The 144,179-nt window shown below is 46.5% G+C and overlaps 4 protein-coding genes, 2 long non-coding RNA genes and 1 other non-coding gene across 13 annotated transcripts; 2 read left to right on the top strand and 5 right to left on the bottom strand.

The window, feature by feature from the left end:
• Nucleotides 1-10,527: 10,527 nt before the first annotated feature.
• Nucleotides 10,528-11,557, bottom strand: LOC103655999 (tubulin beta-1 chain; the record flags this gene model as incomplete). Its single annotated transcript, XM_020552361.1, has 2 exons — nt 11,292-11,557; nt 10,528-10,787 (listed from the first exon to the last, which is right to left on the bottom strand). Coding segments are annotated over exons 1-2 (486 nt in total), but the record flags the coding sequence as incomplete, so codon positions are not given.
• A 1,385-nt stretch (nt 11,558-12,942) lies between these two features.
• Nucleotides 12,943-13,917, bottom strand: LOC109939371 (uncharacterized). Its single transcript, XR_004857981.1, has 4 exons — nt 13,848-13,917; nt 13,648-13,709; nt 13,458-13,557; nt 12,943-13,280 (listed from the first exon to the last, which is right to left on the bottom strand). It is a non-coding gene; the product is annotated as an uncharacterized protein (transcript).
• A 164-nt stretch (nt 13,918-14,081) lies between these two features.
• On the bottom strand, nt 14,082-14,887 carry LOC103654845 (uncharacterized). The gene is made up of 3 exons (XR_002268920.2): nt 14,789-14,887; nt 14,249-14,322; nt 14,082-14,144 (listed from the first exon to the last, which is right to left on the bottom strand). It is a non-coding gene; the product is annotated as an uncharacterized lncRNA (long non-coding RNA).
• Nucleotides 14,888-22,796: 7,909 nt separating this feature from the next.
• LOC109945646 (oligomeric Golgi complex component-related protein) lies at nt 22,797-23,236 on the bottom strand. The gene is made up of 2 exons (XM_020551959.1): nt 23,078-23,236; nt 22,797-22,994 (listed from the first exon to the last, which is right to left on the bottom strand). The coding sequence occupies exons 1-2, from the start codon at nt 23,225-23,227 to the stop codon at nt 22,812-22,814; spliced, it is 333 nt and encodes a 110-aa protein (XP_020407548.1). The 5' UTR covers nt 23,228-23,236; the 3' UTR covers nt 22,797-22,811.
• Nucleotides 23,237-40,051: 16,815 nt separating this feature from the next.
• LOC103654844 (uncharacterized) lies at nt 40,052-42,073 on the top strand. The gene is made up of 2 exons (XR_566381.4): nt 40,052-40,300; nt 41,784-42,073. It is a non-coding gene; the product is annotated as an uncharacterized lncRNA (long non-coding RNA).
• A 22,155-nt stretch (nt 42,074-64,228) lies between these two features.
• Nucleotides 64,229-99,909, top strand: LOC103654843 (protein STRUBBELIG-RECEPTOR FAMILY 8). 7 transcript variants are annotated; one of them, XR_002750448.2, is made up of 18 exons: nt 71,592-71,732; nt 72,222-72,369; nt 72,473-72,544; nt 72,650-72,715; nt 72,802-72,873; nt 72,966-73,037; nt 73,781-73,852; nt 73,944-74,009; nt 74,105-74,170; nt 74,281-74,663; nt 74,933-75,186; nt 77,874-78,145; nt 78,340-78,481; nt 85,828-85,970; nt 86,044-86,200; nt 98,131-98,296; nt 98,386-98,832; nt 99,493-99,909. XR_002750448.2 is itself a non-coding variant. In XM_023302245.2 (17 exons), the coding sequence occupies exons 1-17, from the start codon at nt 64,618-64,620 to the stop codon at nt 98,577-98,579; spliced, it is 2,430 nt and encodes an 809-aa protein (XP_023158013.1). In that variant the 5' UTR covers nt 64,229-64,617; the 3' UTR covers nt 98,580-99,909. The 7 variants fall into 7 exon arrangements, 6 of the variants coding, with proteins under 6 accessions (XP_023158013.1, XP_008679889.1, XP_023158012.1 ...); XM_023302245.2 differs by lacking the exon at nt 71,592-71,732 and adding an exon at nt 64,229-64,702 and having other exon boundaries at nt 98,386-99,909; XM_008681667.4 differs by lacking the exon at nt 71,592-71,732 and adding an exon at nt 64,229-64,702 and having other exon boundaries at nt 98,382-99,909.
• Nucleotides 99,910-104,230: 4,321 nt separating this feature from the next.
• lox10 (linoleate 13S-lipoxygenase10) lies at nt 104,231-107,953 on the bottom strand. Its single transcript, NM_001112510.2, has 4 exons — nt 107,394-107,953; nt 106,650-106,915; nt 106,004-106,568; nt 104,231-105,922 (listed from the first exon to the last, which is right to left on the bottom strand). The coding sequence occupies exons 1-4, from the start codon at nt 107,755-107,757 to the stop codon at nt 104,400-104,402; spliced, it is 2,718 nt and encodes a 905-aa protein (NP_001105980.2). The 5' UTR covers nt 107,758-107,953; the 3' UTR covers nt 104,231-104,399.
• Between the last annotated feature and the right edge of the window lie 36,226 nt (nt 107,954-144,179).

Genomic DNA, 144,179 nt, shown 5'->3' with positions numbered 1-144,179 from the left:
CTTGGGACCCCAAATATGCAGACGATCGACTTGAGGAAGGCGACAACAGCGCTCTAGGTGATGCTGGCCACAGGGGTGGCTTCCGGCCACTTGGTGAACTTGTCAATGGCGACAAAGAGGTACTGGTACCCGCCGACAGCCCTGGGAAACGGTCCCAGGATATCCACCCCCATACGGTGAATGGCCAGGAGGGTGGAATCATTTGCAGAGCCTGAGCCGGTGTGTGTATCTGCTTTGCATGGTACTGGCACGCTTTGCAGGACTTTACTAGCTCGACCGCATCCTGGAGGGCGGTTGGCCAATAAAAACCATGCCGGAAGGCCTTACCGACCAGTGTGCGGGATGAAGAATGGCTTCCACACTCCCCTCCATGGATCTCCGTGAGTAACTCACGACCCTCTTCCTGGGTGACGCACCGCATGAGAATGCCGTTGGTGCCACGACGGTAGAGACCCCTTCTACCATCGTGTATCGTTTAGCCATCCGCACTATGCGCTCAGCGGAGACATGGTCTTCAGGAAGGATATTTTCCTTCAGGTAGTCTCGGATCTCAGAGATCCATGCATCGGGACCGCTCTGAGTTGTCGGCTGTGGCGCTAAGGGGTCAGCGGAATCCCCCAGAGCACACACAACATTTGGTGGGTTCTGGGACGCCACCGGGACCACCGGCTTCGAGGTGCCAGTCTCGCCCCCTTCGCCCAGTTCGGCAGGCTGGGCGGCGGGTCTCATCAGTCCTCTTTAGAAGACGCCCTCGGACACGGGTGCCCGAGTTGACGCCCTCTGTGAGAGGTCATCTGCCGCTGAGTTGTCGGCCCGAGGAACATGTTGCAGTTCCAGGGCCGTGAAGTCCTTCTCCAGCTTCTTCACAGGGAGGAGGTAAGCTACGAGTCTGGGCTCGTTGCAGCTACATTCCCCGTGGACCTGCTTGATGATTAGCTGAGAGTCCCCCTTCACGAGAAGCTGGCGGACCCCCAGGGATAGGGCCGCGGATAGGCCAAAGATCAGCGCCTCATACTCTGCCATGTTGTTGGTGGCCTTGAACTCAAGACGCACCACATACTTCAGCTGGTCTCCGCCTAGGCCAACGAGGACTACTCCCGCGCCTGCACTCTGTTGGCGGGCGGATCCGTCGAAGAAGAGCGTCCTGTGGGGTTCGATGAAGATCAGACCCCTACGCTCCGCAGGTGTGGGGCCCGGAACGAGGTCCAGGCCCCTAGGGACGCACGGGGGTGGAGTCCACTCCATGATGAAGTCGGCCAGGACCTGACTTTTAATGGCGTGGCGGGACTAGAAGTCCAGCTGAAACTCGGCGAGCTCTGCCGCCCACTTGGCGATGTTGCCAGTGTCGTTTGGGTTGTGGAGGATGGCCCTTAACGGAAAGGAGGTCACCACCACAACTTTGTGTGCCTGGAAATAGTGACGCAGTTTCCTGGATGCGACCAACACAGCGTAGAGGAGCTTGTGCGTCTCGAGGTACCTGGTATTTGCTTCATGGAGGACCTCGCTGACGTAGTAGACCGGCTTCTAGACAGTCCGGGTTTCTGTAGCTGGTCCTAAGTTTCCAGGTTTCTGTCCTTCTTGTGTCGCCCTTTCGGCGACTAACACCATGCTTATCGCTTCTGCAGCCGCCGCAATGTACAGGTACAGCGGCTCCCCTGGCTCCGGAGCAACCAGGATCAGCACGGAAGATAGGTGCTGCTTCAATTCTTGGAAGGCTTGTTCCGCCTCTTCGGTCCAGGCAAATGGGCCTGATTTCCGCAGGAGCTTGAAGAAGGGCAGTGTCCTCTCAGCCAACCTCGAAATGAAGCGGCTAAGGGCTGCCAGTGACCCCGTAAGCTTCTAGGTGTCCTTAATACGGGCGGGAGGCCTCATTACCTCAATAGCCTTGATTTTCTCCGGGTTAGCTTCAATGCCCCGTTATGAAACTAGGAACCCCAGCAACTTCCCTGCGGAGACACCGAAGATGCATTTCTCTGGGTTTAGCTTGGTGTGGGTTGCCCGCAGCTTGCCGAAAACTAGGGTCAAGTCTTCCACTATAGTCGACTCCTCCCTAGTCTTGACCACGATGTCATCGACGTAGATCTCCACCTTGTCCCGAATCAGGTCCCCGAAGGTCTTACTTATCGCCCAAACAAATGTTGGCAAGGCGTTTTTAGACCATAGGGCATTACAACATAATAGTATAGCCCATCCACTGTCACAAAAGCGGTATGCCTCCTATCCTCCTTAGACATCCAGATTTGATGGAAACCAGAGTAGGCGTCCAAGAAGGACAAAAGGTCGCACCCCGAGGTAGAGTCCACAATCTGATCTATACGTGGCAGTGGATATGGGTCCTTGGGACATGCCTTATTCAGGCTGGTGTAGTCGATGCACATCCGAAGCTTTCCGTTTGCCTTTGGTACGATGACTGGGTTGGCCAGCCACACGAGGTGATGAACCTCCTCGATGAAGCCGGCACGCAACATCTTCCGAACCTCCTCATGGATGAAGTCCTGTCGCTCCACGGACTGTCTCCGTGGCTTTCTGGCTTACCGGCTTGGCGTCCGGGTAGATCTTTAGATGGTGCTCAATCACCTCCCTGGGGATCCCAGGCATCTGCGACGGCTCCCATGCGAACACGTCAGCATTTGCTTGGAGGAAGGCGACGAGCGCGAGTTCCTATTTTCCCCTAGATTCCCCGTGATGCGGGTGGTCTGGGAGGGGTCTGCGCCGACCTAGATGGTCTTCGCGGGTCCGCCGTCTGCTCCGGACGGCTGTACCTTTGGCGCCTTGGAGGGCACCCTAGCACTAGGGGCCGAGGGGCCTCTCCCTCCATCGTCCGGCCGAGCGATCTCGGCCGCCAGAGTGTGTAGCTTCTCGATGGCTGCTAGTGTGGTAGTGCCGTCGCCCCGCACGGAGAAGATCCCAGCGGGGGACGTCATCTTGAGGACCAAATACCCGTAATGGGCAATGACCATGAATCGGTACAGGGCTGGCCTCCCTATGATGGCGTTAAAAGGGAGATTGACCTCCGCGACGTCGAACTGGACGTTTTCCATGCGAAAGTTTTCCTCCGTCCCAAATGTAACCGGGAGCGTTATGCTCCCAAGGGGATACACGGGCTACGGGCCCACCCCGAATAATGGGCGAGAGGGCCCCAGCCGCAACCCCAGGACCTGCAGCTGTCTGAATGCTACATGGCTGATGACATTGAGGCTGACCCCTCCGTCGATCAACACGTGATGTAGCCGCATGTTGGTGACAACAGGGGCGGTGATGAGCGGCAGTACGCCGGCCCCCGCCATGCTGTCGGGGCAGTCGGATGCCCCGAAGGAGATGGTGGTGCCCCTCCACCATTGGTGTGGAGCAGCTTTGGGGACCCCTAGGACCGCCGAAAGAACCTCTCGTCGCAGGGACTTGACACTCCTGCGCGAGATGAGCTCCCAGCTTTCGCAGTACATTACATACAACTTCTTGCGACGGTCGCCATCATCGCTGGAGTCAGAGTCTCCGGTGAAAACGTCCTTAAGGTCCCCCTCGGGCGACTGATAGCTAAGGTTTCGTCCCTCCACAGCCGCGACCTCTTCATCGACCCCCTTCTGGCCTAGCCGGCGGTGAGGTGGCGAGACGTCCTTGGAGGACTGCTCGCGCCGCTCGCTGACGCGCCTCGCGAGTTTGATAATCTCATGGCAGTCGGCGGCATTGTGGCGACTGTTGGGGTGCACTGGGCATGTGCCACTGCTGCTTCCGTGGGGCCGTGGGCGCTTGTTGCGCTCACCTTGGCCCCGGCTGCGGCAGCAGCGACTGAAGCAGCAAACTGTGGCTTCTCGTGGCCGCGGTTCTTGTTTCTCTTTTTCTTCTTGCCTCCGCCCTGGGTGATGACCTCCTAGCCACCCACCTGGGTAACCCCGGCCTGTGGTGCCGTGTGCCAAGCACGACCCTCGGTGGCTCTGGCGCATTTGTCAGCTAGAGCAAAGAGTGTGGTGACGTTATCCACATCATGTGTGGCCAACTTCTCTAGCATCTTTTCATCACGTATCCCCTGGCGGAAAGCAGTGATGATGGAAGCATCCGATATACGAGGGATTGTCCCATGTACCTTGGTGAAGCGGGAAATGAACACCCGGAGGGTCTCCTCGGGTTCCTGCCTTATTGCATGGAGGTGCGCCTCCACACCATGCCGCTGGCAAGCGCTAGCGAAGTATGCCACAAACCGTGCGCAGAGCTCTTCCCAGGAGTAGATGGACCCTGGGGCTTGGTTCATGAGCCAAGTCCGGGCTGGCCTAGACAAGGCTACATGAAAGTAGGTTGCCATTACGGCGGTGCCTCCACCTGCTGTCGTAATGGTGGTGACATAAACCTGCAGGAATTCTGAGGGGTTAGTCGAACCGTCGTATTTTTCTAGCAGGTGTGGCTGAAACTTGGGTGGCCACGTTGCTGCGCGGAGGTGGTCCGCTAGGGCGACGTAGCCCACTCCAGCCAACGGGATGCTGGTCTCAAATCGAGCATCCCTTGGGGCCCGCGGTGTGACCGCAGCGAAATCTTGCTCGAGGTTGCTACGGCGCTCACGCACCTTCTCTAAAGAGATACAGGCATCTTTGCCCGCATGCCTGCGATTGAGTTCATCCCGCAGGTCTTCTGGTCTCTCTGGAGGAACTTGCGTGTCTTCTACTGCGCGTCTACGGTTGAGCTCCGCTCGCAAATCTTCGGTTGGGGCAGCCCTTACCGAGGGCGAGCGCTCCGAGGCTGATGCCTCGCACTGGCGCCGGGATGATCGAGGTTTGGGCCTGACCGAGCCAGAGTGCGCCATGCTAAGGAGGTGATCCACGTCGTCGTGCCACTGCCTCATAGCCCCTAGCGAGGCCGTGGAGCTTCATGGGTGGCGCAACAACTCCCTGGCCGCAGAGAGTGCTCCGAAGGGGGCAACCCCTGATGGAGTCCGGGACGCCTACGCTGTCGTGTGCTGCCGCGTGGGGCGCACGGCTGCGGCACCAAGCGTCAGGCGGCCAGAGCTTTGTGGCGTAGAAGATGTGGCCTCTTCCTCCATGGGGAACTCTTCAGAAGTCTCGTCACGATGCTCGGCGATATGGACCATAGTGTCGAACAGGAAAACAAGCAAAAACCTAATGCCTATCCCCCTACCTGGCGCGCCAAATGTCGGAGAGGAAATCTCCAGCCGGGTGGCGGAGTGCACCCGCCCTAAATCCTAAGATGAGGAGGGCTTACATATCTTGGGAGGCAAAAACCCCTCCCGATTAACAGTAAAAAGTTTATAAAGGAGGACACTTCCTCCCGAGGCTTCAGTCTTGGTTTTCTTCCTTAGGCACCACCTTGGAACAAAAGCAACAAAAATTTGCTGCTTCCTCACCTACAACAACATGGGTTCGAAAACCCTGAGTACGGAGTGTACTTTTGCAAGTCTTACCCGTCAAAATAAAAAGACTCTCAAGGATATGCTGGCCTTTGGGAATCAAGATATGGCTTATCAATAATCAAAGACTCTGTTTGCATAAATGCTTACTAATAGTGGATCATTAAAAGTCCAGTTTTATTAGCAAGTTAAGTCATTACCTGAGTTCTAGAGTTCTTTCTACCCTAGTTCAAGCACTTGACCTATACTAGCCAATTTCTTATCAACCCTTCTTGTTCACTAGATGGCTACGTGTAAGTCAGTGACCAAGTCTTCATGTCCGAGAAGTAACGGCGATCCGAATCGATTAATACTCAGCTGAGGATCTCCAATCACACGACATATGTAGCACTTAACCCTTGCATATGTCAACTCGCCACCAGGGTTCTTAAGACCAGATCAGGTTCACGCCAACCCAAAGCACAGATACACCACCGTCCAGCCTCTTGCCAAGGAGGGTACACGCTACTCTCGCCATCTCTCCACTCCCATTGTGTGTTATCTTATTCTGGTATTAGTCTGCCCGAGGCAAAGCTTACCCATGATGAGGCATGTGACCAGTTAAAGGGTCCTCGGTCAGCAGGCCTACATCGAGACGGTCCTTAATCGACTCAGACGAAGACACTACACCGAGACTCCCTTCTCGTGCAAGTCAACCATCCAGTCTCAACTTTATTAATTTCAACCCAAAGTTTGGTACCTGGCAGAGGTACATCTTTTCCGATGTTGAACCCATCACGGCCATGATGGATCCACCATAAAGTTTTTTATTTTCGAAAACATCCCCACCCACTGAAGCATCACTTTTGTTTTAAAACAAAACATAATGTTTTGCTAGAGCAAAGCTAAGCATAAGAAAAAACTTTTTGTAAAACAGAGGATCAAGGAAAGGTAATCAAATCCTCAAGGAAGGAAATGCATCAATTTGTTTAGCACGCAACTCCTATCACCTAATGCATCAAGCAAGTGAGAAAGATTTTGAAATAGCAAGGAGGTGGCAAATGCATTGGGGCTTGCCTTGTGTTATAGGTGAGTCAGGCTCTGCTCCACAGATGTCAAAATAAAAGTAGTTCCCGGCCTGAGGTTCTTCAGGTGGTGGTGGTGATGTAGCTCTTACATCGTCAACTTCTATTTCTTCTTCGTTCTCTATATACCACATATATATAATCATGAATGCCCATGTAATGCTTATGAGAATGCAAAGATAATAAAGGTATATTATCTAAGGTCTTGAATACAATTTTCCTTTACGGAACCCCAAGAAACTAGGGTTTTTGGAGTTATTAGTGAAGTTCTTAGGGCAGGCATCACTAGAAGACTAGGGTTTTAGGATTTAGGCATCAAACATGGTCCAAATCAAACCAAACTTTACCCAAGGCTTCTATATAACATTTAAAGCTTATTTAAAAAGTTTGGTGATTTTTGGAATGATTAATTAATTTCTAAAATTCCAGGGGTATGGGTTTTGGCTATTTTAATTACTCCATAATTCCCTATTTGGACTAAAAATCATAAAACTATTTTTTATTAAATACTATAGAAAATTAGAAACCTAGCAAAATTGGTCTTGTATTTTTAGCATTTTTCTACAATTTTCTAGAAATTCTCTAATTCTGGTTGAAAAGAAAAAAGAAAAAGAACTAACAGTACTGGGCCGAAACTGGCCCAAGCCAGCCCAGCCTAGGCAGAACGTGCCCGTGCGCGCGCTCCCATGCAGCGGTTTTGCACCGAAGCCCTCGGCGGTTTGAAAATCTAGTAAAGAACCCCGCGCACTATTTGCTTGGGTCACTGACAAATGCAAATAAGCCATCACACTTCTACTTCTTCACATCCCGCAGTCCTCGACGGCGAACGACGCCAGGCCAAGCTCCGGCGAGCCTGTACTGGCCAGACTAAGCAACAACTAGCTCTCCCCTTTGCTGGACACCGAATTTAACCCTACGCAACTATCCCCCCCCACTTAATTGCTGGATTTGAGCTCTACATCACCCTGTCCATGGTGACAGCGGGCACAATGGACAACATGAAGTGTTCCCGGCGATCTAAGGGGTTCTAGCCAAATTGGTTGGGTCGAGAGGCATTAGGGGCAGGTAGGGGTGTTGAAACAAGAGGGCAGAGAACCTGAACGGACCTAAAGTGCACTTGCCACGGTGAGATCCTTTTTACGGCGGCAGAGAACTGATTTGGGGGAAGTAAGCAATTCGGGACCTCTGGTGAGTAATTGGAGGCACGAGTGGGTGTGTTGGGTGCACAATTACATAGCGGAGCCGAGGGTGCGCTCAATTTATAGCGTGCTTGAGCAGTGGCGTCCAATTTGAAGGGATTGCGCTGGCGACCGGGAAGAAGGGATGAGTCACCAGCGCGGTTTACCGTGGCGCTCACTGGCTGAGGGGCTACGGCGGTCATTGGCGAGCTGTTACGGCTAGTAGCGACGCGGTTAAATGGTCATGGTCATGGCATGATCACGGCGACGACGTTTACCTCGACGATGGCCGGTTAGCCACGTCGCCGGTGCGGTGGATGAGTGGCCGAGCACAACAGTACCCTGAGTCCATCCTAAGCACTAGATCTTTACTCCCCTCCGTTATCCACCTGCGCTGGGCATGAATCACAGCGGCTAGCGTGAATCCGGGCGCACGGCTCACCGGCGGCGAGGTTCTCTGAACCTGACCCTATCCATTCACTGTACCATTGGAAACGTTCAACAAAGCACCTGACAGAGCAACTTGCAACACCTAGATCTTGGATTTTTGTGCCAGAACATGCCAATCCGTCTGCAGCAAACTTGTAGCCCTATGATCCAGCTACAAATCGACTATGGCAACTATCCTTAATCAAGCAATGAATCTAACTCTAAATCGAGCTCTAAGTTCATCCTTCTTCACTGCTAGCGAGGATTCAAACTTAGGGTTGCCTGACAGCCCAACTTTGGATCTAATTATCTCAAAATTTCTCATGACACTAAGGCTTAATCCCTATAGCAAAGTTGTACTCCTACATGAGCTCTACAAGTTTGATATGTTGACCCTAGGCAAACTCTTTGTATTTTTAAAACTACAGAGCTCCAAAGTCAGCCTTGTTCAACTGTTTTTAGACTTAGCCACATAAGAGGAATTGAGTGGCTTTATGCAAATAAGCCCCTTCCACATCTTTTGACTTAGAAATCCTCAAATTTGTGAACCATGTGCTTTAGGGTGCCCTAATACCATTATTTTTGTACTTGGGTCCAAAAGTGTGCAACATTTGCATATAACCCCCTAGGGTTTCTATTTGGGGTTTTCACTGGTCCTTTTTAGGGTTTCTGTCACTTCTAGAGTTTGGATACTATCAAATCCTATTAGAGTTGATATCTTATGACCATTTCTAATAAGTTTTGAGAATTTAACTCATTTGGGATTTATTGACACCCTAAGCTTAGTTTAGGGTTAAGTACCCTACTCTAGGGTTTTACCCATGACCAGTTATATCAATACAACTTGTTTGAAATTTTTGCCTAGTGAATGCATTCTAAGTGTAACAATCACATGATATGCTGATGCTCATGATGTTATGCTCAAGTTTTAGTAACAGTAACACCAGGGGTGTTACATCCTTCCCCCCATAAAAGAATCTCGTCCCGAGATTTAAAAGTTCTAGGGCAAGTAATGGAAAAGGAAACGTGTCATATTTTTATTTCCTTATTTTTTGTACAAGGCAGGGGTGGTATAGGGTTTATTCCTCTATTACAACGAGTGTACATATCTCATAATTTACATGAAGCTAGAAAGCCTGGGAAATTCTTTTCTAAAAAGTCTTGAGTTTCCCAAGTAGCTTCGTCTTCTGTATGTTGGTTCCATTGTATCTTATAAAACTTGAGAGTTCTCCTTCGGATAATCCTGTCCCTTTGATCTAAGACTCGAATAGGATGTTCTGAATATGTCAAGTCTAGTTCTAAGGCAACATCCGTCACTTCAACGGTTCAATTTGGAACCCGAAGACACTTCTTCAATTGGGATACGTGGAACACATTGTGCACTGCAGACAATGTTTCGGGTAATTAGAGTCGGTATGCTACTAGTCCATATCTTTCAAGGATAGGAAAAGGACCAATGTACCGAGGCGCAAGCTTCCCTTTTACCCCAAAACGAGATACACCCTTCATTGGTGAGACTTTTAGGTAGACATAATCTTTAACTTGAAAGTACAGGGGTTGGCGTCGTTTGTCTGCATAACTCTTTTGGCGAGCTTAGGCTTCTTTCAAATTATGCACTATTCGTTGAACCTTCTCTTCTGTTTCTTTTACCATATCAGGCCTGAAAAACCATCTTTCTCCTGGTTTAGACCAGTTTAACGGAGTACGACACCGTCGTCCATACAAAGCTTCAAAGGGTGCCATTTTGATGCTCTCTTGATAGCTATTATTGTATGAGAACTCTGATAATGGTAAGCAGTCATCCCATTTCTGTGGGAATTCCAGAACACATGCTCGCAACATATCTTCAAGTATTTGATTTACTCTCTCAGTCTGCCCACAAGTTTGAGGATGATAGGCCGAACTGTGGAGCAACTTAGTACCCAAGGATTTGTGAAGTTCTTCCCAGAATTTGGATACTGTCGGAGAGGGAATTCTCCGTCCGGGTGGCGGAATGCACCCGCCCTAAATCCTAAGATGAGGAAGGGGCTTAAGTGTTTTGCCTATCTTGCTAAGCGATCGCCGAGCACATGAACACGCGAGGATTTAGAGTGGTTCAGGCCACCGGAGCGTAATACCCTACTAGGAATGTGCCCGTGCGATGCCACGGAACACAAATTACGACCCTCTAATGGACTTAGGGCACTGGCGACGAGCGACGTGAGTACAATAGTGACGGTAAAATCTGTGATTAAACATAGATACAGAACGGTATAAATATGTCTACCCAAATAGATTGAAATAGAATCGCACAAATAATTTCTAAAGAGTAAATATATAATGCTTAATCATAAGCTGGACTTGACGTTGTTGGGGATCCACTCCACAAAGTAGGACGAGTTCTTGTTCTGGACATTAATCATTTGCTCATCAACCTCCTTAGTGCTCATCTTGCCACGGAACATGTCAGAGGCTGTGAGACAGCGACCCACACATCATGGCAGAGGCTGACCCACGGAACATGGCAGAGGCGTGGGTTAGCAACGCACATCATGTTCTTGGCATCCCACATCTGCTGGGTTAGCTCAGAGACGGTGAGCGCACGGTACTGCTGCGAGCCACGCGAGGTGAGTGGCGCAAAGCCGATCATGAAGAAGTAGAGCCGAGGGAACGAGATCAGGTTGACTGCAAGCTTGTGCATGTCATAGTTCAGCTGTCCTAGGAAGCAGAGGCAGCAAGTGACACCGCTCATCGTTGCACTGATCAAGTGGTTCAAGTCTCCAACTGTTCAGAAAAAAACTGTCAAAAGTATTCAAAAATTTCAAAAATACTAAATGACAACATGATTTCTGTAAACACTAAGAAGCAAATTCATTGTTTGAAATCTAGTACAGATCAAATGCCAGCTTGTTTTTTATTTCGACAGCAAGTGACACCGCTCATCGTTGCAGTGATCAAGTGGTTCAAGTCTCCAACTGTTCAGAAACAAACTGTCAGAAGTATTCAAGAATTTCAAAACACTAAATGACAACATGATTTATGTAAACACTAAGAAGCGAAATCATTGATTGAAATCTGGTACAGATCAAATGCCAGCTTGTTTTTTATTTCGGCAGCCATGTATATATAATCTGCTAACAATACAAATAAATAAAAGCTCAATGAAATTATTGAGCAAAAATATATTGTGGCAAAGCCATCATAGGAATATAAATCTTCTGACAATGCATATCGCAAAGAACACATTTTGAAAACAGGAAAATTAAACTTGAGCTTAAATCAACTTACAGCTAGGGGTCGTCAGCTTCAGAGTTCGGAAGCAAATGTCATAAAGTGCTTCGTTGTTAAGAACCATGCATTCATCAGCGTTCTCAACCAGCCGATGGACAGACATGGTTGCATTGTATGGCTCAACAACAGTGTCTGACACCTCGGGCGAGGGAAAGACAGAAAATGTCAGCATCATCCGATCAGGGTACTCCTCTCCGATCTTTGAAATGAGAAGCATGCCCATTCCAGATCCAGTGCCTCCTCCAAGGGAATGACAGACTTGGAAGCCTGATTACAACAAGTTAAGAAAATTAGTGAGACTAAGGACACCTGAATGTTACCATCATAGTAAACCTGTGCACAAACAAAATAGAGACAACCTAAATGTGTTCTCTCACAAAAGAGTAGGGCAATGTGTGGTCCAATATCACATAATAAAATACCTATTGAGGGTGTCAATCACATATCCCTCACGACACTTTTGATGTCTTTCAGATATGAAATCAATCAAACAACATACATGGGTCAGACTATAAACAATATGTGTAGAAAACCTAATCCTTGTCGATGCAGTCCATTTGTCACAAAATATACTTATCACTACTCACTCCACAGGAGTTTCGGCGAACAGCTAGTGTGCGCCCACGCTGCAAAGGCAAATGACCTGATCGTAATCAATCAATCCAGTGCTTTCATCCAATCTGTAAGGCATTGTCTCAAAAAATATTGAAGTTGCAGATATCTTCTTAGTGTCAGTATGCAAACAGTAGGTAGAACTTTTGAGCTATATGAGTATCTAGAGCATCATATCTGAATGTTACTAAGAATTTATGGGAAAATGTCACTCATTTGCAGATAGTACGTATGCATAACATAATCAAGCATGCAGGCAGAACTTAATTTTGCATAGCAGGTGCCAGTGCAATAATGGAACAGCCATAAAGAAATCCAAACAAACCACAGAGACAGAAAGGAAATAAAGGCAACAGAGAAGGAAACATCCATGATTGTGTGCAGCATCAAAATAAAAATAGTTGGAGGTACAAGGAAACTCCAGACCCATGTACCTGGTAACCATGAGAAAGATGTCCACCGTGAGGAAGATCCAAAGCCATGATCCTTTCATGTGGCTTCAAGAGTGCAGTGTATACATGGAAGTTGGCGGGCGAACCGGATAGAGGTTGCACATTATTCGCTGTAGAGGTTGAAAATTGGTCATGAGTTAATAAAATTTTGGTGAAAAGGCAGCTAACATTATGAGAGAAATATGGTCAGAAACAAAAGATAAATATTGAAAAACATATATAATAATGTAGAAGAGTGGACACACATTATATGTAGGTAAGATGGGCAAGTTGTTTAGTCTGTGATGGAGCAATTCCTACATATGCAGAAGTTAATTCTCTCAACTGATCCTATGTAATCTGAACTCCTTGCAAACTTTGTAACATTTCTAAATTGCTACAAACTGTTCTTAATCTCTCATAGGTAAAACAGAGTGTTTTCCATCATTGCCTTCTCTAATTCACATTATCCAAACCAGGAAAGGAGAAAAGTACTACAGCTTTAGTGCAGTAAAAGATTAACTGCAAAGAGATATGTTCACAAAAAAGGAACATACGACATGGCAACATAATAGATATTGCTGCTAGACTACACAAGATTTTACCTCCCCACTTCGTCGGGTCCAAACGGAAAGCCTCCAAAGCACGTTTCTGGCACAAGGATTCTGCCATATCAATAAACCTGCGACCAAGAACACAAAAGCACAAGCCCCTCAAGGGTACAACTCTAGGAGCATCAGAGGACAGATTCAATGTCAACTGGAGCTCATACTTATGGCCAGGAAACTACATCACCTACTCAGTTTCCACAGGATTGTATTCCGCAGGTAACCCACATGACTCAATTCTTCGGTGCACAACTGGCCAAGTGAGCCTTGAAATTCTCCAGCTCTGCAAGAACTTCATCCTCTGGGCGGTAGATCAAATCACTCATGCGCCAAATCTGCGCAGACAAAACAGTAAGAATACAAGACATTTATATAGAAGATTTAGTGACTCTAATTAACTATGAAAATACAGATTGATATTTGTGTTATAAAATCATTTGTTTGCAATATTGCAAGAAAGGACAGTCAAAACAAAAAGACAGTCAAAAAATATTGCAAGAAATAGGTGGTACCTGCAGTGTTCCACCTCCACCAGTGCTCTCGCCATCATCAGAGACACTGACAATTGTCCAAGGATCTGACGAATTTCAGTGGAAGTCTACAATCTTATCCCTGTAAGATGTACAGTATGAATTATGAAATGCATGGTAGACATAGAAGCATGTATGCTAAGGGTTAGTTTTTGCATCTGAGAAAACAAACCTATGACCAGCATGCTGAAAGAAAAGCCCGGCTGGGACATTAGAATTTTTCTTCTTCCCCACCTGCCATTACAAACACTTCTATTAGTCAGGCCAGAGAAATAAATGAGAAATCACAAGCAATTGAACCCAATCACCTTCACCGATGTTGTGCATGGTTCCTTCAGAAAAGACAAGATAGTTCAGTGTATGAGTGGTTACGTTCTCATGATCCCACACGTTTAAGAAACTATCTTCTGCAGAACTTCCAAAAACAGATGCTCTGTCAGGTGACCACTGAAATCCAAAAGAGAGAATTATGGCCAAAAAAAGGTAAAAAAACAGCATAGAAAGCAGCCACATCCACATAAAGAGAAAATAACAGCAAAAATATTATCCTGACATGTCTGAACACAAAGAACAACAGCTTTATGGCCTTCAAATTTGTGAATTGGAGAACCAGCTCCTCCTGAACCCAGATTCCGACGATCCCACATTCGGACAGAGTTATCGGCAGACCTGAAATATCAATTGAAACATTCATTACTTGAACGTATAAGGAACTGGTCGAGATCAAATTTGTTTCAACGATTATGCTGAATTGAGCCTTAATGACATCATACCCAGTTAAGATATAGTTAACATCAAGGGGATTTCAATCAACACAATGAACATCTCCACTATGAGCTTTCTCAACCTGGAAATAAATAATAAATAACTTTTAACATCATAGTCCATACTGCATTTACAAACTCCATATCCTGAAAAAGAAAATTCTAAAGGTACACCACATTAGGATTAGGAAAGAAATATAATGTCACCCTGTTTGGAACAAGTAAAAAACTGAACAAAATACTTTCGACCAATAAATCAGTCAGGATCAATTTCCCAACACATTATATCAGTTAAGTTAATGAAAATGAACAGTCATTCAAGAAATAAAATTAGAAACACAATTATCATGCATCAAGTAAAGTATCTCAGGCCAATTTGACTAACTAAATAGCTCCATGTGATTGCAATGGTCTCATTAAAAACCAACAGCCCATCACCTCTTTGAGTGAAGTTATATTATTACAAAAGAAGCCGCATTGCATTCATGGACTCAATTTTGGCCAAAAACATATTTTATCCAATTATATATAGAACAAGAGAACTATCACCTTAACAGCTGGGGCAGTGCCAGTTCGAGCATCCCACAGAATAAGACAAGCATCATCACCCACACTACAAAACTCCTGCGCACTTCATCCCCAAATAAAAAAACAATATAGGGTATTAATATAAATAAAAATGTGGGACTTCATAACGAGAAGATGGGCTTTAAGAATTCAGAACATTATAGTGTTTGGTGTGAGTTATTGGGGGATGGGGACGCAAAATATTTGGTTCTGACTCGGGCATTTGTGAACTTGTACAGAGGTCCAAAAGCTAATGAGAACTGTGTTTGTCACCATATACAGGATCTTCAGACAATAAAATAACTATGCTTGTTGAATAATAACTATGGTCGTCGAAAATTTAGTGCATATTTGTGAAGATGTGGATACTACAACATCAAAAAAATAAATAATTAAAAGCCACTCTTTATGCAATAGAGTAAGTTTTGTACCAAAGGATAAGTTACGATATCTTCAAAGAGAGGCATTACAACTATTTAAAAGTTGCACATATGCTAGGGATAAAATAAAGTTTGACAATGTGGTGGGTATTCTTTCCCAAGGTATAGAGGAGAAAACAAATCAGACTTCATAACCACTTAACAGGAAACAAAATGGAACACTCCATTCTAGATTACTTGAAATTGCTACAACTCTACTTGACAAACTTTATAATGGAGTATCTAAATAATTAGTTACTGACAATGAAACTGATGAAGAACATAAACAAAAAATGGAACAAATAGATATGCTTACCTGAATAAGGATTATTATCAAAAAGAGAGGACCAGATCAAGATAGTACCTAAACGAGCTTACCTAGTAGAATCCAGTAGTTGAATCCGAAACTCAGGTTGAGAAGGCTAATTGACATGCTATTCAGCAACCCAAAGAGTATCATTGTTTGTCCATCAATCATCTTGGGCTAAAAAATGCAAGCGCTATGTCACATCCCACATGAAGGGTGCAGAAGGCCACCATCAGATGTTAGCTTGTTAATGTTGTAGCTACATAGGTTCATAAACAAGACAAGTCAACATCCTGCTCTGAGCAGCTATACTTGATGCTTTGTTATTCAAGGTGCATTGATGCATGGGAAAAACAAAGTATGTTGTACTAACCAAACGGAAAACCAAGCGTGCAGATGAGAGCTTTGTTGCAGATGACAATAGCAACAAAGAGTGCAAGTGACCTGATCACACCGAGCTGGAAACCAGCTAACATCTTGACCAACTGGTGTTTCTCTGCTTGTCTGTCCGTATCCAAATATGTAAAGAGTATAGTTTTCCATGGTGACCAGAATAATCATGTTGCCACCATGAAGACAAGGATACTTGAACAAGAAAGAACCGTATAATAAGTAGACCTGACCAAGTACCAAATGCTTGAGCGTCGACGAGTAGGCCAAGAAGTCAAACTTGGTGCCCATCAGATTTGCTACAGCTGTAACCAAGTTCAAGCTACTAAAGAAACACCCACTCTAATAAAAACCATCAGATTTGACATTATATTGCATGATCACATCCTTTTCTCTGCCAGTATAAAGCTCCTAGCTTGTATATGTATTTCAGGGTTGTGCTTACAGTTCTTGCCCCCACAAACCAAACCACATCAATTATATATATGCAAGAAAAATTTCTCAAAAAATTGATGGGTACGATGAAGATTAGCTAGCCAAGAAGGCTGGTGCCGACCGCTAATGCTTTCCCGTCTCCATGGCAAGGGAGACCGACCACTAATTTACTTGAGGCGGCTGCGACGCGTCTTCTCCCCTAACTCAGACGAACCATCCTCCTGGCCCGAGTAGAAGGCGTTGGTGGCCCCACCCCCGTGGATGACAAAGTGTCCTAAACAATGGGGTGCTGCTACCAGTGACACAGTTCTCGTTGCACAGGATCTCCCTGCTCAGCACCTGCTCTAGCTCGAACTTGAAATCGTGCAGCAGCACGTCAGTGGGGCCGAGCAGGGTAGAGGTGCTCTAGGCATACTCCAAGGAGGTCAACCGTCATCTCCTCGAGCCCGACAAGATCTGGTCCACCGCTGTGGTGGCGCCCATCAAGGGGAGCGCACAGAAGTCACCCACGGAGGAAGATGCCACTGCGAAGGGAACGGACGAACAACTCCACGTCCTCGTGCGGATGGAGGGGGATTGTGTGGGAGGTCAGCGCGACGACCACAGTGTCGGGTAGAGAAAGGGGAAGGACAGGAGCGGGAGGCGAGATGGAGGGGATTGTTGGGGAGGCGAGCGCGGCTGGCACGGTGTCGAGGAGAGAAAGGTAGCAGGAGGCGAGCGCAGAGGGCACGATGTCGGGGAGAGAAAAATACGGGAGCGAGCGCTTGAGCTGATGGAAGGGGCAGGCGAGGAGGAGGACCACGGTCGGGTTTGCTCGGCGGTGATCACAGGAGAATGGGGCGATGTCGCGGTGAGTGGAGGGGAGGGTTGAGGGGCGCGGTAGTGACGGGAGCGGGGGCATGGCGTACCCGGCTGTGGTCGAGGGGCGCGGTAGTGACGGGAGCGGGGGCAACCACGATCTCCTCGTCCTCCTCCGACATTTTCTCCGGCGCGACGTCCTCCCCAGCAGCGCACACGGGGCCGCCGACGGTTACCGTGACTGGAGGGGGGAGGCGGGGCGGTGGCGGCTCACGCAGGGTGGGGGAAGGGGGAGGCGGGGGGATGAACGTGGGCGTGGGCGGGCGGACGGTGTAGATTTACGGAAGCGAGCGGACGATGCAGATTCACCGAAGGCAGAACCAGGGAGGCAGCCTACCCCTTACAACCTTAATAGTAGTAAAGATTAGTAATTTTATCATTTCAAAATAGTCATGTACTATATGCATGTTGTGGGGTCTTCATAGCTTCATATGGGCTAACAAGCTAACAAAAACACCAACTACTTGGCTAGACACGAAAAGAGATACTGACCTTTAATAGCTTCCTTGGGTGTCTTGAAACCAAAGCCAATGTTCTTTCGGAACCTATTTCTTCCTTTGGTAGGTTTGTTCCTCTTAGTGGCCTTCTTGGAACTCAATTCCAAAACACACATAAGCCTCACATTAAGATAAGAATGAAACAAATGCACGTCAGAAATAAGCGCTGAAATATTACAAGGGAACACTTTAGGTTGCTTCAACAAAGCCTCTTCTGTCACTGGCCGTCAGTAGATACAATGAAAAAAAAGATGCTTAGAAAACTGCGAACCTGGGAATTTCATGATTGAAATTGCATTTTGCTAAAACCATTCATGTCGACATGGACTGGTAGCATAGTAGCGGTGCAAACCTTGCAAAAGTGTTCTTTTGGATAGCAGATTGCAACCTACTTGACTACAACACAGAGTGGCAGTTCCAGAAAGAGTAGCTTCTATCTATCATCATAATACCAAGAGCAACCATTACCTATTAACCTCCATCCTAGCCTTCTTCAGTATAGGGCTCTTGTAGCTGTAATTGGATAGGCTGCTAGGTCTACTTCCTGCAAGAGTATATCCTAACTGAGTGGACTGAAGTTCAGCAGAAGCAGAAGTGGAAACAGGAAATCACCTCCAAAGAAACTTCTCTTGCTACCTGTAGGCACCTTTGTACGAAGAAACTTGACTTTAGGAGCATTTCCCTTATGGTGTTTCTACCCTACCATAATCCATACGAGGAGGACAATGGAGCTCCACTCAATAGAGCTGCTAATGCTTGCACTATAAAAACATAAAACAAAACAAATAACCAGTTACCAAAATTTTTAGTCCAAAAGCAACTACAATAGTTTGCGAGTAAGAAAAAAATTGCATTTGTGCCAAATACATAGAATCATTAAGATCATATGATCTTTTTGTCTCTAACCCTAGTAATATGGTTACTCAAAGTGGACCACACAAGAAAAAAGGTGCCACACAAACAAACAAAAGAAAAAGCTTCATTCGCCCCTAATTCTGATATGGCTATACGCCTGTAAGCTTGAAACATCATCATCATCATACAAGATTAGTGTGTAACTTCTTTTTCTATCTTCATAAGGTCAAATCAATGCATGAGATAAGTGCAAACGCATAAAACACTGCTTACTGATAGGTTGGAACAATATTCAGTAGTCTCAGACGATTATGCATTCTATAGAGAGTTGCCTGCAAGTGTTCTCCATTTCATCATCCTATTCCGCCAAAGGTTGCAATGGAGGGCCCAAAAACCTAGTGACCAACGCTATTGCTTCATTCAATTCCTTGACCAATAACTTGCTGCCAGAATCTTGTTCAATGTTCCACAATTTTGTTTGGCTGCCTAGGGATTCAATACGATTGATATGGAGGTGACCAACTTTAAATCATGAAAGTGAAGGACCATATGTAGGATTACAAGCTAGCTACAGGGGAGGATAGCGATGGTCAGAGTCATAAAAAAGCATTCAATTATTTCAAATTTAGACAATGCCAAATAGATAATGATGTAGATTATCATATAAGAACGCTCTGAGCAGCGCTTGCTTGAGACCCGTAAACCTCATCAAGTTACACATGCTAGTTCTGCCATCAATAGAGATGAAGATTCAATTTAAGGAAACAATTTTAGTTTAATTGTGTGGCATTCGTAGTTATCATGAGCATGGAAAAATAGAGAAATAGCATAAAGCATGGAATAGTATCTAACTGGCATTATCTTGAAAAATAGTAGTATATATATTATACATTAACATGACATTGCACCTCTAAATGTAATGAAATAGTGTTCGTAGGAAATAATAACTTAAAAAGATTTTTACCTCATAAATTTATGCAATGAGATAACTACCAGCTGGGCAGTATAGACCAGATACAAATTACCCATCATCACTCCTGCAAATTTTTCATCCTTTCAATAAAGCAACATTAGTCAGAGCAATAGGTCTGTAGCGGAAACAATAGCGCTTATCATTAGTTAGGCAAGGAGAGATCTGTGAGCTAGTGACCAGCAATGGAACCAACGAGGAACAAAGCAGGAGAGCTTCATACTATTTTCTTAAGAAGGGGATTAGCAATATGCCCCTCTGGATGGCTGCTTCTATTCACAAAGGTGGAGTAGGTGAGAAAGGGTCTGAACCTTCTGTTGATTCCTGGATTACCACTTCGAGTAAGATGTACAAAAAAACTGCTATCATTTCACTTTTCCATAATATTGGTTACTCCTATCCCTAACCTTTGTTGACTTCGAGTTCTCCTAGAACAACTTCAATTAACAGACATTTTACGAATGTTGTTCTTTTTGTTCATGATGGCACAAAGCTCTTCAGCCGTGAACTTCACCATCTTGACTTTTTGTAAAGATCACACTACCAATACCAAGATTTATTCATGTTGTTTAAGGTTCGGGTATTAGTAAGAATCTATAAAAAATATGAGAACATAACTAAACTGTAAACTTTGGCACTGTCATCATTAGCAAAGAAGTAATAACAACTATGGTTGCTAGAAACCAAAGAGATATGGAAATTGTTATCCATTTCAGAAAGTTAATAAAAATTCTTAAAAGTAAATTATTTGTCAGCATACAATATTCCGTTGTTTTTGCCACACTCACTTCACAGAATTGTAAGAACAGAAGCTAAGAGAAAAGTAAACTACAAAACATGTATGATGTATCTTAGTTGAACGCATGATGCAACCTCAAGATCTGCAATCAGGACACCTCGACTTCTCCTTTAAGAAAAAAGATCGTCAAAGTAACAGACACGAAACAATCAATTAATAACAATTCAGGAGGATGAGGAAGTGGAGAATCGATATTTGTTTCCAGAAAACATGGTACAAGCACATAATAGCAAGAATTTAAAAATTGTCCTATATCCTAAAGTTGTTGTAGCGTAGGAGTAACATAAAAATTGCCTTATATTCAGGTGGAAGTGTTGTAGTTGTTGGATCTTGTCCACAATCTTTTAATTGACCAGACAATAAAAGTAAGGAATATTGACATGGCCCCGTCTTACAAGTGATCAGACAGATAATTCAATTAAGGGATATAAGGGACAGTAAGGGCGAGGGGACAGATAAGAAACTTGCTTGTAGTCAATTTACCATGGGTTGCGTGCGTCAGTAGCAACTACTGCCCACCGCGGGAGACAAATAATTCAACTAAGGGATTTTTCTTGATGTTCTTGAATTTCTCTCTCAGCTTTGTTATTTTGGGCATATCTCTATAGGCTTCAAAATGACTGCATAGTTGGTTCAGTGCCTGGAACAGAGTTAGAAATTGGCTAGAAATCATATGCAGAATCATGCAAAATAATCAGTACGAGCACTAAAATATTTCAGACATTGAAATCAATTCTAAAGCTTTTACAGGTGTGTGCAGCTGCTTCTTTATACTGATGTTTTGATGCCATAACCTGAAGTTGCTCAACAACTGAAACTGTACACAAGTTAACACAATCTAGATGTCGTCGATGGTCTTTGCTATTCCACAACACAGAAAGAAAGAGAGGGAGGGAGGGAACTAACCAAGCAAGTAATTGTACCATTAAAGCCAAAGAATTAATACACTTGGGACCCTGCCGCTTATTCATACATGGAATGGTAGTCTAACGACATACAGTTGAGACCCTGCCTCATCAGAATGAACTGTGCATGTGTTTTAAAGACACTTAGGACAGATAAAGTTTATCACAAATTTCATTCTTGCTAGTTGTTGTCAAACTACTATTTACAACAAGAGATCGTATTTGTACTAACCAAATTTCCAGCAAGTCTGGGCAAGGGCAATCTCCGGGTTATTTGTGTGCATGTTCTCACCTACCATAAACAAAAGCACATTTGCTTGATAAATGTTTATTTTCCATTGGCCTTCTACTAATAAGAAAGGTTGCTGAATTCAAATGACTGAATATATTGGAATACATAAACAAAACTTGTTATTTGTTTTTTTATGAACTTCGAAGCCATCAGCTACAACAGTCATCTGTGTGCAAGTATTTTTTAGGTCCAAACTGAACAACCATCTCACAGAGGCAAAAAGTCTAACACTTGTTGTGCATATGTGCTTTGAATAGGTAGATATGGGCAGCACGGAGCGTACTTTGTTGTGTGGCATGTCGTTTCCTACCTGGATGTAGCAAGAAGGTCGTAGCAGCATCTTCGAGGCGAGGGAGTGATCATCGCCAGTTCATTGTGGAGGCAAGGTGAATGAGTTGAGTATTCGTTGCCATCTCCTCCAGTGCCACGGTCGTGGCCGATATCTTCGCGCCGCTCTCCTCTAGTGTTGTGGTTGTGCCCGGCTCCGATGTCGCCACTGGGTGCCGGTTGGCTGCATTCCTGGGTGGTGGTATTGGGTGGGGGTGGCATCCTCCGACGCACGGGTCCGCCTTGACGCCGAGGAGCAAGTGCACGGTGGGGTCCTTCCTGAGGCGCGCGCGACGGCGATGCGGTTGTCGTCGCGGGCGAGCACGTGGTCGAGGCGCGCGTGGGAGCGGAGCCCGTCAATGCCGGACGTGGCTTCTGGATGTGGAGGCTTGCGGGAAGAGTGAGGTGGAGGTTGAGGTGAGGGAGGCCATGGCGGGCGGCGGAGGCAGGCTAGGGTGAGGTGGAGGTTGAGACCCTGCCTCATCAGAATGACCCTGCCTCATCAGAATGAACTAAGGTTACTTCTGTCCTGATACGCATATTTGAAGATGCAGGCACTGTATTTTTTTCACGAAATAATTAGGCTAACTATATGGAAGCTTAGATCCACAAAAAGAGGTTCTATTAGAGTCGTTTTTTTATTACATAGTTACATCTATATGACCGTGATTTCATGGCCAATAGAAATAATTGAAAAAGTCAACTTAAAAATGACCACATTGCTAGCAGAATTGCAGTTCCACTTAAGAGGCAACCACATCTCTGGGGTGCAACAGTAACAAGATCACGTGATCTACTTGCTACCAGCATAAAGCAGCTGAACTCAATCCCTCCACAAGCATTAATCCGATCAGTTGATTGCGCAAGACCTACTAAATGTTACTGAACCATATAGAGGAACAGCTTCTGGCATAAAGGGGGCAGACAATAGAAGCAATGGAGTAAAGATTACTACGAGCAGGGAGGGATCGGCCGCATTACCATGGCCTCGAGGTGGCCATCGAAGTTCTCGAGCTGCGCGCGGACGAAGGAGAGCGCCTCGGAGGCGGCGATGAAGGCGCCGTAGTTCTCCACCGCCACCTCCTGCATCTGCCGCCGCACTCGCTCCGCGTCGACCCTCAGAAGCTCCGGCTCCTACAATCGCTCACCAAACCAACAAACCGGGAATCACTATCGCCGCCAATCAAGGGTCGCGCGGCAAGTGTAGGCGTACGTACCTTGTGGAGGCGCTCGATGGAGAAGGAGAGGAGCTCAGAGACGTAGGGCTGGTAGGCAGCCCCGGCGAGCGGGAGACCCATGTCGGAGGCGGCATGTGGGGAGGAGCTCGAATCCGGCGTGTGGCGGTGCCTCGCGTCGAGGAGGTCCATGGTGAGCGGTGGGAGATCTGGACTTGCCGGGTGGGCGAGCGAGCGCGGCTTGAGCGGGGGCGGGTGAGCCGGTGAGGCGGGGGGTCGGGGCGCACGAACCGACGTGGGATGTTGGCGAATCAGGCGGGGGACGAGGCACACGGACGAACGGTGTAGATTTGATGATATAGATGGACGATGTAGATTTATGGAAGGCAGAACCAGGGGAGGCAGCCTACCCCTTGCAGCCTTAATAGGTAGTATAGATTCCACTATGTGTTGTATTGCTGTGGAAGCTTGAGAGTTGAGAGTCTAAGAAGGCCTTGTGTTGTAATGTTGCATGCCTCTCCTTTTATAGCTAAAGGGGGGCATGCACAAAGGTACTGAGCCCCGACATGTGGGCCCAGGAACATAACAGATGTAGTACTTGGAGCTACTAATGTCCATCGCTCGAGCAATCTTATTGTGCCTGACATCCGAGATCTGCATAGTATCGGCGTGCACGGGAAGCTTCTCATATAAGGGATGATGGACATAGTGCGCCGTGCAGCACGACACACTGTTTGACAGCGGAGTGGACAAGCACACCGTCTGCAGGATGGCCCTGGCGCCGCCTACCTGTGGAGTGGATAGGTCGCATTAAATGCCGAGGGGGCACATCACCTGTCAGCGGGGTGGACAGGTGGCGCGTCCTTTCCGCAATAAATGCAGATACCATGCGTCCTAGAGGCCTTATGTCAGGCTCCGCCCGCTGACTTATGTCACGGGCTACAAGCCACGCGGCAGCAGCGGGTCTCCGCCTGAGCGGGGAGCGCAAGCGCACAGGATAAGGCCTGACACGTGTCAGTACCGGACCCTTGCTTATGCCAGGGTATCCCCTGTCCCGGGACCTCGTTGTGGCCCGGACCTTACCCGGAGGTAGGGATGTAATATGGTTCGGAAAATATCCGTCCGGATCCGGATTCGAAGATGGTGAACACTGGTTCGGATAGAATTTTCGGATATCCGGACTTTTTTCGGATAACGGATACGAATACGGATATTTTGTTCGGATATCGAATTCGAATACAATATGCCTGATATCCGTCGGATATCGAATATCCGGATATTTTCTCGGATAAATCTTCTCGGATATCCGGATATCTTATCCGGATAGCTGTGTGCATTTTTTTATTTTTTGTAGAAATAAATTAATAATACATAAATAGTCTCAGAAATTCATGAAAATTTATGGAGGCATACCATATGTCCACATATAATCCTCCAAAATATTTGGACCATAAAATCTACAATATGATAGTGTTTCTTTCATTTCACTTTCACTTGTTGTGTGAAGTACACGTGAAATCACTCTAAGTATCCAAGTTCACTTTATCATTTTCATGTGGAGACTTCAGGTTATATTTTTATAGAATGTTTATTAGTTTTGGTAACTTATTTGCATTTGATGATTTTATTGAAAATAAATTAATAACACGCATATAGGCTAAAAATTCATGATTTTTTACAAAAAAACATGACATATGTACACATATAATACTAAAAAATGTTTAGACTCAAGGAGTGGATACATGATTAGAACCATATGTGTGGAATGATGTATTACATGATATCCGACAAAAAAACCATTACCGACAATATCCGTGTCCGACTAGTTCCGTATTCGACACACAACTATTCGTATTTGTATCCGAGAATATCTGTATTCGTATTCGTATCCGAAGCTATCCGTTTTCGAATTCGAATCCGAATAAAAATATGAAAACAAATATGATTTCAGTGATATCCGTCTGTATCCAATCCGATTACATCCCTACCCGGAGGGATCTGGACCCCATTCAAGGGACCCGACATGCTTACTTGGGAGTCCCGGACCGTAATCAGGGTCCGGACCTTTCTTGCGGAGGTCCGGTCCAACTGATACATCCTGGGATGTATCATCTTTTCTCACCACGTGGTGCCCCTTGAGCCGTCCACGTGGTGGGGCCGAGTGCTATTCACCGTGCCGCTAGAGAACGCCGTACGGGCACCACATCTCCATACTGTAGTAAGGGGTACCTCTGATTCAGGGTACCAATAGTGGCCCCCGGGCCCGCCTCAGGGGAGGATACGAGCCTGCAGGTGGGGCCAAAGTTTGACTCATTGGCTCGCTGCTTCTGCGCGCCCGTTTGATGCAATTACTGCCGGTCCGCCCTTGGTCATGCTGACTGCCATGCCTGTACCCGCGACTGACTGACTCGTGACCTCCACACTTAATGGCTTTGTTGGGCCATTGAAAGGGAAATGTGCCCTTGGGCCATTTCCAAGTATTTTGGTGATTAAGTGTCCAACACAAGTGCCTAAGTGTTAAATTGTGCCAAGGACTCAAGAAGTGCAAATCAAGTCTAAAGGTATGTTTCTGGACTTGGTACATTGCTTTAAGAACTAATGTATTGTGTCTAAGTGCTGGAAACAGGAAAAATCAAGTTGGAAAAGAGATGGCTTTGCTAAGCCTAAGACAGCTCGGTCTGGGTGCACCGGACTGTCCGGTGCGCCAGGCTGGCTCTGGCGAACTGGCCGCTCTCGGGAAATCATCGGCGGCGTACGACTAAAATTCATCGGACTGTCCGGTGTGCACCGGACTGTCCGGTGAGCCAACAGTCGGCCGGGCCAACGGTCGACCGCGGAATCCGCACGCGACGCGTGGCAGAGCCAACGGTCAGAAGGGTGCACCGGACTGTCCGGTGTGCACCGGACAGTGTCTGGTGCGCCAACGGCTAGGAATCTGCAACGGTCGGCTTCACCAAATAAGGAAAGAGATCCGCACCGGACAGTGTCTGGTGGTGCACCGGACTGTCCGGTGCGCCTGGCGACAGAAGGCAAGAATTGACTTCTTGAAATGCTCTCAACGGCTCCTAGCTGCCTTGGGGCTATAAAAGGGACCCCTAGGCGCATGGAGGAGTACACCAAGCATTCCTTGAGCATTATTGATCACTCACACTTCATTCTTGCGCACTTATTCGACATTCTTAGTGATTTGAGCTCCGTTCTAGTGAGAACCTCGAGATATTGTCTTGAGCTCAAGTTTTGATCTTGTGTGTGCGTATTTGCTGTGGATTTGAGTGTGTTGCTTCCCTCCCTTACTCTTGAGCTTCATATTGATTCTTATTGTAAGGGCGAGAGACTCCAAGTTGTGGAGATTCCTCGCAAACGGGAAAAGAGCAAAGTAAAGAAGAACACCGTGGTATTCAAGTTGATCATTGGATCACTTGAGAGGAGTTGAGTGCAACTCTCGTCCATTGGGACGCCACAACGTGGAGTAGGCAAGTTTTTGTACTTGACCGAACCACGGGATAAATCCTCGTGTCTCTTGTGCTTGTCCTTATTGTGTCTATTGTGCTTCACAAGAGTTCTCCTCTCTACTCACTTGATTTCATTATTCTAACTCTTAATCAAGTTTGTGGTGTTAAGTTTTAAGTTTTACAGGATAACCTATTCACCCCCCTCTAGGTGCTCTCAGCCATGCGCGGGGTGCCTCGAGTCGCTGCATTGGTTTTGAAGATTTAACTTCTCCGCCTTCTGCGGCGGCCCTGAGGAGGCGTGGTACTGGCACGAGTGGCGGTGCGACTTCTCTATATCCAGAAACCGGCGCGTCAGGTGTATGACATGTGGGCCTGGGCCCCCATGCCAGAGGTTGGACCGCTGGTTGCAGCGAAGACGAGGGGCGCACTACCTCGGGGCGGTAGCATGCTCCTTGTGCGGCGGTTCGCCTTCTTGACCGTTGGTCGTAGCGAAGATGAAGGAGGCGTACTACCGTAGGGCGATAGCACGTTTCCTATGTGGTGGTTCGCCTTCTTCGCACTCGAAGGCTAGCGCGCCAGCTGTATGACCTGTGGGGCTGGGCCCCCTTGTCATGGGATGGATACCCCGGTGTGCATCGGGGGAGGCTTCTCGCGACACTTCGAGGTGGGAGCAGGGGAGTCTGCCTTTAAAGAGGGGTTCATCCCTCGAGTAGTAGCCATGTCTTGCTTCTCTCCCACTCGTGGTGCCCTTTCGCCTTCGAGCTCGCCGTGTCCCTTTGCCTTCAAGGTCTCTGCTTCGTGTTGCCATGGCCTTGTGACTTCATCCCGAGCGCGCCCAGACTAAGTGAGTGCTCGAAATGGTATACCGCCTGCTTGGATGGAATGCGTCGGCACTCGGCGGAAGGATTTGCACCGGCATCATCCACCCCGATGAGCTTGCCGCTAGAGAGTTTGTGCCTTTTGTCCTCCCTAGCGGGCCGGTGCTACCGGTCTTGTTTTTCCTCTGCTGGAGGTGCGCGGCCATGTGGGAGCGGCGCTCTTCCACCGGTGCTCCTAGCTCCATGGCTTGGATGGTCTTGTCCTCACCCCCGTAGGGGAACGGAGGCGAGGACCTCTTCGCCATGGCGCGCATGCTGAGGTGGTCGCCACCGGTGGGGAGGCTGCCCGGCGTAGAGGTGGTCGCCGCCACTGGTGAGGCTACCCGTTGCAGAGGTGGTTGCCTCTGCTGGCGAGCCGCTCGGAGCTGAGGTAGTCGTCGCCGCTGGTGAGCCATCGGTGAGAGGTGGTCGCTGCCGTCGGTGCAGAGGTGGTCGGCTCCGCTGGCGAGCCGCTCGGATCTAGCTATCCACGCGGCCCTACTGGTGTAGAGGTAGTTCATACCTGTAGAGAAGAGATGGAGCTAGGACTCCGCTTGAAGGCGAATGTAATACTTTTGCTTTTTGTAAGGTACTTTTGAGTACTATCTATCAAGCAGTATTAGCACTTATCTGTGTACCACTTGTCCCTGTTGTGTGTGGTGTAACCGATTCCTCCTTGGTACCTGCCCCCCCTGGGATGTAGGCTCGATTTATCGAGGCTGCAGACCAGCATACCTAAGAAAGAGTTGGCGATGGCCACCAGGAGGTAGCCTCGACTGGGACCTGGGCCTGCACACAGCTTTGGCTAGGGAGCATTAGTAGTACACCCACAGGACCCGCCATCTGACACTAGCCATCCTTTGATACATGCTCGGGACCTACAAGGTCTAGTCTGGGAGGCCAAGTTGTGTGTCCAGGCCCCTGGATGGTGGTTCTAGGTACTAGGACACCCGTCGTAGAGTGGTGGAGCGTGCAGGCCCACGGTACAGAACCAGGCTGAGCGGCTACATGGGCTCCGGACCACCCAGGAGACAAGTGTCCATTCTCTAGTTCCGGACCCTAGGTTGCCGGACCCACATGACTTATAGCTTCAAATAGTAGGGTACCCGTCACGGAGTGGAGTGTGCAGGCTTTCGGGTATGGGACCAGGCTAAGCGGCCACATAGGCTCCGGACCACTCCATGGAACGGGCTTCCGTTCTTTAGAACCGGCCCCAGGCTGTCGGGCCCTCCTGCTTTCACAGAGAGGTCCTAAACTGCAAGCCTGACTGTTCAATTCGGATGTCATTATGTTTGATGGAAAGGGAACCGTCTGGGTGGGTTAGATAAAATATCATCCGGACAACTGCAAGGTAAGACCATGGAGCCGTAGGATAAAACTATCATAGAGGCACATCTGAGGGGGTAAATCCTTTCTTTATAACTTGTCTTGCATGGGTGCAGACCAACAGGCCGGGCTTATGAGGGCGGACCTCACCGGGTTGGCGTACACGTATGCGTTACCTAGTTACAAAAGGGAGAAAAATTCGACCCCACAGACTTGCTCTTATGGATAGGACTTACAGAGATGCTCTAGTGGTGAGGAAGAGGTACTCCTTCAGCTGTAGCAAGATAGTCACCCCCGGGTAGGCGTATTCCCGTCACCTTGAAGGGTCCTTTCCGGCTGGGGGATAGTTGCGGAGCCTTTCTTGGTTTGGTACTTGCCGTAGGACTAGGTCCCGACCCTAGGTTCCCATCTGCGTTTGATGAGGGAGTCCTCGTCCTCGTGTTGTAGCCATTTTTGCATGGACTTGTCAGAAGCCTGGACCCGTGAGGAGTCCAGAAGGGTTTCCGGGGGAAGGCAGGCTTTGGCCCCGTAGACCGAGGGAGCACGGGGTCCCTCTGGGGGTCCATCTAGTTGTCCCCACCGGAGTAGGAGCCTCTGGCAAAGACATCCTTCAGGTCCCCCTCGGGTGACTGATACCCGAGGTCCCGTTCAGCTGCGGCCACCTCGCCGTCGTCGACCTTTTCTTTGCCAGGTCGACGACGAGGTGGGGAGCCATCTTTGGAAGACTGCTCGCGCAGCTCACTGACGCGTTTCGTGAGGTCAATGATCTCACGACACTCCGCGGCGTTGTGGCGACCGTTGGGGTGTACAGGGCATGAGCCGCTATTACCCCTCTGCGGCCGCGGGAGTTTGTTGCGGTCGCTCCGGCCCCCGGTCGCGACTGCAACGACTAGAGCGGTGGACTGCAGCTTCTGGTAGTCGCGGTCCTTCTTCTTTTTCTTCTTACCGTCCCGGGGGATGGCACCCGAGCCACCCGACTGGGCAGTCCCGGTTTGTGGGGCTGAGTGCCATGCATGGGCCTTGGTGGTTCTAGCGCATTTGTCGGCCAGAGCGAAGAGTGTGGGGACAGTCTCCACGTCATGCGTGGCCAACTTCTCCAACATTTTCTCATCATGTACTCCCTGGCAGAAGGCCGTGATGATGAAAGCATCGGAAATGTGAGGTATAGTACCTCGTACCTTGGTGAAGCGGGAGATGAACATCTGGAGATTCTCCTCGGGCTCCTGCCTTACCGCGTGGAGGTGGGCCTCCACACTGTGCTGTTGGTAAGGGCTGGCGAAGTTTGCAACGAACCGCGCGCAGAGCTCTTCCCATGAGTAGATTGACCCTGGGGCGAGGTTCATGAGCCAAGTCCGGGCAGGTCCAGACAAGGCGACATGAAAATATGTCGCCATCATAGCGATGTTTCCACCTGCTACTGTGATAGCGGTGACATACACCTGCAGGAATTCCGACGGATTTGACGTACCATCGTACTTTTCCGGCAGGTGTGGCCGAAACTTGGATGGCCATGACGCCGTACGGAGATGATCCGCGAGAGCGGCGTAGCCCACGCCGGCCAAGGGGACACCCGCTTGGGACCGGGTGCCCATTGGGGCCTGTGGTGCTACCGCAACGAAGTCTTGATCGAGGTTGCGGCCCTCGATGTTTTGACAGCGCTCGTGCGCCCTCTCCAAAGAGACCCGGGCGTCCTCTCCCGCACGCCTGCGGTTGAGTTCTGCCCAGATGTCGTTGGTCTGTGCACCCCTCACTGAGGGTGAGCGCACAGACGCCGACGCCTCATGTTGGCGCCGGGATGACCGTGGCCTCGACCTGGTCGAGGTAGAATGTGCCATGTCGAGCAGTCGGTCGACGTCGTCCCACCACTGCTTCATGGCCCCCGGTGAGGCCGTGGAGCTTGGAGGGTGACGCAGCAACTCCCTGGCTGCTGACAATGCTCCCGGAGCCGCTCTCGACGGAGTCCGGGATGTCTGCGTAGTTGTGTGCTGAAGTGCAGCATGCACAACAGCAGTGCCCGACACTGGGCGGTTGGGAACCTGTGGTGTGAAAGAAACAACTTCTTCCTCCACCAGGAAATCCGTTGAAGTCTCGGCGTGGTGCTCCACGATTTGCACCATCATGCTGAGCGAGGAAACAAGCAAAAACCTAATGCCTAGCCCCCCTACCTGGTGCGCCAAATGACGGAGAGGGAATTCTCCAGCCGGGTGGCGGAATGCACCCGCCCTAAATTCTAAGATGAGGAAGGGGCTTAAGCGTTTTGCCTGTCTTGCTAAGCGATCGCCGAGCACATGAACACGCGAGGATTTAGAGTGGTTCAGGCCGCCGGAGCGTAATACCCTACTCCACTGTGTGTTGGATTAATGTGGAAGTTTGAGAGTTGAGAGTCTAAGAAGGCCTTGTGTTGTAACATTGCATGCCTTTTCTTTTATTGCTAAAGGGGGCATGCACAAAGGTACTGAGCCCCGACATGTGGGCCCAAGAACATAACGGATGTAGTACTTGGAGCTACTAATGTCCGTCGCTCGAGCAATCTTCTTGTGCCCTGACATTCGAGATCTACATAGTATCGGCGTGCAGGGGAAGCTTCTCGTATAAGGGATGATGGACACAGTGCGTTGTGTAGCACGGGCGCACTGTTTGACAGCGGACTGGACATGCACGCCGTCTGCAGGATGGCCCTGGCGCCGCCTGCCTATGGAGTGGACATGTCGCATTAAATACCAAGGGGGCACATCACCTGTCAGCAGGGTGGACAGGCGGCGCGTCCTTCCCGCAATAAATGCAAAGACCGCATGACCTAGAGGCCTTACGTCAGGCTCCAACCGCTGGCTTATGTCACAGGCTACAAGCCATGCGGCAGCAGTGGGTCTCCGCCTGAGCGGGGAGCGCAAGCGCACAGGATAAGTGAAAGGGAAATGTGCCCTTGGGCCATTTCTAAGTGTTTTGGTGATTTAGTGTCCAACACAAGTGCCTAAGTGTAAAATGGTGGACAAAGTACAAATCAAGTATAAAGGTATGTTTCTCAGACTTAGTACATTGTTTTAGTGACTAATGTATTGTGTCTAAGTGCTGGAAACAGGAAAAATCGAGTTGGAGAAGAGATGGCTAAGTTCAGCCAAGGTCAGCGCAGTCTGGGTGCACCGGACTGTCCGGTGGTGCACCAGACAGTGTCCGGTGCGCCAGGCTGACTCTGGCGAACTTGCTGCTCTCGGGAGTTCGACGATGGTGTACGGCTATAATTCACCGGACTGTCCGGTGTGCACCGGACTGTCCGGTGAGCCAACGGTCGACCGGGCCAACGGTCGGCCGCACGATCTGCGCGCGACACGTGGCCAAGCCAACGGTCGGGAGGGGGCACCGGACTGTCCGGTGTGCACCGAACAGTGTCCGGTGCGCCAACGGCTCCAAGGCTGCCAACGGTCGGCTTCGCCAAATAAGGAAGGAAATCCGCACCGGACAGTGTCCGGTGGTGCACCGGACTGTCCGGTGCGCAGGCGACAGAAGGCAAGAATTGCCTTCCCGGATTGCTCTCAACGGCTCCTAACTGCCTTGGGGCTATAAAAGGGACCCCTAGGCGCATGGAGGAGGATACCAAGCATTCCTTGAGCACTCTTGATCACTCACACTTCATTCTTGCGCACTTGTTCGACATTCTAGTGATTTGAGCTCCGTTCTAGTGTGCTAGTCTTTTGAGCTTAAGTCTGGGCCTTGTGTGTGCGTATTTGCTGTGATCTTTGTGTCTTGTGTGAGTTGCTAACCCCTCCCTTACTCCGTGCCTCTTTGTGAACATCTTTGTAAGGGCGAGAGACTCCAAAGTGTGGAGATTCCTCGCAAGCGGGATATAGTAAAGCAAGCAAAACACCGTGGTATTCAAGTGGGTCTTTGGACCGCTTGAGAGGGGTTGATTGCAACCCTCGTCCGTTGGGACGCCACAACGTGGAGTAGGCAAGCGTTGGTCTTGGCCTAACCACCGGATAAACCATTGTGCCATCTCTGTGATTGATCTCTTGTGGTTATTGTGTTTTGTTGAGACTCCTCTCTAGCCACTTAGCATTATTGTGCTAACGCCTAATCAAGTTTTTGTGGATTAAGTTTCAAGTTTCACAGGATCACCTATTCACCCCCCCTTTAGGTGCTCTCAATTGGTATCGGAGCAGTTCTCTTCAAGAAAGGGACTAACCGCCCGAAGAGATGGATCCTAAGGGGAAGGGAATCGTGATCAATGATAAGGAGGAGTCCTTCGTCAACGAGCCAAAGGATGACAAGCCCACCGACTCGGGTACGGGCCACAAACGGAAGGATGGGAAGAAGAAGAAGACAAGGCGCATCAAGGAGATCGTCTACTACGACGACAGCGACGAGTCCACTTCTTCCCAAAAGGACAACGACGACAACGACTACGAGAGAAGGAAACCGGTTAATTCGAACTTTTCTTTTGACTACTCTCGTATTCCGCAAAGTACAAATGCTCATCTGCTCTCCATTCCTCTTGGCAAACCTCCACACTTTGATGGGGAGGACTACGGATTTTGGAGTCACAATATGCGTAGTCACCTGTTCTCTCTCCATCCAAGTATATGGGAGATTGTTGAGAAAGGAATGAAATTTGATAGCTCGGATAGTCCTATATTTATTAATGAACAGATTCATAAAAATGCACAAGCTACTACTGTGTTGTTAGCCTCTTTGTGCAGGGACGAGTACCATAAGGTGAGCGGCTTGGACAATGCCAAGCAGATCTGGGACACCCTCAAGATCTCTCATGAGGGGAACGATGTCACCTTGCTCACCAAGATGGAGTTGGTAGAGGGCGAGCTCGGGAGATTTGCAATGATAAGGGGCGAGGAGCCAACCCAAACATACAACCGGCTCAAGACCCTCATCAACAAAATAAGGAGCTACGGAAGCACGCGATGGACGGACCACGACGTTGTTCGCCTAATGCTAAGGTCCTTTACTGTTCTTGATCCACATCTGGTGAACAATATTCGTGAAAATCCTAGGTACACCAAGATGTCGCCCGAAGAAGTTCTTGGGAAATTTGTAAGCGGGCGAATGATGATCAAGGAGGCGAGATATGTCGACGACGCGTTGAACGGTCCAATCCATGAGCCTCAACCCATTGCTCTCAAGGCAACGAGGAGCAAGGAGACGCTACCTAACAAGGTGGCGCAAGTTGAGGCGGCCGGGCTCAATGATGAAGAGATGGCCCTCATCATCAAGCGCTTCAAGACGGCGCTAAAAGGTCACAAGGGGCAGCCAAGCAAGACCAAGACAAAGGGGAAGCACTCATGTTTCAAATGTGGTAAGGTTGGTCATTTTATTGCTAACTGTCCCGACAATGATAGTGACCAGGAACAAGGGAACAAGAGGGAGAAGAAGAAGAACTATAAGAAGGCAAAAGGCGAGGCACATCTTGGCAAGGAATGGGACTCAGATTGTTCGTCGTCCGACTCCGACAATGAAGGACTCGCCGCCACTGCCTTCAACAAGTCATCCCTCTTCCCCAACGAGCATCACACTTGCCTCATGGCAAGGGAAAAGAAGGTAAGCGCTCGAAACACTAGTACTTATGCTTCTTCAAGTGAGGATGAGTCTAGTGATGATGAAGAAATAGATTACTCTAGTTTGTTCAAGGGATTGGATAGAGCTAAAATAGATAAGATTTATGAATTGATTGATGCCTTGAATGAAAAGGATAGACTTTTAGAGAAACAAGAGGACCTTTTATATGAAGAGCATGATAAATTTGTTAACGCACAAAATTCACTTGCTCTAGAAGTTAAAAGAAATGAAATTCTTTCTAGTGAAGTGTCTACATGTCATGACTCTATCTCTAGCTTAAAGAGAATTAACAATGATTTAAATGCTAAACTAGAAGTAGCAAATAAATCTAACTCTTGTGTAGAACATGTTATGATTTGCACTAGGTGTAAAGATTTTGACATTAATGCTTGTAGTGAACACCTAGTTTGCATTTCTAAATTAAATGATGAAGTGGCTAGTCTTAATGCCCAACTTAAGACTAGCAAGAGTGAATTTGACAAGCTAAAATTTGCAAGGGATGCCTACATGATTGGTAGACACCCCTCAATTAAGGATGGTCTTGGCTTTAAGAGGGAAGTCAAGAACTTAACAAGCCATAAGGCTTCCATCTTCACCAAGGAGAAAGGGAAGGCCCCTATGACTAGTAGTGTGCAAAAGAACCATGCTTTTATGTACCATGATAGGAGACAGTCTAGAAATGTCTATAGGAGTTATAATGCTTATGATGCTTTTGATTCTCATGCCATGTTTGCTTCTAGTTCTTCCCATATGGATGGTAGAGATATGTCTAGGAGAAATATTGTTCATGTGCCTAGAAAGAATATTGTTCATGCTCCTAGGAAAGTAATGAATGAACCTTCTGCAATTTATTATGCTTGCAATGCTTCCTTTGCTATTTGTAGAAAGGATAAGAAGGTAATTGCTAGGAAGTTAGGGGCCAAATGTAAGGAAGACAAAACTTGCATTTGGGTCCCTAAGACCATTATCACTAACCTTGTAGGACCCAACAAGAGTTGGGTACCTAAGACCCAAGCCTAAATTTGCCTTGCAGGTTTATGCATCCGGAGGTTCAAGCTGGATTATCGACAGCGGATGCACAAACCATATGACGGGGGAGAAGAAGATGTTCACCTCCTACGTCAAAAACAAGGATTCCCAAGATTCAATAATATTCGGTGATGGGAACCAAGGCAAGGTAAAAGGGTTAGGTAAAATTGCTATTTCATCTGAGCACTCTATATCTAACGTGTTTTTAGTTGAGTCTCTTGGATATAATTTGTTATCTGTTAGTCAATTATGCAATATGGGATATAATTGTCTATTCACTTGGAACCCAAGGGAGTAACTACTCGCTCTAGATTGGTGAATTTTTGTGAGCATTACTCTTTTGTCTCTTCTATTGAGCCTTTCAGGGTAGAAGAGGCCTTGCTAGATCCGGACTGGGTGTTGGCCATGCAGGAAGAGCTCAACAACTTCAAGCGCAATGAAGTTTGGACACTGGTGCCTCGTCCCAAGCAAAACGTTGTGGGAACCAAGTGGGTGTTCCGCAACAAACAGGACAAGCACGGGGTGGTGACGAGGAACAAGGCTCGACTTGTGGCAAAAGGTTATGCCCAAGTCGCAGGTTTGGACTTTGAGGAGACTTTCGCTCCTGTGGCTAGGCTAGAATCTATTCATATATTGCTAGCATATGCCGCTCACCATTCTTTCAGGTTGTTCCAAATGGATGTGAAGAGCGCTTTCCTCAACGGGCCGATCAAGGAAGAGGTGTATGTGGAGCAACCCCCTGGCTTCGAGGATGAACGGTACCCCGACCACGTGTGTAAGCTCTCTAAGGCGCTCTATGGACTTAAGCAAGCCCCAAGAGCATGGTATGAATGCCTTAGAGACTTTTTAATTGCTAATGCTTTCAAGGTTGGGAAAGCCGATCCAACTCTTTTCACTAAGACTTGCGATGGTGATCTCTTTGTGTGCCAAATTTATGTCGATGACATAATATTTGGTTCTACTAACCAAAAGTCTTGTGAAGAGTTTAGCAGGGTGATGACGCAGAAATTCGAGATGTCAATGATGGGCGAGTTGAACTACTTCCTTGGGTTCCAAGTGAAGCAACTCAAGGATGGCACCTTCATCTCTCAAACAAAGTACACGCAAGACTTGCTAAAGCGGTTTGGGATGAAGGACGCCAAGCCCGCAAAGACGCCGATGGGAACCGACGGACACACTGACCTCAACAAAGGAGGTAAGTCCGTTGATCAAAAAGCATACCGGTCAATGATAGGATCTTTGCTTTATTTGTGTGCTAGTAGACCGAATATTATGCTTAGCGTATGCATGTGTGCTAGATTTCAATCCGATCCAAGGGAGTGTCACTTAGTGGCCGTGAAGCGAATTCTTAGATATTTAGTTGCTACGCCTTGCTTCGGGATCTGGTATCCAAAGGGGTCTAACTTTGACTTGATTGGATACTCAGATTCTGACTATGCTGGATGTAAGGTCGATAGGAAGAGTACATCGGGGACGTGCCAATTCTTAGGAAGGTCCCTGGTGTCATGGAATTCTAAGAAACAAACTTCCGTTGCCCTATCCACTGCTGAGGCCGAGTACGTTGCCGCAGGACAGTGTTGCGCGCAACTACTTTGGATGAGGCAAACCCTCCGGGACTTTGGCTACAATCTGAGCAAAGTCCCACTCCTATGTGATAATGAGAGTGCTATCCGAATAGCGGAAAATCCTGTTGAGCACAGCCGCACAAAGCACATTGACATCCGGCATCACTTTTTGAGAGACCACCAGCAAAAAGGGAGATATCGAAGTGTTTCATGTTAGCACCGAGAACCAGCTAGCCGATATCTTTACCAAGCCTTTAGATGAGAAGACCTTTTGCAGGCTGCGTAGTGAGCTAAATGTTCTAGATTCGCGGAACTTGGATTGATTTATAGCATACATGTGTTTATGCCTTTGATCATGTTCCCTATGCATTGTTGCTTATTTATGGTGCTCAAGTTGTACAAGCACTCCCCGGACCTCACAAGTCCGTTGCAAAGTGATGCACATATTTAGGGGGAGATGTGTTACCACTTGACCCTTTGAGACTAACAATGTGCTTGAGTTTGCTTGATTTAGTCTCGAAGGAGGATTGAAAGGGAAAAGGTGAACTTGGACCATGCAAGACTTCCACTACACTCCAATGAACGAGTAACTTCTTCCAAGTTCATCTTAGTACTCTTATTGCCTTTTACTCTTAGTTGAAGATTTTTGGTGAGGCAATGGGGTTAAAGGGCCAAAATTGATCCCATTTTGGTGCTTGATGCCAAAGGGGGAGAAAATAAGGCTAAAGCAATAAATGGATCAGCTACCACTTGAGAATTTTGAAAAAGTAGAGTTAGAGTTTTTGTCTGTCAAAATACTCTTGTTTGCTTCTTATTATCAAAAGTTAGTCTCTTGTGGGGAGAATGGTGGATTATGGGAAATAGGGGGAGTTTTTGATGCTGTAATCAATTTCTATTGGAACAACTCTCTTTATGTCTCTACAAGTGTGTTTGACTTAGAGTTAGGAAATTGAGGTCGATTTGCAAAAACAAACCAAGTGGTGCCAAAGAATGATCCATATATGCCAAATTTGATTCAAAACAAATTTGAGTTCTTATTTGAATTGATTTTGTACTTGTTCTACTTGCTTTATGTTGTGTTGGCATAAATCACCAAAAAGGGGGAGATTGAAAGGGAAATGTGCCCTTGGGCCATTTCTAAGTGTTTTGGTGATTTAGTGTCCAACACAAGTGCCTAAGTGTCAAATGGTGGACAAAGTACAAATCAAGTATAAAGGTATGTTTCTCAGACTTAGTACATTGTTTTAGTGACTAATGTATTGTGTCTAAGTGCTGGAAACAGGAAAAATCGAGTTGGAGAAGAGATGGCTAAGTTCAGCCAAGGTCAGCGCAGTCTGGGTGCACCGGACTGTGTCCGGTGGTGCACCGGACAGTGTCCGGTGCGCCAGGCTGACTCTGGCGAACTTGCTGCTCACGGGAGTTCGACGACGGTGTACGGCTATAATTCACCGGACTGTCCGGTGTGCACCGGACTGTCCGGTGAGCCAACGGTCGACCGGGCCAACGGTCGGCCGCGTGATCTGTGCGCGACACGTGGCCAAGCCAACGGTCGGGAGGGGGCACCGGACTGTCCGGTGTGCACCGGACAGTGCCCGGTGCGCCAACGGCTCCAAGGCTGCCAACGGTCGGCTTTGCCAAATAAGGAAGGAAATCCGCACCGGACAGTGTCCGGTGGTGCACCGGACTGTCCGGTGCGCCAGGCGACAGAAGGCAAGAATTGCCTTCCCGGATTGCTCTCAACGGCTCCTAGCTGCCTTGGGGCTATAAAAGGGACCCCTAGGCGCATGGAGGAGGATACCAAGCATTCCTTGAGCACTCTTGATCACTCACACTTCATTCTTGCGCACTTGTTCGACATTCTAGTGATTTGAGCTCCGTTCTAGTGTGCTAGTCTTTTGAGCTTAAGTCTGGGCCTTGTGTGTGCGTATTTGCTGTGATCTTTGTGTCTTGTGTGAGTTGCTAACCCCTCCCTTACTCTGTGCCTCTTTGTGAACATCTTTGTAAGGGCGAGAGACTCCAAAGTGTGGAGATTCCTCGCAAACGGGATATAGTAAAGCAAGCAAAACACCGTGGTATTTAAGTGGGTCTTTGGACCGCTTGAGAGGGGTTGATTGCAACCCTCGTCCGTTGGGACGCCACAACGTGGAGTAGGCAAGCGTCGGTCTTGGCCGAACCACGGGATAAACCATTGTGCCATCTCTGTGATTGATCTCTTGTGGTTATTGTGTTTTGTTGAGACTCCTCTCTAGCCACTTCGCATTATTGTGCTAACGCCTAATCAAGTTTTTGTGGATTAAGTTTCAAGTTTCACAGGATCACCTATTCACCCCCCCTCTAGGTGCTCTCAATAAGGCCTGACACGTGTCAGTACCGGACCCTTGCTTATGCCAGGGTATCCCCTGTCCCGAGACCTCGTTGTGGCTCGGACCTTACCCGGAGGGATCTGGACCCCATTCAAGGGACCCGGCATGCTTACTTGGGAGTCCCGGACCATAATCGAGGGTCCGGGTTGTGCATACAGGGGCCTGGACCTTTCTTGCGGAGGTCCGGTCCAACTGATACATCCTGGGATGTATCATCTTTTCTCGCCACGTGGTGCCCCTTGAGCCGTCCACGCGGTGGGCCAGGTGCTGTTCACCGTGCAACTAGAGAACGTCGTACGGGCACCGCGTCTTCATACTATAGTAAGGGGTACCCATGATTCAGGGTACCGACAGATACAAATTGAGGTCCACGATCCGACACTATTGTCTTTGGAACCCCATGCAGACTAAGAATACAAGTAATATACAATTGGGCATAGACAGAGACAGCAACTGGATGATCTGTCTTGATGGGCAGAAAATGAGCAATTTTCGTAAGCCGACCAATTATAACCCAAATAGAGTCAACCCTTTTGTTGTCCTGGGTAATCCCACAATAAAGTCCATACTTATATCCTCCCATTTCCAAGTTGGGATAGGTAACGATTGCAATGGACCAACAGTTTTCATATGTATGGCCTTGTGTGATACCCGGTTTGCAAAGAAGAGAAGTTGGGGGTTGTTCTTTTTGTTTTTTTCCTCATCCGGTTGTTGTTTTGGGGATTTGGAATTTTGTGGAAAACATTCACAACTAGGGCAGTAGAATTTATTTGTTTTGACGCTTGTGTTGCGGTCGGGAGCTGTCGCGTGGGTTAGTTGGGCCGCAATAGGTGTTTCGGCCCATTAACCCTCCCAAACCCTAGCCGCCTCTCTCCAAACCCCTCCCCCCATGTGCAGCCGCCCCCCCCACTTCTCCTCCTCCCCTTGGCCGCCCCCTGCCCATCTCTTCCTCTCTCAATTTTTGCAGCCACCAAACCCTAGCCGCCCCCCCTCAATCCCCTCCTCCCAAGGTGCCAATCCTTGCCGCTCGGATCATCGTCTCGTGGTGCGAATCTCCAACCGTTTTGGTGGAGGGAAGAAGGGAGGAAGAAAAGGGGGAGAACCCAAGGTGATTTTTGTGTTCATCCCTTGTTCATTTGCGCTGCGATTCAATTGATTAGATGTTGCGTTTGCGATTAGATAGAGGGGGGCTGTCCAGAATTTTACGTGGTGGACGAACAGCGGAAGTTCTAGCAGTTTTTAGGGTTTTTCCGTGAAGAATTAATGGGGATCAATTTGGGGATCTTGTAGAACTTTGTTTTACCTTTCCAACGAGTATTTATGCGCTCAATTTGGAGTTATAAATCAAAAGTTATCATCGTTTGAATCCGGGTATGTGGCTGTCCAAAAAATAGATTTTTCAGAGTGATGAACAGCAGCAGTATTAGCAGTTTCTGGGGATTTTTCGGGAGTAATTAGTGTTAATCAGTATGAGAATCATGTAGGGATTTTTCTTATATTTCCAACAAGTACTTATGCGCTTAAAACGGAATTATATTTTAAAAGTTATCGCTGTTTGAATCCGAGTATGTCGCTGCCCAAATCAGAAAAAAAACAGATTGCAGGGTTTATTTTGTGGACCGTTTAGAGGTAATTAGATGTTAGAATTTAATCATGAGTAGTATACAAAACTTGTGGGGAATTTTATGTAGTTGTCTCTGAAGTTTTTGTTTGACACCACTGCTGTCCTAATTTTTAAGTTATGGAATTGTTAAGCAGCGCCGCTGCAGTTTGGTTAGTGAGGGGAGAATTGTTACCGCGGCGGGGTTTGAGATTGCGCGTAGGTGCGGTGTTGTCTTTGAGTTTTTTTATGTGAATTTGGTGCACTAAGTTGGGTGTCAAAAACAAGTGGTGGACTTCCGGATCGTTCTTAGGGATTTTTGCCCAAACTTCGGTGAAGGCAAGTAAAACTGTGATGGTTATTCCGTCTGTCAGATGAGGAGTCTTATACTTGTTTATGTTGTGCTATCATGTTCAAATTCATATTTGCTTTTGAGTACCATCACTTGAAAATGTTCATGTTTCATGGATTTCATATGTTGAATTTGAGGTTTGATTATGTTACTCAAGTGGTTATTATGTGGAATGGGTGGAAGTAAATGCCTAGCACATTTTTTTTGGGAAGAACTTATGATGTTGTCATGCATAATGCACTCATCATCCATTGCATTGAAGTTTCGTCGCGATCTTATGGTCCGACCGTACCGGTACATTGAGCATCATATGTTGCCCGAGAAGGGGTATGGTGCAGCTTCATATCCTTAGAGATATGGAGGCAGAAGTCATTATTGCATTTGTAGCCATGTGCATTCATGGGAGAGGTGTTGAATCTACTATGTGGATGTGGATAATTTGGACTTGTGCATGGTGATTCTACTTGGCGTTGAGTTTTTAGTTACTTGTATACTTGCTGCAATTTACTGTTCAAAAGAAAAGAAAGAAGTCCTGAACACGTGGTTGTGTAAGCACAGTTGATTTACAATGTCCTATTTGTTGTTGTTATGTTTACTTGCTGAGATGTGTTATCTCACATCTTGCATTGTTTGATGCAGGCACCTAATTTCTGCTTTGGGGAGTAGAGGGATGTAGTAGCACGGCCACTACACCTTTAATAAAGGAACCACCATTTAATAATGTTGTTAATCAGAGTTGGACAAGACTAGTGAATTGTTTTGTTCTTGGTTGAGCGTTTATTTTGGGGTGGGGTGGGTTTCTTATCCCATTTGTTTTACTTCAGTTGGGTCATAATTAGGTTTTACCACTTTTGCATTACAGTTTCTACTATGTGAATTATATGTCTTTATATCTTGTATGAGCTTCATGTTTCCCCTCCTTGTTATGCTAGTTTTCAAAGGAGGTGCTGCCAGATTTTTTTCTTGCTTTATATTCTTTCTTTATTACATCTCTTGTGTTGAGTAAGTTTGGTGGATGAGGTTTATGGTATTATCCATTTTGTGCGACCAGTGGGGTGTTACAGTTGGTATCAGAGGGATAGGCTGTAGGTCCTAGCAAGTGGAGAAGTAATAAATTGACACACTGCACATGTAGGATGGGTTTTCTGTCTTGCTATTGATATGATTATGTTATTGTCTGTGCTAGTTTTGACATTATCTAGAGAGATGCTATGCTTATCTCATTTTACTTATTGTTTTCATCCATGTGGCTGCAGCTATGCCACCTCGTAGAGCTCGGGGTAGTCCGCAAGCTCCTAGTGGGGACTCGATGAGTCCGGCGGCAATGTTAGCCGCGATGCAGGCCATGCAGCAGGAGTTGGCCCTTCTGAGGCAAGCCATTCCTGTCGCCCCTGCGGGTGCTGCTCAGGGTGCTGGAGGTGGAGAAGTGCCTGGGGGCGCTGTCCCTGCGGGTGCTGTTCCAGGTGGCGGGGCCGAGGTGCCTCTTCATGTCAGTGGTCTTTCTCTGATGCAGTGGATGGGCATGAAGTTGGATTCTTTTGATGGCAGTGGTACTCCAGTCGAGGCGGCAGATTGGTTGACTTATGTGGAGGATAAGATGAATGTCTTCGAGATTGCATATGGAGATCGGGTTCGCTTTGGCACTCAACTGCTGAAGGGAGAGGCGCAAATTTGGTGGAGAGGCGTGCAGGCAACGCACTCCTCCTCACCAGGAGTCCTATCATGGGATGCTTTCATCAGGCAGTTCGAAAGGAGATTCTACCCGGTCACCTTTCTGGAGAAAATGAAGATTGACTTGCAGTCCTACAAGCAGGAGAAGAAGTCTGTCACAGAGTATGAGGTGGGCTTCAACAAGATGGTCCGCTTTGTCCCTCATGTGGCTTATAATGAGATGGAGAAGGCGAGCCAGTTCCGTCAAGGTCTGAAGCCTTCTATCAGGCATGCACTAGGGGCCTTTCCGTTGGTGGACTTCCGTACCACGGTGGAGCAGGCGCTGGGTGTGGAGATGCAACACCAGTACACCATGGAGTCGCAGAAGTCTTCGGGTGTTGATCAGCCTCGTAGCCAGGACACGAGGAGGGGCAACACTGGAGGTCCAGCTCACAAGAGGGGCAAGTCTCAGCATCAGCGCCACCATCCTTACCGTGGCAAATCTTCTGACTCAGGTACTTCGGGAGGAAGTACTCAGAGGTTTCGGACCGTTCCTAAGCCCGGGCTGGGGCTGGTGTGTTTCTGCTGTGGAGATGCGCATCGCCGTGCAGAGTGCCAGTGGAGTGGCAGGTGTTCTATCTGCAGTCAGGACCACAAGGATGTCGTGTGTAGGAGGAATCCCAATGGGAAGCTCAGATGGGAGCCGATAACTTCCTCCTCTTCTCAGGGCACTATCAATATGATGTCAAGTCCTGAGCAGCAGTTTTCAGTTCCTCTTCCTCCACAGCAGCTTTATGTGACTGGGACTTCTCAGTTCGTGCCGATGCAAGGTTTTCCTCAGTATCAGGTTGTGCCTACTCCTGCACCGTCTACCCCTGTGCTGACTCAGTTTGGAGCTCCGCACCAGCCTCCTCCGGTGGCTCAGTGGGGTTCTTCTGTTAATTTCACTCCGGGAGCTTCCTCTTCTGCGGGTATTTCTGGAGCTTATGTGCTACCCGCTATGGATGGCAGGGAGCAAGGAGACGTGGTGACAGGTACGATTTCAGTTGATTCATTTGCAGCCCATGCTCTTTTTGACTCTGGCGCTAGCTATTCGTTTGTTTCGGAGGATTTTGTGTCGCGGGCTGGTCTTTCGGTGCAGAGGTTGGGTCACCCAATTTTGGTCAGTTCTGCTAATGGCTCCATTAGTAGCTGTTCAGTTTGTCAGGGGTGTTCCGTCATTCTTGCTGATGAGGTTTTTTCGGCCAATCTGGTGGTGATTTCCTTGGGGGCATTTAATGTTATCTTGGGTATGGATTGGTTATCCCAGTATCGCGCGGTTGTATCCTGTTTCTGGAAGACGGTGTTATTGCAGGCGCCGTCGGGTAAGGAGGTGGTATTCTTGGGAAGTTCCCCGAAGTTCACATTATCCTTGTTGGCGCAATTGCTTCCTGATCGCCGGTCAAGGAAGTCGGGGATCTTTTTCTCTATGGTGGTGGAGGGTGAGGCTGCCTTGCGGGTGCAGGACATCCGGGTGGTGTGTGACTTTGCTGACGTGTTTCCGGCAGAGCTTCCAGGCATTCCTCCGGAGCGCGATGCAGCTTTTGAGATTAAGCTGATCCCGGGTACGCAGCCTATTCATAAGGCCCCGTATCGAATGGCTCCAAAGGAGCAGATTGAATTAAAGCGACAATTGGATGATCTGCTGGCTAAGGGCTTCATTAGGCCTAGCAGGTCTCCATGGGCTTCCCCAGTATTGTTTGTTGAGAAGAAGGATAAAAGCAAGCGGCTGTGTGTGGATTATCGTGCTTTGAATCAAGTGACAATCAAGAATAAATATCCACTTCCCCGAATTGAAGTCCTCTTTGAGCAGTTGAAGGGTGCCCAGGTGTTCTCCAAAATTGATTTGAACTCTGGTTATCATCAATTGAGGATTCGTGAGGAGGATATTGAGAAGACTGCCTTCTGCACCAGGTATGGGCATTATGAGTTCATAGTCATGTCTTTTGGCTTAACTAATGCCCCTGCTGCCTTTATGGAAGCAATGAATAGGATGCTGCATGAATTCCTGGACGATTTTGTGGTCGTATTCCTGGATGATATTTTGATTTATTCAAAGACCGAGGCCGAGCATGAACAGCATCTCCGTCTCGTTCTGGGTGCCCTAAGGAAGAATCAATTCTATGGCAAGTTGAAGAAGTGTGCCTTTTGGCTATCCGAAGTGGCTTTCCTCGGGCACGTGATTAATCAGCAGGGTATTGCGGTTGATCCCAAGAATGTTGCGGCTGTGGTGGAGTGGAAGAGACCTTCTAGTGTCTCTGAAATCCGAAGTTTCTTGGGGCTTGCTGGGTATTATCGGCGCTTCGTACCAAATTTTTCCAGCATTGCTAAGCCTTTGACTAGGCTCTTGGAGAAGGGTGTTCCCTTCGTCTGGTCCGGCGAATGTGAGGTCAGTTATCAGTCATTGAAGAGCAAGTTGGTGGACGCCCCTATCCTAGCTTTGCCTGAGAGCGGTAAGCGTTTCACAGTTTATACGGATGCTTCGCGTATTGGTCTTGGCTGTGTGCTGATGCAGGAAGGCAGAGTGATTGCTTATGGCTCAAGGCAGTTGAGGAAGCATGAGGGGAATTATCCAACTCATGATCTGGAATTGGCTGCGGTGGTTTTTGCTCTTAAGTCGTGGAGGCATTACCTTTATGGCGAGGCTTGTGACATTTTCACTGATCACAAAAGTCTCAAGTATATTTTTACTCAGAAGGAGCTGAATTTGAGGCAACGTCGGTGGCTAGAATTGATTAAAGATTATGATCTGTCCATTCATTATCACCCGGGGAAGGCTAATGTGGTGGCGGATGCCCTTAGCAGGTCCGGGGTTCCAAAGGTGGCCTTGCCGTTGATCGCTGATCTGGACCGTTTGGGGATCGCTTTGTGTTATGTCGGCACCGCTAGCGAGGAGACTCAGATGCTTATTCAATCCTCTCTTATGGAGAGAGTGCGTGCGGCTCAGCAGCAGGATCGTCTTTTGCAGGAAGCTCGAAAGAGGGTTGGTGATGGTAAACCGCGGGAGTTCACCATTGATGAGACTAATTTGGTTCGTTTCAGGGGCCGTCTTTGTGTGCCTCAGAAATCAGAGGTGAAGCTGGATATCCTGCGAGAAGCTCATAAAACGCCTTACACCGTTCATCCTGGCGAAACCAAAATGTACCGAGATTTGAAGCAAAACTTCTGGTGGAAGCGGATGAAGGTTGACATTTCTAAGTATGTGGTCGCCTGTGAAGTATGTCAGCGCGTGAAGGCCGAACATAAGCGGCCTGCTGGTTTGCTGAAGCCATTGGAAATTCCAGAGTGGAAATGGGAGCATATCACCATGGATTTTGTGGTGGGTCTACCTCGTTCCCCTCGTGGCAGGGATGCTATTTGGGTGGTAGTGGATCGCTTGACTAAGTCTGCGCATTTTATTCCCATGAAGACCACAAATTCAGCTTCAGATTTGGTTCCCTTGTATATGAAGGAAGTTGTCAGGCTTCACGGGGTACCTAAGTCTATTGTTTCTGATCGAGACTCCAAATTTGTATCCAAATTCTGGGAGAGTCTCCATTGTGCATTGGGCACCAAGCTTTCGCTTAGTGTCGCTTTTCACCCTCAGACGGATGGTCAGTCAGAGCGAACAATCCAAACCTTGGAGGATATGTTGCGTGCTTGTGTTCTGTCATGGAAGGGTAGCTGGGAGGATCATCTTGCTCTGGCAGAGTTTGCGTATAACAACAGCTACCAAGCTAGCATCAAGATGGCACCATTTGAGGCTTTGTATGGCAGGCGGTGTATCTCTCCTCTGTGCTGGGAGACTTTGGGAGAGAGATCCCTGGTTGGTCCTGATTGGGTTCAGCAAACTTCTGAAAAGGTTTGGGAAATTCGTCAGAATATTTTGGCAGCTCAGAGTCGTCAGAAGAGTTATGCTGATGTGAGGAGGCGGGATCTGGAATTTGCTGTGGGTGACCAAGTCCTTCTCAGGGTATCACCCACTAAGGGAGTTGTTCGGTTCGGTGTCTCTGGGAAGCTCAGCCCGAGATACATTGTACCGTTCACTATCTTGGCCCGAGTGGGTAGCATGGCTTATCGCTTGCTGCTGCCGGATTCCATGGCAGGGGTACACCCGGTTTTTCATGTCTCTATGTTGAGGAAGTTCTTGCGGGATCCGGACCATCAGATTGAGATGGAACCAATTGCGGTACAGCAGGATCTGACTCTGGAGTGTCGCCCGGTGCGTATATTGGAATTCTCGGAGCGTGTGTTGAGGAAGAGATCAATTAAGTATGTCAAGGTCTTATGGACTAACCAGTCTGAGCACGAGGCTACGTGGGAACTTGAGGAGCTGATGCGGCAGAAGTACCCGGAACTTTTCGTTGTGGGTAAGTGTTGTTGATTCACTAATCTTTTCTTTTGTCATTCTGATAGAAGCGTCAGAATTCGAGGTCGAATTCTTTTTAAGAGGGGTAGAGTGTGATACCCGTTTGCAAAGAAGAGAAGTTGGGGGTTGTTCTTTTTGTTTTTTTCCTCATCCGGTTGTTGTTTTGGGGATTTGGAATTTTGTGGAAAACATTCACAACTAGGGCAGTAGAATTTATTTGTTTTGACGCTTGTGTTGCGGTCGGGAGCTGTCGCGTGGGTTAGTTGGGCCGCAATAGGTGTTTCGGCCCATTAACCCTCCCAAACCCTAGCCGTCTCTCTCCTAACCCCTCCCCCCCATGTGCAGCCGCCCCCCCACTTCTCCTCCTCCCCTTGGCCGCCCCCCCTGCCCATCTCTTCCTCTCTCAATTTTTGCAGCCACCAAACCCTAGCCCCCCCTCAATCCCCTCCTCCCAAGGTGCCAATCCTTGCCGCTCGGATCATCGTCTCGTGGTGCGAATCTCCAACCGTTTTGGTGGAGGGAAGAAGGGAGGAAGAAAAGGGGGAGAACCCAAGGTGATTTTTGTGTTCATCCCTTGTTCATTTGCGCTGCGATTCAATTGATTAGATGTTGCGTTTGCGATTAGATAGAGGGGGGCTGTCCAGAATTTTACGTGGTGGACGAACAGCGGAAGTTCTAGCAGTTTTTAGGGTTTTTTCGTGAAGAATTAATGGGGATCAATTTGGGGATCTTGTAGAACTTTGTTTTACCTTTCCAACGAGTATTTATGCGCTCAATTTGGAGTTATAAATCAAAAGTTATCATCGTTTGAATCCGGGTATGTGGCTGTCCAAAAAATAGATTTTTCAGAGTGATGAACAGCAGCAGTATTAGCAGTTTCTGGGGATTTTTCGGGAGTAATTAGTGTTAATCAGTATGAGAATCATGTAGGGCTTTTTCTTATCTTTCCAACAAGTACTTATGCGCTTAAAACGGAATTATATTTTAAAAGTTATCGTTGTTTGAATCCGAGTATGTCGCTGCCCAAATCAGAAAAAAACAGATTGCAGGGTTTATTTTGTGGACCGTTTAGAGGTAATTAGATGTTAGAATTTAATCATGAGTAGTATACAAAACTTGTGGGGAATTTTATGTAGTTGTCTCTGAAGTTTTTGTTTGACACCACTGCTGTCCTAATTTTTAAGTTATGGAATTGTTAAGCAGCGCCGCTGCAGTTTGGTTAGTGAGGGGAGAATTGTTACCGCGGCGGGGTTTGAGATTGCGCGTAGGTGCGGTGTTGTCTTTGAGTTTTTTTTATGTGAATTTGGTGCACTAAGTTGGGTGTCAAAAACAGGTGGTGGACTTCCGGATCGTTCTTAGGGATTTTTGCCCAAACTTCGGTGAAGGCAAGTAAAACTGTGATGGTTATTCCGTCTGTCAGATGAGGAGTCTTATACTTGTTTATGTTGTGCTATCATGTTCAAATTCATATTTGCTTTTGAGTACCATCACTTGAAAATGTTCATGTTTCATGGATTTCATATGTTGAATTTGAGGTTTGATTATGTTACTCAAGTGGTTATTATGTGGAATGGGTGGAAGTAAATGCCTAGCACATTTTTTTGGGAAGAACTTATGATGTTGTCATGCATAATGCACTCATCATCCATTGCATTGAAGTTTCGTCGCGATCTTATGGTCCGACCGTACCGGTACATTGAGCATCATATGTTGCCCGAGAAGAGGTATGGTGCAGCTTCATATCCTTAGAGATATGGAGGCAGAAGTCATTATTGCATTTGTAGCCATGTGCATTCATGGGAGAGGTGTTGAATCTACTATGTGGATGTGGATAATTTGGACTTGTGCATGGTGATTCTACTTGGCGTTGAGTTTTTAGTTACTTGTATACTTGCTGCAATTTACTGTTCAAAAGAAAAGAAAGAAGTCCTGAACACGTGGTTGTGTAAGCACAGTTGATTTACAATGTCCTATTTGTTGTTGTTATGTTTACTTGCTGAGATGTGTTATCTCACATCTTGCATTGTTTGATGCAGGCACCTAATTTCTGCTTTGGGGAGTAGAGGGATGTAGCAGCACAGCCACTACACCTTTAATAAAGGAACCACCATTTAATAATGTTGTTAATCAGAGTTGGACAAGACTAGTGAATTGTTTTGTTCTTGGTTGAGCGTTTATTTTGGGGTGGGCTGGGTTTCTTATCCCATTTGTTTTACTTCAGTTGGGTCATAATTAGGTTTTACCACTTTTGCATTACAGTTTCTACTATGTGAATTATATGTCTTTATATCTTGTATGAGCTTCATGTTTCCCCTCCTTGTTATGCTAGTTTTCAAAGGAGGTGCTGCTGGATTTTTTTTCTTGCTTTATATTCTTTCTTTATTACATCTCTTGTGTTGAGTAAGTTTGGTGGATGAGGTTTATGGTATTATCCATTTTGTGTGACCAGTGGGGTGTTACACCTTGACACGTCTGCAAGTGTCGCATCTCGCCACATAGCGTGCAATTTCAATCTTCATCTTCGTCCACCAATAATGCTGCTTTAGATCATGATACATCTTAGTGCTTCTGGGATGAATAGAATAGCGACTAAGATGTGCTTCATCTAAAATTTGCTGGCGGATCTCATCATTCTTGGGCACAACTATGCGGTTGTTAAACCATACAATGCCTTGATCATCTTCTCTAAAACAGTTTGCCTTGCCGGCCTTTATTTTCTCATGAATGTGTTTCATACCCTCATCATTTCTTTGTGCATCAATTATTCTTTGCAGAATAACTGACTCAAGCTTCAAGTGATTGAAAGTTCCATGTTGAATCATTCCTAGGTTCAACTTCTCCATTTCTTGGCATAATGTAATGTTAGAAGTCTTCATCATAAGACAATGATAGGAAGCCTTGCGACTTAGTGTATCTGCCACTACATTGGCCTTGCCTGGGTGATAGTGAATTTCCAACTCATAATCCTTAATCAGTTCAAGCCATCTTCTCTGCCTCATATTCAGCTCTGACTAGGTAAAGATGTACTTCAAACTTTTAAGATTTGTATAGATATGATAGATATTCCCTAGCATATAATGACGCCATATTTTCAGGGCATGAACCACAACAGCTAGTTCCAGGTCATGAGTTGAATAATGTTCCTCATGCCGGCGTAACTGTCTTGAGGCGTATGCTACAACTCGACCTTCTTGCATCAAGACACAACCTAAACCACTGCCTGATGCGTAATAATACACATCAAACGACTTTTCAATGTCCGGTTGAGCTAATATCGGAGCAGTGGTCAATAACACCTTCATCTGCTCGAAGGCTTCATTGCATCTTGAAGACCAGTTAAATTTGGTATCGTTCTTCAATAAACTTGTGATTGGTTTCACCAGCTTGGAAAAATCTAGAATAAATCAGCGGTAATAACCAGCCAGTCCAAGGAAATTTCGGACTTGATGTACAGTGGTTGGTGGTTTCCACTCCAAAATATCCTTGACTTTGCTAGGATCAACTGCAATCCCCTTGGCAGACAATACATGTCCCAAAAATTGGATCTCCTCTAGCCAAAACGCGCATTTACTGAACTTAACATACAATTGATGCTCCCTTAAGCGCGTTAATACGATCCGCAAATGCCGAGCATGCTCCTCTTCATTCTTGGAATATATCAAGATATCATCAATGAAGACTACCACGAATTTATCCAACTCAGGCATGAATACCGAGTTCATAAGATACGTGAAGTGGGCGGGAGCATTTGTTAATCTGAAAGACATAACCAGATATTCAAATAACCCATACCGCGTAGTGAATGCGGTCTTGGGTATATCTTCGGATCTGATACGGATCTGATGGTAACCCGACCTGAGGTCAATCTTGGAAAATACCCGAGCTCCGGTAAGCTGATCAAATAAGATATCAATCTGGGGAAGAGGGTACTTATTCTTGATTGTGACCTCATTAAGGGGTCTGTAATCCACGCACATCCGAAGCGTTTGGTCCTTCTTCTTGACAAAGATGGTTGGACAACCCCAAGGTGACGAGCTTGGTCGGATGAATCCCTTTTCTAGCAGATCTTGTAATTGTGTCTTGAGCTCTGCCAACTCATTCAGAGGCATTCGGTACGACCTTCTAGAAATAGGAGTCGTACCAGGCTTCAACTCAATCACAAATTCTACATCTCTCTGTAGGCAATCCAGGCAGATCTTCCGGAAAGACGTCCGAGAATTCACATACTACCGAAATATCTTGGATCTCCGGTATGATAGCTTCATATACTCTGCCAAATGGTTTAGCTGTAAGAGCTACGAGAATGGACAGGAGAACCTCTTCCTGGCCATAGCTCAACCTGATGGTTCTTAGATCAGTGTTGAGGATAGCTTTATGCTAGCCTAGCCAATTCATGCCCAAAATTACATCTATATCTTGGCCTTTTAGAACAATCATATTTGTAGGAAAGTACCGTTCAGCCAACGTTACGGGCACATGGAAAGCCATTTCTTTAGTGAATATTTGTCCCCCAGACGAATGAATAATAAACCCTTCCCTTGATTCAATGCAAGGAATGCAATATTTCTCCACAAACTTCTTGCTTATGAATGTATGTGAAGCACCAGAATCAAAGAGAATGACTGCAGGGTGATTAGCCACGAGAAACGTACCCATCATGACCGGCTCTCCCTCCAGCGTAGTGGCCACTTGTGTATAATAGATTCGCCCAGTTTTCTTCATATTCTTGCCCGCTGCATTATTTACCGTGTTTCCTTTGCCTTGGCTGGAACTCCCAGGGTTCTGCTGATTATTGGAGTTGTTCTGCCTCGGATATGGGCAGTCTTTGACGAAATGTCTAGACTTCCCACAATTGAAGCAACCAGTTGAAGAGCTCGGGAGGGTGGGGAAACAAGCACTAGGGGCACTCGGCTGAGTTGTTGAGGTGGGGCAGTAGCAGGGCGGATGAATACAGGTTGTTTGAAGGGGTAGGAGGGTGTACGAGGTGAAGAACGGTTTTGATTGAAAGGTCGGATCACCAACCTTTGTCGCTTTTCAGGCCCCTGGTTGGACCTATCACCTCCATAGCCCTTTGACTTCCCTGGGCCTGCATACTTAGCTTCAACTGCCAGCGCTGTGCTGACAGCCCTGCTGTAGGAGAGGTCGAGGCAGGTGGCCATTTTTCGTTGTTGCCGGTCATTGAGGCCTCTCATAAAGCAATTCCTCTTTTTCAGGTCAGTGTTGGCCTGGTCAATAGCGTACTAGGACAAATGATCGAACTTGTTGAGATACACCTTGTTTGAGTTTCATGAATTCTTCTTACTTCATATGGAGCACTCCTTCTAGAATGTAGTGCTCCCGAAATGCCGATTTAAATTCGTCCCAGGTGAGTTGATGGCCAGCAGGCTGAATGGCCACATAATTTCCCCACCAGGTGCTGATAGGGCCTCTTAACTGCTGAGCCGCAAATAATGGCTTCTGGGTCTCCGTGCATCGGATGAGTCCAAATTTTTGCTCAATGACTCGAATCCATTCATCAGCTTCGAGGGGATCTTCATCTTTGACGAATAGTGGGGGACGAGTTTCTGAGAAATCCAAATATGAAGTTTCGCGGGGTCCTTGCGGATAAGCTCTCCCGCCCTGCTGCTAAAGTTGTTGTCCCGCCATTTCACGTAGGAAGCGGGTGTTGTCAGCGGTCGTGGTGACCAAGGCGGCGATAGCCTCGGCCAACGTGGGCGGTACCGGCGGTGGATTGGGTGTATCATCTTGACCACGGGATGTTCCCACACCGTCATGTGCACGAGTTAGAGATGGCATCTGAAGCAAAGAAATATTTGGAAAATATCACATGCTGATACATACCACCATTTTACATTACCTAAGATGTAATGTTACAAACTCATTGTACATCATGACTTCATTACCTATTTTACATTACTTCTAAACTATACTACTACTAGTATTTATTATCCTTAGCAGCTTCGTTGTCGGGTGTAGGAGTCCATTCATCAGCCAGGTTCATTGAAGGAGGGGGCTTGAAAAGATCCAGTTCCCCACCAAATGCTTCACCTGTTGTTCCAGAAGGTCCAGCTCCCACTCCGACAGGGTCTGCAGGTACGTCAGGGTGTAGTCCCGAATACAATTCATGAACTTCCTCATGCAATGTATTGCAGTACACCTGCAAGTTATCCACGGCTGTGCTAAGCTCCTCCACACGGGCTCGAGCCTTGGCCTCTTGGTCCCAAGCAATGGAACGCGAGTTGATGGCCCAATCGAGTGCCAAATCTCGTTTGGCAAGCTCGTCTTGCAGATGCCGGATGTCAGTTCTTAACTCATTTATGCGCTGACCATCCTTGACCCACACACTATTTCTATGACGCAATTCTGTTCGAAGCTACTCCACCCGAACTTCTAGATCTCCAATGGGATCATTGCTGCCGCTGCTACTATCCCCATGCCTTGGAGCCAGCTGATGACGAGGCACGCCAATCGGTCTAGTGGACTTGCGTGCGGTTTTCCTTGTGCGCGGCGGCATATCTCCATAAGGGGGAAAATCTTATTAGTATAGTTTTTAACATGATGCATGCATAATTATAGAATCAACCTTAGTTGATTCACAACCTTTTATATATTGCACTCTACTATCTGGTCTTTAAAATAAGTACTTCAGAAGGTAGTTAGATAAGAAGGAAAGGAATTTTCTTAGATAAGTCTTGGAAAATTCTTTTTGAAAATGCCTCATAACATCTGTAGAGATGGGCTTCGCTCTGATACCAGCTGTGACAGAACCTCCCAAGTCATTAGGCCCACCTACAGTTGTCCTTGTCCATCAGACCTCAGACAACCCTGCAGGTGCATCTGATCACTTGATAAGTTCGGTATCTGTATTCTTCACCTTGCCCAAGAGCGTTTCACCCGTCACGCAGATATTACAACACATCGGAGGAACGAGAATGAGGAAGCAGTTACAACAACTTATTTTATATTAAAGTATGGAAAGAGTAGTATTATTACAGACAAGTATAAATATAAGAGTGCTGGAGTAATATTATTACATATCTTGGGAGGCAAAACCCCTCCCGATTAACAGTAAAAAGTTTATAAAGGAGGACACTTCCTCCCGAGGCTTCAGTCTTGGTTTTCTTCCTTAGGCACCACCTTGGAACAAAAGCAACAAAAATTTGCTGCTTCCTCACCTACAACAACATGGGTTCAAAAACCCTGAGTACGGAGTGTACTTTCGCAAGTCTTACCCGTCAAAATAAAAAGACTCTCAAGGATATGCTGGCCTTTGGGAATCAAGGTATGGCTTATCAATAATCAAAGACTCTGTTTGCAGAAATGCTTACTAATAGTGGATCCTTAAAAGTCCAGTTTTATTAGCAAGTTAAGTCATTACTTGAGTTCTAGAGTTCTTTCTACCCTAGTTCAAGCACTTGACTTATACTAGCCAATTTCTTATCAACCCTTCTTGTTCACTGGATGGCTACGTGTAAGTCAGTGACCAAGTCTTCATGTCCGAGAAGTAACGGCGATCCGAATCGATTAATACTCAGCTGAGGATCTTCAATCACACGACATATGTAGCACTTAACCCTTGCATATGTCAACTCGCCACCGAGGTTCTTAAGACCAGATCAGGTTCACGCCAACCAAGAGCACAGATACACCACCGTCCAGCCTCTTGCCACGGAGGGTACACGCTACTCTCGCCATCTCTCCACTCCCATTGTGTGTTATCTTATTCTGGTATTAGTCTGCCCGAGGCAAAGCTTACCCATGATGAGGCATGTGACCAGTTAAAGGGTCCTCGGTCAGCAGGCCTACATCGAGATGGTCCTTAACCAACTCAGACAGAGACACTACACCGAGACTCCCTTCTCGTGCAAGTCAACCGCCCGGTCTCAACTTTATTAATTTCAACCCAAAGCTTGGTACCTGGTAGAGGTACATCTTTTCCGATGTTGAACCCATCACGGCCATGATGGATCCACCATCAAGTTTTTATTTTCGAAAACATTCCCACCCACTGAAGCATCACTTTTGTTTTAAAACAAAACATTTTGTTTTTCTAGAGCAAAGCTAAGCATAAGAAAAACCTTTTTGTAAAACAGGGGATCAAGGAAAGGTAATCAAATCCTCAAGGAAGGAAATGCATCAATTTGTTTAGCACACAACTCCTATCACCTAATGCATCAAGCAAGTGAGAAAGATTTTGAAATAGCAAGGAGGTGGCAAATGCATCGGGGCTTGCCTTGTGTTATAGGTGAGTCAGGCTCTGCTCCACAGATGTAAAAATAAAAGCAGTTCCTGGCCTGAGGTTCTTTAGGCAGTGGTGGTGATGTAGCTCTTGCTTCTTCAACTTCTATTTCTTCTTCGTTCTCTATATACCACATATATATAATCATGAATGCCCATGTAATGCTTATGAGAATGCAAAGATAATAAAGGTATATTATCTAAGGTCTTGAATACAATTTTCCTTCACGGAACCCCAGGAAACTAGGGTTTTTGGAGTTATTAGTGAAGTTCTTAGGGCAGGCATCACTAGAAGACTAAGGTTTTAGGATTTAGGCATCAAACATGGTCCAAATCATACCAAACTTTACCCAAGTCTTCTATATAACATTTAAAGCTTATCTAAAAAGTTTGGTGATTTTTGGAATGATTAATTAATTTCTAAAATTCAAGGGATATGGGTTTTGGCTATTTTAATTACCCCATAATTCCCTGTTTGGACTAAAAATCATAAAACTATTTTTCTTAAATAATATAGAAAATTAGAAACCTAGAAAAATTGGTCTTGTATTTTTAGCATTTTTCTACAATTTTCTAGAAATTCTCTAACTCTGGTTGAAAAGGAAAAGGAAAAAGAAAAAGAACTAACAGTACTAGGCCGAAACTGGCCCAAGCCGGCCCAGCCTAGGCAGAACGTGCCCGTGCGCGCGTGCCCGTGCGGCGGTTTTGCACCGGAGGCCTCGGCGGTTTGAAAATCTAGTAAAGAACCCCGCACACTATTTGCTTGGGTCACTGACAAATGCAAATAAGCCCTCGCACTTCTACTTCTTCTCATCCCGCAGTCCTCGACGGCGAACGGCGCCAGGTGTAGCATCCCAAAAATTCAAATTCTGAAATATTCTCAAACTCACTCTAAATTCAAAATGAATTTCAAATTTTGTTTCAAAATGTTTGTTTGCAAGTTGATATCAACAAGTAAAATATAGTGGTTTATATTCTCTCTAAAATCCTCCTCAAAATATCCTACAAATATTTCCCCAGTGATCACCCTCAAACTCTTTCAGAAATACTGCCCAAATATTACACCGATATATCTCCAAGTATTTTCTTCCTGAGAAATACCTTCAGAATCATTTTGAAGTCCCTACAAATATTTTCTTCATGACTTTCCTCATGCTCATACATATACGTATGCCTCCGGTGTCATACGGTGAGCTCTACAAGCTAATTACACTCATATAAGACAAATCCATGCTAATCTCCTATTAATCCTCTCATCCTCCCACTAATCCTCTCATCCCTCCTCCTAATCCCCCCACCATGGCTATAAATAGAGGGGCAAGGGCCTCCTCTCATCCCACCCAAGCCATTTCATGGCAACTCCCTCCCCCCCACACACGCCCACTCCCACTCCACCTCCCACACAAGCACCCACTAGCACAAGGATCGTTCAGTCATTCTTCGATCATTCGTCCCCTTGTTCTTAGTTTGTTCGATCGTTCGTCCGATCGTTCATGGTTCGTTCGTCCAAATAATCTTTTTCCTGCCGTTATGCTGCCGAAATTCCGATCGTTCGTTTGTTTGATCATTCGATCGTTCGTTCGATCATTCGATCGTTCATCGTTCGTTCATAGTTCCTATTCATCGTTCATCGTTCGTTCATCGTCACTATTCACCGTTCATCGTTCGTTCATACGAACTATTCACCATCACTATTCACCATTACTATTCATCGTTATTATTCATCGATCATTCGATCACCCCAAATTTCAACTACTCATCCATCATGTTGTCCAGTCCACCTAAGACCAGCCAGACCCATATTTCAGTCATATGAACTCTGGTGACTGTGATTTTCATTCCAGTAGGGAACTTCCCATCTGGTCACCCATCCTAGATTTCTCCAAGTTGAGCACGCTTAACTTTGGGATTCTTTCAAGCCAGACTTCCAAAAAGAAAGGCAAACCATGTTTGTATGGATACGTCTTCAATCCTATAAAACCTGGCCCAAGATACCACAGCCCACTCGGACCAGAATACCACACCATTCCAGCTATTTGGGTCCCGCCTCACTGTTGTCTGATGTGACACAGTAGGTAGGAACAGTTTCCACCAACATAAACCTCTGCCCAAGAAAAGCCCAAAAATAATTCCTTGCACCCCGCTCAAAAATACATTTGTATTTTTTATTTTCCAAATATCTCTAAATATTCAAATTCTAGAATATTCCTTTCCTTTTCTTTTTCTCCCTATGATTATAAAATCCAAAACTCCTCCATCCAAACTCAGATTTTAGTCATTCTTGTTTCTAAAATTTTTGTCAAACTATTCCCTATCCAACCATGTCATCCCTTAAGCATGGTTCATATTCCAGAAAACTCCCAAAATACTCTTGTCCCATATTCTGCCTACAACTCTCCTGTTCATATTAAGTCAGACGATTCATTCGTTACTATTCTCACCAACAGTGAACTTCACTGTGCTACACCACATACACCCAGCTATAAATACACCCAGCTACCCTCTCCCTCTCCACACACACTCAACACCCTCAGCCAAGGCAAACACCCCACCCACTCAGTTACTCCGCTCTGCCGACTACACGCATAGTGTCGCTTCGTCTCCAGTCCACCCTCCTGGTAAGCACCTTCGCTCCACCACCAGCAGTATCTCAACACCACATGACACAGATTCTACTCAAGACTCTACCCATCCATATATCGCTATTCTGACCACTATACTAAATATTTGTTGGTATACTTGTTGGTTTGTATGTTTGCTTGTTCATGTTGCATAGTTATCAGAGCGTTCGTGCTGTCTTGTGGAGGCCATATCTGCAAGTCTACGGCAGGCAGTGGAGCTAGAAGCCAGTTCCGCGAGCTCCACTTCCCCCTTCGCCGGATAAGCACGACAAGCTCACTGGATCCCTTTGATGCATAAATTACCTATGTTTTTCAACCACAACCCTCAGCCTGTTATTTTATGCATGATACGATTTTGAGACAAGTTATTATGGCCACCTAGCCGCTTGCCGCAATCAATCCCTGATATATTTGTTACAAATGATCTGAGGAAAGGTGTGAGTTTTCAAAAGAAAATGCTTTTCAAAATGTGTATGATGAAGGGTTTTCACCCTTATCACCTTTGAGTAGAGATGATCAGGGACTCCCTGGTTTAGGGGAGGGCCTAAGGTGATGGCTCAGCTGGTTTAGGTGTGAGTAGAAGGATTGTCCCCTCACATAAGGACCGGTTTGTCATCCTTCACTACCTGTACTCATGATAAGTACAACCACTCGAGACTGTGTGGGCAGTCACTCAATCTGAACTCGTACGGTCCAACCCCAGGGTTATGAAGGCTGGGGAGCACCAGGAGGATGAGGAGGGAGAATGTTTTGTCCGGTTTGGACATGGCGGTGGCCTGACTCTTTCCGGTATAACCATTAAGGTTAGGTCGTGCGAGGAAAGAAAGAGATTCGGCATTCGGGTCTCACGACGTTGAGATCGCAGAAACCGGACTAGTGGGTAAAGTGTACACCTCTGCGCAGAGTTTGAAAACCTATTCGAATAGTCCGTGTCCACAGGAATGGACGAGTCTGGTATGGTATGACAATTAATGTTTTGTTTTCAAAAAGGGTGCATTTGAGAAAAATGTTTTTAAAAGGTCCGGCGGTTGAGCCGTGAGCTATGGTGGACGGGAAGTCTAGTAGCTGTTTTTGAAAATGAAAACCAGTGGGAAACTGCTGAGATACCTGGATGGTTTAGTCCAGGGGATTTTATTCTAATATTGAAAAACTTCCTGCTCCTTTGGGAGAGGATGCGCTTTGCAAAATACAAAATGTTTTACAAAACAACCATGCATAAAATATTGTTGTTTCTGCAAAATATCCTGAGCTCCACATATTCCATGCATTATATCTGATTTCCCCATTCCGCTGGTGAAGGTGGGATGCTGAGTACATTTGTACTCACCCTTGCTTATTTGTTGTTTTTCAGAAAAAGGAGATCGGGTAAGAGTTATGATTGTTCCCAACCTTGCCTGTGGCTGTTGGACTGCTGATTTGCTTCGCTGCGTATATCGGGCTGCTTCAGCCCCACTCTGATGATGTCCCGAGTTATGGACCAACTCTTAAAGTTGATCGCCACCTTTATAGGTTTGTCTCGTGTAAGCAGATTTGAAATCATCTGATGTATAAATGTGTTTACTAGCCTCTTGGGACTAGTAATTGTATCACATTCGAGTCCCAGAGGATTGGGGCGCTTCACTAGGCCGAGCTCCGGCGAGCCTATACTGGCCAAACTAAGCAACAGCTAGCTCTCCCCTTTGCTGGACACCGAATTTAACCCTACGCGACTATTTTCCCCCACTTAATTGCTGGATTTGAGCTCTACATCACCCTGTCCACGGTGACAGCGGGCACAATGGACAACATGAAGTGTTCCCGACGATCTAAGGGGTTCTAGCCTAATCGGTCGGGTCGAGAGGCATCAGGGGCAGGTAGGGGTGTTGAAACAAGAGGGAAGAGAACCTGAACGGACCTGAAGTGCATTGGCCACGGTGAGATCCTTTTTACGGCAGCAGGGCACGAATCACAGCGGCTAGCGTGAATCTGGGCGCACGGCTCACCGGCGGCGAGGTTCTCTGAACCTGACCCTATCCATTCACTGTACCATTGGAAACGTTCAATAGAGCGCCCGACAGAGCAACTTGCAACGCCTAGATCTCGGATTTTTGTGTCAGAACATGCCAATCCGTCTGCAGCAAACTTGTAGCCCTATGATCCAGCTACAAATCGACTATGGCAACTATCCTCAATCGAGCAATGAATCTAACTCTAAATTGAGCTCTAAGTTCATCCTTCTTTACTGCTAGCGAGGATTCAGACTTAGGGTTGCCTGGCAGCCCGACTTTGGATATAATTATCTCAAAATTTCTCATGACACCAAGGCTTAATACATATAGCAAAGTTGTACTCCTACATGAGCTCTACAAGTTTGATATGTTGACCCTAGGCAAACTCTTTGTATTTTTAAAACTATAGAGCTCCAAAGTCAGCCTTGTTCAACTGTTTTCAGACTTAGCCACATAAGAGGAATTGAGTGGTTTTTTGCAAATAAGCCCCTTCCACATCTTTTGACTTGGAAATCCTCAAATGTGTGAACCATGTGCTTTGGGGTGCCCTAATACCATGATTTTTGTACTTGGGTCCAAAAGTGTGCAACATTTGCATATAACCCCCTAGGGTTTCTATTTGGGGTTTTCAGTGGTCCTTTTTAGGGTTTCTGGCAATTCTAGAGTTTGGATACTATCAAATCCTATTAGAGTTGATATCTTATGACCATTTCTAATAAGTTTTGAGAATTTAACTCATTTGTGCTTTATTGACACCCTAAGCTTAGTTTAGGGTTAAGTACCCTACTCTAGGGTTTTACCCATGACCAGTTATATCAATACAACTTGTTTGAAAATTTTGCCTAGTGAATGCATTCTAAGTGTAACAATCACATGATATGCTGATGCTCATGATGTTATGGTCAAGTTTTAGTAACAGTAACACCAGGGGTGTTACAGTTTTGAATGGAGGTGTGTTTTGTTCCTTGGTTTATAGTCATCTCAAAATAGGAGTGTACTGTAACAAAATAGTTTCTACTGGTATTCCTTTGTTTTTAAAATAGATTCTTACCTTCTAGCTCTCTCTGAATCAACTTTATTCCTTTGTTTTTAGGGGGAGATCTCTTCAAACAGGTGCAAAGGATGTTTCTGCTGGGCAAGAAAAGATGGTTTAGATTTTTCTATTGGGTAGAGAGAAAAATAGTATTGGTTGGATTTAAGTACAATACGTGTTACATGTTGCCATAATATAATAGCTAAAACAGTATTCGTACTTTAGAATCCTAGGTGTCTTAAATTGTCTTGTCATTGCTATTAGTATTTTCCAATGTCCATATTGATGCATTTATCCTTATGTGTGTCTCATGATGATTTCATCCTATATACTTGGTTATCCTATCAATATGGTCCTACCAAGTAAACGCCATGAACATTCTTCTACATGATCAATGTGTGAACATTCTCCTATTCTATAAATTTAGTGTCTTCACTATTTATGATTCAGGATCCAGTAAAGTGCACCACGTTTCGGCGTCTTATCATCTCCCAATATGTTTGATGCCTACCATGCCCATAAACGCGGTTAATGGCCTAAAGGTGTGGAAAGTAGAGTACATTGAAAATATCATAACCATCACAAGAATTGAAAATTTACTGCAATAAACTTGGGGGTTTGTTATTACAAGCATGGAAAATTATTTAGCAGATAGTCAATGGTTAAGATGCATACCTGTATTTTATTTTTCAGGTCGTGTCGTATTTCAATTCCTATGCTTGGATTGGTTCATTGCTTGATCATTAAGGACAACACATGATTTAATTTTGACTCCCATTTGGGGTGTATGGTTTGTAAGCAAAAGATGTTCTTTTGGCGCTGTGGACGTTGTAAAGTTGCAGCACATACGAAATGTGTGCCATGGCCAGTGGAAAGATGATGAAGTGCAATTTGCTGGAGGCATACTTCTGATTGGCTGCTGCAAAATGAGGTATATCGTTTTTCCCTTAAAATTGGTTACTTCATGTTCTCATTCTATGAATTCGGTAATAAAAGTTTTTCCAGCCTAATTGAATAAATAGACAAGAAGGGTTTTCTTTCTTATGACTTGCTTGATTAGATTGATAATCTCCTCTCCTTATATATTGAAGCTTATTTGATCACTAAGCAAGCGATCTTTATCTCTAATTAACCCAGACACTAATGAATTATATCGTAAACCTAAGCTAGATAGGCCCATGACATACGCCTTTAGCACTACATCCCTCTTGAACAATACATCTCAACCTATTTTATTATTCTTAACCGAAATATATTTGAACACCTTTTTTGGTCTCTTCAATTGAAGGTGGACACCATCCAGATGATGGAGCTACATGTATTAGCCACCTGGATCTTATGGCGTAGTCTGGCAGGTGGAGGCATAAGAGTGGTCGCAACAACCAGCAGAGGTGCCCTCATGGAATGAGGCGGCTATGTGGTGCGTGCATGCAATAGGCTCCATGCCTCCTCCCCGCTCACTTAGACTTTATTTCTGATATTCGTATTGTAGTATAATATGATTTGTATCAATTTAGTTTTGTATTGATTGTGCCAAGGAATTTGAGATATTGATGTCGATAATATACGTGGTATTCATTTTTTATGAAATCGTTGTGCACTATTTATTTATGATTTTTATGAAATCGTTGTGCACTAATTCGTGTCGATATATCATCCCTGCAAACATACAACAACGACTTATCGATATCGCTAAAAAGGACTAGATTAGTGTATGGTTGTCGACACATTTGTCTGTCATTACAAAATTCAAAATTGACTCTTTAGAAATAATTTGTGTGATATTGATAATGTTTACCACACGGATGTTGCATATCATAGTAATATTTATCGTTTTGTTTCTATGTTTCATACAAATTTTTTTACTCCTGTCGTAACGCACGTGCACTCATCTAGTCACCAAATAGGTAGAAATGGCCCTATACCACATTTCCCTTTCATTTGAATGCACTAGATCTAATAGTTAGCTACTAAATTTAGGTAAAGGCATTCAAATAGGGTAACTAATAATTTAGCTATTAACTATTTTTAGCAAATTAGTAATAGTTAGCTAGCTATTACCACAAACATTTTTTTAGTCAACTGGCGCGTCCCTGTTTTAGGGTGTAACTGCATATTTGTCTTTTTTAGACTTTGCATGTTTGCTCCTGTTTTTCAAAACAAATTGTCGTATCGTATGTCTCTACTACGTTAGTTGTACTTAATAGTGTTAAGTCTTGATAAAAATACAAGGGATAATTGCGTCATTACCCCTGTTTTAGAGCGTAATTGTAGTTTTGCCTATTTTTTAGACTTTACATGTTTTTATGATAATTAAAATTATTTCGACAACAATTCAAATTATTTTTACAATAATTTAATTTATTTTCAAAATAAAAATATTTTGATAAACTATTCAAATTGCTGTCACGAAGAAAAACAATTTGAACTATTCAAATATTTTCCCTGACAACAATTTAAATAATTTGTTAAAATAACTTTAAATTCTGAAAATAATTCAAATTATTGTAACATAATTTGAATTGCTATCCAAAACTATTTGAATTGTTGTGAAAATAATTCGAATTGCCATAAAAACACGTAAAATCTAAAAAATAGGGGTACAAATACAGTTCTACTCCAAAATAAAGGCAATGGCGGAACTGTTCCTTATTTTTTATGAAGATTTAACACCGTTAAGTACAACTAACAGAGTAGAACTAATAGAGTAGGGGCATACAATAATTTTGTTTTGACAAAATAGGGGCAAAAATATAAAGTCTAAAAATTAGGGATAAATCTATAGTTACACCGTAAAACAAGGGTGCCGACACAATTGTTCCATATAAATTGTATCGAGACGTTTCTAATAATTATTCCGTACAGTATAATGCCGCACACGCATCGTACATGTAACAAAGCACTCTTTTTATGCACTAGATCTGATCATGGTCCACCCGACCTGACCAACCTGATCTAAGTAACACAATGAGCTAGTATAGACAATAGTTTTTAATCCACAACGATCCACGAGCCGAGTAGAGGTCATGATTTTTTTTTTCTAAAATCCAACCTAAAGCAAAAAAAACTCAAACCAACCCGAAACATCCAATCTAATTGTGCCAACTCGACGTGACTGACATTACGGGCCATGCTAAATGACGTCGACCTAATCTTAACTCTGTCCTAACCGACACGACATTTGAACGATATAATCCGCACTCTTCCTGCACTCCTCTTTTTCCCTCCCAAAAACCAAAATCCCTAAACCCTACCGGCCACAGCACCTCGCAAGCACTCGCATCATTCCGCAGGCCACGCCGGGCGATTCGCCCCGCTACGGCTGCCTTGCTCCTCCAATCCGCGATCGGGGTACGTGATCCAAGCGCGATCTCGCGGGTCGGCGCGGAATTGGGAGAGGAATTCAAACGGTGTCGGAAGCGTGCGGTTCCCCGGAAGCTCCCAGAACGTTCGGGGCCTCCCTGCTCCGGTCCGTTATCCGGCTACACAAGACGACCTAGGATTTCTCAAGGGGTTGGCGCGGTGGATTTGTTGGGCGCGCGCGCGAGCGGTTGGAATGGGGGCGCCGCGCCACCTCCTTGACGTAGCGATGCTCTGCGCCTTGTTCGTCTCCGCCGCGTCCTTCACCGACCCCCCTGATGGTGAGTATCCCGACCCCTCGTTCCGTAGGTTGCGGCAATCCAGCACTCATCCCGTGAGGCCGTGGAATGCTCTACTCGGCGCGCTTGTGTCGTCTCCGAGAGTGCTTGACTGGGTTCCGAGCGCGTGTGTGAATGTAGTCGCTTGCATGTTGTCTGGTGCTCGCTTGTAGCTTGAGGTGGTCCATTTTGGTCTGTGATGATTCATGATTGACTGGTCATCTCTGAATGCTCACACATAGGATTGATCAGTGGTGGATGCAGGACAGAAATTCATGTGGGGCCTGTTAAGATTTACAGGATCTCTAGGAGTAGATTAGTGGGGTAATCTATATTCTATTGAGTAATTTCGGGTTCCTAATTTCTAGAACAAACAGTATTAGATTGTTACCGTCATTGGGAAGCGCAGGCGTGTTGGAGGATGTAGATCCATCCGCCATCAGGTTCGTTGATGAAGGTTGATGCAGCGAGGTTGTCGACGGCGATGAACGGCGGTGTCTTCCCGTCACTGGCTGCACACCCTCTCAGATCGGTGTTAGGGTTTTGTCGGTGGGGAGTACGGCTCTAGCGAAACACGTTATCCGAGCCGTCGGCCCCCACCCTTTTATTTATAGCGCAGTGTGACAGGGGCCCACCAACCATATAGGGTTGGGCGCCCCCGATCAGGGCGCGATCAAAAGGCCCAAGATGTCCGTTGGGCCCATCTTGGTGGAGATCAATCCAACATTCTCCCCCTTGATCTCATCGTTCACTTTAAACTTTAAACTTTAACTTCAACACTTTTCACTTTACTCGTTCCATCACAGTTAAGTGCATAGAGCATGTTTCATCGTCACGATCAATCGTCGATAGATTTGACAGCTACAATACACATCTCCGATCTGAAACAATTACTTTAACTTTAGGCCCTATTTATAGTCCAGGAATCATAGGCTTTCCCTTAAACCCATGCCGGCTACATGTTCTTTGAACACTTTGGGTGGTAAGCCTTTTGTAAGCGGATCCGCGAGCATCTTTTCACTTCTTATATGCTCAAGACTTATTATTTGATCCCGGACTTTATCCTTCACAACGTAGTACTTTATGTCAATGTGTTTGGCAGCACCACTTGACCTATTGTTGTGAGCATACTGTACTGCTGGAGCATTATCGCAGTATAACTTTAGTGGTTTATGTATGTTGTCGACCACCTTTAAACCGGGTATGAACTTCTTTAACCAGTTCACCTGCCCCGAAGCCTCAAAACACGCTACAAACTCGGCATACTCTGTGGACGATGTAGTGACAGTTTGTTTTGAGCTTTTCCATGAAATAGCTCCACCTGCGAGAGTGAACACATATCCCGATGTGGATTTTCTATCATCTCCCGCATAATCAGAATCTGTGTACCCCACTATTTGGAGTGAATCTGTTCTTCTATACGTCATCATGAGGCCTTTCGTGCCTTGCAAATATCGCAAGACTTTCTTTACCAATTTCCAGTGCTCAATCCCTGGATTACTTTGAAATCTGCCAAGCAACCCGGTAACAAAAGCTAAGTCAGGGCGCGTACACACTTGAGCATACTGCAGGCTTCCGACAGCAGAAGCATATGGAACCACTTTCATTTGGTCGAGCTCGTACTGGTTCCTAGGGCATTGAAAATCCCCATATTTGTCGCCCTTGACTATTGGTGCAGGTGATGCACTACATTTGTGCATATTGAATCTCTTTAAAATCTTTTCTATGTATAACTTTTGGGACAGTCCCAATACCCCTTTTGTTCTATCTCGGTGAACCTCTATGCCCAAAACAAAAGACGCTTCACCAAGATCTTTCATGTCAAATTTTGAGGACAAAAACTTCTTTGTCTCCAGCAGTAGACTGACATCACTACTAGCAAGTAAGATGTCATCCACATATAGGATTAGGAAGATGTACTTTCCATTCTTAAACTTTGCATATACACAGTTGTCCTCAACATTCTCTTTAAACCCAAAATCCTTTATTGTTCTATCAAACTTCAAGTACCACTGTCTTGAAGCTTGTTTTAAACCATAAATTGATTTCTTTAGGCGGCATCCCATACCTTCTTTTTCTTTCACAACAAAACCTTTCGGTTGTGCCATGTAAACAATTTCTTCCAAATCCCCATTGAGGAATGCCGTCTTTACATCCATCTGATGTAACTCTAAATCATAGTGTGCCACTAATGCCATTATAATTCTGAAGGAGTCCTTACATGAGACTGGAGAAAATGTCTCATTGTAATCAATCCCTTCTCTTTGTGTAAAGCCTTTTGCCACAAGTCGTGCTTTATGTCTTTCAATATTCCCTTTGGAGTCGAGTTTTGTTCTGTAGACCCATTTACAGCCTACTGTTTTGGCTCCTTTAGGAATTGTCTCTAAATCCCAAACTTTGTTAGCATTCATTGATTCCATTTCATCTTCCATGGCTTTAAGCCACTTTGACGAGTGCTCACTTCTCATGGCTTCTTCAAATGAGGTGGGATCACCCTCCATTTGAAGTCCTTCGGTGTTGTACACCTCATAATCATCAGGAATAACTGATCTTTTAATTCTTTGAGACCTTCTTGGGGCCTCTACATTTGGCACATCTACTATCTGGGGCTGTTGTTGCTCCCCCTCACTTGTGACATCATTTTCTATAGGATCCTGAAGGACAGATTCCTCATGTCCATTCATTATCGCCACAGGAGAACTAACAATAGGTGTTGTCACTACAGTGTCTTGCACTGTTCGTGCAACAGGAACAGGTAATTCAAAAATTGGTTCCTGAAACATTGGAGTGGGCACATATACCCGCTTTTCCTCAAGATCAATTTTTCGACTTACCATGCTCCCCCTCATCATTTCATCCTCTAGGAACACAACGTGTCTCATTTCTACAAACTTTGTATATCTATCTGGACAGTAGAAACGAAACCCTTTTGATCTTTCTGGATAGCCAATGAAATGGCAACTTACTGTTTTGGGATCTAGTTTCCCAATGTTTGGGTTAAATACTTTAGCCTCAGTAGGACTCCCCCACACACGTAAGTGGTTTAGTGAGGGTACTTTTCCTGTCCACAACTCATACGGTGTTTTGGGCACCGACTTACTTGGTACTCTATTGAGAATATGAATGGCGGTTTTCAGTGCCTCCACCCATAGACTCAATGGCAAGGTAGAGTAACTCATCATACTACGCACCATATCCATTAGGGTACGGTTACGCCTTTCAGCTACTCCATTCTGCTGAGGTTCGCCCGGTGTTGAGTATTGGGCTACTATACCATTTTCCTGTAAGAACCTTGCAAAAGGTCCAGGAACTTGGCCATATGGGGTATGCCGACCATAGTACTCTCCACCACGGTCAGACCGGACTACCTTAATCTTTGAACTATGCTGATTTTCAACTTCAGCCTTAAATATCTTAAATTTATCCAACGCTTCTGTTCTTTCTTTGATTGGATAAATGTAGCCAAAACGAGAGTAATCATCTGTGAATGTTATGAACGAGTCAAAACCATCCACACTTTTCATAGGAAATGGACCACATATATCTGTGTGGATTATCTGTAGAATTCCTGTGCTTCGTTTGGCGTTCTTTTTAATTTTCTTTGCATACTTTCCTTTAATGCATTCTCTGCATTGTTCTAAGTATGAGAACTCTAATGGAGGAAGAATATCATTCTTAACTAGTCTCTCTATTCTCCCCCTCGAAATATGGCCTAAACGACAGTGCCATAATTTCGATGATTCATCATGAGTTCTCTTTCGTTTTCTGTTTTCATTCAGTGACGAGGATACATTTTCATTCATAACGCTCACAGAATTCACATTTTCATGAAGCGATAACAAATAAAGATCTTCCTTTTGAAAAGCAAGACCAACACTTTCTTTATTATGAAATATCTCACATATGCCATCTCCAAAATGACAATCAAAACCATTATTGTCCAAACATGAGACACTAATCAAATTCCTCTGTAAAGAGGGAACATAAAGAACATCTCTAAGTACAAGTATGAAGCCATTAGCAAGCTCTAGAGGAAGGTCGCCAACCGCTTCAACATCTGCTTGCACTCCATTTGCAACTTTAATGTGTCTTTCTTTTCTTTGCATAGTCCTCGTCGAACGGAATCACTGTAAAGAATTAGCAACGTGGATAGTTGCCCCTGAGTCAATCCACCAAGTAGATTTTGAATATTGTACATACAGGGATTCATTAATGAATGTAATAATGTTCTCACCATTCTTTGCCATGATAGATTTTAAGAATTCAGGACAGTCTTTCTTGTAATGTCCTGTCTTCTTACAGTGGAGACATTGATCTTTGTTTACCATAAACTTTTTCTGTTGAGGCTGATGGTGCTGAGGAGCCTTTCCCTTTGCTTTTGCGGGAGAGTTGGCATTAGCATTAAAATTTCTTTTCTTATTATCTTTAACATAGTGGAGAGTGCCACCATTGGCGGCTTTTATTCTCTCCTCTTCTTGCACACACATAGCCATACAACGATCAAGATCCCACTTCTCGGGTTGAATGTTGTAGTTGACAACAAAGGTGTCGAACTCTTTTGGCAATGAAACAAAAATCAAATGGACAAGGAATTCATCCTTAACATGCAGATCCATTGGTTTAGGCTTTGAGTTCATATGACTCATCTTTAGTATGTGCTCTCTTATGCCAGTGCCATTGCCTCCTCCAGAATACCTCTCTATCATCATCTGCTTTATCAGCTGAGTTGCATATGTCTTTGAAGAGCCATAGAACTGACCCTTTATTCTATCAAGGTATTCTGTGACAGTGTCACATTCTGGAATTGAGCCCGCAATAGAAGGCTCAACTGTATTCTTTAGCACTGCCATGCACTTTTTGTTGGCAATAACCCACTTTCTATGTTCAAGATCATAAGCCATCTGTTTGGGAGCATGGTCCCTCTGTCTGGTCTGCCAAGCAGACTCAGCCTCATCTGTCTCTCTCACTGGTGCCACAGGCTCAGTGGGACACGGTGTGGTTACTACCCAGTCCACCTCAGCCAAAACGAAGGCTAGGTCAATCTTTTTCTTCCATTTTGTATAATTATCTCCTTTTAGGGGTGGAATATCTTTAATAAACCCCATCAAGGAGTATCCTCCTGAAATTACAATTCATGTAAATGAGAACAAATTACATTAATTGCATGCTTCAGTTCCAACAAAATTTAAAGCATACAAATTTATCCAGTTTATATTAATTCTACATCACCGGTGGGCAAAAATAGAATTAATGTAAAAAAGGACACTATAATATTATAATATTGCTATTAATCAACGTTGGTCAGAATAATAACAATACTATAATAATATGAAAATCATATCCATTTTTCAAAATTAAATTCTCCCGTTGGTTCGAATTTAATAATGAAAATAATAACTTTAAATACGCAGCGGAAACGTTAATAAAACTTTTATTCAGAAGCATAAAACAAATACTTTTCTATTCTCTAATCAAATTATCTCGTTGGTTCAAATTTGAATAGAGATAGATCATTAATAATTAAATAATAGCTTCTGAAATTAAAATTGTTTACTGTTTTTTTTCTTACAACTTTCTTTAGCTTTACTATTCCCGTGTCCAGCCCAAAAATTGGGCACATTCTCTCATGCAACGTTAAAAAAAGAGACTTTTTACTGTACGCTCCTCATGAGAGCAGGCAATGTTCCATCAGCCATGCTTTTTCGTTCACGGGAGCAGGCAGGGATATGGCCTATGCACACGCTACCGCCTGGGGTGCTAGGTTGTACTGCACGCACTTTTCATTTACTTTCACTTTTCTATAGAGTAGGTATGTGATATATTAGGCCCACAGCGCCAAAAACCCTAACGCATATTTTGCATTCCTATCCCCAGCCGCCATGCACCTTCGTGTGTATCTTTTCTTCATTCTCAAAACAGGAGCATGCAGTAGAAGCGGACGCCGCGTTCTTCACGCGGCCGTTGCTCTCTACATGCATCCGTTTCGGCCTGCGCAGCGGCTGCGGCATGCCCATGGCCTGCGCGGCGGCTCGAGCTAGGCGGGGATAGGTAACGTACAGCCCGACCGGCGTTCAGGCCACCATGGCCGAAACAACGCAGACGCTCTCTCTCAGCCGCATGGCCAGCAGTGTACACGGTAGGGCGTGATTCTTTTCTGTGTGAATCCATTCACAAAATAGATTTGTTCTTTCTTCGATTTCCATCGAACATCTTTTCTTTCCCCGCACTGGATCTACATCTAGTCCAGGCTCTGGTACCATTGTTAAGATTTACAGGATCTCTAGGAGTAGATCAGTGGGGTAATCTATATTCTATTGAGTAATTTCGGGTTCTTAATTTCTAGAACAAACAGTATTAGATTGTTACCGTCATTGGGAAGCGCAGGCGTGTTGGAGGATGTAGATCCATCCGCCATCAGGTTCGTTGATGAAGGTTGATGCAGCGAGGTTGTCGACGGCGATGAACGGCGGTGTCTTCCCGTCACTGGCTGCGCACCCTCTCAGATCGGTGTTAGAGTTTTGTCGGTGGGGAGTACGGCTCTAGCGAAACACGTTATCCGAGCCGCCGGCCCCCACCCTTTTATTTATAGCGCAGTGTGACAGGGGCCCACCAACCATATAGGGTTGGGCGCCCCCGATCAGGGCGCGATCAAAAGGCCCAAGATGTCCGTTGGGCCCATCTTGGTGGAGATCAATCCAACAGGGCCAAACAAAATCACAAGACATCTAGATAAGACCGTAAAACAGATGTAACATTGCATATAGAAACTAGTGATCATACAGTAGAAATTAGAATTTGAAAGAAGATAAAAAATATGAACAAGAAAAAGCTACATGTCGATGTTACGACGACTGAATGATGGAATCACGCGGGCGTGTGAGCGCAGGCAAAGGGGGATGGACGTGGATGGGCGGCAGCGGCGTTGGTGCGGCGACAGAGCGGGTGAGCGCAGAAGGGGCGGTGTGGCCGCGACATTGGGGCGAACGAGCGCAGAAGGGGGCAGGCGACAAAGTCAGGGCGAGCACAACAAGAGGTTGGTGACGACGGGGTTGAGTGCTCCTACCTTGTGTTGATTACAACGGTAACATAATAGAAGCAGAATTGGGCTGTTTTAGCGAGTTGTGGAGTTAGATTGTTGGGCAGGATGATGGATGTGTGCTGCAGTTTTGTCTTCATATACTTACTTTTTTTTCAATTCGCATCATATTCAATGTATATATATAAAAGACAAAAAATTGAGGTGGGGCCATGACCCCCTTTGCCCACCCCGTGGCTCCGCCTCTGGGATTGATAGTGGTCGTGCGTTTAACCTTTGTCCTGTGGTACAGAATAATACTATGCTTCTTTCCTTTGCCCAATGCCATCATGGAATGAAAATCTATTGTCTCCCTTTGTTTTCAGCGATGAACATCTGTTGCCTCTCTGTGTTTTCGGTGCTCTGAAGTTGGAACTTTGTAATCAATAGGTTTTAAGATATTTTGTATTGTGCTTATTTTGTTACATTGTTTTTGCTACTTCTCAGCGTTAGGACTTTTGGGGTTATATCACACATTGGAGTCGCCGTGGCAACTTTCTGGTTGGACATTCCAGGGCGGTGACCCATGTGGTGAGGGTGGTGGGAGTAAACACTGGCGAGGCGTCTTTTGCAAGGGACCATCCATTGTTGCAATGTAATTCTTAAATACTTCATTAACTTATTGGTTCGTTTTTGCTTACAAATTAATACAAAGCTGATCAACTGGCTTTGTAATTTGCAATGCTACTGACTTGCAGAAATATTAGTGGGCTCGGAGTTGGTGGATGGCTTGGCCCAGACCTGCTCAAGTTTCAGTCATTGAAAAAGCTGTGAGCTTCTAATTGCCAAGTTTCTGTACTATTCTAGCTGGTTTTGACCTCACCATTCCTGATTCAATTTAGTTTGTGGTGCTTTTCTTCTCATGTTGATGATAGGGACATGAGCTTCAATAACATTGCTGGCGAAATCCCGTCCACTTTGCCCCCAAATGTTGAATACTTGTATGTCCATTTTCCCTTCTTTGGATATCACCTTTAACTGGCTCAATATTTAAAATATAAATGCGCCTATGTCTGTTCTCTTGCAGAAATCTGGCAGCCAACAAGTTTGAAGGAAATATACCATCATCATTACCCTGGTTGCGCTCCCTGAAATATTTGTGAGTCTATATATATTTTTTGGAATGGAGTGTTTCACATTCTCTAATCTGGTTGTACAATTAACTGACCGATCTGTAACTTTTTGTCGCAGGAACTTTAGCTACAATAAACTCTCTGGAGTAATTGGTGATGTTTTTGTTAATATGGATAGCTTAGAAACGATGTAGGTTTGCTCATCTTAATAACTCTGTAATTTTTCCACTTGGAAGTGATTTTTTATCCCACTTTGATGTCCATTAATATAACATGTGCAATAAGACAAGGAAATTCTTCCCTTAGGGCTTGTTTGGATATTCATGTATTGACTTCAATCCATGTGTATTAGAGTTGTTTTGATGTTGAATTTAGTTTAAATTCACTCCAGTACATATGGATTGATGTGAATACATGGACATCCAAACAAGACCTTAATGTATGCATCTACAGTAGAAACTTCAGCAGCACATTAGTGTCTACAGATTCATTTGCTAGCTTTTATTCATCAAATACATTTGTGGATATGGTCGTTGCGGTTACTCAGTTGTGCCCATACATGTTTCCTTGCATCTGACTGATGGCTAGATGATACTTTCTATCATTCGCAATGGGTGGTTTGATGTGCTTTGTTCCTATCATGTAGAAAAATGTTGTGCTCAGTAAGCTGTCTTAAATGTCTGCACGTTTTCCTTTTCTTTTGGTTAAGATCTGTTCTGGCTTCCTTCAAACAAGCCTCCACCTGTCCGTTCCATGGAACCAGTTCATTTTTGTTTATTGAAAAAGACAAAAAGTGAACATTTCGATACTTGAGCAGTTTGTTTCCACCCTTCATGATATTCTCCTATCCGGACCATCCTTGCAAATAAAAATGTCCCGAATTTATTTGATCTTTATTGACTCATGCGAAGTTTATCCTCCACCCTTTTTCAGGGATCTGTCATTCAATGCTTTCAATAGTGACCTACCAAGATCGTTTAGCTCATTGACTAGTCTTCGCTATCTGTAAGACCGACCTGCCTTTGGAGCCAGCTATTTCACGCACATGGATCCAACACCTGTTTGAATATAGGTTTTCTTGTTTTTGCATTTTCAGTTATCTACAGCATAACGAGTTCACAGGATCTGTGATTTTGTTAGCAGGCCTTCCATTGTCATCCCTGTAAGAAATCTGACTAGATTTGTTGCTTAAACATATTTTCCTATATTTTATGCATCTTAACTCTTGATTATGACGATCAAATTTTTTTTACACAGCAATATTGAAAATAATCACTTCAGTGGCTATGTTCCTGGAACATTTCAGTCCATTCCTGAGCTGAGGTGTTGAATTATGCTATACTTTGCTCCCGTCCCCCTACTATCTGCCTCTCTCTGTGTCTTGGCTTCATATCTAGCTAAATAAATGGTTAACTTTGTGGCTGACATTCCAGGATTGATGGAAACCAATTTCAACCTGGATTCAAACTTGCATCCTCGTCATTTACTAGGAAGACCCCTGCAGCTCCACCTCAATCTTTGCCTCCACCTCCACTTCAATCTCCATCTCCATCTCCATCTCCACTAGCAGCTCAGCAGAAACCAAAGCGAAGGCCAAAATCTCCAAAGCCTTCTTTTGGGTATTCTTCTCTGCAAAATAATAGTCACCATAGGAAGTCACACTCTCGAGTGACAGCTGCTGCAATGGCTAGTGCCACATGTACAGTATTTGTACTCCTCGTTGTTGGATTGGTTCTGAGAAGTCGAAAAAGCTGTTCATGCAGCCCCAAGAGCACCTCTAACCATGCCAAGACTTTACCAGCCAATATGGAAACAGGTACACATGGGACTTTAAATTATTCAAGCATAAAAATTTCATGCATTCGTACCGATAGCTAGACTTCTATTTTATTTTCATTACAAATCTAGGATTCCAACTGTAAATCTAGGACTCATCATAAAACCTGAACTGTTTGTTATTTTCAAGGCACATTTGTTAAATGTATCCATGTACTGATGTCTGCTTTTCATTATTTGATGCTGTGTTCCTTATTTACAGGAGACTAAGATTATTTCACATCAAAACTCATATTTTCCATTTTACAGTCCCTACAGCGAATGAGGTCTTGTACTCTTGGAGTTCTCTATTGATTGGCAGTGATACTTCCTCTAGTAATGGCATTACATCTGAAAGAGTTCCCAAAATAAAAAGTTGGTTCAAGGCATCTAAAAAACTTCTAACTGCAAAACAGTTTCCAGCTGCAGACATTCTAGCGGCTACCAAGGACTTCAATGAAGAATGTTTTATTGGTGAAGGTCTCACTGGTCGAGTTTACAGAGGTGAATTTTCTGATGGCCAGGTATGGTAGTTTGATAATAAATATACATATATCGTTGTCTTCTGTAGTATCCTTGTTGGAAAATAGTATTATTAATTGTCACTTGATCTTAGGAGGATTTCTACAACATGCACTTCAGACCCCTAATAGCTGAAGTGTGCCATCAGTTATGTTAAACTAAAAAAACTCGACCTGTGGGGATAAGACAAATTGTGTAAGTTAAACCAATGTTTTTAAGTCACCTAGTCGATAACTACCGACTAGTCGATTAGTCGTTGACTAGACCGACTAATCGAGCCTAGTTGAGCTAGTCGCCTATCTGTTTCTGGACTTATATAGTATATACAATTTATAATACACAAACATCATCATGAGTTAAAGATTCTGTATGGGCCTAGTATGGCTGTATGAGTGTGGGTTGGTGGGTGTTAGACAACCTCCTTTATGGCTGTATGCGTGTTATGAGCCTTGTATGGCCTACCCATTAGCCCTTTAGGGTTTGTGTATATATTGTAACCCTGATCTGTTATTGGAATAGAGTGAGAATATTCTTCATCTAATACCGCTGAATCAGATTCTCCTAGGTGATCTTGTGTCTGATCTCTCCTATCACTACCATCTTCTTCGGTGATATAAGGGGCAAGAGCTGTCGCATCGAGCAACTACAACATGAGTGGAAAGATCCCGAATGGTGAGCCCCTAGGGATCAAACTCCATAGAGCAGCAGTTGTCGGTAGTAAAGCAACAGACTGATAGAAGGTTCTGGATGATGTTGGGGACAACAAGGATGTTGTTGAGGTACAAGGGACCCAGAAGGACCGTGACACCGACGGAGGTGACAAGCAGAGTCGACCCATTACCGACAATGATGAAGGAGAGGTGGGATTATGGGGATGAGGTAGAGAGATAGCTCTGGGATCGGGAGTGGTATGGAACGAGCGATGGAGTTAGCGACCCAGTCGGTGGGAGGAAGAGGCCGCGATGATATGGGGAAGGACGAGAGAGCCATCGGGGACACCCCCATAGAGCCACTAGAAGGGGTGTTGGGGACGACAATGTACATGCTTACGACAACCATGGGCGGGGAAGAAGATAGGGTCTCGATCGTCATGGAGACAATCACGGTGATGGGGGACAAAAACAGTAAGCGTGGTGCCCCTCCCGAGGGTAAAGCTCGACGTACTCACAGAGTACAGGGTACAGGACCTGATCAAATGCCACGAAAGTGGCTCCGAGAAGCAGACCATCATGAAGGGAGACACACACAGTAGGAGGCAGAGGAACCGCGACAGAGCGGAGGACGGGCGTCGAGCGTGCGACGGAAGCTTGCGTAGGAACCCGCGTTGGCGCTGGAAAAGGGAGAGGGCCGTTGACGGCGAGCGATGCGCCAACCACACTAGAGGGCTGTGTGACAGCAAAGGGCACACAATGGGGAGTGGGTTGCGTGGTGGCGAGCGACACGCCGTGCAGAGAAGGTGCGGCGTTGGTAAGGGCGCGCATGGCTATGCCATGGCAGGGAATCGCGAGAGATTGTGGAGGGGGACAGGCACCCGCAGGAGCAGGGGGACGCACGACCGTCGCGGTGAAGGCGAGCGTATAGTGGCCGGACGACGACGCAGGCGCGCAAGGGCCCGGTGGCGGGAGAGGCACAGCGACACAGGAGGCCGGGAAGCCATGGAGGGCGTTGGTATGGGAGGCGGGCACGAGGAAGGTGGTAGCATCGACAGAGAAGAGGAAGGGGGCCGCCGTGGGTGTGGCGTCGAGGGTCGGGTTGTTGCCGGCGGGGGCCAGGCTAGAGCCGGCGACTGCTGCCTCCGTGCAGAGGAGGTGGAGGGCGGTCGCATGCAGACCATGGGAGGCCACGCCCGTGACGAGAAGAGGGGAGGCAGCCACGGGCAACAGCGCGACGTCCGACGTGGCTCCGGCAAAAGGGCTGCAGGGGAGGCAGCGGCGCTCGACGTGGCTCTGGGGTGGGGGCGCGAGCAGGGGAGGTGTCGGGAGTAGGGGCGGCTCCGGCGAGGACGCCTGCGCCTGGTGCTAAGAGGAAAGGGTCGGCGCCAGGGGAAGGCTGGCCGAGGGCCATGGGCCTGTGGCGACGACGGTAACGTGACACTAGAGGTGGCAGCTGGGGAGAGGAGGTGGGAAAAAAGAGACCTAGCTAGATACCATGTTGGAAACCCTAATCCTAATTAGAATTGGAAGATATATTTATATAGAACAGTTGGGCCTATACCCATTACACAAAGCCAGCCCATTACAATAGGAGAACAATAACTCTAATATCTTGTTATGGGAATTCCTATTTACTGCTTGCATGAGTAACAAGCTTTTGTTTACCTATCCGGTTGTGTTGGATAGTGGACATCAGGTATAAGCAGGTCGGCGTTTAGAAAAAAAGTATAAGCAGGTCGGGGGAGGTATCCTCTGACTAAAGAAAGGTTGTGATGAGAGGGGTTGCTGTGAGGGGAGGAAATACATGCTTTTCTTTTTATTAATGTCTTTGAGTCTCGGTAAGATTTACCTTTGAGGCACAAGGAGGATGGAATTTGTAGTGTAATATGTCACTCGTGAAATAAGTTCTCATGTCTTAACGTAAATTTGTTGTCCAGTAACATGAAAAGTTTGTGATTTTTCTAAATATTGAAGTACTGATTTAGAGATCATGATTCTCTATAATTTTACTAAAAAAATTGTCAATATGTTCACAGCTCCTTGCTATCAAGAGGATTGACATGGTAGATCTGTCATTGTCAGAACAAGATGAATTAATGGACATGCTTTGGAATGTCTCCAGATTAAAACACCCCAATATCAGTGCGCTCGTGGGATATTGTGTGGAGTTTGAACATTGTGCACTTCTATATGAATATGCAGAAAATGGCTCTCTTGATGATATTTTGTTTGCACCAGCCACAAGATCCATGGCTTTGTCATGGAAAGCTCGGATGAAGATTGCTCTTGGAGTTGCCTATGCTCTGGAGTAAGAATTACACTGAGCAAATTACTTTCACCTAATTTCTTTTGTACAACGTGGTTATTAATAGGGATTTTTTCTTAGTGCAAACTTCAGTAGTATTAGTTAGAGTGGAACTGATGATGTACGCCTCTTTGATTTTTGAAATTCTATACGGACATTAGCTTTCCGAATTTTTACATGTATCTTTACCTGTGCAGATACATGCACTTGACATATTCCCCTCCAGTTGCCCATGGAAACATTAAAGCTAGAAATATTTTGCTTGATGCTCAGCTCATGCCCTACCTCTGTGACTGTGGGTTAGCCAAGTTAAGCCATTTTGTTAGCACCACGAGAATGGTCAGTGCCCTCACGTTTCCCAGCTACTAAGGATAGTAGTCCTACTTTGTATGGAATCTTTAGTATGACTATATAGTTATCTACTCTTTTCGTTTCAAATTATAAGTCCTTTTGGCTTTTCTATGTACATAGATTTTGCTATGTACCTAGACATAATGTATATGCATAACAGAAAATTATAAAATGTTAGATACCCGTCCCTTGTAATGGGCCTGGCCCACTTGTTTGGTCTATTAATACACTGCCCACCCTATTCTAGGGTTAGGCAGTTGTTTGGTCTATTAATACACTGCCCACCCTATTCTAGGGTTAGGGTTTTCACTATTCTACATGGTACCAGAGCCACACCAGCCTCCCTCCCCTCCCTGCAGCCGCCGCCGCCACCTCCCCTTGGCCAGCCGTAGCTTCCCCTCCCCTTCTCCCCCAGCCGCCACCGGCCACCTCCCCAGGCTCGACCACAACTTTCCCTCCCCCTTCTCCTGGCACCGCCGGCCCCAGCCGCAACCCTAGGCGCCGCCGCCACCTCGCCGGCGCTGACGCGGCCACCGGCCCCAGCGCGGACGCCGCCGTCGGCCTGGCTGCCGGCCAAGGCGTGAACGGCGTCGCGGCTCTGCCCGCGGGCTCTGCCGTCGGCCTCGCAGCCGGCCCTGGCGCGCGCGTCGCTGCGGGCCTGCGCGCGGGCGCCGCCAGCCTGCCGTCGGTCGGTGTCTCCCTGGGTGCGGCCCCTTCCCTGCCCGTCCCCATGGGCGCAACCAACTTTGTTGCCCTCGTCGGTGCGACGGCCGCCCTGGGCGTCAACCCCGACCAGCACCCCCTCGCCGGCCCTCTTCCCCATGGCCCCCACAGCGAGCTCGCTGTCGTTGGGGCCCCCTACATCTTCGGCCTCGGGCCCCTCCCGACGCCTCTCCCACTGCGCAACAACAGCTGCTGCGGCGACGCGGTTCCCCACCGGGCTTCTCCGCCCGCGCAACCACTACGTGGGCCGATGCCACCGCCCCCCCCCCCCGTCGACCTCGTCGGCACTAGTCACCGCCATCGCTACCATACAGGCGATCGTGGAGGCTTCCCGCGAGCGCGTTGCGACCATTGTCCTGCAACAAGAGCGTGCCATGAGCGCCGCTCTCACCGCCTAGATGGCAATCGCTCAACGTCTTCTCGGGCAACCTTCGGTCGCCCCGAAAACACCCCCGATGACTCCCGAGGCACCTCTTGCCACTGGACTCGACGCCGACCACATCGCCGTCCTCCACGCACAGGCCACCAGACTTCACAACATTCGGTCCCTCGTGTCCATCGTTCTGGACCCGACGTCCTCTCACTACCCTCGCTGGAGAGGGTAGGTCCGCCTCACCCTACGGCGCTACGCCCTGGACGACCACGTCCTTGACGACATCGCCACCTCGCCGTCCCCGGCCTAGTCCCTGATGGACACTGTGGTGCTCTCCTGGCTCCACGGAACTATCACCGTCGAGCTCCAGGACATCATCCGCGACCAGGCGGACACGGACCATCAGGCGTGGCTCGCCCTCGAGGAACAATTCCTCGGGAATTGGGACGCTCGAGCTCTTCACGTCGATGCCCAGTTCCACCAGTTCTCCTAGGGGGAACTCACCGTGGGGGAGTACTGCCGCCAGATGAAGGGCCTGACGGACTCCCTCCGCGATCTCGACGAGCCGGTGGCGGACCACACCTTGGTGCTGAACCTCCTGCGTGGCCTCAGCCCTCGCTATGGTCACCTGAAGGCTCTTATCAAGAGGACTGTGCCCTTTCCCACCTTCCATGCGGTGCGGAATGAGCTTATCCTCGAGGAGCTCACCATGACGCATGAGGCTCCCACCCCGGCACCGGCCCTCTACAGCACCACCCTTGGCGCCCGGGACCTACGCTCGGCCCCCTACTGCGTCTCCTCCGGCCCCTCGTCAACAGTCCACCATCGACGGCGGCCATCGCCCCCGCAAGGGCGGACGTGGGGGCGGCGGCTCCTCTCGTGGAGGTCCCACCGGCCGGGGGGGGCAGAGTTGGCCGTTGTTCTACAACCCGTGGACCGACACCATCTCCATGTGGTCGGGTCAGGCCCCCAGCGCCTCCCGTCCTCCGGCGCCGGCACCGACTCTCCCGACTACGCCGCCCGCCAATGACATGCCTCCTTACGGTGTGCCACCACCGACCCAGGCCCCGCCTCAGCTCCCGCCTACGGGACCGTCTACCACGACACTATTGTCCTCGTTTGCTGCAGGCTGGGACCCTGTCGCCCTCGCCTCCGCATACAGCACCATGGTGTTGGCCCCACCGCCTTCTGACTGGGTCATCGACTCCGGTGCATCCTATCACACCACTCCCACCACAGGCATGCTCTCTCGCTCAAACCCACCTCCTACCACACACCCTATCTCGATCGTCGTTGGAAACGGTTCCACTCTTCCGGTCACCTCTTTAGGTGCCTCGGTACTCCCTGGACCGTTCTACCTCAACGACGTTCTCGTAGCCCCTCACATCACTCACAATCTCCTTTCTGTCCATTGGTTCACCACCGACAATTCTTGTTCCATTGAGTTTGACACTACCGGTTTTTCTGTGAAGAATTTGGCCACCAGGACCCCTCTCGCCCGATGTGACAGCGTCGGTCCCCTCTACACGCTCCGACCGTCATCCACCGACGTGTCTCCACCTCCCGTCCTGGCCTCCACCACCACCACCACCACTTGGCATCGTCGTCTCGGCCACCCAGGACCTGACGTCATGACCAAACTTTCCACCACTTTAGATTCTTCTTGTAATAGGGGACATTTTGAGGGCCTTTGTCATGCATGTCAGCTTGGCCGCCAGACTTCATTTTCTATGGACTTTTCGTTTTCGATTGAAGTCCGACACATTTACCACCCTCACTCACTTCTTCGCCTGGGTCTCCACCCAGTTCCGTCGCCCGATCCGTGCACTGCAGTGTGACAATGGCCGCGAGTTCGACAACCACGCCTCTCGATCGTTCTTCCTCACCAGTGGCGTCCAATTGCGCCTCTCGTGCCCCTAGGCCCAGAATGGCCGGACCGAGCGCATGATTCTCACTAGTAGGGGTGGAAACGGTCGGAAACGATCGGTAAACACAAAAACCATTTTCATTTTCATATTTTTTTCTCGGAAACGAGATCGAAAACAGTAACTCTGGAAACGAAAACGATATCGGTAATTCGGAAACATCGGAAACGAAAGTTCGGTACGAAAATTACACCGGTTACGATCGGAATCTAAAAATTCGATCGGTAAAAACTGTAACTTGTATCCTCAATTGACTTCAAAAATTCACGTAAGTCATACATTTATATAAAATTAATAATAATATATAAGGTAGCAGGTCACAATAAATATATAAAGTAAGAAACAATAAAACAATAAAATCATTATTATGTATTTAAATAAAGTAGAATCAAGATGTGTATAATGATATGGCACTTACATTCTATTTATACACCTACTACTTGGTACAGTCAATATAATTAGTGTCCTCTTGGTACTTCTTAAGTTCTCATTCAAATTGTGAATATATGTATCAAGAGTAATAAGAGGTAAGAAAGCATAAATAAGATTTATAAAAGTTTCAAACGATTCTAAACTATATACCATTAGATAGATCTTGATTTTAGAAAAATAATAAAATTAGTTTTATATTTTTCTAAGCTAAGATGAATTTATAAAGATCAGTTCAGATTTAATATTTTTTCTGAAAAATACCGAATTTATTACCGACGGTAAAATACCGAATAAAAACGGTAATTTCCGGAAACGGTCGGAAGAGACCCAAACCATTTCCGTTTCCGATTCCGAGTTTTTCTACCGATTCCGTTTCCGTATTTTCGGTAACCGTTTCCGTTTCCGTTTAGACCTAAATTTCGATAAAATTTCGAAAACGATCTCCGGTATCCGAAAATTACCGTTTCCGTTTTCATCCCTACTCACTAGCACCAACATGATCCACTGCCTCCTTCCAGGCGTCTCTTCCTACTAGCTACTGGACAGAGGCCCTACACACAGCCACCCACCTCTTCAACCGCCTCCCATCGAAGGCAGTGAGCCACCACCCCCACTTCGCCCTATACGACACGACCCTCTCCTATGACCGCCTTCGTGTGTTCAGCTGTGCCTGCTATCCCAACACTTCCACCACTGCTCCTCATAAGCTGTCTCCACGCTCCACTCGCTGCCTCTTCCTTGGCTACTCTCCTGACCACAAGGGGTATCGCTGTCTTGACCTCACCTCCCATTGCATCATCATCTCTCGCCATGTCGTCTACGACGAAGATGTGTTTCCCCTTGCTGGCTCCTCCCAACCCACCGATCTCGACTCCCTCCTTGAGTCTGATCCGAGTACCCATCCCTCCTAGGCACCTCGCCTCCACCGTTACCCACACCTCGCACAGCTTCACCGCCCTCTCGTGCGGCCCCGACGACCCCGTGCCTACCAAATGTGGCTTCGACACCCCCACTAGCACGCCTGCCTGCGCCACTCGCGTTCCAGTCGACCCTGCCTGCGCCACGTGTGTCCCCGTCGACCCTGCCTGCACCACGAGCGACCTCGTTTGCGCCATGCGCGGCCCCGTCGACCTCGCCTGCGCCACGCACGACCCCGTCAACCTCGCCTGTGCCACGCGTGGCCCCGTCGACCCCACCTGCACCTCGTGCGGCCCCGACGACTTCGGCCCCATCGACGAGCGGGACCTGTTTCGCTGACCCCGCCATCGTCTACCGGCGCCGTGGGAGCGCTCCTCCCTCGACGCCCACGGACCCCTCGACGAGCGCGGCCTGATTCGCCGACCCCGCATGCCCGTGGCCCCTGAGCCATCGGTGTACCACCCGGTCGCCATTCACCGCGACCTCGGGCACTCACCCCATGGTGACTCGCCGTGCCGCTGGTGTTCTTCGGCCTGTCGACAGGCTGATCCTAGCCGTCGATACGACCGCTACTCCACCGGACGCCTCCTCGGTCCCCTCCTCCGTTCGCACCGCCCTCGCCGACCCTCACTAGCATCGGGCCATGGAGGAGTATGCGGCCCTGCTGGCCAACCACACCTGGGACCTAGTGCCACGTCCTCCCGACACCAATGTGGTCACTGACAAGTGGCTCTTTCGCCACAAGCTGACTTCGAATGGCTCCCTCGACCGCTACAAGGCCCGCTGGGTTCTTCGGGGCTTCACCCAGCGCCCCGGCATGGACTACTATGAGACCTTCAGCCCCGTCGTCAAGTTCGCCACCGTCCGCGCCATCCTCTCCCTCGCCCTCTCCTGGAACTGGGCGATCCACCAGCTCGACGTCAAGAACGCCTTCCTTCATGGCACTCTGACGGAGACTGTCTACTGCAGCCAGCCCATTGGCTTCATCGACGCCGCCAACCTGGACCTGGTCTGCCGGCTGAACCGCTCACTCTACGGCCTCAAGCAGGCGCCGTGGGCCTGGTACAGCCGCTTTGGACTCCATCGGCTTCGTCAAGGCCAAGTCGGACACATCTCTCTTCATCTACCAGCGGGGCGAGGACATCGTCTACCTCCTCTACGTTGACGACATTGTGCTCACGACATCCACCGTCGATCTCCTACAGCGCACTATCATCGCCCTCCAATGGGAGTTTGCGATGAAGGACCTGGGGCCTCTCCATCACTTCCACGGCATCACTGCCGAACGCTGGCCCCAGGGTCTCTTCTTGCACCAGCGTCAGTACGCCATCTACATTCTGGAGCGGGTTGGCATGTCCGACTGCAAGCCCTGCTCCACGTCTGTTGACACCCAGGCGAAGCTCTCCGAGGACGACAACCCCCGGTAGCCGACGCGAAGTCTTACCGGAGCTTGACAGGTGCACTCAAGTACCTCACCTTCTCCCGGCCCGACATCGCCTACGCCGTTCAGCAGGTGTGCCTTCATATGCACACACCACGGGAGCCCCACCTCACCGCTCTCAAGCGGATTCTGCGATACCTTCGGGGCTCACTCGACTACGGCCTCCTCCTCCGACCATCCTCGACGTCGGATCTTGTGGTCTACACCGACGTTGACTGGGCTGACTGCCCCGACACACGCCGGTCCACCTCCGGGTATGCCGTGTTCTTGGGCGCCAACCTCATCTCTTGGGCCGCCAAGCGGCACCCTGTCGTCTCCCGCTGTGGCCAACGGCGTGGCATAGGCTTCCCGGATGCGCCAGTTCCTCCACGAGCTCTACAACCCCCTCCAGCGTGCCACCCTAGTCTACTGCGACAACGTCAGCGCCGTCTACCTCTCCACTAATCCCGTGCAGCATTAGCGCACGAAGCATGTGGAGATCGACCTTTACTTCGTTCGAGAGCATGTCGCTGCAGGCGATGTTCGGGTCCTCAGCGTCCGCACAACGCTACAGTTCGCCGACATCTTCACCAAGGGGCTACCATTCAGTGTATTCCTAGACTTTTGGTCCAGTCTCAACATCTGTACAGGATAGAGTTGTGACTGCGGGGGGGGGGGGGGGGGGGGGGGTTAGATACCCGTCCCTTGTAATGGGCCTGGCTCAGTTGTTTGGTCTATTAATACACTGCCCACCCTATTATAGGGTTAGACAGTTGTTTGGTCTATTAATACAGTGCCCACCCTATTCTAGGGTTAGGCTTTTCACTATTCTATAGAAAAGTTGACTTGTAATTTAGGATGGAGGGAGTATTTAATTAATTCTAGGATCAAGTTGTGCCTTGAACGCCGATCATCCGTTTTATCCTAATGCATAAATGATCATGATATCTTCTGATTGGAATATGAATTCCAACAAAACCGTCTTTATACAAAATCGAGATTTATCACAGAACATACTCTCGGATGTTTGTGCTTATGAAATATTGGTCTAATTTGTTTAGCTTCCTTGCTTGATATTTTCCTCCAAACGTATTAAGAAAATTATAGGGTGTTGTTTGGTTTGAGGAATGAGCTAGTCCACCATCTTCTCACTCCTTATTTTTTTGTTTGGTTTGTGGATGAATAAGTTGATCAATTATCACTTCATTCCTCATAGTTATTTAGTACTAACATGAGGAATGAGGTCATCCCACCAAATTTGGGGAATGAAATCATGATACACCACCTCATTTTGACTGTAGCGTTTCTCAAACCAAACATCCCATTAGTGTATTGTACCCTGAAGTACTACTCGTGTCGTAATCTTCCCCTCCCTGCGAAAAATTATGTGATAATAATTTTTTTTTCGTTAACAAAAATGAACATTACTTTATTGTTTGCTTGCCGAATATTTGAAATTGAGTTCCTATAATTCGGTCAGCTGCCCGTTAATGGTTGTTCATTTAATTATGTTTTTCAAAATAACACTTCCCAACCTGAACAGAAGGATTCAGAAGCTATCATCAGTGCTAAAGGCTATGCTGCCCCTGAGCTTAGTGATCCTGGAGCAAATGACATCAAAGCTGATATTTACAGTTTTGGTGTTATTTTGCTTGTGCTTTTGACTGGGCAAAAGGCTTTTGACAGGTATGTATTCTCAGTTTTCTTTTGTACCAAAGTTGCAGTATGGATTTCTAACTAAAGGGTGTTTCCTCTTCAGTTCAAGAAGGCAAAGTGATCAGTTTCTAGTAGATTGGGCAGCTCCTCATCTTGATGATCTTGATTCATTGGAAAGAATTACTGATCCAAGAATAAGTGGCTCTATGCCACCTAAAGCTATCTCTTCATTAGGCATTATCATCTTGCTTTGCGTCAAGGTAATTCTCCATTCTCTTTCCTGATACATACTTTCTTTTAATTTTTGAGCGTTGCAGATGGTGTAAGTTGTGGAGGCATGCCTGGTGTTACACCGACTCCAACGGTTCTCCTACCCTATGAAATTTCATCTTCTCTGTATGCTCAGTGGTGTCCTTTAAATATAAAAGACACTTCTCTATCCTCTATATATAGTGACTCGCTCCTCCAGTTTATTTTTATACTTCAAACAATAGATAAAATAAAACTAAAATATGTACAAGTCATTTGAGTGTATGATAAATACATCATACATACAAAAGTCTAAAGCAAAATATGTCTCCGATATGAGTATTTAACGTATAGAGGATGAGATATAAATGCCACTGTTGGAGAGGAATGAGATACACAGGAGAGTTTTTTTTAGAGAAGACTGGATATAGAGAATATAGTTGAAGATAGTCTTAGTTCAAAAGGCTTAAGAGTTTTTGTGTATATAAACCGTAAAACATTAGGACTGAAAAATGTTAGATGAAATGATCGACACCTATAGGAGTGGCTACCGTGTGAATATATAGATCAATGGTGTACATCACAGATGGTACAGAGAAGAATCAGGGGCGCAGCCTTGTAGTCAAGGAGAAGAATAAGGCAGGGGCGCAGCCCTGTAATCAAGGGAAGAATCAAGGACGCAGCCCTGTAATCAAGGAGGAAATCTCTATCCTTTAACACCCCCTTCAATCTGGATGTAGGGTGACTAGGTTCAGATTGCGTCGACTGCTACCAAAAGGCGTGAACGACAGTGGTTTAGTCATGATATCAGCCAACTAATCCTTGGATGCAATTGGTCGAACTTCAAGTTGGCGGCTTGATACTCGCTCTCTGACGAAATGATAGTCCACCTCAACGTGCTTCATACATCAATGAAAAATCGGATTTGCACATAGATATGTGGCGCCAATATTATCACACCATAAACTCGGTGCACGAGGAATAGAAATCCCCAACTCGCAGAGGAGAACCTGTATTCAGATAATCTCAGCAGTGGTGTCCGCGACGGCTTTATATTCTGCCTCAGTGTTGGAGCGAGAAACTGTGGATTGCTTTCGTGAACTCCAAGAAACAAGATTAGTCCCCAGAAAAATGGCATGGCCACCGGTGTGCGCCTATCATCAGAGCTACCAGCCCAATCAGCATCTGAAAAAGCACTAATCAATAACGACTCTAATCGAGTGAAGCATAAGCCCATGTCAATAGTATCACGAAGATAACGAAGTATGCTTTTAACCGCAGCCCAGTGATCACTTGTTGGTGCGGACATAAACTGGCATACTTTGTTAACACAATAGGGAGAGATTCGGCCGAGTCAAGAGGATGTACTGAAGGGCCCCAACTACACTTCGATATTTTGTCGCATCATCAGTAGATAACGGGGTGCCACCATGAAGAACAAGTTTATCTGTCGGAACCATAGGTGTAGTGACGCCTTTAGAGGCAAGCATATTGGTCCGAGATAACAAGTCCTTGATATACTTGTGCTGCATTAAGACTAGGCCTTGAGGAGAATGCCGAACCTCAATGCCAAGAAAATAGCTTAGAGTGCCAAGATCTTTTACAACAAAGGTTGTTTGTAGCTGTGCCAGGAGATGATCGGTACCCATAGGTGAAGAGCTGATGATAATAATGTCATCAACATAAATAAGCATGTACATCTGCACACCCTCTTTGTTGAAGATAAAGAGGGAAACATCAGCTTTAGAGGCATGAAAACCAAGATCAATGAGCTTCACACTAAAACGAGAAAACCATGCTCGAGGGGCCTGCTTGAGACCGTATTGAGATTTATCCAATTTGCACAAATAAGTGGGATGCACACCATCAACAAATCCAGGAGGTTGTCGCATATACACATCTTCATTGAGAAGTCCGTGAAGAAAGACATTTTGAATATCAATTTGACGTATACTCCATCCTCGAGTAACAGCCAAAGATAATAAGATCCGAATAGTCGTGGGCTTCACAACAGGACTAAAAGTATCATCATAATCAACCCTGTACTGTTGCTTGAAGCCTTTAGCGACCAAGCGTGCTTTATAACGATCAATATAACCATCGGATTTCTGTTTTAATTTGAATACCCATTTGCAGTCAATAATATTAAGACCAGCACGAGGAGGAACTAGATGCCATGTCTTATTGTGAATCAAAGCTTGAAATTCATCACTCAGCTTGTCTCCACAGGGGATGGCCTAGAGCTTGCACATGTGATGAAGGTTCAACACTACATGTTCGAATCATAGAATAAGTGACAGTGCCATCTGTGCGCTTCTTGGGTTGGCGAATATTATGCCGAAGACACGTGCCATAATGATGTCCCTGGTTATTAGGAACATTGGACGCAGTAGGCACTATAATCGGATCTGTTACAGGAGCCACAAAATCATGAGCATTATCACCTTGATTTGGAGGAGAATCAGCCATCACGTTTGGTGCAGATATGCGCACAGTAGACTGTTGTAGCTCCTGGTCGAGCCCATCATCAACCGGAGAAAATCCAACAGGGCACGACTGAGGCACGTCTGCTGCGGCTGCACCATTTGGAGAGAAAATTGCGGGTGGCAGCTGGATTGGATGAGCACCAGAGCTTTCAGCTTCTTCAGATGCCAGTCGTTTGGGTGACCGCCAGATTTTCTGCAATAACAGAGTCAACAAGCACCAGAACATGCATATGGTCACAATTTAAATAAGTACTACTACTTCCCAATTGTAGAGTGCATGTATCTGGGATAGGAAAGGTTGTTGTGGGGGATTTGAAAGGGAATGATTTGTTTTGGAAAAAGGAAACACACGCTCATCAAATATGACATCACGAGAAATGTATACACGACCGGAATCAATATCAAGACACTTGTACCCTTTATGGAGGGAGCTATACTCGATAAATACACATTGCTTGGAGCGGAAAGAAAGTTTATTTTTATTATATGGACGAAGGTGTGGCCAGCATGCACAACCAAAAACACGAAGCATGGTATAATTAGGCGGAGCATTAAAAAGACGCTCTAAAGGACTTTTGTTATCAATGACTCGTGTAGGCTTGCGATTAATGAGATAGGTGGTTGTGAGGAAAGCTTAGAAAGGCTAAACCAATTTCAACAATATGTCGATGTTTTCGCTCGGCAGAGCCATTTTGCTGATGAGTGTGTGGACAAGAAACACGATGAGAAATCCCTAGTGAGCGAAAAAATTGGTTGTGAATTTTCTGATACTAGCCTCCCCAATCGGATTGAACACATTTTATTTTAGGATCAAGGAGGCGCTCAACATGGGTTTGAAACTGTGAGAAGAGATGAGGAGCCTCAGTACGATCATGCATCAAATAAGTCTAAATTTGGAAAAATCATCAATAAAGCTGATATAGTATTTGAATCCACTAATAGATATAGGCGCAAGACCCCACACTGTTAGTCCCACAGATTCCATTGATTAGGGCTAACCCAACAGGTTAGCTATATAGTGTTTTACATGGGCCACATTGGCCTAGCCTTAATAGGCCTAACACTCTAACACCCCCCGCAGTCTGGATTTCCGATGCAGCGGAGTTCACAGACTGGACTCAAAAATGGACTCAAAAGGAAGACGTACATAACACCATAGGATCCCCCACAGACGCAACTAGCCACTACTGATGTTGAGGCTGGAGCGAAACTCGGCGAAGGTTGAGGACGGAAGACCCTTGGTGAAGATATCAGCAAACAGGGAGGTGGTCGAGACATGGAGGACTGGAGGACCCGAACAATACCGGCGACGACATAATCGCGGAAGAAGTGCAGATCGATCTCGAGATGCTTGGTCCGCTGGTGCTGCACTGGGTTGGTGGAGAGGTAGACCGCGCTGATGTTGTCGCAGTAGACCAACGTGCTCCTGGACAGGGGGCTGTGAAGCTCGGCGAGGAGCTGCCGGAGCCAGGCAGCCTCCGCCACGCCGTTGGCCACATCACGGTACTCCGCCTCGGCACTCGAGCGAGAGATGACCGGCTGGCGCTTCGACGACCAGGACACCAGGTTGCCGCCTAAGAAGACGGCGTAGCCAGAGGTGGATCACCGAGTGTCTGGGCACCCGGCCCAATCAGCGTCGGTGTAGACGACCAGCTCGGAGGAGGTAGACCGGTGAAGAAGCAGCCCGTAGTCGACGGTGCCCCGGAGTTAGCGGATGAGGCGCTTGAGAGCCACGAGGTGGAGCTCTCGGGGGTCGTGCATATGGAGACAGACCTGCTGCACGACGTAGGAGATGTCCGGCCTAGTGAAGGTGAGGTACTGAAGGGCACCGACAAGACTCCTGTAGCCGGTGGGGTCCGCGACCGGGTCACCCGTGGCCTCTGAGAGCTTGGCCTGCGTGTCGACTAGGGTGGAGCAGGGCTTGCAGTCACAAATCTGGGCCCGCTCCAGATTGTCAAGAGTGTACTGCCGCTGGTGAAGGAGGAGTCCGGAGGGGCGAGGCTCAGCGGTGACCCCCAGGAAATGGTGAAGTACGCCCAGATCCTTGACCAGAAACTCCCGCTGAAGCGCGTCGACGAGGCGGCGAATAAGGGACTGACTGGAGGCGGTGAGGACGATGTCATCCACGTAGAGGAGCAACTAGGCAGTCTCTGCTCCATGATGGTGGACGAACAAAGACGTGTCTGACTTGGCCTCCATGAAGCCCAGTGTCACCAGGAACGTAGCCAGTCGTCTGGAGTGCCACGCCTGGGGGGCCTGCTTGAGGCCGTAGAGGGACCTGTTGAGCCGGTAGACCATGTCAGGGCGAGAGGAATCCACAAACCCCATCGGCTGACAGCAGTAGACGGTCTCGGTGAGGGCGTCGTGCAGGAAGGCGTTCTTGACGTCGAGCTGGTGAACTGGCCAGGAGCGAGCAAGGGCCAGCGAGAGCACCGTGCGGACGGTGGCCGACTTCACAACCGGACTGAAGGTCTCATCGTAGTCGACGCCGGGGCGCTGAGTGAAGCCCCGAAGAACCCAGCGAGCCTTGTACCGCTCCAGGGTACCATCGGCCCGCCGCTTGTGCGTCCAGATCCACTTGCCGGTGACGACGTTGGTGCCGGGTGGACGTGGCACCAGATCCCACGTCTGGTTGGCGACGAGCGCTGCGTACTCCTGCTCCATCGCCTGACGCCAGTGGGGGTCCAGCAGGGCGGTGCGGACGGAGGAGGGTACCGGAGAAACCTGCAAGTCTCCGGTCGTGGCTGCCAGGACACGGGGCGGCAGGGTACCAGCCTTGTGCCGCGTCACCACCAGGTGGACGTGCCGCAGGTCGCGGTGAAGGAGCGGTGGGTGGTACACCGACGTCTCGACCCGTGCCGCAGGAGGCCGCGACGGAGGTGCAGGGGTCCCTGGGGACGGGGCCACCGGCGGTGCCGCTGGAGGGTAGGGCACCGGTGGGGACGGCGGTGGTGGCGGCGATGGCTGCGGTGCGAACCCCGGCGACGGCAGCCGGCGCTGGTAGACCCGTACCGGCTGGGCGAAGCGGGCCGGAGGGGTCGGTACCGACGGCCCCGTAGGCGGTGCAGTCCCACCACCCCCGCTCGGCTCGGGGGCGATCGTAGACGGGGCTTCGCGGAGAGGCGACACCACCGGACCCGGGCAAGGCACCGGGCCGGGAGTAGGACCAACAGGCGGTGAGCGAGTACCTGTAGAGAGAGGAAGGATAGGTGGCTCGACCACCGCGTCAGTCGGAAAGGGAGTGAAGAGGTCAAGGTCAGGGTCGGAGGAGGGTGGTGTGGTGGTAGAGTAGGGAAATACAGACTCATCAAACACCACATGGCGAGAGATGAGAACCCGACGAGAGGAGAGGTCAAAGCAGCAGTAGCCCTTGTGGTGCGGGGAGTACCCGAGAAACACACAGAGGGTGGAACAGGGTGCTAGCTTGTGAGGAGCAGTGGCAGCGGTGTTTGGGTAGCAGGCACACCTAAAGACACGGAGGTGGTCATAGCGCGGAGGGGTACCGAAGAGTGCCTAGTGAGGAGTGGGGGCCGGGCACGCAGTGGAAGGGAGACGGTTGAGAAGGTAGGTAGAGGTGTGGAGGGCCTCGACCCAAAAACGTGGCGGTAGGTGCGCTTGGAGAAGAAGAGTCCAGATGGTGTCGTTAGTCGTGTGGATCATGCGCTCAGCCTTGCCATTCTGGGAGGAGGTATACGGGCAAGACATCCGCAACTGCATCCCGTGGGATAGAAAGAAGTCACGGGAGGCGAAGTTATCGAACTCACGACCGTTGTCACACTGAACGGCCTTAATGGTGAGGCCGAACTGAGTGGACTCCCAGGCGAAGAAGTGGCGGAGGGTGGGGAAAGTCTCAGACTTGGCACGCAACGGAAAGGTCCACACATAATGAGAAAAATCATCAAGCACGACAAGATAGTATTTGTAACCCGACATGCTGGTAAAGGGTGAAGTCCACAAATCGCAGTGCACAAGATCAAAACTATGAGTAGCATGCGAGGAAGAAGTGGAAAACGGAAGACGAACATGGCGGCCTAACTGGCACACATGACATGGATGCTCCTCAGGGGATCGAGTACATGGGAATTGGGATAGTGGCACTACGAGTAAGCTGTAGCAAGGCATCACGTCCGGGGTGTCCAACTATCCAAGGCGACGATGCCAGGTAGTAGAAGATGTGGTGGCGGCAAAAACAACAGCTGTGTCGGGTGACGAAGACGAAGATGTGGCGTGCGGAAGTCGAAGGGTGCAGAGGGGGCCGGTGCTGTCACATCTGAGGAGGGGGCACCGAGTTGTCAAGTCCTTCACAGTTAGACCAGAAGAGTCAAACTCTACAGAACAAGGATTATTAGCAGTAAACCGACGAATAGAAAGAAGATTGTGGATCAAAGAAGGAGCGACAAGAACATCGGGAATGAGAAAAGAGCCGGGAGGGGCACCCACAGATGTGACAGGAAGACACGAGTCATTTGCCACCATGATGGACGAAGGGAGAGAGGAAGAAGGAGGGCGAACAAAGGTGAGTATACCAGGGTTGGGAGTGGTGTGGTAGGTAGCACCGGTGTCCGCGATCCACTCGGGACCCATCGGCGGAGTCAGAGTGGGAGTCTGGAAGGCAGCCAGGGCGGCCGCGTCCCAACCAACCAGCCCGGACGGTGGCGTAGCCGGTGACATGGGCCACGACGAAGCGGCAGGCGTCGAGGTCCAAGGCGACGGTGAGGCGAAGGCAAACGCCGGCGGCGAGGTGAACCCCGGCTGCGCACCAGCGAACATGGCGGTCGCAGCACGACCGGTTGCAGCGGCGGCCGGGCCCGCGCGGCCCCCCACGGCGGCAGTAGGGCCCGTGCGGCCAGGAGAGGCGGCGACGTCGCGCTGGCCAGGGGAAGCCGACCGCTGCCAGGAGGAGAGGGGAGGGAAAGGCTCATCTGCCATGGGAGCAGCAGCGCGGCGCGCACACCAGGGAGGATCAGCGGCGGCGGCGGTTGGGCCGCCTGGGATGAGCAGCGGCGACACCGAGCCGCCTGGGAGGAGTAGCGGCGGCGGCTACCGCCTGGGATGAGCAGCGGCGGCGCCGGGCCGCCTGAGAGGAGTAGCAGCGGCGGATGGGCCGCCTGGGAGGGGCAGCAGCGGCGGCGGCTGCTGTAGGGGAGAGGAAGAAACCCTAAGCGGCGGCGGCGGCTGTAGGGGAAAACCCTAGGCGGCGGCTAAGGGATAGACCTAGGCTGATACCATGTTAGTCCCACGGATTCCATTGATTAGGGCTAACCCAACAGGTTAGCTATATAGTGTTTTACATGGGCCACATGGGCCTAGCCTTAACAGGCCTAACACTCTAACACACACATCAGAGTAAATCATTTCCAAAGGATATGTAGAGCGATGCACTGAATGGGAATAAGGAAGTTGATGACTTTTACTTGACACACATTACAAACAGAAGGAATGGACTCATTGGAACACGAGATATTATTTAGATGCAAAATAGACCTAACAATTGAAGAGGCTGGATGACCAAGCCGTGCATGCCAATCGGTGCGGCTCATGGTGCGACTGACTTGTGCATGTTTGAGGACATCGATGTCGAAGGGCTTGAGCATTCACACCGCCCGTCCAGAAGACTTTTCCCTGACTTGCGATCCTTTATGGAGAAATGCCAAGGATGGAATTCAAAGAAAACATCATTATCACGTGAAAAACAATGGACAAATAGAAGATGTTTTGATATTTTAGGAACATGCAAGATATTGCGCAAAACAAGAGGACGAGTAGTAGTATTAATGGAAGAGTGACCAATATGCATAATTCGCAAACCTGCGCTATTGCCGACTTGCACGTGTTCTCCTCCCTTGTATTGGTCCCGAACAGCGAGTTAGTCGAGATCGCTGGTGATGTGGACGGTAGCACCGGTGTCGTTGTACCAGTTGGGGTCAACCGTGTATGAAGATGTGGACGCCAGAGCCGCCGAGTGTGATTCCTCCTGATAGCTGTCATCCATGCGAATATGCGATGCCAACAACGAAGGGCCGTGTGGCTAGTTTTGCCACAAATCTAGCATGGGGGGCGACCGTTGCTGGTTTGCCAGTCACCACGCGCATCATGGCGACAGGAGAAGCTGCCCCTGGAAGAAGTGCGGCCTCGACTGCGGTCACTGCGGCCATGACCACAGACAGATGTTATGGTCGCTAGATCGGTGAGGGATTAGAGAGGCAATTCGATGGTTGGAGGTGCTGGTGGAGGTGGGGCGGTACTGTTCATGCGTGAACAGTACTCGCGATTACTGTTCACAGGGCGCTGGCTGGGGGCCTCTGCCCACGGCCGAGCAAGAGGGGTTTTTTCCCTTCTAATTCTTGCTTACTTTATTTCTCATCCATTGATTACATAAATAGGCCAGCTGGTTGCCCCTATCTAGCTAGAGATCCTTATCTCCTTAAAACTCTCCTAAAAACTCTAAACAAACTACTAACTGATAACCTTCCTAGATAATTTCAACTAATCTCCTAAATAATCTCAACTAATCTTCTAATCTTATCTCTAACTATCCTTATCTAATCCCCCTTGGAGGGCCCATGGCAGCTGCTACTGCAGCCCCTCCGTGGGCCTCCTTAGGCCCTGACACTACACCCCTCCTGGACAAGCAGCTCGTCCTCGAGCTGCAGCATGACGGGTGCTCAAAGACCGAGTCTACTTGACCCAAAACCAGACACCTAGAAGACAAGCCTTTTACATCTCGGCTTATCTAATTATTCCGAATCTGAATTTTTTTTCACCCCATAAGATAAGGCGGACACCCTCCGCGCATTGGACTTGCACGTGTGCAGCCACCTGGATCCCATGGACGCCATCTAGACGAAAGGGGAGCATATGGACGACCACCTGGAATAGGTCGCAACAATAACCATCGGAGGCGCCCTCGTGGCGGCCGATAGCGGAATGTGGTGGCGTTGAATAGTGCGCCCTTGCCGATGACGAGGGGAGTGCCTTCCTTACCGCCACTACCGTAGAGTTTAAGTTTGTCGCCCGCGGGATATGTACCATGCTCGCACTTGGAGATAGCGGCCCGGTGCCACTGCTGATGGCCGTCCGACAGGGCGAGGTCGCGCCCCCATGTGCCGAGGTCAACCGTCACCAAGGCCGCCTCGAGCATCTGCCGGCGCATCTCCCGCACTCTCCGTCATGCAAGGAAGCCACGAGCAGCAGCTTGTATGCCCACAGCCGCCGACGTCTGGAGCCGTGCGGACAACGCCAGGTGGTGCTGCTCATGTTGCACTGCTACCTTGATTTGCAGCAGCCCTTGCTCAACCTTCTGGAGTGTGGCTTGCATCTTTGCGAGATCAGCCCTTATGTTGGTCCACAAGTCCCCCATCGATGGAGCTGGTGATTGTTGAGCTGTGGCTGCCCCTAGTGGCGTCTCCCATGGGGACGGAGACGCCGTCAACGAAGATGTGACAAAATTTGGTGTTGTCCCTGGAGATGGGCACGCCGGCGTCCAGGATGTGGTGACAAAATTGACAGGCGATGTTGCCCATAGAGATGGGGACGCCGATTGCCAGGATGGCGTGACGAAGGTGGCATACGACGCTGCCCATGGAGATGGGGACGTCGGTTGCCAGGACGACGTGACGAAGGTGACATACGACACAGTCCATGGAGATGGGGACGCCGGTTGCCAGGATGACGCCGCGAAATTGGCAGCAGAAGCCATGGGATCAGATCGAAACCCAAGCTATCCGATACCAGATGTTATGGTCGCTAGATCGGTGAGGGATTAGAGAGGTGTATCGATGGGCAGGAACGTCGGCCGGAGGCCTCTGCCCACGGCCGAGCAAGAGGAGGGTTTCTCCCTTCTAATTGTTGCTTACTTTATTTCTCATCCATTGATTACATAAATAGGCTAGCTGGTTGCCCCTATCTAGCTAGAGATCCTTATCTCCTTAAAACTCTCCTAAAAACTATCAACAAACTACTAACTGATAACCTTCCTAGATAATTTCAACTAATCTCCTAAATAATCTCAACTAATCTTCTAATCTTATCTCTAACTATCCTTATCTAATCCCCCTTAGGGCTTGTTCGCTTTGGAGTTGATTGAGGGGGATTGGAGGGGATTAAATCCCCTCCTATACAAATTTGTATAGGAGGGGATTTAATCCCCTCCAATCCCCCTCAATCCACTCCAAAACGAATAAGCCCTTAGAGGGCCCATGGCAGCTGCTACTGCAGCCCCTCCGTGGGCCTCCTTAGGCCCTAACACCACCGCGGCCAGCAAAGTTGGCCCATGCACAGTGAACCTGTTGCTCGGCGTGATGCTGCAGTTGGCGCTGCTCGTAGACGAGAAGATGCGCATACGTGTCATCAAGAGAGTGGCTCTGTTTTTGTGGTCATGGCGGTCACAAAAGCATCATAATCAGCTCCAAGACCCGCAAAGAGATAAGAGAGAATCTCGTCGTTGGAGATAGGACAATCAGCAGCCACCATCTCTGCAGCAATGCCCTTGATCTTGGCAAAGTAATCTGCAGCTGAGAGGTCGAGTTTCTTTGCGCTGGCGAGCTCCACCCGAAGCTGCACGTCGCGAGCTCGAGTTGAGGAGGAGAACTGACGCGTCAGCGAGTCCCAAACCTCCTTGGATGTTGTGGCCGTCGTGAGATCACAAAGGATCTCCTTTGTCACCGTGGAGAGCAGACCACTGAGGATCTGTTGATCTAGGTCACACCAGCTTTCATACGCCGGGTTTGGCATCATCTTAGCGCCGGAGGCAGCAGAAGAAGGCACCTCCTTGGTTGGAGCAGCCATAGTGCCATCGAGGTTTGTTCGGTTATTTTCAATCCATATGGATTCGAGGGGATTGATACGGATTGGGAGAGATTTTGATTTACTAGGGATTGAAACCCCCTCAATCCCTCTCAATCCATATGGATTGGGGTAGAACCGAACATGCCCTAATTTGGAGCTGCGGAGGAACGGAAGGAGTTGCGCACGCCATATAAGAAAATTTTTCTTGGTGAGGCGAACAGTGACAACATGGTGTAGAGGAATGATGGAGATCGTTGCCATGGTGGTGGGAGAGGAATCGATGGATGCCATGGTGGTGGTGGGAAAGGATCGGGTGGAGGAGGTGGTGGTTTAAAAGAACCTTGACTCTGGTACCATGTTAGATGAAATAATCCACACCTATAGGAGTGGCTGTCGTGTGAATATATAGATCAATGGTGTACATCACAGATGGTTACAGAGAAGAATCAGGGGCACAACCCTATAGTCAAGGAGAAGAATAAGGCAGGGGCGCAGCCCTGTTATCAAAATCAAGGGAAGAATCAAGGACGTAGCCCTGTAATCAAGGAGGAAATCTCTATCCTTTAACAAAAAATATATTCTTGCAGCAATTCTAATGATGTAAATGTTCACCAACTAAAACATTAACAGAAGTTACAATTACTTATGATATTTCTTCCACAATGCAGCAATCACCAGATCTCCGCCCGCCCATGACAATCATAACGGACAAATTAGTAAAGCTTGTCGAATCAACAGGTCTTCAAAAGATTAGCACAACACGCCACTTGGAGATTGATGCTCAGGATCCCTCTTTCATAACAACTCGACCTTATTTTGAGCCGTCCTCTACTGGTACGTCACTGGATGGTGATTCTTATTTCTTCTTAAGCTCTTGTTATTACAGTTATCAAAGTCTCAGCTTGATTATTTTCATCAGTCAGTCAGGGTGGAACTGAGAGCTGCATCTCACGGTGATGAATGCCCGTTCTTCCTCTATTCTTCTGGGTCTTATGCTGCCTTATATAGTCGATGGCACTCCAAGTATCTCGAGTTCTCAACCGTCGTCGCACCTCTTTCTGCATTTCTTATCATGCCAATTGGTGATGGTCAAAGCTGCTGTGATGCAACGCTCTGACTACCATGGACGACTGGAATACAGGTAGACACCGCCATTGTTATCAACGGAGAAAGGACTAGAACAAACCCCGCCATCCTGTCCTGGAGAAACTGGTTCAATCTTGGTTAGCGGTTACCCGTACAGTTACTACTACTTACGGGAGTTCTTTGCCCGTCTATTTGGGACAAGAGTAACCTGAGCTCGCGTGGGGATGATATTTTGGATGCTCTTTTCTGGTTTGTTCATATACGCAGCAAGCAAGCCTTATTAGGTGCGTGTCTCATGGCCCTTCACGTATTCCAACCATAGTTATACATATAGCACTTAAACCCTCACCAACCTTAGTTACACATTTAACACTTAAACCCTTCACTAGCTCGCTATTAGTCCAGACATGACACTGGTATGCCCTGGTATGATGGGAGGTTTAAGTACGTACGACTTTGGTTGGATGATTGGATCATGATTTAAAATCCAGGAGGCTCACATACTTGCACCTAAGATTTGCTTGTGTAACCGTCGTTACCTTGAGACAATGGCTTTTAGATTGTGATCCAATCGTAGTTGCTAATTTTAGCATTTAAACCCCCACCATACCAGTGCGTACCAGTGACATGTCTGGACTATTAGTGACCTAAGGGGGGAGGGGGGTAAATGCTAAATGTGTCGTTTGCACACTCACCTATGTCTTACTTGCACAACAGTCATTGCCCCATCTCACTTCCTGTAGTTTGTTTTTTTTGGATAAGGAAGATTTTTATTGCATTTCCTTATCAAAAAACAAACAAACTATAGGACAATGAATACTTTTGAAATAACGAACATCTCTAGACCTATGTAATAACAAGATGCACACAACCGAGGAAAGCAAGTAAAAAGAAAAAAAGAAACATGACATGCATACTTTTAATACTCTCAATCGTATGACTAGATTGCCACCCATGTGCTTGGGATAAGAATGTCATGGCCATTTGCTTCAAATGCTTTAAAGCCTCCATCACCATAGAATGTTGTTCGTGTCTCTACAACTTGATCCAAGATTGTAACTAGTGGGTAGTAGTGAAAATAACATGCGGAGGAGTCACAAAGTTTTTTTTTGAAAAATCAGATTGTTTGTACTAGGCCACAGAGACTGACAGATGGTTGCTACTTCTAGTAGGGATATTTTTAATTTTTTTGTCAAAGTGTTAAAGCGAATTCTCGAACATATTTGAGGTGGATGTTGGTTTTGGGATTTTGAACGCCCAAAACATGTTCTAAACCAGATGAGCAAAATGGCATTCAAAAAAATATGTAATGTATCGTTTTGTTGTCTTGATAGAAAATACATGCTTTACTTTCCTTCCAATTTTGTTTAGCCAAATTATCTTTGATGAGGTTCACTCATGTACGAATATACCATAAAAAATTTGATTTTGTGGGTTGCTTTTAGTTTCCATAATCTCTTATTTAGGTTTGGCACATTCTCATTGATTAGGGCCAAATAGAGACATTTCATCAAGAATAGTCTATTTGGATGAACGTTACAACAAAAGATGTATATATCTTTTGTTAAAGCAATGCTAACAAACTTCTAGTGTAACTCATTCCAGGCAACAATCTTAGGTCCAATTAGAGATTGCATCCAAGATAGATTTAAGTTATCTGATTTTAACACTGATCCAAATCGAAGGAAGTCTTTATTCACCTTCATTAGCCCTGATAAAAAAAGGTGAGTCTTCTAGTTTGCATTCAACTTGGACTAGTGGTTTGGAACTGAGGTATTTGTTTGTAAGTAATTGTTGCCACATTCCCTTCGCAGTAAGAAGTTTAAACAATCATTTTCTTAGCAGGGCATTATTCTTTAGTTTGAGGTCCATGATGCCCAAAACCCCTTGGTCCTTAGGTTGATAAAGGATGTTCCATTTGCTAAGGCCATACTTTTTGTTCTCATCACTTTGCCAATAGAAGTGAGATTGAAAGTAGTCATGCTTCTTGAGAACACCCTTTGGAACAGGGAAGAAAGACATCATAACAAGGGGAGACTATTTAAACCTGAGTTGATTAAGGTTAGCCTTCCCCCAATTGAAAGATGTTTTCCTTTGTATCTACTAAGTCTTTTTCATATCTTTTCTCTAGCTCCCTGCAATTGGCATTTTTAACTTCATATAATAAATAGGAATACCCAGATACCATAGAGGGAGCTTTGCTTTTTCGCACCCAAAAATATCTCTATACACTTGCTCATGATCTTGTGTTGCACCAAAGCATAATATTTCTCTCTTATGGAAGTTGATTTTAAGCCTTGAGATTTTACAAATACAAAGTAACAATTTTGTATTGTGAGCCTTTTCCAGATCGTATTCTAAGGATAGGATTTGTCATCAGCATATTCAAGGATAGATAAGTCTCCATCTATTAAGTGGGGCACTACCTCACTAACTCATCCTTTTATATTTGCCCTTTTAATTATTATAGCCAACATATCTGCCACCGAAAGTCGCCTGGAGGGGGGTGAATAGGCAAATCTGAAATTTACAAACTTAAGCACACACTACAAGCCGGGGTTAGCGTTAGAAATAAAAGCGAGTCCGAAAGAGAGGGTGAAAACAAATCACAAGCGAATAAGGCAGATGACACGGTGATTTGTTTTACCGAGGTTCGGTTCTTGCAAACCTACTCCCCGTTGAGGTGGTCACAAAGACCGGGTCTCTTTCAACCCTTTCCCTCTCTCAAACGGTCACCTAGACCGAGTGAGCCTTTCTCTTCAATCAAATGGGACACTAAGTCCACTACAAGGACCACTACAACTTGGTGTCTCTTGTTTTGATTACAAGTGAATTGAACACAAGAAAGAAGGAAGAAGAAAAGCAATCCAAGCGCAAGAGCTTAAATGAACATAAGTATCTCTCTCTCACTAGTCACTATTTGATTGAAATGATCTTTGGACTTGGGAGAGGATTTGATTTGTTTGTGTCTTGTATTGAATGCTATAGCTCTTGTATGAGGTGTGAAGGCTGAAAACTTGGATGCAATGAATGGTGGGTGGTTGGGGGTATTTATAACCCCAACCACCAAAGGAGCTGTTGGTGGAGGCTGCTGTCGCATGACGTATCGGACAGTCCGGTGCGCCACCGGACACAGTCCGGTGTGCCAGCCACGTCACCCGGCCGTTGGGTTCTGACCGTTGGAGCTTCTAACAGCTGGGCCACTGGACAGTCCGGTGGTGCACCGGACAGTCACTGTTCACTGTCTGGTGCGCCTTCTGGCTCTGCTCTGACTTCTGCGCACACTGTAGCGCATTAACGACTCGTTGCAGACGACCGTTTGCGCTGTGTAGCCGTTACTCCGCTGGCGCACCGGACAGTCCGGTGAATTATAGCGGAGTGGCTCCCAGAATTCCCGAAGGTGGCAAGTTCGGAGTTGGGGTCCCTGGTGCACCGGACAGTCCGGTGCGCCAGACCAGGGCACACTTCAGTAGTCTTTTGCTCTCTTTGTTTGAACCCTTTCTTGGTCTTTTTATTGGTTTGTTGTGAACCTTTGACACCTGTAAAACTTATAATCTAGAGCAAACTAGTTAGTCCAATTATTTGTGTTGGGCAATTCAACCACCAAAATCAATTAGAAAAGGTGTAAGCCTATTTCCCTTTCAGCCACCATATTAAAATGAAGGGATGGAAGTGATCTCTGCCTAAAGCATTTCTTTGTTTGAAAATAGTGACCTATCTTGTCATTAACATTTACACCCACACTGCCTTCTGAGATGAACTTCTTTGTCTAAGATATCCATCTTGGAGAGAAATCCTTCATATGTATAGTTTGATACATGAAAGCCACTTAACTTTATCGTATGTCTTATCAAAACCTATCTTGAAAATTACCCCATCTATCTTTTTGTCTGTGTAACTCATGGATTGTTTCTTGTAGGATTACTTCTCCTAGGATATTTTGTTCTTGCATGAAAGTGGTTTGGGTAGGCTTTACTATTTTGTTAGCTACTAGATTCAACATGTTAGTAGCTACTTTGGTGAAGATCTTGTAACTAACATTCAAGAGACAAATGGGTCTATGTTGTTTTATTAGTTTTGCGTCATGTACCTTAGGGATACAAGTGATTATAATAAAGTTCAAGGATACAAGTGATTATAATAAAGTTCAAGCCAAACAATGACCGGTCACCCCTATACATTTATACATGTTCTTGAACATTTGTAGCAAGTCATATTTGATAATGTCCTTAAATTTTTTTAGTAAAACTCTGCTAGGAGTCCATCTGGCCCTGGAGTCTTATTTTGCTCCATCTAGAAGTAGCATCTTTTATATTTGTTTCTTTAAAAAGGTTCAATAAGATATCATTTTCATCAAAAGCCAACCCATAAACTGCCATTAGATTCAAGCTGAATTTATCCCATTTATCGATGGGATGGAACTTTATATGAAATCCCCCTCAACAAATAGAGATAATCAAACATAATAGCATTAACTTTCTAATTTCCACGTGGTGGTAAATTATGCCAAACAAAACTTGCACCTCGTGAGTCATGCAAGATTCGGACGGACATGTCCTGTTTACCAGTTTCCATCACCGTAACGAAGTCGAGATTATGTTCCTTTTCTGCATTCAATAAACATCGAATTTTAGTCAAGTCTGAAAAACCTCTACTATTCCAAAAATTTTTTTATTTCACTGAGAGCTATGTGACTTATTGGTCTTACGACCCTTATGCCCCCCCCCTTCTCAAGGTTTCATGCTTACCTTTGGATGCCACTAGGTCACATAGTTCTATGCATATCTCATCGTGATCATAGCCTATCTCAGGGATATCTTGGATGAAATGTGCGAGCATGTTATTTTTTTAAGTAATTGCCTGATCATTAATTGATTCAAGAAGGGAATTTTCCTTCGGAATATCTCTTTTCCTTTCCCTATCTCTTTCTGCTTGTCTTAATGTTTCAAAAGCCTATTCAAAGCCCAGCCCATTTCCCTCTATTTTAACCCCTACCATGGAAAGCTAGATTCGTAAAACAATTCTGACTTGATATCTTATCTACTGTTAAAAAAATATACTAACTTTGTTCTCAAATATTTATCGTCCGCTAGATTTTTTTTAACTAAAATGTGATAAATAAAAAAGAACGGAAGAAGTAGGATGCCTGAGGTCCTGTGCATGGAGATGTACACACTACTGCTTGTGTCCAACATCAACACTGTACCCTCCTCCATTCACATCCAGATTGCGATCGAGCGGCGGCGAGCTCCATTGTCTTCTCTAGTGAGCCCATATATATCGCTGTCTGTGAAACTGTGGAGAGATAACAGGTGTTAGCTAGCCAGTGGACATTGGGTTCCAGCGGCATCCGCTTGGCTTGGTGCTGAAGCGCCCGCCTATGGCACTGGGCTCACCTGTTTTCCCGTGAATATTTTTTGGACAATACGTGATGAAACCAGCATATATGCCGATCTCGGCTGCGATGCTCATGCATGAAGGACGGAGAGAAACTGACTAGCCTGTCGTTTGTACTATCTGCTGCTCTGTAAAGAGTGGGTTGTTATTCTATCACTTTCAGGGTCATTTTTACTTTTCGTACTTTGAAGCTATCTCAAAATTATACTGTATATATATATCTAGTCGTTTCAAAATGTATAAAGTTGTTTCAAAATGTATAAAGGCTCTGTTAATAATGCCATCTTACTAGTTTAATTGGTATTAACTCAAAGTCTCAAACGTGCCTCTTGTTGCATTGACACACATGTACAATACAATCGTACATATAGTACGTTTTATTCGACAAGCAGCCTCTGCATGCAATAATAGTACACCCCCCGATTTAATTGGACTAATGCATGCTGAGGATGGATCAGATGGAGATGCTGCTGGGGATGCCCCTCCCGGTGACTCCCGGCTTGGAGAAGGGCTTGAGCAGCTCGTACGGCACGATCCCGGCGCCGCAGCGGTTCTTGAGGTCCAGGTTGTTGTTGCACTCGTCGATGAACCCCTCGATCTCCTTCATCCTGCCGCCGAACTTCTCGAACGCCGCCTTCACCATGGGCTCCGCCAGCCACGACGGCTCCGCGAACTCCCCCATGTACTCCTCGTCGGGCGAGTGCGACGAGAGGATGTCCAGCGTCGTCATGACCTTGATGGCCTGCATCTGCGTGGGCAGCATGTCCAGCAGCGTCGTCTCCGGCTGCTTGAGGAACTTCTCCATCTCCTCGCCCGGCCCGCCCTCCTCCACCGGCATGTTCTTCCGGATGGTGGTCGGCCGGTTGGGGAAGTAGCCGGCGAAGTGGTACTGGCCGAAGTTGACGGCCGAGTGGTGGCCGGAGGTGACCCACATGATGGTGGTCAGCGTCTCCACCAGGCTGTCGCGGGTGTCCAGCACGGGCCACCACGGCTCGTCCTTCTTGTCGCCGTGCCCCACGTTGCGCACCTCGTCCCAGAACGCCCTCAGCTCGGGGTCGGCGGCCACGGCCTCGTCGGACTTGTAGTAGACGTTGACGTACTCGGACGCCCACTGCCTGATGGAGTCCCAGACCAGGAGCCCGTCGTGGGCGTAGGGGTAGTCCTTGATGGTGAGCTCCAGCTCCCCGTCCTCCCCGCGCACGGCCAGCCCGCGCTTGATGAGGTCGTTGGGCAGCGCCTCCGTGTCGAACTGCCACGTCGCGCCGTACGCCACGGAGCTGAGCTCGACGGCGTACTTGCCCGGCCAGAAGGACTCCTCGATGATGCCGTCGGCGTTGATGAGCGCCTCCCTGGCCAGCGCGTTGATCTCCATGGTGTAGCGGAAGTGCGGGTGCAGCAGGCGGTACACCGGGTGCAGCCGGCTCAGCTGCCGGTTGGCGGCGATGATGTAGGGCTCCACGCAGCAGTGCGTGCGCAGCCAGTGGCTCACCAGCTGGTGGTACCCCGTGTCGTGGGTCAGCACGTGCGCCTTGGCCAGCTTCCACAGCCAGGCGTCGGTGGCGTCGGGCCCGTGCGTGAACGCCCGCTTCCACTGCGGCCGCGTCGGCGACTTGGGCCGCGTCAGCTCGATGGCCAGCGGCATCAGCGTGCCCAGGTCCGTCAGGAAGAAGATGGTGCGCGAGGCGTAGAGCGTCGCGTCCTGCAGCTCCCGCACCTTGTGCACGTAGGGCAGGAACACGTCGTGGTAGTCCAGGATGAACAGCCGCTTCGCCGCCAGCGCCTGCTCCACGGTCAGCGCGCCGTTCATCTGCTTCTCCAGGATCTCCTTGGTGATGGCGGACTCCGCTGGCCCGTACACCTCCGGGTCCAGCTTGCTCTTGATGGGGAACTCAGTCAGCAGCTGGATGCACAGCGGGTTGAGCCCCGCGATCGTCTGCCTCGCGAACTCCTCGTCCTTGAACCACGAGAACCGGTCCCCTAGCAAAGCAAATCATTTATTTTTTTTAAGATTAAGATAACAAGCAGTCCTGAGATGAGTGCGTCTGCTAGCTAGCTTACTCTCTATCATCTCCGGCACCTCGAAGCGGAGGACGTGGTCGGTGGTGTCCTCCACCAGCTTGACCATGCGCGGGACGACGGTGCGGATGGCGTCGAACCCGGTCTGCGCCGGCAGCGGGATGCCGTCGCTGAAGAGGTCGTCGATGGCGGGGAAGTGCGGGAAGCGCAGATCCTTCTTGTTGATGAGCAGCGGGCGGAGCGCCGGCAGCAGCGCGTGCAGGCCGGAGCGCAGCGTGGTGGCCCCGAACGTGAGCTGCTTCACCTCCGAGAACTGCTCGTCGCGGGGCACGTAGTTGTGGCCCTCGCGCATCTCCGTCTCGGGGTCCTTCTTGGTCCTGGGGCGGCCGGTGCGGCAGCGGCGCGGGTATGGGTACTGCTTGTTGCCGCCCAGCACGGGCCGCTGGTGGGCCGGGTTCTTGTCCGGGTCGCCCAGGTCGTTGTACACGTCGTAGTCGTAGACGCGCTCGAACACCTTGCGCTCGCCGTGCCCGTCGCCGCGCAGCGCCTGCAGGTCCTTCTTCCTCAGGTCCTCCAGCCCCTTGGGCGTGTCGGACGGCAGGTATGACTGCACAGAAAAGTAAGCAGCCGTGAGTGTCAGTCAGCATACATGCATGCACGCGGTCACCATGCTGATCGACGTACGTACCTTGAGGGTGAAGAAGATGCGCTTCTCCGGGTTGTCGAACTTGGAGTGCACCCAGGAGTTGCAGTCGAAGGTGACGGCGGTGCTGCTGTCGCCGCCGGTGACGAGCTTGATCTCCTTGATGAAGACCTCCTTGTGGTGCTCGTTCTCCACCAGCACCGCGCCCACCGGCCCGAACGACGCCGGCACCTTGAACTCCGCCTCGTAGTGGCCCTCCCGCAGCGTCTTGTGCGCGTACGCCGTCACCCGCGTCTTCTCCACGCCCGACTCTGCAGTGCACCACCACACCACATGCATGATGCATGCATGCTCACAAGCTCAGATTTTCCCTTTATTTTCTACGGCGTACGTACGCGCGTAGTCTTCTACGACAAACTCTCGTCTAGTCGTACGCGTATGGTATGGCGTCTTGCAGTTCAAGTCCTTTTGTCCATTATTGTGGAGAGCATCTATATTTCTTGCACACATATATTTGAACTATATTCTCACCCCTCATTATTGTTATGATAATCATCATCCACACATCTATATATATATATATATATATATATATATATATATATATATATAAATCCACGGTTCAGTAGTGATTTTCGTTTAGTCGCTGTGAGCAATATAATGGCCATGGATATATAGTAGCCACCATTATTGTTGGATCTAGCTCAGCTACTAACAGCTAGGATGCATGCATGCATGGCGCCCGCCCATCCGATCCATACGGCCGACAGTATGAGTGACTATACTCACTTGCGTCGAGCTCGGAGCTGACGAGCTCGAGCAGCAGCGTCTTGCCGAGGAGGTCGCCGATGTCGTCGACGGCGCGCTGGAAGTACATCTGCCCGATGGCCGGCGACGCCTCCACCGACGCCGTCACCGTGAGCATCCTCTCCACGGTGACGGACGACACGGCGCCGCTGACCTCCTCGGTGGCGCTGCAGCTGATCCTCGGCAGCCGCACGTGCCGCCGGGAGCCGGACCGGGAGGACACGCCGCCGCCGGTCCTCCTGCTGGCGGCGGCTGCCGAGGGCGACGACGACGACAGGCGCGAGCCGACGACATTGCTGTGGTGCGCGGGCAGCACCAGAGGCTGCTTCAGGTTCAGGTTCATCATGGCGCCGGCGCGCGGCTAGCTAGCTAGTTGCCCCTTGCCTGTAGATCAGATCGGACTACTGGTGGCTAAGCTAGCGGCGGCGGCGGCTAGCTGTGTGTGAGCCGACCGTCCGGCCTGTGACTGAAGCTAGCTGCTAGCTACAGGCTATAGCTAGCTGTTCCGCTGAGCACCGGATCCAAGTGGCTGCTCTGTGGTGTGCCAATGCCAAGCTCACATGCATATATAGCGAGCTTCATGGAGAGATGTGGAGTTCCTCGACGGGTAGATGCCGTGTCGCACGTGGGGAATCGAAATATCAGCGACCAGTGTGTATAGTGTGTGCCAATGCCAAGCTCGCTGGCTTCTGAAACCATCTTTGCCCGGGAATGGCTGGTCCTTTTTGCGTGGTCACCAGAATGATGGCCATGCAGAGCGCTGGTCTGTCTGTGACTCTGTGTGTGTAGTGTATGTCGTATGTCCTGGATTGTGTGTTTGGACTAGTGATGGGAATTGGCCGGGTCCACTTTGTGGTTCGTTCCAAACGGGTTTGGACTAAGAAGGTCTAAAAAATTTTAGGTCGTGTCGTGCGAGCCTAAAGAGTAGAAACAGTGGTCTAGTCCGATCCTAAAACATGTCCTGTCTTTGTTGGCCTGCGTCGGTCAATGTCCGATCCATATATTTAAACCATATAAAATCCAAATATTGCAATCACATAAAGTTCATATCTTACTAATTAAAGATATTAAACAATGCGAGCATCATTTAACCACATAAAATCTAAATATTACAAACATATAAACTCTATAGCTTACTAAACTAAAAAAACAATAAGCTTTATTAGACCGTGCCAACCCAAGCCCAGCCCATACGTGCGAGCCGTCCCAGGGCGACGGCGACGGGACGAAATTTTAGGTCCGACGGGTTGGAATTTGAGGCTCGTCTTTGGACTGTATTAGCTTGACTCATATTATTTCATGCTGGAGCATGCTTTAAGTTTCTATTTTTGAATGGTGCTCGTGCTAGCCTAAAAAACGTGGCCCATATTTCTAGCACTGGTTTGGACGATGGGTTGCTTTTGTCGTACAATAAATCAAGATGAAGTTAAGTTTGGCAAAAACAAGACCAGAATTATATATTTTTAACGTGTTATATTATTATATTGTTGCAACTATATATCTCGCACGTTTGCGCGGTAAAAGATGGAGTGTTTGGAAACACTAACTAACAACATTTCTAACGCCACATGTATAGCCATGCATTCTATGATTGTACTACTGGAGGGCATTTTTACCAAGTTTTTCACTGCCAGATATTCTAGGGTAGCGGCGGGTAAAACGAAAGGTGTTGCGGGCCGAACGCCTCTTGCTATCAAATGTGCACACTGTGACATCGATAAAAGGACAACATGAGGTTTTGTGTTGTTGCTAGCTGCTAGCTAGTAGCATAGTGATTGGCTCGTACTGTTGGAAAGCTCCAACGCTACGGCAATTGTTGGCCAGCAGCTGCTCCGCCTTTGGTTCCTTCGCGGAAACTCTTGGGATTTATTTATATATCTATCTATTATATTAAAGTAGGCTAGCAAGGTGACCGTATATTGCCACAGTTTCCATTTATAAAGACATGTGTATTCTCTTGATTGGTTAAATATGGTTAAATATGCTTAATGTGAATTTAAGGTCATAATGAAGGTTGCCCCAGCGGTGCATTGAGTCAATGGTCTTATCTTGGTAACGCTTGTGTAACAGTGTCTCTCGCACGTTACAGACTGGGCACGCCGCACGCATTTAATGCGAGGGATACGACACCTGCCCCTGGCGTGGGCTGGCACGCATCCTTCCTATAGCTAGTGCTGACGACCCCCATGTCAGAGGTCAGACATCAGGCGCCACGTAGACATACCCGACCATGTGTCTGTACTGGACCACTGCCTCGGCAGGGGCAGGCTTGAGAACGTGTGGTGACATGGTTTAGGGTTTATGGTAGTTTCAATTGTTCGATGCAAAGGCAAGACGAGAGTCGATCCTGGACACGACTTGGGGTCGAAGCTTAGTGGTGTACCGACGTGATCCCTATTTTGTTGTTCTCAATACTTCGAATCATATATCCGAACCTTGCTAAGCCTATTTTCAGGGCCTATCCTTGAATCTGGACTAGGTCTGGAACCCAAGTTACCTAGCCGATGGTGCTTGGACAACTGTTCTAGGGCGGTGGAAGGTGTAGGCTTACGGTATGGAAACAAGCTAAGCGACTACCTAGCTCCGGACTAACCCTGAGAACGTGAACTGTTTCCCTTAGGCTGAGTTCCTAGCGATCTGTTCCTTTTTAGGCTGAGTTCCTAGCGATCTGTTCCTTTTCTGTCATCACGTGGGGCCACAAAACAGGTGCAAGGTTGGGTACATAACCCGATTTTCATGATTACAACAGAAGTTTGGATCCGTGAAAGGGACAGAGGAAAAACATTATGCCCAAACAGGAAAAGAAATCGATGGAAGAGAGTTAATCTTTTGTTTATTACTGGATACATGTGATCTACGTGATGAACACCAGAGGCCGGGTTTACAAGGGTGGCCCCTATCGGGCTGGACCACAGAAGGTGTCGGAGACCGGGTTTACATAGGTGGGCCTAACCGGACCGGACCATAGATAAATGCATATTCTAACACAAAGGAAGAGTTCATTCTCATGCTACTTTGTAAGTAGGAGATACAGGGCTGACCTAAACAGCCTGGGTTTCGTTCCGCGTCGGATTCCATGGGTAAGGAGTGGCCCATTCTGCCTTAGCGATAGCTGAAGACAAAGCTTGACGGAGGCCGTTGGCTGCTACCTCGAACACCATGGAGCTTGTGACCGACGAGTCGGGTCTTGGTGCCTATATAAAACCCCTTCGGAGCGCGTGGAATGTCCCCTTGAGGGTCTCCCACGAACGACGAGATGCCTTTGTCGTGGCGAGGTTGATGTAGGCGTTGAGAGCACCTAGAGGGGGGGGGGTGAATAGGTGATCCTGTAAAAACTTAAAATTATAGCCACAAAAACTTGGTTAAGTGTTAGCGCAATGGAATTAAGTGGCTAAGGACAGAGCTCTTGTGAAACCCAATGATCACAAAGAAATCAAGCACAAGAGACACGATGATTTATCCCGTAGTTCGGCCAAGTATAACACTTGCCTACTCCACGTTGTGGCGTCCCAATGGACGAGGGTTGCACTCAACCCCTTTCAAGTGATCCAATGATCCACTTGAATACCACGGTTGTTTTCTTTCTTATACTCCTTCCCGTTTGCGAGGAATCTCCACAACTTGGAGTCTCTCGCCCTTACAACAAAGATCAAAGTGAAAGCACTTAGAGTAAGGGAGGGAAGCAACACACACAAATACACAGCAATACGCACACACACAACCAAGACTTGAGCTCGAATGAATCGCAACAAGTTCACCACAAGAACGGAGCTCAAATCACTAAGAAAGTCAATCAAGTGCGCGGAAACGAAGTGTGGAAGATTTAGAATGCTCAAAGTATGCTTGGGTGACTCCTCCATGCGACTAGGGGTCCCTTTTATAGCCCAAGGCAGCTAGGAGCCGTTGGAACCCAACAAGGAAGGCAATTCTTGCATTCTGTCGGGTGGCGCACCGGACAGTCTGGTGCACCACCGGACAGCCACTGTAGAATGTCCGGTGCGAATCTCCTTCCATTCCTGGCGCAGCCGACCGTTGGTTCTTCGGGTTGGTTGGCGCACCGGACACTGTCCGGTGCACACCGGACAGTCTGGTGCCCCCAGCCGACCGTTGGCATGGGCCACGCGTCACGCGCGGATTGCGCGGCCGACCGTTGCGCTAGCGGCCGTTGGCTCACCGGACAGTCCGGTGCACCACCGGACAGTCCGATGAATTATAGTTGTACGCCGCCGACGAATTCCCGAGAGTGGCCAGTTCGCAGAAGCCAGCCTGGCGCACCAGACACTGTCCGGTGCACCACCGGACAGTCCGGCGTGCCAGACTGCGCTGAGTCTTGGCTGCTCCAGCCAAGTCTTTTCCTTTTTCTCTTTTCTCTGATTCTAGCACTTAGACAAATATGTTAGTACACAAAAACCAATGTACTAAGTCTAGAATCATACCTTCGTGTTGATTTGCACTTCATTCATCATTTAGCACATAATTACTCACTCAATATGTGTTGGGCACTTAATCACCAAAATATACTAGAAATGGCCCAAGGGCACATTTCCCTTTCAATCTCCCTCTTTTTGGTGATTTATGCCAACACATCAAAAAGCAACAAATAGAAGTGCAACATCAATGCAATTTAGAACCAAAAATAGTCTTTGACAAGATTTGACATATTTGGATCGTTCTTCACCACCACTTGGTTTGTTTTTGCAAATCAAATTCATTTTCCTATCTCTACGTTAAACACACATGTTTAGACACAAGGAGAGATAATCCAAGAGAAAAAATGATTAAGAGCCAAAAACTACCCCTTTTTCCATAATCAAACATTCTCCCCACAAGAGACCAAATTTTGATAGTAAGAGTTATTTTGCCAAATCAAAAGTTCTACTCTACTCTTTTTCAAAAATTTCACAAGTGGTAGCTGATTTTCAAAAATTTCACAAGTGGTAGCTGATCCATTTGCTTTGGCCTTATTTTCTCCCCCTTTGGCATTAAGCACCAAAACGGGATCAATCTTGGCCCTTAAACCCCATTGCCTCACCAAAAACGTCAATTAAGAGTAAAGAGGCAATAAGAGCATGAAGATGAGCTTGGAGTAAATTACCCTCTCATCGGAGTGCAGTGGAAGTCTTGCATGGTCCAAGTTCACTTTTCCCTTTCAATCCACCTTTGAGACTAGATTGAGTAAACTCAAGCACACGGTTAGTTTCAAAGGGTCAAGTTGCAGCACATCTCCCCCTAAATATGTGCATGACTCACACATGGACTTTTGAGGTCCGGGGATTGCTTGCACAACTTAAGCACCATAACTAAACAACAAAATGCATAAAGGAACATGATCAAAGACATAAAACACATGTATGCTATAGATCAATCCAAGTTACGCGAATCTAAGACATTTAGCTCACTACGCAGCCTGCAAAAGGTCTTCTCATCTAAAGGCTTGGTAAAGATATCGGCTAGCTGGTTCTCGGTGCTAACATAAAACACTTCGATATCTCCCTTTTGCTGGTGGTCTCTCAAAAAGTGATGCCGGATGTCTATGTGCTTTGTGCGGCTGTGTTCAACAGGATTGTCCGCCATGCGGATTGCACTCTCATTATCACATAGGAGTGGGACTTTGCTCAGATTGTAGCCAAAGTCCCGGAGGGTTTGCCTCATCCAAAGTAGTTGTGCGCAACACTGTCCTGCGACAACATACTCGGCCTCAGCAGTGGATAGGGCAACAGAAGTTTGTTTCTTAGAACTCCAAGACACCAGAGACCTTCCTAGGAATTGGCATGTCCCTGATGTACTCTTCCTATCAACCTTGCACCCGGCATAATCGGAGTCTGAATATCCGATCAAGTCAAAGGTAGACCCCTTTGGATACCAGATCCCGAAGCACGGCGTAGCAACTAAATATCTAAGAATTCGCTTAACGGCCACTAGGTGGCACTCCCTTGGATCGGATTGAAATCTAGCACACATGCACACGCTAAGCATAATATCCGGTCTACTAGCACATAAATAAAGCAAGGATCCTATCATAGACCGGTATGCCTTTTGATCAACGGACTTACCTCCTTTGTTGAGGTCGACATGTCCGTCGGTTCCCATTGGAGTCTTTGCGGGCTTGGTGTCCTTCATCCCGAACTGCTTGAGAAAGTCTTGCGTGTACTTCGTTTGAGAGATGAAGGTGTCGTCCTTGAGTTGCTTCACTTGGAACCCAAGGAAGTAGTTCAACTCGCCCATCATAGACATCTCGAATTTCTGTGTCATCACCCTGCTAAACTCTTCACAAGACTTTTGGTTAGTAGAACCAAATATTATGTCATTGACATAAATTTGGCATACAAATAGATCACCATCACAAGTCTTAGTGAAAAGAGTTGGATCGACTTTCCCAACCTTGAAAGCATTAGCAATTAGAAAATCTCTAAGGCATTCATACCATGCTCAGCTTGCTTAAGTCCATAGAGCGCCTTAGAGAGCTTGCACACGTGGTCGGGGTACCGTTCATCCTCAAAGCCAGGGGGTTGCTCTACGTACACCTCCTCCTTGATTGGCCCGTTGAGGAAAGCGCTCTTCACATCCATTTGGAACAACCTAAAGAAATGGTGAGTGGCATAGGCTAATAGAATGCGAATAGACTCTAGCCTAGCCACAGGAGCAAAAGTCTCCTCAAAATCCAAACCTGCAACTTGGGCATAACCTTTTGCCACAAGTCGAGCCTTGTTCATTGTCACCACTCCGTGCTCGTCCTGTTTGTTGTGGAACACCCACTTGGTTCCCACAACGTTTTGCTTTGGACATGGCACCAGGGTCCAAACTTCATTTCGCTTGAAGTTGTTGAGCTCTTCCTGCATGGCCAACACCCAGTCCGGATCTAGCAAGGCCTCTTCCACCCTGAAAGGCTCAATAGAAGAGACAAACGAGTAATGCTCACAAAAATTAACTAATCTAGAGCGAGTAGTTACTCCCTTGCTTATATCATCCAAAATCTGGTCGACGGGATGATTCCTTTGAATCGTCGCTCGGACTAGAGTGGGAGGGGCATGTGGTGTTTCTTCCTCCATAACTTGATCATCTTGTGCTCCCCCTTGATCACACACCTCTTCTTGATGAACCTGTTCATCATCTTGAGTTTGGGGGTGCACCATTGTTGAGGAAGAAGGTTGATCTTGCTCTTTTTGTTCCTGTGGTCGCACATCTCCAATCGCCATGGTGCGTATTGCGGCCGTTGGAACGTCATCTTCATCTACATCATCAAGATCAACTTGCTCTCTTGGAGAGCCATTAGTCTCATCAAATACAACGTCGCTAGAGACTTCAACCAAACCCGATGATTTGTTGAAGACCCTATATGCCTTTGTATTTGAGTCATAACCTAACAAAAACCCTTCTACAGCCTTGGGAGCAAATTTGGAATTCCTACCTGAAAGGGAAATGTGCCCTTGGGCGATTTCTAAGTATTTTGGTGATTTAGTGTCCAACACAAGTGCCCTAGTGTAAAAAGGTGGACAAAGTACAAATCAAGGATAAAGGTATGTTTCTCAGACTTAGTACATTGTTTTATGGACTAATGTGTTGTGTCTAAGTGCTGGAAACAGGAAAAATCCAATTGGAAATGTCTTGGCTCGAGCAGCCAAGAATCTGCTGAGTCTGGGGGCACCGGACTGTCCGGTGGTGCACCGGACAGTGTCCGGTGGTGCACCGGACAGTGTCCGGTGCGCCAGGCTGGCTCGAGCGAAGTGGCCGCTCTCGGGAATTCACCGGCGACGAACGACTATAATTTACGGGACTGTCCGGTGTGCACCGGACTGTCCGGTGAGCCAACGGTCGGCAGGGCCAACGGTCGGCCGCGCGATCTGCGCGGGACACGTGGCCGAGCCAACGGCTAGAAGGGGGCACCGGTCTGTCCGGTGTGCACTGGACATGTCCGGCGCGCCAACGGCTCTCAGGCTGCCAACGGTCGACTGCGCCATTTATGGAAGGAAATCGGGCACTGGACAGTGTCCGGTGTGCACCGGACTGTCCGGTGCGCCAGTCGACAGAAGGCAAGATCAGCCTTCCTAGATTGCTCTCAACGGCTCCTAGCTGCCTTGGGGCTATAAAAGGGACCCCTAGGCGCATGGAGGAGCACACCAAGCATTCCTACAACATTCCTAAGCACCAAGACATCAATTCCGCGCCTTTGATTCTTTGCAAAAGCAATTAGAGCTCTAGTTGAGTGGTGAACTCATTGAGTTGTGTTGTGAGCTCTCGTTGCGACTTGTGTGCGTGGTGTTGCTGTGATTTCTTGTCTTGAGTGCGTTGCTAATCCCTCCCTTGCTCTGTGCTTCTTTGTGAATTTCAAGTGTAAGGGCGAGAGGCTCCAAGTTGTGGAGATTCCTCGCAAACGAGATTAAGAAAAAGCAAGCAAAACACCGTGGTATTCAAGTGGGTCTTTGGACTGCTTGAGAGGGGTTGATTGCAACCCTCGTCCGTTGGGACGCCACAACGTGGAGTAGGCAAGCATTGGTCTTGGCCGAACCACGGGATAACCACCGTGCCATCTCTGTGATTGATCCTTGTTGGTTATTGTGTTTTGTTGAGGATTCCTCTTTAGCCACTTGGCAATTATTGTGCTAACAATTAACCAAGTTTTGTGGCTTAAGTTTTCAAGTTTCACAGGATCACCTATTCACCCCCCCTCTAGGTGCTCTCAATTGGTATCAGAGCCGTTCTCTTCACAAAGGGACTAACCGCCCGAAGAGATGGATCCTAAGGGGAAGGGAATCGTGATTAACGACAAAGAGAAGGAATCCTTCGTCAACGAGCCGAAGGATGACAAGCCCACAGACTCCGGCTCGGGCCATAGACGGAAAGACGAGAAGAAGAAGAAGACAAGGCGCATCAAGGAAATTGTCTACTACGACGATAGCGATGAGTCTACTTCTTCCCAAAAGGATGACGACCACAACGACTACGAGAGAAGGAAACCGGTCAATTCGAACTTTTCTTTTGATTACTCTCGTATTCCTCAAAGTACAAATGCTCATTTATTATCCATTCCTCTCGGCAAGCCTCCACACTTTGATGGGGAGGACTACGGATTTTGGAGCCACAAAATGCGTAGTCACCTTTTCTCTCTCCATCCTAGTATATGGGAAATTGTAGAGAGTGGAATGCACTTCGATAGTACGGATAGTCCCATGTTCATTAATGAGCAAATTCATAAGAATGCACAAGCTACTACTGTTCTTCTAGCTTCATTGTGCAGGGATGAATACCACAAAGTGAGCGGCTTGGATAACGCCAAGCAAATATGGGACACCCTCAAGATTTCTCATGAGGGGAACGACGTCACCTTGCTCACCAAGATGGAATTGGTGGAGGGCGAGCTTGGTCGATTCGCGATGATAAGGGGCGAGGAGCCAACCCAAACATACAACCGGCTCAAGACCCTTATCAACAAAATAAGGAGCTACGGAAGCACGCGATGGACGGACCACGACGTCGTCCGACTGATGCTAAGGTCCTTTACCGTTCTTGATCCTCATTTGGTGAATAATATTCGTGAGAATCCTAGGTACACCAAAATGTCGCCCGAAGAAGTCCTTGGGAAATTTGTAAGTGGGCGAATGATGATCAAGGAGGCGAGGTACGTGGACGATGCATTGAATGGTCCAATCAACGAGCCTCAACCCCTTGCTCTCAAGGCAACAAGAAGCAAGGAGGCGCTACCTAGCAAGGTGGCACAAATTGAGGCGGCCGGACTTAATGATGAAGAGATGGCCCTCATCATCAAGAGATTCAAGATGGCGCTAAAGGGTCGCAAGGGGCAGCCAAGCAAGACCAAGACAAAGGGGAAGCGCTCATGCTTCAAATGTGGTAAGCTTGGTCATTTTATTGCTAACTGTCCCGACAATGATAGTGACCAGGATCAAGGGAACAAGAGGGAGAAGAAGAAGAACTATAAGAAGGCAAAGGGCGAGGCACATCTTGGCAAGGAGTGGGATTCGGATTGCTCCTCGTCCGACTCCGACAATGAAGGACTCGCCGCCACCGCCTTCAACAAGTCGTCCCTCTTCCCCAACGAGCGTCACACATGCCTTATGGCAAGGGAGAAGAAGGTATGTACTCGAGACTCTACCTATGCTTCTTCAAGTGAGGACGAATCTAGTGATGAGGATGAAATAGATTATTCATGTTTATTTAAGGGCCTAGATAGAACCAAGGTAGATAAAATCAATGAATTGATTGATGCATTAAATGATAAGAATAGGCTTTTAGAAAAACAAGAAGATTTGTTGTATGAAGAACATGACAAATTTATAGAAGCACAAAAATCTCATGCTTTAGAAGTTAAAAGAAATGAAATGCTTTCTTGTGAATTATCTTCTTGCCATGAGACGATTACTAGTTTAAGGAGCATTAATGACGATTTGAATGCTAAATTAGAAATAGCTAGTAAATCAACAACTTGTGTAGAAAATGCCGTTATTTGCAATAGATGTAAAGATTTTGATATTGATGCTTGTAGTGAACACATAGCTTCTATTGCAAAGTTAAATGATGAAATGGCTAGTCTTAATGCCCAACTTAAGGCTAGCAAAAGTGATTTTGATAAACTAAAATTTGCTAGGGATGCCTACACGATTGGTAGACACCCCTCAATTAAGGATGGACTTGGCTTCAAGAGGGAAGCCAAGAACTTAACAAGCCATAAGGCTCCCATCTCCGCCAAGGAGAAAGGGAAGGCCCCTATGGCAAATAGTACTAAAAGGAACCATGCTTTTATGTACAATGATAAAAGACAGTCTCATAGGAGTTGCAATGCTTTTGATTCACATGCCTATGACTCTTATGCTATGTTTGCTCCTAGTTCTTCCTATATGCATGGTAGAGATATGCCTAGGAAAAATGTTCATCATATGCCTAGGAAGAGTATTGTTCATGTTCCTAGAAAAGTTATGAATGGTCCCTCTACAATTTATCATGCTTTAAATACTTCCTTTGCTATTGGTAGAAAGGATAGGAAGATAGTTGCTAGGAAATTAGGGGCAAAATGCAAGGGTGATAAAACTTTCATTTAGGTCCCTAAGGAAATTGTGACTAACCTTGTAGGACCCAACAAGAGTTGGGTACCTAAGACCCAAGCCTAAATTTGCCTTGCAGGTTTATGCATCCGGGGGTTCAAGCTGGATTATCGACAGCGGATGCACAAACCATATGACGGGGGAGAAGAAGATGTTCACCTCCTACGTCAAGAATAAGGATTCCCAAGATTCAATCATATTCGGTGATGGGAACCAAGGCAAGGTGAAAGGTTTAGGCAAGATCGCATTATCTAATGAGCACTCTATCTCTAATGTGTTTTTAGTTGAGTCTCTTGGATATAATTTACTATCTGTCAGTCAATTATGTAATATGGGATATAATTGTCTATTTACAAATGTAGATGTGTCTGTCTTTAGAAGATGTGATGGTTCACTAGCTTTTAAGGGTGTACTAGACGACAAACTTTATTTAGTTGATTTTGCAAAAGAAGAGGTCGGTCTAGATGCATGCTTAATGGCTAAGACTTGCATGGGCTGGTTGTGGCATCGCCGCTTAGCACATGTGGGGATGAAGAACCTCCACAAGCTTCTAAAGGGAGAACACGTGATAGGTCTAACCAATGTACATTTCGAAAAAGATAGACCTTGTGCAGCTTGTCAAGCAGGTAAACAAGTGGGAGGAGCACATCACAGCAAGAATGTGATGACCACTTCAAGACCTCTGGAGCTGCTGCATATGGACCTCTTCGGACCCGTCGCCTATCTGAGCATAGGAGGAAGTAAGTATGGTCTAGTTATTGTTGATGACTTTTCCCGCTTCACTTGGGTGTTCTTTTTGCAGGATAAGTCTGAAACCCAAGGGACCCTCAAGCGCTTCCTCAGGAGAGCTCAAAATGAGTTTGAGCTCAAGGTGAAGAAGATAAGAAGCGACAACGGGTCCGAATTCAAGAATCTTCAAGTGGAGGAGTTCCTTGAGGAGGAGGGGATCAAGCACGAGTTCTCCGCTCCCTATACACCTCAGCAAAATGGTGTGGTAGAGAGGAAGAACAGGACACTCATAGATATGGCGAGGACTATGCTTGGAGAGTTCAAGACCCCCGAGCGCTTTTGGTCGGAAGCCGTGAACACGGCTTGCCACGCCATCAACAGGGTCTACCTTCACCGCCTCCTCAAGAAGACTTCATACGAGCTGCTGACTGGTAACAAACCCAATGTATCTTATTTTCGTGTATTTGGGAGCAAGTGTTATATTCTTGTGAAGAAAGGTAGAACCTCTAAATTTGCTCCCAAAGTTGTAGAAGGGTTTTTATTAGGTTATGATTCAAATACAAAGGCGTATAGGGTCTTCAACAAATCATCGGGTTTGGTTGAAGTCTCTAGCGACGTTGTATTTGATGAGACTAATGGCTCTCCAAGAGAGCAAGTTGTTGATCTTGATGATATAGATGAAGAAGACGTTCCAACGGCCGCGATACACACCATGACGATTGGAGATGTACGACCTCAGGAACATTTGGGGCAAGATCAGCCGTCTTCCTCAACTATGGTACATCCCCCATCCCAAGATGACGAACAGGTACCTCAAGTGGAGGCGCATGATCAAGGGGGAGCACAGGATGTTCAAGTTGAAGAGGAAGAAGCATCTCAGGCACCTCCAACCCAAGTTCGAGCGATGATTCAAAGGGATCATCCTGTCGACCAGATATTGGGTGATATTAGCAAGGGAGTAACTACTCGCTCGAGATTAGTTAATTTTTGTGAGCATTACTCCTTTGTCTCTTCTATTGAGCCTTTCAGGGTAGAAGAGGCCTTGCTAGATCCGGACTGGGTGTTGGCCATGCAAGAGGAACTCAACAATTTCAAGCGCAATGAAGTTTGGACACTGGTGCCTCGTCCCAAGCAAAATGTTGTGGGAACCAAGTGGGTGTTCCGCAACAAACAGGACGAGCACAGGGTAGTGACGAGGAACAAGGCTCGACTTGTGGCAAAAGGTTATGCCCAAGTCGCAGGTTTGGACTTTGAGGAGACTTTTGCTCCTGTGGCTAGGCTAGAATCAATTCGTATCTTGCTAGCATATGCCGCTCACCATTCTTTCAGGTTGTACCAAATGGATGTGAAGAGCGCTTTCCTCAACGGGCCGATCAAGGAGGAGGTGTACGTAGAGCAACCCCTGGCTTCGAGGATGAACGGTACCCCGACCACGTGTGTAAGCTCTCTAAGGCGCTCTATGGACTTAAGCAAGCCCCAAGAGCATGGTATGAATGCCTTAGAGACTTTTTAATTGCTAATGCTTTCAAGGTTGGGAAAGCCGATCCAACTCTTTTTACTAAGACTTGCGATGGTGATCTTTTTGTGTGCCAAATTTATGTCGATGACATAATATTTGGTTCTACTAATCAAAAGTCTTGTGAAGAGTTTAGCAGGGTTATGACACAGAAATTCGAGATGTCGATGATGGGCGAGTTGAACTACTTCCTTGGGTTCCAAGTGAAGCAACTCAAGGACGGCACTTTCATCTCCCAAATGAAGTACACACAAGATTTGCTAAAGAGGTTTAGGATGAAGGACGCCAAGCCCGCGAAGACGCCAATGGGAACTAACGGACACACTGACCTCAACAAAGGAGGTAAGTCCGTTGATCAAAAAGCATACCGGTCTATGATAGGGTCCTTACTTTATTTGTGTGCTAGTAGACCGGATATTATGCTTAGCGTATGCATGTGTGCTAGATTTCAATCCGATCCAAAGGAGTGTCACTTAGTGGCTGTGAAGCGAATTTTGAGATATTTAGTCGCTACGCCTTGCTTCGGGATCTGGTATCCAAAGGGGTCTAACTTTGACTTGATTGGATATTCAGACTCCGACTATGCTGGATGTAAGGTCGATAGGAAGAGTACATCGGGGACGTGCCAATTCTTAGGAAGGTCCCTGGTGTCGTGGAACTCTAAGAAACAAACTTCTGTTGCCCTATCCACCGCTGAGGCCGAGTACGTTGCCGCAGGACAGTGTTGTGCGCAACTGCTTTGGATGAGGCAAACCCTCCGGGACTTTGGCTACAATCTGAGCAAAGTCCCACTCCTATGTGATAATGAGAGTGCTATCCGAATAGCGGAAAATCCTGTTGAGCACAGCCGCACAAAGCACATTGACATCCGGCATCACTTTTTGAGAGACCACCAGCAAAAGGGAGATATCGAAGTGTTTCATGTTAGCACCGAGAACCAGCTAGCCGATATCTTTACCAAGCCTCTAGATGAGAAGACCTTTTGCAGGCTGCGTAGTGAGCTCAATATCTTAGATTCGCGGAACTTGGATTGAAATGTAGCATACATGTGTTTATGCCTTTGATCATGTTCATTCTGCATTTTGTTGCTTATTGTGGTGCTCAGGTTGTACAAACACTCCCTGGACCTCACAAGTCCTTTTTGCAAGTGATGCACATATTTAGGGGGAGTTGTGCTACAACTTGACCCTTTGAGACTAACCATGTTCTTGAGTTTGGTTGTTTTAGTCTCAAAGGAGGATTGAAAGGGAAAAGGTGGACTTGGACCATGCAAGACTTCCACTGCACTCCGATGAAAAGAGTAACTTTTCCAAGTTCATCTTTATACTCTTATTGCCTTTGTACTCTTATTTGAAGATTTTGGTGAGGCAATGGGGTTAAAGGGCCAAGATTTATCCCGTTTTGGTGCTTGATGCCAAAGGGGGAGAAAATAAAGGCCAAAGCGATAAATGGATCAGCTACCACTTGAGAGTTTTTGAAAATAGTAGAATAGAGCTTTTGGTTTGTCAAAACTCTGTTATTGTCTCTCTTGTCAAAAGTTGGTTTCTAGTGGGGAGAAGTGTTGATTATGGGAAAAAGGGGAGTTTTTGAAATCTTGAATCAATTTCTCTTGGAATGACTCTCTTTATGTCTTAACACGTGTGTTTGACTTAGAGATAGAAATTTGAGTTTGATTTGCAAAAACAAACCAAGTGGTGGCAAAGAGTGATCCATATATGTCAAATTTGAATCAAAACAATTTGAGTTCTTATTTGAATTGATTTTGTATTTGTTCTACTTGCTTTATGTTGTGTTGGCATAAATCACCAAAAAGGGGGAGATTGAAAGGGAAATGTGCCCTTGGGCCATTTCTAAGTATTTTGGTGATTTAGTGTCCAACACAAGTGCCCTAGTGTAAAAAGGTGGACAAAGTACAAATCAAGGATAAAGGTATGTTTCTCAGACTTAGTACATTGTTTTATGGACTAATGTGTTGTGTCTAAGTGCTGGAAACAGGAAAAATCCAATTGGAAATGTCTTGGCTCGAGCAGCCAAGAATCTGCTGAGTCTGGGGGCACCGGACTGTCCGGTGGTGCACCGGACAGTGTCCGGTGCGCCAGGCTGGCTCGAGCGAAGTGGCCGCTCTCGGGAATTCACCGGCGACGAACGACTATAATTTACCGGACTGTCCGGTGAGCCAACAGTCGGCAGGCCCAACGGTCGGCCGCGCGATCTGCGCGGGACACGTGGTCGAGCCAACGGCTAGAAGGGGGCACCGGTCTGTCCGGTGAGCACCGGACATGTCCGGTGCGCCAACGGCTCTCAGGCTGCCAATGGTCGACTGCGCCATTTATAGAAGGAAATCGGGCACCGGACAGTGTCCGGTGTGCACCGGACTGTCCGGTGCGCCAGTCGACAGAAGGCAAGATCAGCCTTCCTAGATTGCTCTCAACGGCTCCTAGCTGCCTTGGGGCTATAAAAGGGACCCCTAGGCGCATGGAGGAGCACACCAAGCATTCCTACAACATTCCTAAGCACCAAGACATCGATTCCGCGCCTTTGATTCTTTGCGATAGCAATTAGAGCTCTAGTTGAGTGGTGAACTCATTGAGTTGTGTTGTGAGCTCTCGTTGCGACTTGTGTGCGTGGTGTTGCTGTGATTTCTTGTCTTGAGTGCATTGCTAATCCCTCCCTTGCTCTGTGCTTCTTTGTGAATTTCAAGTGTAAGGGCGAGAGGCTCCAAGTTGTGGAGATTCCTCGCAAACGGGATTGAGAAAAAGCAAGCAAAACACCGTGGTATTCAAGTGGGTCTTTGGACCGCTTGAGAGGGGTTGATTGCAACCCTCGTCCGTTGGGACGCCACAACGTGGAGTAGGCAAGCGTTGGTCTTGGCCGAACCACGGGATAACCACTGTGCCATCTCTGTGATTGATCCTTGTTGGTTATTGTGTTTTGTTGAGGATTCCTCTTTAGCCACTTGGCAATTATTGTGCTAACAATTAACCAAGTTTTGTGGCTTAAGTTTTCAAGTTTCACAGGATCACCTATTCACCCCCCCTCTAGGTGCTCTCACTACCTTTCTTCACTAGAATGTAACATTTACTCCCAAATACACGAAAATATGAAACGTTGGGTTTGTTACAAGTTAGAAGTTCATACGACATCTTCTTGAGGAGGCGATGAAGGTAGACCCGGTTTATGGCGTGGCAAGCTATGTTCACAGCTTCCATCCAAAACCGTTCAGATGTCTTGAATTCACCAAGCATCGTCCTTGCCATGTCTATAAGCATCCTGTTCTTCCTCTCTACCACACCGTTTTGCTGTGGTGTGTAGGGAGCGGAGAACTCGTGCTTGATTCCTTCCTCCTCAAGGTACTCCTCTACTTGAAGATTCTTGAACTCGGACCAGTTGTCGCTCCTTATCTTTTTCACCTTGAGCTCAAATTCGTTTTGAGCTCTCCTTAGGAAGCGCTTTAGGGTCCCTTGGGTTTCTGTTTTATCCTGCAAAAAGAATACCCAAGTGAAGCGGGAAAAATAATCAACAATAACAAGACCATACTTACTTCCCCCGATGCTGAGGTAGGCGACGGGTCCGAAGAGGTCCATGTGAAGTAGCTCCGAAGGTATTGATGTGGTCATCACATTCTTGCTATGATGAGAACTTCCCACCTGTTTACCTGCTTGACAAGCTGCACAAGGTCTATCTTTTTCGAAAGTTACATTGGTTAGACCTAACACATGTTCTCCCTTTAGAAGTTTATGAAGGTTCTTCATCCCAACATGTGCTAGACGGCAATGCCATAGCCAGCCCATGCTAGTCTTAGCGATTAAGCATGCATCTAGAACAGCCTCCTCGTTCGAAAAATCGACTAAATAGAGTTTGCCGTATAGTACACCCTTAAAAGCTAATGAACCATCACTCCTTCTAAAGACAGACACATCTACATTTGTAAATAAGCAACTGTAACCCATATTACATAGTTGACTAACAGACAACAAGTTATACCTGAGTGATTCAACTAAGAACACATTAGATATGGAATGCTCGGATGAAATAGCTATCTTTCCTAGACCTTTAACCTTGCCTTGGTTCCCATCTCCAAAGATGATCGAGTCTTGAGAATCTTTGTTCTTGACGTAGGAAGTGAACATCTTCTTCTCCCCCGTCATATGGTTTGTGCATCCGCTGTCGATAATCCAGCTTGAGCCCCCGGATGCATAAACCTGCAAGGCAAATTAGGCTTGGGTCTTAGGTACCCAACTTTTGTTGGGTCCTACAAGGTTAGTCATAATTTCCTTTGGGACCCAAATGCAAGTCTTGTCTCCCTTGCATTTGGCCCCCAACTTCCTAGCAACCACTTTCTTATTTTTACATGAAAGTACAAAATCAGTGTTACAGGCATGAAAAATAGTAGCAGATTCATTTTGCATTTTCCTAGGCACATGATGAACAACATTGTTTCTAGGCATATTCCTACTATGCATAAAGGAAGAACTTGAAACAATCATGGCACGTGAATCATAAGCATTATAACTTCTATTATAATGAGCATTCCTAGAAAATTTTCTATCATAAATAAATGCATGGTTCTTTTGACTACTACTAGCCATAGGAGCCTTCCCTTTCTCCTTGTTGAGAATAGGACCCCTTTGACTTGTTAAGTTCTTGGCTTCCCTTCGAAAGCCAAGCCCATCCTTAATTGAGGGGTGTCTACCAATAGTGTAGGCATCCCTTGCAAATTTTAGTTTATCAAAGTCATTTTTGCAAGTCTTAAGTTGGACATTAAGACTTGCCACTTCATCATTTAATTTTGAAATAGAAGTAAGGTGCTCAACACATGCATCAATATTTAAATCCTTACATCTATCACAAATCACAATGTGCTCCACACAAGGACTAGATTTACTCACTACTTCTAGCTTAGCATTTAAATCGTCATTCAAAGTCTTCAAACTAGAAATAGATTCATTGCACGTAGATAACTCAGAAGATAGTAATTCATTCCTTTTAATCTCTAAGGCAAGAGTCTTTTGAACACTAACAAATTTGTCATGTTCCTCATACAAAATGTCTTCTTGCCTCTCTAGCAGCCTATCTTTTTCATTCAATGCATTAATCAACTCATTAATCTTTTCTACTTTAGCTCTATCTAATCCTTTGAACAAGCTAGTGTAATCTACTTCATCATCACTAGAGTCCTCATCACTAGAAGTAGAGTACTTAGGAGTTTCTCGAGCGTTTACCTTCTTCTCCTTTGCCATTAGGCAAGTATGACGCTCGTTGGAGAAGAGCGACGATTTGTTAAAGGCCGAGGCGGCGAGTCCTTCGTCGTCGGAGTCGAACGAAGAACAATCCGAGTCCCACTCTTTGCCAAGGTGTGCCTCGCCCTTCGCCTTCTTGTAGACCTTCTTTTTCTCCCTCTTCCCATGTCTTTCGTCTCCCTGGTCATTTTCATTATCGGGACATTGAGCAATAAAATGACCTGTCTTACCACATTTAAAACAGGAGCGCTTTCCCTTTGCTTTGCTCTTGTTGGGATACTCCTTCCGTCCTTTTAGCGTCGTCTTGAAGCGCTTGATAATGAGGGCCATTTCGTCCTCGTTTAGCCTGGCCGCTTCAACTTGTGCCACCTGCTAGGTAGCGCCTCCCGGCTGCTTGTTGCTTTGAGAGCAACGGTTTGAGGCTCGTAGATGGGCATTGGGCCATTCAATGCCTCATCAACGTATCTTGCTTCCTTGATCATCATACGCCCGCTTACAAACTTTCCGAGTATTTCCTTGGGCGTCATCTTCGTGTACCTAGGATTTTCACGAATTGAGTTCACAAGATGAGGATCAAGGACGGTGAAGGACCTGAGCATAAGTCGGACGACGTCGTGGTCCGTCCATCTCGTGCTTCCATAGCTCCTGATCTTGTTGACCAGGGTCTTGAGCCTGTTGTACGTTTGGGTTGGCTCCTCCCCCCTGATCATTGCGAACCTTCCCAGTTCGCCTTCCACCAACTCCATCTTGGTGATCATGGTGGCGTCGTTCCCCTCATGAGAAATCTTGAGGGTGTCCCAAATTTGCTTGGCGTTGTCCAAGCCGCTCACCTTGTGGTACTCGTCCCTGCACAAGGATGCTAGCAAAACAGTGGTACCTTATGCATTTTTATGGATTTGCTCATTAATGAAAACAGGGTCGTCAGTACTATCAAAAAGCATTCCGTTTTCAACAATCTCCCAAATACTTGGATGGAGAGAGAATAGGTGACTACGCATTTTGTGACTCCAAAATGAGTAGTCTTCTCCATCAAAGTGCGGAGGTTTCCCAAGTGGAATCGAAAGTAAATGAGCATTGGAGTTAACCGGAATACGAGAATAATCAAAAGAAAAGTTTGAGTTAACCGGTTTCTTTTTCTCGTCGTCGTCTCTTGGGGAAGAAGAGGATTCGTCGCTGTCGTAGTAGACGATCTTCTTGATGCACCTCTTCTTCTTCCCGTCTCTTTTCTTATGACTCGAGCTAGAGTCCGAAGGCTTATCATCTCTTGGCTCGTTGACGATGGACTCCTTTGTCTTGTCATTGACCACCATCCCCTTTCCCTTAGGATCCATCTCTTCGGCCGATTAGTCCCTTGCGTGAAGAGAACGGATCTGATACCAATTGAGAGCACCTAGAGGGGGGGGTGAATAGGTGATCCTGTAAAAACTTAAACTTATAGCCACAAAAACTTGGTTAAGTGTTAGCGCAATGGAATTAAGTGGCTAAGGACAGAGCTTTGTGAAACACAATAATCACAAAGAAATCAAGCACAAGAGACACGATGATTTATCCCGTGGTTCGGCCAAGTATAACACTTGCCTACTCCACGTTGTGGCGTCCCAATGGACGAGGGTTGCACTCAACCCCTTTCAAGTGATCCAATGATCCACTTGAATACTACGGTTGTTTTCTTTCTTATACTCCTTCCCGTTTGCGAGGAATCTCCACAACTTGGAGTCTCTCGCCCTTACAACAAAGATCAAAGTGAAAGCACTTAGAGTAAGGGAGGGAAGCAACACACACAAATCCATAGCAATACGCACACACACAGCCAAGACTTGAGCTCGAATGAATCGCAACAAGTTCACCACAAGAACGGAGCTCATATCACTAAGAAAGTCAATCAAGTGCGCGGAGACGAAGTGTGGAAGATTTAGAATGCTCAAAGTATGCTTGGGTGACTCCTCCATGCGCCTAGGGGTCCCTTTTATAGCCCCAAGGCAGCTAGGAGTCGTTGGAACCCAACAAGGAAGGCAATTCTTGCCTTCTGTCGGGTGGCGCACTGGACAGTCCGGTGCACCAACGGACAGCCACTATAGCATGTCTGGTGCGGATCTCCTTCCATTCCTGGTGCAGCTGACCGTTGGTTCTTCAGGTTGGTTGGCGCACCGGACACTGTCCGGTGCACACCGGACAGTCCGGTGCCCCCAGCCGACCGTTGGTGTGGGCCACGCGTCGCGCGCGGATTGCGAGGCCGACCGTTGCGCTGGCGGCCGTTGGCTCACCAGACAGTCCGGTGCACCACCGGACAGTCCGGTGAATTATAGCCGTACTCCGCCGACGAATTCCCGAGAGTGGCCAGTTCGTAGAAGCCATCCTGGCGCACCGGACAGTCCGGTGTGCCAGACTGCGCTGAGTCTTGGCTGCTCCAGCCAAGTCTTTTCCTTTTTCTCTTTTCTCTGATTCTAGCACTTAGACAAATATGTTAGTACACAAAAACCAATGTACTAAGTCTAGAATCATACCTTCGTGTTGATTTGCACTTCATTCATCATTTAGCACATAATTACTCACTCAATATGTGTTGGGCACTTAATCACCAAAATATACTAGAAATGGCCCAAGGGCACATTTCCCTTTCAGGCGTAGCCGCTGATGGCCCCCTCTTGTTTTTGCTTTGCTGGGGTGCTTGAAAGGGAAATGGCCTTAAACCATTTCTTATATTTTGGTGCTTGATGACCTTCACAACCATTCAGACTAACTAGTTTGCCTAGTCTCTCATTCACAGGTTCATAAGATCAACAGTTTAGTTTCTAAGTCACAATCAGCTCAGTTCCAACCAAATAGGGTTCACAGGATGCAAAGAGAATTGGACTAAGGTAATGAGGATGCAACACCTCAAAAGAAGACATAAAAAGAAGCATAGAAGTCCAAGACTCAAGAACAATAGAAGCCCAAAAGCATCAGCGAAGAAATCCAAGAAAAGGGCAGTCAACCAGTGTCTGGTCGCGCACCGGTCATTGAACAGTAGCTGCCCGGTGTGCACCGGACTGTACGATGGGTCCATCGGGCAGTCTGCGCAAAGAGGCCCACAACAGGCGCTCTCGGGTTGTGGCACTGGACTGTCCGGTGTGCACCAAACAATCTAGCAACGGTCGGATCCAACGGTCGACTACCGCATACCTCAACGATCGACTGACGTGGCCAGGGCACCGGACAACGAACAACGCATATCCGGTGTGCACCAGATTGTCCGGTGCGCGGATCCAACGGTCGACTGCTATAGACCCCAATGGTCGATCGACGTGGCAGGCACCGGACAATGAACAACGTCATGTCCGGTGTACACCGGACTGTCTGGTGCGCCCATCGATAGAAAGCTGCTGCTTTCTATCCAACAACTATATGAGTTGTTGAGGCCTATAAATACCACCCCAACCGACCATTTCAAGGGGTGGGAGCCCAAGCAACATATCAAGACATATAGTAGACATATCCAAGCCCTCCAACCACCTCTATTCATTGAAACCTCTCATACACAAGAGTTGGGCCACATCAGAGCCTCACAAGTGCCACAAAAGAGAGATCAAGCAAGAAAGAGCTACTCGTGTGTGTTTAGCGATAGTGCCTGATGAGAATCATTGAGAGAAAGTGTGTGCTACCTCTTATGATCATTTGAGCGTGGAGTTTTTACTCCCATTCATTGTAAAGCTAGCAAGAGCCCCTTATCTTTATGGTTGGCCTTGTGGAGACTTCGGTCTTTTGTTGACAAAGAAGAAGGAACACTCGTCGGTCTTGGTGACTATTGGAGAGTGGGAAAGGGTTGAAAAAGACTCGTCCTTAGTGGACTCCTCAACGTGGATTAGGTTCTTGGTGAACCGAACCTCGGTAAAACAAATCACCCGTGTCACTTGTGTTTATTGCTTGTGATTTGTTTGTCTTCTCCCTTTCTAAGTTCTCTTGCACTATTCTTTGTTGATATTACTTTGTGTTGCTTTAAGTTAAATTCTCATATATAGAAGCAATGCCTTGCAAGAAAGAACTTGTGTTATTCCTCTTCTTATCTAAGCCTTCTTGCATTATTCTCCATAAATAATTTAGTTGTGTTGTTGTGTATTAATTCTGCATTCTTTGAAAGCAATACTTTTGCAAGCAAAGGACTTAGTTTTATACTCCGATAATTATTCATCTTGTTCTAACCTCTAATCGAGGGATCAAGTTTTGTGTTAAAGTTATAAGTTTCAGGTTTCGCCTATTCACCCTCTCTAGGCGACTTTCAATTGGTATCAAAGCTAGACACTTCATATTGAGTCTAACAACTCGAAGTGATGACTCGGAGAAAATCCTAAAAGAACAAGAAGACACAACCGAAGGTGAAAAATGAGGTAACTCTTGAGATATTACTTTCCAACTGTTCTAATTATGATTCATGGTCTAGTAATGTGATAAATGCTTTTAGGACCATAGATCCATAATTAGAACAAATTTTAGACAAGAGTATTATACCTTCTAGTTATGATAACAAAAATGCTTCCAAGGAAGATCAAAGATGTTTACGCTTAAATTATCTTGCTTTTGACATCTTAGGTAATTCTCTTAGCAAAGAAGATTATCATGCCTTCATAATTAGTTATGATGAACCTATTCATGACGTGCATGATATTTGGACTAGAATTTAAAATAGATTTGATGAGTCCAAACATGATAGTTCATATGGTGCTTCTACTCCATTTAGTCCTTGTGAAATCAACCCTTTAAAGTAAGAAGAAGAAAATGGACGTTGGAGACCAAACGATGAATCCACCTCTCCAAAAGGTTTGTCTTCCCATTTCGATTCCCACATTTGTTGTGTGGCTAATGAAAAATGTAGCAGAAGCTCAAATGAGGATGAGGAGGATAAAAGAAGCTTCATGCAACTCTACGCTCATCTAAGCCTAGAAGATAAGCCGGTCATGCTCAAACTTCTAAAAAGAGCGAGAGAGCAAAGCGAAGCACTTCACAAGCTAGAAGATGTCCTCATCACAAAAATCCAAAGCTTGGAAGAGTTGACTAAAGAACATGAGGAGCTAGAGTGCTCTCATGTTGATTTGGTCCAAAGGTATGAAACTATTTCAATTGAGCAAGATAACTCTTTATTATGTGTCACTCAATTAGTAAATAGGAATACCTTGCTTAAGGACCAAGTAGAAAGGCTAAAAATTGAAAATCTAGCTTTTCAAGATAAACATGATATGCTTTTATGTTCTCATGAAAATCTAATGGATGATCATATCATGTTAAATATTTCTCATGAGGTTGTGATAACAAACTTAAAATCTCAACAACCTCACTCATGTACATGTGTTCAAATTGAAACTATATTGCCATGTGCTAATGCTTGTTGCTCGCCACCAAGCAAATCCTTCTTTGAGCTAGAATCTCCATGTATAGATGATATTGCATATCAAGAGCTCAAGGAAGAAAATGAGAGGCTAAGAACAAACTTGACACAACTGAAAGGGAAGTGCATTGCTCAACCTTCTTAAGATAACCGTGATGACATGGTGAAGAAGCTTGAGACGAGAACAACCGTGGCATGCACAAAATTCCTTGAGGAAAATGTCAAGGACTTGAGGAATGTCAAGAGGAAGGAACAAAAGAAGAAAATCAATACCTCTACCGAAAGCCTCAACCATGCTTCCATGCAAGGTAACATCCAACGTAATGATCAAGCCACACTTCACACTCAGAAAAGTAAGAAGTGTAGTGAATGCTTTGAAAAGGGACACTCGATTAGATCATGTCCCTATATTAAAGAAAATGGCTTGGTTATTAACACGGATGATAAAAAATATTTTAGATGCTCTGAGAAGGGACATGTAATTAAGTCATGTCCTTATGTAAAACAAAAGGCATAGTTTTAGAAAAGAAATATTTACCAACCATGTAGCAAGCAAGAGACAAGAAAAGAAGAAATCTTCAAAATATGAATACCACCTTTGCTACATATGCCGAAAGAAGGTACATCTATGCAAGGATTGTCCCATTGGTAACTATTCCTCTTCTAGCTTGTTAATTGATTCATATGTAACTAGGCAACCCAAAATTGCAACTTGTGCTAGAAAGGTAATGAGTTTACCAAGTGCTAGCACAAAGGACATTTGGGTTCCTAGATCTTTGTTGACTAACCTTGATGGACCCATCAAGAGATGGGGACAAAAATATGCTTGACAAGCTTACATGGGAAAGGAGATGATATGAAGCTTTGGAGGTGCTTGAGCGGGTTAATTCAATTCTTATTAACTCAAGCTATCAATCTTACAATATGATATATCTCTAAGATTGACCCAAAGATATTTTAAATTATTATATCTAAAACCCATATCATCTCGAGCAAGATATTGACGTTGTAGGGAATAAAGGATTATCCCGTGTGAAAAATCAAAGCCTACAACATGGAGGAAAGCCAGAGGATGGTAACACTTATGTCTTTAAGTGCAAGTACCTTCAATTATCATTTCTCTTGTGTCTTGTGTAGTCACATAGAAAAAGGAAGCACTTAAGAATGGTGTTAAATAATGTCACCATTCTTTAGAGAAAGTTCCTCTCATATGGTAGATTGCATTTTCACCACTTCTATATTATGGCAATCTACATCCTTTAAATAGTTTTAAGTACCTCATGGCATATTTTACATTAATTATCCTATTGTTTCCATGTTCTAGACATAGAAAGAATTATTCCAAGTTCTTAAAATAATAAGGTGTCATATAAGGAATTCAAATCCTTAGGACACTTATAAAAAGGAATTTCTCTTTATGACTAGAATCGTGAGACTAATGCTTTTGTCTAAGTAACTTAAGTAGTCTCGCATCTAGAGAATGAGTTTCTGTATGGAATGCGTAATCTAACATAAAAAGAAAAAATCAATCCAATGATTTATGATATATTTCTTCTTGCTTAAATTGGATATGATTCTTCTACATTAATCGCTCTCCATGTTATGAATTAGATTTGTCCCCATGAATTTGAGAGATTAACTATGCTTGTTTTATGAGTTAAAACTGTGCATAATATCATTTATGGGATAATCTAGTTCATGTTATGATGTTTCCATGTTTTAGTAATCTACCTGTCATTCATACCCAAAAATGATTGCTAAAAAGGAAACTAGTGCTTGTGTTACCAATGACATCTCTGTTGAGCACATTTATGAGTGCATGTTCAATTTATTAAAAGACACAAGCTTCAAGGTTGTTCTTCACCTAAAGGAAGAAAGGTAAAAGGCAAAGGTATGGGAACTCATCTCCTTATCAATATCCAATCAATGATAGTTCCCATCAATTGTTATTTCTTCCAAACTATCATAATCTACCAATGTGAAGGTTAGATTCCTTATTTGACTTAAATCAGCTAAAAGTGCATACAATCTTGCTTTCACATGTGCACTAGTTCATTAGAATCTAATTCATGCCTTTGCTATATCTGTTCTCATATTGATATGCTTCTAAGTTATGTTAATCAATTCTGTGTGAAGAAACATCAATATGAAGAAGTAAATTTCCTATGATTGATTATAAATGTTAAAAGGTGCATATTCCTCTTTTCTGACGATGTGCACTAATATTAAGGATTATACTTCATGTCTGTGTGACTTGTGGATGATGATTTGTCTGTATCTCTTATCTAAAGAAATCATCATTTATCATATACTTCCTTGTGCTGCTAATATCTCTTTTTCGAGTATTTTCAGTAAGTTTGAAAGGAAGAAGAGACAACTATAAAGGGAGGACACTCAAATGAAAAAGAAGACGTCAAGAACAACAACACCTACTTAGACAGTAAGATCTTCAAATTAAACAAAGGTGTGGTTGTAAGTATTCTAAGCCTTTTCATTTTGAGAATACCAGGCATAAGCTGATTATTGCAATTTTCATATGCCTTGATCAAGATGTTCAATGAATTCCCCTATTTGTCTTTAAAGGAGAGTGCATCTAACCAGGTCATTCAAATACTTGATGCATATCTTTAGGGGGAGCCCATTTCTATATCTTGATGTGTTGAAACTAACACTTTATCTTAGTAATCTCATGTAGTCTCATGTATGAGAATAAGTTTCTCATGAAGTATGCTACTACAACTCAATCCAATTTGGTAAAGAAGTATCACTTTTATCCAGGATTGCAGCTTTCATTATTCAAGTAGCATAATCACTAGATTCTCCTATTATAAGCTTATTTGAAAACCTAGTGCATATGATTTGATCACATCTGTTATACTTTTGATCATTGAATAACTTCAATTGATACTTATGTTGCTTAGTGCTTCATGTACTATCAATTGATGTCTCTCTTATATATGCACTAATTCAAAAGGAGAAGTTTAGGATAAGTTTATGCAACTTGTGATCTGCTTGATATGTGGTAACAATGATTTGTTTAAAGAAAAGGATCGCTAGTTGTAGAATTCTCTCTTGTGCAAAATAATTCTATACATTGTCTTGAGCATAGGACTTAAGTAACCAAGACTAAGGACAAAGTACAATGAAGAGAGCGTCTCTATGTGAAGGTACAAAAGGGTAAACTACTTCCTATCATTTACACATGTACCTAGATTTTCTTCTTATACATATATTGCATATCTTTAAGTTACAAGAGGAAGAAAAAGCACATCTATGCATAACCCTGCTTCATACCTAGTTTAACCTCTCAAAAATTCATTCCTGCTTTGATGCATTTTTGTTAAAACTGGGTGAAGTAACATTCTTGTCAAAGAGCTTAAAGCTTAACCTTATAACGAGGATAAGCTACCTTTGTTCCAAAGATGAAGGTTCCTTAATCTTCCTTGAACCATTAAGGGTAAATGCATCAAATGTTTATAACATGCTTTCGTCAGTGCATAGCTGTCATAAGCATCACATTTATATTATGATGCATTGCACTTCACAATTCCAATGATATAGATATGTTCTCATTGACCTCATTCTGTGCATTTGGCATTTAAGGCCAAAATATGTATTCCTCTCAAGGCACACACTTAGGGGGAGCAATCTATATTATAGAACTATAATAAAGCTTAATTGACATATCTTTTGATCTTATATATCTCTTTCAGTTGGTACCTGCTCTTAATTCATATTTTTTTCCTATACCAAGGTTCAATGTGTAGAACTTGCATCCACGGACCTCACATGTCGTAAAGTGCATTGATCTACAAGTTTAGGGGAAGCAATTCTTTACACATTAAATATTTAATACTAACCATTCTTCAAGTATATGTTGTGCTTAGTCTCTAATTGAAAGGTAAATGGAGTTTCAAGCAAAGGGGGTACTTCCACTTCACATTCGTTCGGTATCAAACACCCTTGCTCAAACTCAAGTACTTCAATTCCATATCTATTGAAAAGGCCTCAAAATTTCTTCATTTTTGATGCTTAATACCAAAGGGGGAGAAAGTATTAGGCCAAAGCAAAAGGATCGCACCACCACCCTATTTTATGAAAACATTCTAAACTATTTCTTTAGGGGGAGTTTTTAAAATGGCCAAAGGAAAGGTATTTGAAAAAGAGGGAGAATCTTTAAAACTTAGAAATGCTGTTAAAATTTCATTCTTGTTCCTTAGGCCATATGCAAATAACTTTGAAAAGATTTTATCAAAAGTTTGCAAAAACCATTACATGTGTTGTGGTGCAAATGTGGCCCAAAATCACAATCATGTCAATATCACTCATATTCACTTAGAACTGCTTTCATTCCTGTAGCTTATGAACACTTGACCAATTGCAAACTAGTTACAATTTCATACTTCATATTTGCTTTGGTGTGTGTTGGCATCAATCACCAAATAGGAGGAGATTGAAAGGGAAATGACCTTAAACCATTTCTTATATTTTGGTGCTTGATGACCTTCACAACCATTCAGACTAACTAGTTTGCCAAGTCTCTGATTCACAGGTTTATAAGATCAACAGTTTAGTTTCTAAGTCATAATCAGCTCAGTTCCAACCAAATAGGGTTTACAGGATGCAAAGAGGATTGATTAAGGCAATGAGGATGCAACACATCAAAATAAGACATAAAAAGAAGTAGAGAAGTCTAAGACTCAAGAACAAAAGAAGCCCAAAAGAATCAGCGAAGAAATCCAATGTAAGGGCAGTCAGCCAGCGCCTGGTGGCGCACCAGACATTGAACAGTAGTTGTCCGATGTGCATCGGACTGTCCGGTGGGACCACCAGGCAGTCTGCATAGAGATGCCCACGACGGGCGCTCTCGGGCTATGGCATCGGACTGTCCGGTGTGCACCGTACAGTCTGGCAATGGTCGACTGCCGTAGATCTCAACGGTCGGCTGATGTGGCCAGGGCATCGGACAGCGAACAACACATGTCCGGTGTGCACCGGACTGTCCGGTGCACGAATCCAACGATCGACTGCTACAGACCCCAACGGTCGGCTGACGTGGTAGGCACCAAACAATGAACAGTGTCATGTCCGGTGTACACCGGACTGTCTGGTGCACCCATCGACAGAAAGCTACTACTTTCTGTCCAACGGCTATATGAGTGGTTAGGGCCTATAAATACCACCCTAACCAGCCATTTCAAGGGGTGGGAGCCCAAGCAACATATCAAGGCATATAGTAGAAATATCCAAGCCCTCCCAACCACCTCCATTCATTGAAACATCTCATACACAAGAGTTGGGCCACATCAAAGCCTCACAAGTGCCACAAAAGAGAGATCAAGCAAGAAAGAGCTACTCGTGTGTGTTTAGCGATAGTGCCTAGTGAGAATCATTGGGAAAAAGTGTGTGCTACCTCTTGTGATCATTTGAGTGTGGAGTTTTGACTTCCATTCATTGTAAAGCTAGCAAGAGCCCCTTATCTTTGTGGTTGGCCTTGCGGAGATTTTGGTCTTTTGTTGACAAAGAAGAAGGAACACTCATCGGTCTTGGTGACCGTTGGAGAGAGGGAAAAGGTTGAAAAAGACCCATCCTTAGTGGACTCCTCAACGGGGATTAGGTTCTTGGTGAATCGAACCTCGGTAAAACAAATCACCTGTGTCACTTGTTTTTATTGCTTGTGATTTGTTCGTCTTCTCCCTTTCTAAGTTCTCTTGCACTATTCTTTGTTGATATTACTTTATGTTGCTTCAAGTTAATTTCTCATATATAGAAGCAACACTTTGCAAGAAAGACCTTGTGTTATTCCTCTTCTTATCTAAGCCCTCTTGCATTATTCTCCATAAACATTTCAGTTGTGTTGTTGTGTATTAATTCCGCATTCTTTGAAAGCAATACTTTTGCAAGCAAAGGACTTAGTTTTATACTCCGATAATTGTTCATCTTGTTCTAACCGCTAATCGAGGGATCAAGTCCAGGTTTAAAGTTATAATTTTTAGGGTTTAGGGTTTAAAGTTATAATTTTCAGTAGCTTATGTCGGCTTGGTGATAGCTGGAGGCGGAGCATGTTGGAAGCCGACGGTGGCTACCTCGAACGCCATGAGTTCTGAGCTACTGGTCGACACAGCGTACCCCGAACGCCATGGCTTGTGTCTTGGCTAACGAGCTAAGCCTTGGCAATGCAGAGCCTAGCAGTAGGCCAACGCAGTGGACCATGCTGATCTTGGTGTTGCCCTGCCCTTGAAACACCATCAATGAAGTGGTGGGCCCCCAGGGGGACCATCAAGACCGGTGGCTGTTGGCACTAGCGAGGTCATGGATAGAGCTTGGTTGAAGGCGATAGTCGGTGCGGGCCAATGCAGATCTTGGCCTCGCTTTTATAAGGCCCCTAGGCGAGTGGGAGTGCTCACCACAGTTGGTGGACCAGCTCTTTCATGATGAGGTTGATGAAGGCGTAGCCTGTACTAGCTTGTTTGTTGGGCTCCACCGGTATGGTTGGGACAGAGCATGCCACAGGGCTCGGCTGGTGGCTGGCGAGGGCCTCTTCGTGCACCAACGGTCTAGGGCGTAGGCCAGCGTAGCAGACCATGTGGGCCCTAGTGCGGCCCATGGGACCCTACCAATGGATTTCCAGAAGGAGGCCCTGTTAACAAAGGCATAGCCCTTGTTGTCATGGCTTCCTGGAACCCATTGGTAGGTAGAAGAAGCCATCCCCTGTGGTCGGGGGAGACAACTCCTCTAACCATGGAATACAGTGGCTGACCGATGGAGCCATTCACGCCTTTGCTTGGCTATTGGCCGATAGTGTGAGCCTCAAGCCTTGTTAACTCAGGCTGGGGGTAGACAGAGGTGACCTCAGGCATTATGGAGATTGGTGGGAAGGTGGCAGCGGTAGACTTCTTTGTTGTGGGTGAGGCTCCCATCGCCTTCCGCTTGATGGCGGTTGTGTGCCTATTGAGACACCGTCTGAGGTTGATTGTGAACCTCTTGAGACGTTGCTTCTCCGTCATGCGGCAAATGTCGGCGGATACGCCACGGTTCAGGTCATCTGTGGATGAGTGGGATGTCATACCAATTAAGGGACCAAGCTTGGAACCCTGACCCCCTACCTGGCACACTAAATATCAAAGGGGAAATCCTCCGCCCGGGTGGCGGAAGCACCTGCCCTTGTCCTATGATAAGGGGCCTAGAGTTTTGCCTGACCGAGTAGATGAACTGAAGAACATAAGAGTTTAGAGTGGTTCAGACCGTCGGAGCGTAATACCCTACATCCACTATGAGTTGTATTGCTTGAGAGACCGAGTATAGTGAATTTGGACGTGAGTCGACCTCTCCCTTTTCATCGCTAGTGCCCTCCCTTTAATAGTCCAAGGGGGGCACATTACAAGGGAGCTAGGCCCCAACAGATGGGCCGAGGAGTTACTTTTACACAAAGCGTGAGGCGTCGGGTAAGAGCTGGCAGCGCTATATCTTTTGGGCGCATATCTTCCCTTGGTCGTCGTGTTGGCTCCTAGCATCCTATCCTCCTGCCTCATCTAATCAGAACGTAGGCGTAGTCCTTGGTGTAGGTTGCGGTGTAGACTAATACGATGTCATGCGTAGGGGTGTATGGACGGTGTCGTATTGTCTCCTCCACATGTCCCTTCATACCTCGGTAACGCATGAGGAACAGTAAAGGTCATAATAAAGGGTGCTCAAGCGGCACATTGAGTCAATGGTCTTGCCTTGGGTAACAGTATCTCTTGCACGTTGCTAACTGGCGTGCCACGCAAATTTAATCCAAAGGATACGCCGCCTGCCCCTGGCATGGGCCGGCATGCATCCCTCCTGCAACTAGTGTTGATGGCCCTCGTGACAGAGGTCAGACTTCAGGCACCGCCCATGCATATCTGGCCACGCGGTGGTACCAGACCTCTGCATGGGCAGGGAGCAAGCTTGAGAACGTATGGTGACGTGGCACCCTCGGACCATATATGACCTGATATCTAGAACATGCTTCAGGGGGGCCGAGCCCTAGCCATGGTGGTCCCGACACGCGGTGGCTCTAGGCCTCACTTGGCTTGAGGTTCGAGTGGCATACATGGGGTCCGGAGCTGATCTTGTAGTCGAACAGTACCTTTATACTTGGGTCGTGGAGCCCTTCCGGACCCCCTCCCTAGGGACCTGATGGGCCCATGCGAAGCTCTAGGTCCTACCCATGGGGGCTCAGAACAATAGTCGAGGTTGCTAATTACTCTAGGCTTGCAGTTGTTGGTCATTTGTTCTCAATTACTGTGAATCAAAAACAAGGCAACACAAAGATTAAATGTTAAGGACCTTCGTCCTCCGAAGCATTATCTTTTCTCAAAGATAATGATTCCTGGACGAAGATGATGAAGAGCTTATCTTCATTTCTCTTGAAGATAATATCACAATGTGATATTATCTTACGAATTCATTTTATTTTCTATATTGAGATAATAACATAGTTTGGATTACATTATAATAAATCATTAAAAACATTACATTACATTAGTACCTTTGGCTTGCTCGAAGAAGAGAGTGCGAGAGTGACTTTTCAATGAAAAAAGTGTGAACAGTATGTGGGTACTGTTCATCTATTTATAGGCATGGGACGTAGCCCAAGCAAAAGTATAATTATGACCCTGATATCTATATATTGCTCTAATACAAATATTAAGGATGAACAGGTCTTTTCATTGCTGGCTTGATTTCTTGTATGACCTTCGTGGTCATCTTAAGTCGAAGCTTTAACTCTTGTCGAAGCTCTGTTGCATTCCCTGCGTGTCTATCACAGCTTCGACACTTAGTCCCTTTGACGTATCTTTGTCAAGATGAATCACATACGGTTTCTTCATCCTAAGGACCTTCGGTAGAGAAGGAGACCCCCAACAGGAGTGACCGTAGCCCAGCCTAGGAGACGAGCCCATCTGCCCCACGACCACATACGGTGGGCCTCAACACTGAGTTGGGCTGGCCACCCAGTAGTCTCATGGCTATGGGCGGCCACAGTGGTCCCGCCTTGACCTAGCAGGAGTGGGTACCCCATATTTAGGGTATCGATAGAGTGCATACAAATAAAATTTTAAACTAGTTTATAAAAACATGCCCGATCCTATTTAATTTTGACTAGATTTATGAAAATAATATTAGGATTCATGACTTGACCTGTACATACCCCTCTCTCTATATATAGGGAAGGGATATTGAGAGCCCAGATCTTCCAATAGTTACAGGAAGCCCTGACTGAGGGAAATCTCCCCACCAGTGTATGTAGGTCTTATTTTTATTTTTATGGCAGATACAGTTTTATGGCATGTACAATTTGTTGGTCGGTCTTAGATTCGAAAATTATGGCGGGTCATAATAGTTTATTAGGGGTTGATTTTTTTATGGCAGTTACGGATACCATAAATCATGGGATTCCCTTTTATTGTGCATGTGGAAAATATGGCATGCGGTATGCTGGTTGATGCACATCAAGTTTGAGCGTAAAAATCCTCAAGTTTGAGCATAAATAATCTTAGGTATATCGTAAATGTTGTTACAATGGTCAACGAGATGTCAAGTACAACACCCTCATAATAGAGGTGCGTGAGTCAAGTCAGTTACCGTAAATACTGAGCCAATATGTGTGTAAAATCCTCAAGTTTGAGCGTAAATAGTGTAAGATATAGCGTAAATGTTGCCCAACCCACCGCCCACCCACATCCATATAGAAATTTAGGGGAGTTGATTAGAAAAGTTCATTGGGGGATTTGATTTTTTATGGTAGTTACAGACACCACAAGTCACCGGATTCTCTTTTTGTTGTGCACGTGAAAAATATGGCATGCAGTACACTAGTGGCGCACTGTCAGGTTTGAGCGTAAAATTCTCAAGTCTGAGCGTAAATATTGTCAGATATAGCGTAAATGTTGTTACAATGGTCTGTGTGATGTCACGTACGACCCCCCGTGTAACAAACTTGTGTGAATCCAGGTGGTTTCCATTGTGTAGTGGTCTAGCTTCGACAATAATAAGAGTGTCAAGTTGGGCCAAATTTTGAACTATCTAATGCATTCCAAAAAAAGACCATAAGGTCATTCTCAGTCGTAGTTTCATCACAACATTTCTAGTATTGTCATGTCAATAAAAGTAAGATGAAATGAAGAATGAAATATGTTCTTTCAATGAATAGTTTCATGACACAATTTCAAGGCTACCATATGGCTTAAATGTTGCATCTAAATAACCAATAGGAATAGATGAAATAGACAGAAATGAAACAAATTGCTCTTAAGGGTATTTTCACGCGCTTATCAATACCTTGGAAATAGTTTTATGGTGATGAAACTAGTTTCATCTATTTCATAATAAATGTAGTACCATGTCATCAAAAATCTTAAACTAGTTTCATCTATTTCATAATAAATGTAGTACCATGTCATCAAAAATATTAAACTAGTTTCATCTATTTCATAATAAATGTAGTGCCATGTCATCAAAAATCCTATGTGGCATACTAATTAATATTATGAAATTTGTCATGAAAAAATTCCATTGAGAATAACCTAATGTTCTGAAAATTAATGCATGTTATGTATTTGATTTCATAAGTGTATTTGATTTGATAAGGTTAATACACAAAAAGGCATTCATTAGGTTGTCCAGCAGCACGCGAAACGGCTCTTGCATGCGCATTTTGTGCAGCTGCATCCAGCACGATGTAGTCGCGCAAAATGTGTGATCGGCCTCACGATGGCACATTCTCATGCATTCTCTCTTCTCTATGGGAGAGCATGCGCACTCACATTCGCGAGTTGTTGGACGCGCTAGCTTTTTCGCATTGGGCATGCAAATGTGGTTGTAGACATTTTGCACATGCAAGATGGGGAGCCACTGGACACAGCCTTACGTAAGCTAAAATAATGTGCTACATGAAGACGATATAGATGAAGAATAAAAGAGATGGAATTGGTTACCATGTATGCCAAAATGAATTACGTGGAGTAGAAGAACATTTACAAAAATGTTTACACTTATCTACATATATTTTGTGTTCTTTCTATCCACCAAAAAACGACGAAAACATTGGCATGGCCTTTTTGTTTCAATTTGTTATTTTAGTAAGGTTTCTTAAGTTTTCGTCTATTAGAGTCTTCTCTTTGTTTACTTAATCATCTTGGCGGAGAGAAAATCCTCTGGTCGGATGGCGGAGTGCACCCGCCCTGATCCTAAGATGAGGAGGGGGGCTTAGGAATTTGCCTGGCTAGTTCGATGAACTCGAGAACACATGGGTTAGAATGGTTCAGGCCGTCGAGCGTAATACCCTATATCCATCGTGAGTTCTATTGCTTGGGAGTCTCTGTCAGTCCGTGTGAGAGTCTCCTCAGGTCCTCTTTCCTCCTTTGTCTACCGTGTGGGTGCCCTCCCTTTTATAGTCCAAGGGAGGCACGTACATGTGACTGAGCCCCGATAAGTGGGCCCAGTAATCTATTGCTAGATATGGAGTAAGTGGAGCGGCGGTTCATGGAGAACGAATATCTTCTCTTGGTCTTTGTGTAAGTCTCCTGGCTTGTCGTACCATTTCCCCGTCTAATCAGAGCAGGGCTCAGGTGTAGGCTACGGCGTAGGCTGATGCGCTACCACATGTAGGGATGCTCAGGCGGTGGCATCCTGTCTTCTCCGCATGTCTCCCTTTGCCTCGGTAATGCGCGGGCTATAGTGGGAGTCATAATGATAGCAGCCCAAGCGGCACAGGGAGTTAATGGTCTTGCCTCTGTAATGTGTGAGCTACTGTGCAGCCTGTGTACTGCGGACGCACCGCCTGCCACTGGGTGGGTAGGTATACGTCTTGTTCGCAGTTAATGCAGAGGCGCTTAACACTTAGAGACTGATTTCAGGCTTTCCCCAATGGCTTACATCACGCGTTGTAGAACACGTGGCAGCACCGGACCTCATCTTGTGTGGGGAGTAGTGACTGGGACCGCCCTTCCTCGTGACAGCTCCGGACTGCCCTTAACTGGGGGTCCGGATGGTGTTTAGGGGAGATCTCGTCTCCTCCGATGTTGGCCAGCACGTGGCAGCATCGGACCCCTTAGGCTACATCTCCGGGTGGTCCGCCATGAGGGTCGGGGTTGTTCCCGAGGGTCCGATCCCCGGGCGCAGGTGTCGAGAGCCCTCGTCTTTAAGACACGTGGCAAACCTGGACCCCCTCCGCTGGGGTTCTATAGCGCTGATTATAGGTGTTGGCCTTCACCCGAGACCAGTGGCCTTACTAGGCAGTCCCAGCCACTAGGCTAGGACAGAACACTATTAGCATGGTGACTAAGAGTAGTCTCGGAAGGTCCGCCTTGATCCAGTAGGAGAGGTACCCCAGTTTCAGGGTACCAACACATATCATTATTTGCTTGTCATTTGTGTCCTTCCATATACTACTAGCATATAGTTTGTGCTAACACTAAATCAGAAAGAGAAGAGGAGAGGGGTCGTGGTGATGGTGCGAGGGGAGAGGGCGACATGGTCGCGGGAGGAGGGGGAGGCTGGGGACGCGGGGGAGAGATGAGAGATGATCCAAATAATATTGTCCATTGGATTTGAGTAAGAGAGAGAGAGTTATCCAACGATATTAACAATAGGTTTTGATGGTGTGTTAAGTCTGTAAACAATTTATTTGATGCATTTAGTGGAGGTTACGAGTGTGGGTGATTTGATTGGATGAGTTTTGCAAAGTTTAAACTGGTGGATTATATAGTGGTATAGATAAAATTTCGACAAAAGGAAGTGTATAACCGGACTCATCATTTGTGTAAACATTTGATCCTACCAAGTTAAATCTACTAGTTGTATTTGCTTTCCATATATCATAAATTATCTTTGATCCTTTGTTCC

Source organism: Zea mays, chromosome 4, assembly GCF_902167145.1.
Source record: "Zea mays cultivar B73 chromosome 4, Zm-B73-REFERENCE-NAM-5.0, whole genome shotgun sequence".
NCBI classification, from domain to species: domain Eukaryota; kingdom Viridiplantae; phylum Streptophyta; class Magnoliopsida; order Poales; family Poaceae; genus Zea; species Zea mays.
This window is presented reverse-complemented; position numbering and strand designations above follow the sequence as displayed.

Coding starts and splice junctions, on each gene's coding strand:
- LOC109945646 (XM_020551959.1), bottom strand. CDS start 23,227: ATGGACCTCCTCGACGCGAGGCACCGCCACACGCCGGATTCGAGCTCC. Junction 22,995..23,077: donor CCATCGAGCGCCTCCACAAG/GTACGTACGCCT, acceptor GAGCGATTGTAG/GAGCCGGAGCTTCTGAGGGT.
- LOC103654843 (XM_023302244.2), top strand. CDS start 71,606: ATGGGCGGCAGCGGCGTTGGTGCGGCGACAGAGCGGGTGAGCGCAGAA. Junction 73,853..73,943: donor TTGACTAGTCTTCGCTATCT/GTAAGACCGACC, acceptor TTGCATTTTCAG/TTATCTACAGCATAACGAGT. Junction 85,971..86,043: donor GGGCAAAAGGCTTTTGACAG/GTATGTATTCTC, acceptor TTTCCTCTTCAG/TTCAAGAAGGCAAAGTGATC.
- lox10 (NM_001112510.2), bottom strand. CDS start 107,757: ATGATGAACCTGAACCTGAAGCAGCCTCTGGTGCTGCCCGCGCACCAC. Junction 106,916..107,393: donor CAGCTCCGAGCTCGACGCAA/GTGAGTATAGTC, acceptor GGTGCACTGCAG/AGTCGGGCGTGGAGAAGACG. Junction 106,569..106,649: donor GCATCTTCTTCACCCTCAAG/GTACGTACGTCG, acceptor TTTTCTGTGCAG/TCATACCTGCCGTCCGACAC.